We start from the raw sequence: 144,179 nt of genomic DNA on the forward strand, positions 1-144,179 counted from the left end.
ATAAATTTCACTAACAAATGGTCCCATACAAAAAATATACCATAATTTAAAGCTCAATAGTATTTGAAGGGAATGACATACAGTCACAAAACCAACTGTAAGGTGTTCGACTGGGTGTCAGCTATAAGGCACACCTTTTAGATTTTTGATTTTTAATAAAATAAATTATGAAATATGTGTAAACACAGTTCCCTATGTACAGTTTTCAAAAATTGCACTCAGTTACCAAAAATGTCAGTTTGTGTAGGTTTTTTGGTTCATGCATTGTAGGGTTAAATATAAAAAAAATCTAAAAGGTATGCGTTCTAGCTGACACCTACATGAATACTTTACATTTGGATTTGTGACTGTAAGCCATTCCCTTCAAATGCTAGTGAGCTTTAAATTATATTATATTTTGTGTACGAGCCCATTCAGTAATGAAATACATGGCAAATTTACATATGATTTAAAAGTTTACTGTATTAAATATCAAAAATCTAAAAGGTGTGCTTCATACCTGACACCTAGATGAACACTTTACAGTTGGTTTTGTAACTGTAAGTCATTCCTTCAAATGCTATTGAAGTTAGAACCATGTATACCAATGTCGTATGTACCTTTAGAGATGGTCCCTTAATTTCCGCACATCTGCAAATATTGAATGTCCAACGTCAAGCCAACATTATGCCAGTGACGTACTGTGACTGTTTTGTTTGTTTCCATCAGATGTAGCTAAAAGAGCTGTGAATAAATGGGATAACGGATATCTTAAGGTAACTAGATAACATGTTTTCTTATTGAAACAATAAGTGAATAGCTATTGAATTACAGTACATAATTCAATAAGGTTTTGAGACTGGAAGAGCTGATTGTTAAATACATCACCAAGCATGGCTCACAGGGAGTGTATGACAGTATAGAGAATGCTGCTGATAAACCGTATGAACGGGCTATCTCCCGGGTTGAAAATTATATAAAAATGCCTAGAAATAATAAAGGAAAAGTTGCAAATGCGCTTCAAGCAGTTTTTGCCTTGTATAAAGTAACAAAGCGAAGCCTAGATGAACTGGAGGCTGAAAATTCGTGGCTTCATAATAGACTCAGTGATGGGGTAATTTCTACAAAATTGTACCAGGCTAGTGAAATGATCTGGAAAGAGGAAAAGATCAGAATGCAGAATGAGGTCGCACAACTTAAAACTAACAGTAGCATGCTTAGATCATTCGTTGAAGCACTGTCTCATGAGTTGGATAAAGCACAGGCTGCTTGTCAGTTTATGATAAACAATAGTACAGTTGAGAAAAACACCAGTGGGAGATCTGTGGGTGCCATGCTTTGTAACCGAGGTTCAGGTGAGGGTTGGGCGAAAAATTCTCAATCATTTAGCAGTAGTCAACACTCTGACTGTACAGTTAGATTTCCCATTGCACCAGTCCACGCCACAATTACCATACATAATAATGAAGAAGGGGAGGGGCCATTGACTTCTACTATGGTCAGAGGATTTCATCCAAATTAACTAGAAGCTGTGATTAAGAAAATTTGACCCCACCAAATCCATAAGATTTTTTGAAAAACTTGGAGCAATATTCAGACATGTACAAGTTTACATATGGTGATGCATGCGTGGTGCTAACTATGTGTCTTCCAAATACTCTGTCCAAAGCCTTAAATGAAAACGTGAAGGTCAGAACTGCACATAAAGGAAAGGAAACAGGAATTGCTTGAAGTTTTAGGAATGATGTCAGTTGATTGGGATAAAATAGCTGAGATGACCATGAGGAAAGGGGGGCACCCAGTGGAATTTTCAGAACGGTTATTGGAGGTGTTTAAAACTTTCCGTGGCAATCCTGACATTACTCGGGATGATGTCGGCTTCAAATCTGCCCTACTCACCCGTTCTGCTGTGGCAATGCATGTGACGCATTTCTCTGAGTATAATGACATTATTGGCAAAATGACACAGTTTTCCATCAGTTATGCTAATTCAATAAAATCTCATCTTGTGTCAGCAATAGGTGCTAAACAGCCCTACCTGAATGGAGGCCGCAAGGTTTCCTGGATAAATTAGGGCCATGCTACTGTAGCGTAAACAATAGCAAAAAGAAGGTAGCAGAAAAGATGGGGAGAGAAGATGAAATAAAGGGAACCATGCCACCGTGCAAGAATCTACGGGAGCCTGAACCACCACCCCCGGTACTCTCCAAAAGCCAAGCCCAGGGCACGCCCGCCAGTAGCTGGAATATACATGCTGCAGGCACCAGAGGATGAAGAATGGATACCTACTGAGACAGAAATCAAAGGACAGTTCAGGGGCTTCCGCAGGCCTGTGGAGGAATGGCAGGAGGATATAGATGAGGAAGAAGAAGGCCCACAGGGGAACAAGAGAACCTGATTAGGGTGCCTGGTGTGGGCAGCAGACAGGAAAACGCCCGCATGCGGGAATACTGGGAGAGATATCCAAATTATCAATATACAAGCACTCCAGTGGTAAGAAAAAAAGACAAAGAATGTGCAGGAGACCAGAGACACCCAAAGGAGCCCCACAGACTCAAGACTGAAGGGAAAGGCGCAAGGAGGTGAGCATGACCTCATCGAGTGGAACGAAGCAAGTGAAGAAAGAAATGGAGCAGGACAGGGTTCCTGCAACAAGAAAGAACACCACACAACAACGCATAGAGAAATGGAGGACGAGCGTGAATCAAGGAAGGGCCAGGGACAAGTAGTCCACCTGGAAGGGGAGGTAATGATTACCCCCTGCCCATTTGCAAATGGAGAATAACTGAAAGAAAAAGTACTTCAGTTAGAGAATCGGGTGGTGGATAAGGAGGAAGAAATGAGAAGGCTGGGGGAACTCACAACCAAAACCTGGGAAGCAGCAGAGAACATACGACCAGTAAACGTCATGCAGCAGGAAAGGATGGTAAAGCTACAGGACATGGAGGAGGTACTAGACCGTACAACAGCAGAACAATTAAAGACAATGAAACACACTACCAAAGTCCTGGAAAAAGTGCAAGCCCTGAACCAGCCGCCAAGGGCAAAAGAAAAGAGAGACAAGGAGAACAAGTTCAGACATGGACCTGATCGAGGGAGGAGAAGGAAGCGAGGACGAAGAGGGGGCAAAGGGGGGAGGGGGCAAAGGGGGGAGGGATAGGTGAACAAAACACCAGAATGACAATACGAGACAGAGGGCAGTTACACCCCCCAACCAAGTATCAGCATCATCAGGAAGGGAGCAAAAAGGAAAATTGGAAGACCGCACAATGCCCCTTGATAGTGAAGGGAAAAGACCTACAGTATGCACCCTGGAGTTTTCTGGACTTAACTGGTCTTATTCAATGGCTACCCAGCCTGTGTGATGGGGGAAAGAAATGGATCGCCCAGTTCAAAGAAAAGATGGCAGGCCAACACCTTGCCATTGGAGACATAAAGGCCATACTCTGCCATAGGGTGGGTAAAGGTCGAGCGGAAGAGATCATGAATATAGCAAGTCTCAAAGGGATGATGAAAGACCCCATGAATGATCCCGTCACATTTGGGTTGTACTGACAAGAGATATTGGATGTGGTGAGAGAAATGTATCCCACAAAGATGGATCCGGGGAAACTGGAAATTATCAAACTAAAAGATGATGAAAACATAACCAAGTTTGTGCAAGATTTTCAAGATAAATGGAGAGATGAAACAGGTGGAAAATGGGATGAATTGGCAGCAAGCATGTGTCTGTTCAGAATGTTGCTAAGGAAGGCCCTCCCAGAGGAGGTGCAAAAGAGACTGGAAGAGGTGGTAGGTATGAGCTCCATGGAATGGAACCCTTTTATGGCATACATAACCCTCCACATGGAACAATACAGAAAACAGAAAAAGGAAGCTAAGGACGCTACAGAGGCATTAATGACACAACGATACAAGGCAGAGATGGGAGAGATAGTTAGGACCAAACAAGAAGAAAGAGAAAAAAGAAAAGTGAATGTCAAACAAACTGCCTTGATGGTAGCTTCACAGCCAGCCGCCCCCCGATGCAACCACAAGCTGCCCAAATCCAGCTGCAAGTTCCAGTTTCACAGGTCCCAGTAATGATGCAACCAGCTCCAGCCGACTATATGTACAACACCAGACCCCAATATGGGGCCAGGGGAAAAGGATATAGTCAAGGAGGGTTCCCTCAAAGACGAAACTTAACAGCCGAAGGATGTTGGGGATGTGGAGAAATTTCCCGTTATGTGGCAAGGCAAAAGTGGGGAGACTGAGTGGACAGAGCAGAAAGAAGAGGCCAAATACTAGGGCCAAGGGCCCCAAACCCAATGCAGGGAAACCAAGGGCTGGACCAACTGTGGCAGCCCCCAGTACGCCCCGGAGGCCCTATGTATGGCCCATATGGAGGGCCAAACCCCAATCAAAGTTGAGGAGGCCTAGAGAAGCCCGGGGGGGAGATGATGCAGTACGTCACCACACTGCACCCAGAACAAGAACCTACAGTCACAGTGACAATCGGGCATCTTTTAGATTTTTTATATTTAATAAAATAAATGATGAAATCATATGATCGACACTGGAGCCACGTATTCAAGAATTGGAAAAGAAGGCTCACAGCTCCCCCTCATCCGTATGGCAATTCAAACCATGGGCTTCTCAGGAAAAACACAGATCATACGATTCACTGAGCCTGAGGAACTTACACTAGATGGCGTAACTATACAAGCCCCATTGTTGTACTCACCCAAAACATCGGTCAACTTGTTAGGATGGGATCCCCTGTGCAAACTAGGGGCCCAAATACAGTGTGAGGCAACAGGATTGTGGGTAACATTCCCCAAACCCATAGCAACGCACTACCTTCTCCTGCATGAACCCAAGGCCAAGCCCTCTGCCAAAGACATATTATATTAGTTGGAACTGTTGCACCTGAACAAGTCAAAACTATGGGAAAAGTATATGGAAGGGAGACCCTGGCTCGAGTACATGCGTCCTGACTGCCGGGAAAGATTCTCTGCATTGCACTATGAAATATGACAAAGGGGCAGAATACCAAGAATTTGCTCAGATGTGGGAGGAAATGGAACAAGGACAAGTAGTAGACATCAAGACAGTGGACATAGTGAGCGACCCGCAAGGTACAGCCGCCATGATAAAGCTTCCAAACAGGATGATGAACTGGTACCAGATGGAGGACGCAGCTCCCCATGTCACTCTCATGGTCGCAGAAAAATTTGAATCAAAAGACTTAGGACCAATGGTAAGACAGGCAAGGGAGATTAGGGAATGGATGGACAGTACATACGCATTTCTGTGGTAGCTGTTGACCCCACTGTTGCGACAAATGTCAGTATATATTCAGAATTAGGGCACAGGGGACACCAGATGGCAGTGGTGGAGATAGAAGGGGAACAGAAAGAAGAAGAGTTTTTAAAGACAGTACCTGAAAGGTTGTGGACAAAGCACCTGATGGACGAAGGGATGGTTAAATCAGCAGGCTTAGCAAAGATAAAGGTCAAAGAAAATATAAGATAGCCATGTCAAAAACAGTATTCAGTAGCTTTGGATAAAAGCGTCTGCTAAATGAATAAATGTATCCTTTAGTCGCACAAGCTAGGGAGGGTACAAGACCTACAATACGTGGCTGATAGAGGCCGGAGTACTAATCTCCACCAGGAGCCAGTGCAACACATCCATTTTCCCTGTAAAGAAACCAGAGTCAGATAAATGGAGGCTGGTACATGATTTAAGTGCCGTAAACCAAGTTGCAATACCAGAAATACCTGTGGTACCTGATCCACACACCCTTCTGTCCAACATACCACAAGGGACTAAATGGTATACTGTGACAGAGTTATGCTCCGCCTTTTTTTAGCGTACCCCTCCATCCAGATTCTCAACACCTTTTTGCGTTTATTTATGAGTGACAACAATACACCTACACCTGGTTTCCACAGGGATATTGTGAGAGCCCGTCAATATTTAATCAGGTGCTAGCTCGTGATCTCACAGCCCTGGCCTGCCAGAGCACAGTGCTGCAATACGACAACGATCTTTTGGTCTGCAGCCCGTCCAAGGAACAATGCCAACAAGATTCACTAAAGATATTGACAATGCTCACTGAAAATGGGCATAAGATAAGCAAGGAAAAATTTAAATTCTGTAAACAAAAGGTGGAATATTTGGGCCGAGTACTAGATGGGGAAAGCCGCACTATCTCACCAAAACATTTGTAAGCTATAAGCAAAGCACCACAAACACAAACCATGTGACAGATGTTAGCTTTTTCAGGAATGGCAGTATTTAGCAGACTGTGGGTGTGAGTTCGCTCTAAGGGTCCAACCTTTAAGGGATATTATTAAGGCAGCCGATCAGTCACAGTCATATGCTCCCCTTGTCTGGACTTCTGAAGGACTAGCCACCTTTGCCAATATCAAAAGTGCACTAATGACTGCGCCCGCTTTAGCTAACCCAGATTACAGTAAGCCATTTCACCTATATGTCTCTGAGAAACGGGGATATGCATCAGCAGTTGTAACACAGCAACAGCATGGAATGGACAAGCAGGCGACAGCATATTATAGCACCACGTTTGTAGAAAAGGGAATGCCTCCCTGTTATCGATCTTTGGCAGCCACCGCATTTGCGTACCAGAAAGTGTCAATTACGATGGGACATCCCGTAACACTGTACACTACACATGCGTTATACGCCCTTTTGACAAGTCATATGTTTGTCATGACAAATTCTCATCAAACGGGGTATGACTATATTATCGGCACCAGAGTTAACCATTGAGCGCTGCACCACAGTCAATCTGGCAGATAAGATGGTAACTCCTTTGGACGGCACTCCCCATGAGTGCATGTCGGAATCAGAAAAATTTCTAAAAGCACGAGCTGATCCGGAGAATCAAACTCTAGCAGACGCCCAATACATGTTTTTTGTAGACGGGTCCTGCTTCCGTACTAATACAGGCAACAAAGCAGGATATTCAGTAATTGAAGCTAAAAGTAACCCGTTAAGGTGATGAGCGTTCCCCTCCCACAACCCTGTAATGCTCAGCTGGCCGAGATAAGGGTATTGACGGCAGCGTGTAAATTAGGAGCGGCAAAAATGCACTATCTATACGGATTCAGCATACGCTCATGGGGTCTGTCACATATTTGGGCCCATCTGGGCATAGAGAGGGTTTCAACACACTGATGGCTCAACCATAACACACGGGGCAGCTATTTTGGACTTACTACATGCGATGTCACTACCCACTAAGCTAGCCATAGTCAAATGTAAAGCGCACAAAACTGATGATTCTTTTGGTACTAGGGGTAACACGGTTGCTGACGAGGCAGCAAAGAAAGCTGCAGTAGGGCCCACTCAAATGATGGCCCTGATTAACCCGGGGGAAGTAGGTGAATGTCACCTCAAAGAAAGAAATTCACACCTGGTAGAGTTACAAAATACAGCAAGGGTGGCAGAGATATCTACATGGATAAAGCGCTGGACAATGAAGGAGAAAGGTACGGGGTTGTGGCATAGTGTCAAAGGGCTGTGTGTGGCCCCGGCGAGCTTTCTTCCAATGTTAATCAAAAACGCAAATGGTCTAGCCGATACCCACAGAGCTGAAGATATACGGAAAATTTGCAAGGATTGGTGGTCGCTGTATCTAGCCAGTGCAGTCGATCATGCCCTCAATAACTGTGAAATATGTATCAAAAATAATGTCAGGAAAAATTTCACTGCCCCTATCGGGCACATACCAGAACCGATGGGTCCCTTCCGGCATCTAATGATGGACTACGTGAATATGGGGGCCGAAAATAGGAAAGGGAGGAAAGGTACATTTTGGTAATAGAAGACCGGTTTAGTCGGTGGGTTGAGGCCACTGCTACAGAGATGGAGGATGCAGAGACAGCTGCCAAATTTCTCTATAGAGAGGTTATACCGAGGTTTGGCATCCCAGATTATTTAAGCTCGGACAATGTTGCCCACTTTGTGAATAAAACAATTGAGGCAGTTGCAATAGCCTTGTGTACGGACCATAGGTTGGGATGTGTGTATCACTCCCAGTCGCAAGGAATGGTAAAACTGGCAAACGGGGTACTAAAAAGCAAACTAGCAAAAATTTGGGAGAGTTATCGTTTAAATTGGGTACAGGCCCTGCCGTTAGCCCTGATGAAAATGCGGCCACAGATTAACCACATTACTCACTTAACCCCGCATGAGATGCTCACAGGCCACCCCATGCCAATGGCATTTACCCATGGTCCCTACAAAGGGCCATCCCTAGAACAATTAGAAGACGAAATGCAGGAATACATATGTGGTCTAACCCAGATACACAGAGAACTATATTCGCAGGTGTAGGAGGCAATCCACGGAGGAGAGGATGTGACTCCAGAAAGACTGGTGGAGCCAGGTGACAAAGTGTACATACGGTACGTGTCTTCAAAAGGAAAGGCGTCTTTGACCACAGGAGGGACGGTCCCTTTACAGTGGTTGCAGCTACCCCAAAGGCAGTAAAAGTCATGGGCAAAGACCATTGGTTTCACTTAAACCACTGTAGTTGAGGAGCAGGGAAAGGACCCCTGCTACGTCCAAGGGAGGAGGGGGAAGCCTCCATTTCCAGGCAGGGAGAGCAGCGGACCTCGCTGAAATCCACAAAAGTATGTTCCGACAATGAAAGTGAACCCAACGAGCAACTGAGCCCCGCACAAGGGACACGTGCCCAAACCAAGCGTAGGGCTGCCAAGCTGTCTCAAGAATAAATAACAAGTGACACTACACCAACCACACCGGCGTCCTCCCCCGAGCACGAACCTCCTGCGGCTCCTGACAGTGCACAGAGTGTGACAAATATCCCTGTGGATTCCCTTCTGAACAATGAAGAGACCTGCTCAAGAATAACCCAAGTTATACAAGGCATAGTGGGCCCAACCGAGACCCTTTTTCCGACCTTAGATTTAGACGTTCTGGTCACCTTAGATGATATACCCATAGTAAGTGACCAAACCCTGCAAAGCATGCCTTCAGGCTCACTCCACCCACTCTGGGCAGCTGTGGCTCAGGTGGTAGAGCGGGTTATCCACCAATCATAGGGTTGGCGGTTCGATTCCCAGCCCACGTGACTCCACATACCGAAGTATCCTTGGACAAGACACTGAACCCCAAGTTGCTCCTGATGGCAAGTCAACGCCTTGCATGGCAGCTCTGTTACCATTGGTGTGTGAGTGTGTGTGTGAACAGGTGAATGAGACCCACTGTAAAGTGCTTTGGATAAAAGTATAAGGGCAGACCATCACTCTGCCCAGTGAAACCCATGAGTCACCAGCCCCCACCCAATATGGAATCAGGCCATGGCAGGCCACTACTTAACAAACGCACGGTGTCAGATATGATGGTATCAACCACCTGGGTGGCCACCGGCTTTGCTTGTATAGTTGCACTAATTGTTGTCTTTTACGCTGCTACCTCCCCTGCAGTTGTGAACTCACACAATATGACAGCGCTCACGAATGTTAGTTCTGTGTCTGAGCCAGCCCTGCTACGCCTAAAGTTCCCTTGGCATGAGTCAGACATACTGTGTGGTCATGCGGCTGGTCACAGACATGGGCCCGGAAGAGGAAGCCCGTGGCAGGCAGATGACTCCCCATACGAAAAAATTACACTCTACCCACAACATTGGTGAAATTCCTCCCGCCACTTGATCCTGACACAGCGTGCAAATTTCATTTGTGCGTTGGCCCTTTGAAACAGGCTCACAATGAATCACTAATTCAGGGAAGTCCTCATCTGGCCACATATTTCATGAATCCTGATCATGCTGAAGTGCAAATTGGGCACATTAAAATCATAGGTGCTCCCAAAATGGCCTGGTGCTCCTACAATGACACGTTTAAAAGTATTTTCCCATGGTGCACCATTGGCGTCTCTCGCAGTGAACACACGGCCGCCATAGAGCACCCGGTTTGGCTGTCCTTTTTCCGCTCTAAAGCCACGTGCTCTAACCTACGCCAGGGTGGAGCCCTCACTTTATGCATCCCCTGGGGAACCTAGGTGAATGCCTCAATGAGCCCTACACTGAGGACTTTCCTACTGTTTGTCTGCTTGGGGCTATTTCAGTTGCCTTTGGGTTCTCCTGGATGCAGAATATCAGCTCTAACTTTGGGTTTCAGCTCGTTCAGACAGAGGGATCCAGGTTTCTGCCTGTACGCGGTGATCTGATGCTCCACTTTCCACTTCTGCTTGTGCTTGCACCATGGGACCTACCCCATGGGAAAGTTGACCACCCGCTGTAACGCTTCCCTACCCATAGACAGTTTGAGTATAACCATGCGTTCACCTTGTAACATAACTTCTGACTACTCGTGCATTAATGCCAGCATAGCTCTTATCTTCTTGCCCAACCTAGGAGAAGGGACTTTGCCTCTTGCTGACATTTTCTGGTACTGTGGGGGTGACCAGGTGAGGAAGACTCTCCTGCCAGAGTGGCAGGTGTGACACTGCCCTCTGGACCCAGTATATTCAGGATACGGGAACCATGAACTACTGAGACTGGGCCTCTGACATAGCCATTCACCTGGACTTTGGTGGGACTCCAGTAGGCGTCCCAGACTGCTTCAAAGCAATGGGCGCTTTGGGAAGTGGGATCGAATCTATCCTTTTTCCAAGTGTACAGATAAATCATAACACTGCATGGATCAACTATATATGGTACAACCAACAACGCTTTATCAATTACTCCATCGGGGCACTTGGCTTTATCCACGACCAGTTGCACGCAACATCTCTCATGGTGGCACAAAATCGGTTTGTTCTTGAGCAGATGCACACGCCAGAGGAGGGGGTGTGCACCATGATTGGCCCAGAATGCTGTGCTGCCATTCCCCTACACTCAGAAGCTCGCGGTGCCCTCACCCAGGTCTTAGATCGCCTAAAAGCCAGACAGGAGGAGCACATGCATAACATTGGATTTGCCCCACACCTTCCCTCCTGGCTCTCCTGGCTACTTTCTGGGGACTGGACCGCTACCCAGACCCATCTCGGAATAGCGCTTGTCAGCATCCTCTGCATCTTGGCCCTCATAATGTGCTGTGTTATTCCTTTGGGCAGATACTTCGCGCTTACTACTGTGGCCACTGTCTCCAAAGTTTCTGGCCAATATGTGATTATAGGGGGCTGTGAGGCATCACCGCCTCATAGGGGGGAGGTGATTGGCACTTGAATAAGCGAGGACGAAGTTATCGCACAACGAGCTATCACAGCACAACCGCAAAGAACCCGTAGGGCTCTGGAATACGAGCCGTTACTGCAAAGTGTACCGGAAGAAACAAGGTTTTGACCACAGACTGTACCGGGCCTCTGATTGGCGAATTAATATTAATTTAATATTTTTAAAGTCTGTTGAATGAATGTGTTGAATTAATTGTGTTGTTTCATAATCAGGATGAACAGTTAGGAGTAGAATTTTTTTGGAAAAATTCCAGGTAGAGAAAACACCATGAAAACTAACACTACAGTTGATCATGTAAGTTCGGTCTGCTAGAAGGCCTACGTATTGAAATACATTATCACGCAACTAAACTGTTATGCGCCTAATCAGTAGCTTATAGTGAAATTGAACTGTTAAGTCAGACCTGATTGATGAATGTTGCATTTTGTGCTCCGTGTTTTTTCTGTACATATGTGCCCAAAGGGGTGAAGAAGAGGTGATGAGCCATACCCTGAATGTAAGTGCTAACCTAACCTCTCCCCAAGGGTGGTCCTCTACGATACTGGGCCGAAGACAACCAGCACAAGGAAGACACTGCCATAACCACCGCTAAGGGACACTTTAAGCAGAGAAAGTGGACATTGATATGTGACAAATTGTTGTAATACATTTGAGGTGTGTTAATGTTGACAGGCAACCAGGTGTAGAAAAAGTTAAAAGGCACTGTCAAGCACAAAAGTGCTGGCAGGGTGGGAATTTTTCCTCAAAGCGTTTTTTTCGCCCAACCCTGGATGCTTAATGTGTGAATTTCTGAAAAGCAAGAAATAGCAATAATTGAAAGCCTTGAGTCCTGAAGAGTACAAGACGGAAGGTAGAGTAGCCTTGTCAAGAAAAATAGGGACAAAAGAGGTCAACTTTGAGCCACTAGGGCACACGTATAGACTCAATAATCAGTATCTAACCTCACTAAATTAGGAAGACTCAGTATTTAATCGTACGAGCAGTATTCAACCATAATCAGTATTTAACCACGTTAAAAAAATAAGAAATTTGAACCATACTAACCAGTGTAAATCATGAGCAAATACTTTTATGTAGCACCAGCCCAAAGAAGGAAAAATGGAGCATTGTGCCCCATACTTCAGTTACCCATCTACTTCGAAGCACTTAGGAGAATGGCTTTGAGTTCTCTCCCACCAGCCATCCAAGTCCTCCTTAAGAATCACCCCAACTATAGTATTATAGAAGTAGACATGGCTCAAGACCCAACAGTAGGAGATGAATATGGCCATAGGCAACATGGATATGCTGATGTCACAATTAGACAAATGGCCAGTGACGGAGTAAGTGTGCGTCAGAATAAGTTTATTCATAGGTACCTGATAAATTAGAGATTTGAGGCTTGGAAAGCCTCACGGGGGGACTCTTGGATAAAGTTTATGATAGGAATAAAACACAAGGGAAACAAGCATGGGCAAATATAAAGGTTTATTCTGAAAAGGCGTGACATAGGTTAAGAAACGGGGCTCGTGGGAGAATTGTCAGGGGAATATGAAAATAGAGGATACTGAGAGTGTGGTGGAGAGGCTGGAGAATACTCCGGGCTGCTGGGGGAATACAGCGTGGGACTGAGAGAATCGGAAGCAGGCCTAAAGTGAAGGTCAACCCGAGAAATAGCCATGTCTTCATCAGAAGGATTCCCAGATCCCAAAAAAAAAACGAGGGCGTCTCTGTTTGAGTAGCATCCACAAACCGTAGCAGGGTAACATAAAAGGGGGGAAACCAGAAACACCAGGTTCAGCAGCAAGGGCTTCAACTAACAGTGTCAGATCAGCTGAAAGGTGCGCTAGTTGATAGTGTGTGTTTAGGTCCAGGCCTGTGTCCTGGAAGGAAGGAGGGAGAAAGGGACGCTGCCCAGCTGAGAAAGTAAACAACAAAAAGAATAGGGTTACACTCTCCCACACATAGAGGAAGCCACTCTAAGTTAGGCATTACATGAAGTGCTACAACACACACGCACACACAGGATCCAATATAAGGAATAGAAAAATAAGTTACTAATACTTACTTACATACTAGACATATAATGATAAGAAGAAGACAATAGTGATGATTGCAGAAAACAAGTAAAATAAATACACTCACCCACTGTGAAAAGCAACGGGAGATTGAAGAAAAAGGTCAAGGTCCTCACCCGTTGAGGGCCAAAACGATAATGTCCTAGGGAGCTGATGAGGTTTTTAAAAAAGGGAAATTGAAAACAGCCGAACATAAGGGCATGGGAAAGGCCTGAAACATAAACATATTGGGCTTGGGAAAAGTCTGAAATGAACACATATTGGGCTTGAGAAAAATCTGAAACGTAACATATTGGGCTGGTAAAAAGCTTTAACTGTAAACATATTGGGAACAGAAGAAACCTAAAACTCATACATATTGGAAAAGGGCAAATTATGGGGCAGACACAAGTGATAGCAAACTGTATATAAAGGAAGCCTGGACTAAAAGGAATTCAGATCACTTCGGGACATCTCACTGTGTGGATCTCGTGTTGGTGAACAATAAAACTTGGACCCCTGCGTTTCTCACTTACGGTTCTTTGTGTATTTCTTCATCCACAAGCTGGTCTAGCTGATGTAAGTATTGACTTTAAAATTGGTAATATTTAACTTTTGGTAATTTTAGTGCAACAGATACACAGCTAATCGTACATGACAACATGTTACTGTACAGATGTGGTGACACTCCAGTGTGGGTTCCACCTATAAGATTGCAGTATGATATTTTGTATTATATCCACAATCAGGGGGGACAGTTAGGTGTAACAAAAGTGAAGGACAGGTGAGAAAACATGTTTAGATGTAGATAAGGATGTGAGCAAATGAGTGTATGTGTTTGTAATGTTTTACTGATTATTTTATTTATTGTTTGTGTTTTCAAGGTGTTGTGTGGGACAAAAGGGGGGCAATTCTTTCTGTTTTCATGTGTTTTTCAGTATCACCTAACCAAAGGAAATAAAGATGTGGTGATGATTATGATGGCGGCACTCCTGACAGCAGTAAAGATGCAAGAGTGCTAATCAACAACGTCCAATGGATCCTTCAAAACTACTGTTTGCATATGTATATTCCTCATTGTTTACCAGTGCATTATGTTATGCTGTACGTGTTCTTTATTAAGATGCTAAATTGCGGATCTTGATCACTTTAGGATGTTGTCTCTGGCTGTGAGGGTTCTTGGATGCCTCTCTTCCTAACCCAAGAAACATATTGTAGTACCAAATTATAAAAGAAACCCTACAATAAAGTTTTGCCTAACTGGAGGGATCAGTAACCAGTGTGCATGAGCTGATGACCCAATTACGGGTAAGATTCTCCAGTGGCCAGAGGAGGACAACCTAAGGCAGGGCTTCACAGCCACTGTGTGTAATCTGTATAAAGGGGGTGGATGTGATGCCTCTTTTGGGACAAGAGCATCAAAGGGGGGACTATAAGTAATCACAGACTGCCTCTCAACAGATTCCACCCCAAACTGTGTTAGGATAAGCTTGTGCCCCAAAAAGGCAGAATTATCAAAGGGACAATTTATCTCAGTATCAGCAATATGTGTATAATACCACTTAAAGTGACATTCACACAGTTATAGCATGGGAGCAGCAGTGGGACATCAATCATCCCTGAACAAAGGGCTACATGACCATAATTAGCATTCAGAAAGACATCTGCCTCGATAAACCCTATTACCTCAACATTTGGGGTCACACCTGCAACAACATCCGTACTGTGAGAATGGAAAGTGATTACATCAAATGCTATCCTTAATTTACATTTAGAATGAAACTTCATTTACCTTACATACAGAAAACCTGGTTTGAAACACACTATAAAATATCTGTGCTGATATTGTTCGGGGTTCACTTTGACTCAGACGAACCCAAAGTGCTTCATGTACTTTGTCACTGCCATGCTGGAATAAAGTTATTCTTCTTTGGGATCTTCGACATCCTCTTAATTTTTTCTTACAACACCAAGGTATTTGTAGATGTCAACCAGCTCAACATCCTGTCACATGATGTTTATTGGTCTAGTTGTGGTCCTCTTCCTCCTGTCCAAAGCCCATTCATAAAGTGTGAGAAAAGAAGTTTCTAGCATGCTGTTTTAACACATTAATCTGTTTCCTTATATTGGGTGTAAACAAATATTAACCACTAAAACATTTTTTATTGATGTTTTGCTCTATTTTGCAGTAAATAGTGTTTATAATAAGCTGAATGTGTGAGAGATTTGGTTCTTGGTCACTTGGTCATTGTTTCAGTGCATTAACCCACATTAAGCTTTTTGTGACATTAAACATTTTATATAATGATAGAGGAATACAAGGTCAGTATAGTACACAAAGTTTCCAGTGAAACAGAATGCTTTGGACAAAAGTCCTTCACCAGTTGTGCAAGCAGAGTGCTTTATATTATTAATTATTATAAATATGCTTTATTATTTTAGACTATACTGAAACCAGTGGATATTCAAAATGCTTCGTTTTTCTATTGCTCCATGGTCCCGTACGGTTGCTCACATGGCCACTGTATGCGCTTTCAGCAGTGGACAAGGGTCAGCATAGGCACTCTGACTGGTCTGTGGCTACACAGCCCCATACACAGCAAACGTGATGCACTGTGTGTTCTGACACCTTGCTATCATAGCCAGCATTAACTTTTTCAGCAATTTGTGCTTCAGTAGCTCTTCTGTGGGATTGAAACAGACAGGCCAGCCTTGGCTCCCCACAAGCATCAATGAGCCTTGAGCACCTATGACCCTGTTGCAGGTTCACCGGTTGTCCTTCGTTCCAACAAATCAACTTCAAGAACTGACTATTAACTTGCCTCCTAATATATCCCACCCCTTGACAGGTGCCATTGTATTCACTTCATCTGTCAGTGGTTGTAAAGTTATGGCTATATCAGTATATTCACTGGTGCTTGAAAGTTTGTGAACCCTTTAGAATTTTATATATTTCTGCATAAATATGACCTAAGAAATCATCAGATTTTCACAAAGCCCTAAAGGTAGATTAAGAGAACCCAATTAAACAAATAAGACAAAATATTATACTTTTATACATTATACTCATTTATTCATTGAGGAAATCTGTGAGTTGCAAAAGTATGTGAACCTTTGCATTCAGCATCTGCTGTGACCCCTTGTGCAGCAATAACTGCAGCTAAACATTTCCTATAATTGTTGATCAGTCCTGCACATCAGTTTGGAGGAATTTTAGTCCATTGCTCAGTACAGAACAGCTTCAGCTCTGGGATGTTGGTGGACTTCCTCACATGAACTGCTTGCTTCAGGTCCTTTCACAACATTTCATTTGGTTTAAGGTCAGGATTTTGACTTGGCCATTCCAAAACATTAACTTTATTATTCTTTAACCATTCTTTGGTAGAATGACTTCTGTGCTTAGGGTCATTGTGATGATGGCAAGCAAAACAGGCCCAAACCATGATACTACCACCACTATGTTTCACAGATGGGTTATGGTTTTTATGCTGGCATTTTATGCTTCAGTGTTTTCTTTTCTCCAAACATAACGCTTCTCATTTAAACCAAAAAGTTCTATTTTGGTCTCATCTGTCCACAAATCATTTTTTACAGTAGCCTTCTGCTTGTCCATGTGATCTTTAGTAAACTGCAGATGGGCAGCAATGTTCTTTTTGAGAGCAGTGGCTTTCTCCTTGTAACCCTGCCATGCACACCATTGATGTTCAGTGTTCTCCTGATGGTGGACTCTTGAACATGAACATTAGCCAATGTGAGAGTGGAATTTAGTTGTTTAGAAATGACCTTGAGTTCCTTTGTGACCTCACAGACTATTACACGTCATTCCACTCCTGGGAAGGGTGGTGTCACAGTCTCCCCTTTAGGCAGCGTGCTTGGAGAGCCGGAAGGTGCACTCGTGCACGAGCAAGGTGCGTGAGTGCTCAGTGAGCGCATGCTCTCCGTATGTTGACAACTGTGACATTGTTTACTGTGGACATGTGTGTTTGTTTGTTTCTGTTCTGTCTCCTCCCTGTTCTGTCATTGGTTGCCGTTCGAGGGTGTGTCTTCAGCGTTTTCCGCTGTCAGCACTTAGTGCTGATTAGGTTTGATATATATACCGTGCGCCTCCCAGTACATGGCGCGGAGTATTAGATATAGTTAACATAGTCAGATAGATTTAGTTAGTTTAACATTAGATTAGTTTACCTAGACCACGCTGGTGTTTTCCGCTCTCAGTTCATAGTCATAGTTCATGTTTCTTGTTTTGTGTTTTGACCCTCTTTTCTGTGACCGCGACTTCGATTCCTGCTTTGCCCAGTTTATGCCTGTTTGCCGATTGCCCGACCCACTGCCTGTTTTTGACTACGCATCTGTTTCATATTTTGGATTTGTCTGCCTGCCTCCTTTAATAAAAGCTCTTAACTGCAATTGCTTCCGTATCCGTCTCCCTTACGTCTCACGACGTGACAGGTGGACTATTCAATGGTCTTGAATTTCCTCTGTTTGTCCACAAGCTTGATTGGTGGAGTCCAAACTCTTTAGAGATGGTTCAATAACTTTTTCCAGCCTGATGACAATCAACAGCTCTTTTTCTAAGGTCCTCAGAAATCTCCTTTGCTTGTGCCATGATACATGTCTACAAACATGTGTTATGAAGGTCATACTTTGATAGATTCCTGTTCTTTAAATAAAACAGGGTGCTCACTCACACCTGATTGTCATCCCATTGATTGAAAACATCTGACCCTAATTTCACCTTCAGATTAAATGCTAATCCTAGAGGTTCACATACTTTTGCTGCTCAAATAAATGTAATATTGGATCATTTTCCTCAATAAATAATTGACCAAATATATTTTTGTCTCATTTATTTAATTGGGTTATCTTTGTCTACTCTTAGGACTAGTGTGAAAATTTGATAATGTTTTATGTCATATTTATGCAGATATATAGAAAATTCTAAAGGGTTCGCCAACTTTCAAGCACCACTGTAGATATAGATATATAGATAGCAGGTCACGGTGGCTTAGTGGCCAGCACATTTGCTTCACACCTCCGGGGTTGGGGGCTCGATTCCCGATTCCGCCTTGTGTGCACTGAGTTTGCATGTTCTCCACGTGCTTCAGGGGTTTACTCTGGGTACGTTTCCTCCCCCAGTCCAAACACGTGTTGTAGGCTGACTGGCGTTTCCAAATTGTTCGTAGTGTGTGAACGTGTGTGCATTTGTGTCCTGTGATGGGTTGGCACCAGGGTGTCCCTCACCTTGTGCCCCAAGTCCCCTGGGATAGGCTTCAGGTTTGCAACCCTGTGTAGGATAAGCAGTACAGAAAATTAATAGATGGATGGATGGAGATATATGCCCAAATGTTTCTGGAATTGTTTATAAACAAAACTTTTTTAAAAACCAGTGTTATAAAACTTACAGCAATTCTCCTTTAATTCCCTTCAAAGTACTCTCATTGTGATGCAATACACTTGTCCCAGCATTTCTCCCATTCCTGGAAATATTTCCTTAATCATCTTTTGTCATGTGTAGACCATCCTGGGGTTTTTTTCAGGATTTTTTCCACAGTGGCAAATTTTTTCCCCCTTCAGTCTTATTTTTAATTTCGGGAACAAAAAGAAGTCGCAAGGAGCGAGATTTGATGAATACAGTGCATGTGCAGCAATAACCACATTGTATCTGTTTAAAAACTTCTTGGTTGACAACTCAGTGTGTGCAGGTGCACTGTCACGGTGCAAGATCCAGTTCTGGGAGAACCACTTCTCTGGATTTTTTCCTGATGCTTTCCTGTAGATGCCCAAGTACTTCAACGTAAAATCATTTATGCCAGGGGTAGACTGGCAACAAAAGCAGCCCAGGAATTTGCTGTCAAGTGGCCCCAATTTGATACACCAAATTGAACTGACACAATATGTTTCTCAATCAACAAATCATTAATTTAAAAAAAAAAAAAGATGAATTTTTTTCTACAGGTTTTCCTCCCCATGTTTGTGTGTACAGAAAGCAAAAATGAATATATTAAAGTTAATGAATTAATGTAATGATCACCTGACACCTAATTTGACTTCACTGCAGCTAAGATAAACTATTGAATATTTGTATATAGGCTATGTAATGCCAGAGTTTTGAAAAAAAATACCAGCCATCACAAGACCGGCCCACCAGGAAAATTTCCGAAATTGCAATGGCCATCTCGCGCCTGATTTACGCCACATTTTATGTACGTGTGTGTGTTTTGTTTCTTCTTATATGTGCTTTTTCTGATCTAGCTAGCCAACAAGGTTGAGTAAAAGTTCATTTAAAAATTCCAAAACAACAGTATAACTCACATTGGATTTACATATCATATAATGTTATTGATTGGTTTATTTTAATCTATAGGATGAAGCAATACCAAGACTATCAAAACTAATTTTGCAACCCAGAATTTCAATAATTTTAAATGATATGCATATGAAGGGAGAAAGTGATCATAAGGAGTCAACTGGCAGACAATTCCATTATGGCACTATTTTAATGTCCTCCTGTGTGAGAAAACTGTAAGGAGATTGCTTCCAGTTAAAACAGTGTTTTGCGCAATTGTATTTTAGTGTAATTTTAATGGCCAGCAGTCCTGCTGTAAATGCTACAGATTATAAAAGGTACAGACGAAACCACAATGCCTGGTTCAGCAAGGTAATATCACAAACATACATACATCATACCATTATCACTCATTCTGACTGTATCAAACAGCATGTTTCATTACTTTGTTCACAAAAGAGAGAAGGAAAAGGACAAAACACCTCTCTAAAATGTGAGAGCTTCATTTTAACAAATATTGCATTCCCTATGGAGTATTACATTAAATATTCACATATATTCTTCTCCATTTGCAGCGATAAAAGTAGAGCAGGACACAATAGAGTATTGACAAGTGTCACTCAAGCTATATTGTTTACACAAAACATGCAATAAGAATTCTAAAATCTCACAGAACACAAGGACAAAAATGTATGAAGTAACAAATGGTTGTATTAAGTGATAATTGTATTAAGGATTGCCTTTTTGCAATATAATCAGCCATCATTATTAATGGAACCACAGGGCCCCTTATTTATCAAGTAATATTACTTTTGAGATACATATATATATACATACATACATACATACATACAAACATGAAATCCACATAGGTGAAATCCACATAGGCTCATTTACCAAAGTGCATTAACAGCATGCTTCTATCAGCAAAACAGAAGCATACAATGGTAGGTAAGGCTCCTGATCTCAGATATAATATCTAATCAGTCCAATACTCCAAATTGATCACATTGTGTTCACCAGCACAACAGCAGCAGTCTTTCCTCAGGTGTCTTTATAAAATCCACTCAGCTAACTTAAACAGGATTCCTGTGATAAAGAAAATTGGGGGAAAACAAAAAAAGATAAATAATTAATCTTTTGAACATTTTTCAATAAAAGATTTCCAGCATCCATGTTACTGTCAATGACTAGTAGCAGTAAAAAAAAAAAATATTATGGATGAGGAAACCACTTGCCTGAATAGTGAAACATCTTCATGATTACAAAATACTGTTCAACAAGTTTGCTAGCCTTGATTTAATACTAATAAATATGTTAAGTTACTTTTCTGGGCACCTTATGTTCTCCATGTACAGGTTCACTAAATGGTGGATCCTCAGTCTTCACTTCCTCAGCTGGTGCAGCACTTGCCATCTGCAGACTGCGTGTCACTGGGCCACCTACTCTTTCCCGCATTCTCTTTAAGAAACGCTTTTCTTTTTTAGGTTGTAGTTGTGGTTTTGTCTCAGCCTCATTTTTGAGAGCCATATTTTTCCCACCACATTGCATTTTTGCAACTGGCTGTGATGCAAGAGTCAGTGATGAGGTCAGAACTGAAGGTTGAGGCTTACTCTTTCTGCCTTTCTTGCTCTTGGGGTCTGAGAGGTCTTTGTTTGAGGCTGGTCTTTTGACATATATCTGAGGGTTCCCTGGTTTACCATTGCTACCTGATGTAACTTCACCTTCTAAAAACTCTGAGCTCCGGGTCCTTGTTTTCCCTAATGGCTTCACAGTCAGGCCCAAGTTACCTTTGATTTCAGAGTCTGTTGCTCGACTTCGGAGTTTCATGTTTTTATTCTGAGGCATTAGGGTTCCTTTCTTTTTTGTAGCAACTGGTTTCTGAGGACAACTGCATGCAACGTGCTTTGCAAGGCTGGCAGCATATGTAAATTCCCGACTGCAGTACGGACATGCTTGCACCTCTTGCTCTTCCTCCGGAATGGAGGCTTTCTTTACAGAAGTAGCAGCCTTGTTCTTCTGAGATATAGCCTTCTGGACAAGCTGGTTTTTCTTCTTATTCAGGGCAGACATCTTCATCTTGGTGGGTACCTCCTGGTTGAAGTTGAGCCTTTTGGGTTGGCCCATCCTACGTAAGGCATTCTGTCCCCCAATGGCTGGTGCTATAGGTGAGACAACACCATTCTGAGGCTGATTCACTATCTGCCTGAGAGGAATAGGGTTCTTTTTTGGTGTGTATCGTCTCTTATCGCTTGCACTAGCACAAGCCAAAATATGTTTGTGGAGCTCAGGCATGTTGTCAAAGCTATTGCCACATTTGGTACACCTGATTGCTGTGCTGAATGTCTGTGGTATATTGTGGGTGGTGAAGTTAGTTGCAGAGGCTACAGTGGCAGCAGGTGTTCGGTTGTGGTAGGGAAATGGGGGAGGCCTAAAGCTGGGGTAGTGTTGATTGATGCCAAGGCGTACATCTGGGCATTTGGGTTTTCCAGCTTCAGAGGCCATAATCTTTATTGTAGTGTACAGCTCTTCTGTGGGGTCCTCTTGTTCATCTCCATCACTCTCTTCTTTAACACTACTACAGTTCAATAATTCACATGAGTCCTGAGGGGCAACATCTACAGTTGTGTCAGGGATTGAATGTAAAGAATTTCTCTCCATATTCACCTGAGCAGGATCTGTGTAATTCTGAGCCCTGAGCTTGCCATTTTCGACCATGGTGTGAGCATGACTCTGACCAGGATGCAGGTCACTCTGGTGCTGCTGGAGGTTGCAGAGGAAAGCAAATTCTTTGGCACAGATTGTGCAACAGTAAATTCTCCCAACTCCATGGAGAGAGGAACGATGCTCCAAAAGAGCTGCAGCATTTTGAAATAACTGCACACAAAACTCACACTTAAAAGGCCATTCTAGAGCGTGATACATGATATGGTTGCCAAGTTGTTTAATAGAGTGAAACGGTTCCTTACAGACATTACATACAAAATTTTTTGTAAACATGTCCTGTTCTAAGGTGTCTGCTCCATCTGGTATATTTTTTGGTATTCTGGAAACTCCATCATCAGTGGTTGTGCTTTCAATTGTATCTTCATTCATATGCTTATCAGTAACTAGTGCATCATCAGCTAAAGGTTCTACATTAGAATTTGCCACTACATTGAGAGACGATGAAAGTGAGTCCAGATTTGGAGCTAAGTGCACAGGAAAGTAAGAGGATTGTAGATTTTGACACACACCAGTTGCAATATTGTGGTCTTGATGGGAAGGTCCATCAAAGGAAGTACACTCAATGGCTTTGGAGTCAATATTCTTTTTATGCAAAGAAATAACATTGTTTGCATTTTTTAGCAAATTTAAGTCAGGATCTGAGATTGAGCCCTTAAGTAGTGTTTCAGTTTTGGGACAGGGATCTGCATTACAATGACTTATTGTGTTCTCAGGACTTTGAGGCAGTGCATCAGTTGTAGGAGATAACTGCTTAGCAGTTTGGTTTAAGTCTTTATCATCATCCAGACTTTTCATATCAAGGCATGTTTCTTTTACATTAGGGAATCCTGACATTTCATCTACCATATGATAAACAGGTTTGGGAGACAGTTTGGGAAAAGCAGTATCTGAAAACTGAGAAAGAAGTGGAGGTGAAGGGACTGTAGGCAGAACTGGAGGTGGGGGTGTAGAGGATGCCTGGCTAGAGGATGATGGGGAAGAAGGGTTCATAGTCACAGGGGTCAGGGAGGGTGGAGAGACAGATTCACAAGGTGGGTGTTCTGAGTTTGAACACACACTGGATGGAGACACGCCTGTAGCGCTGCCTGAGGACAAGTGAGTGTCTGGGCTTCCAAGAAAAGGTGAGCCCTCCTCTCCAGCTGAGCTTAAGCCAGAGTATTCATTCATTAATACTTTCTCCAACATACTGGTATTGGGCTTCTTTCGTTTGACATGTGACTGTAACAATATGCTTGCTTTTGTTTTGTGGTCAGGCACGCTCTTATGGTGGATGCTTAAATCCAGCACAGACTCACTAGGTCCTTTGCTTATGCTGCTAACTAGTTTACCAACAGTACCAGAAAGGTCGAGAGGCTGCTGATTGCAAGAACTACCTCCGCTTACCAAGACTGGCCAGTCCTTTTCAGACGGACTCATGCAGTCCCTCTGCTCTTTGCTGGATACACTCCAGGAATAGCTTGTGCAATGGCTTTCAACCTTTGGCACCATAAGGGCAAAGGAATCGCCTGTTTCAATGATTGAGCTATCCATGATTGCTGATGAGCTGTTCTGTACATGTGTAGGAGGAGAAGCAGTCCTTCTTTTAAATCTTCCTTGAGCAGCAGGCAAAGAGGATACGGAAAGTGGAGTAGTCAATTTATGGCTATCTGTAATTAAAGCAAGGGTCGGTTTCTGACTGTCCTGGGTCTGCAGAAGCTGTTTTAATTTGGGAGAAAGATAAATTGTTTTCTCTTTCTGAATGGCCAATGTCTCTGTGGGCTGTGGGAAGATGTTACCTCCCAAAGAAGGTGACTGTGAGGAAGTAGAAGATGAAGATGCAGTAGATGACATGGTATCAGGTTCTGTTTTCACAATGGGAAGGAGTGGTGGTGTAGAAGTTCTTCTTTTAGGAACAGACTGATCAATAACCGAAAGCTCTTTTACATGGCAAGGCTGTGTTTCAAGTTGGAGAGCTTGACTTATTTGAGTAGGATTCAAGATGACTGCATCAAGACCAAATAATGCTGAACTACTTGAATCAACCTCTATGACTTCACAGCTGCTGACTGTGCTTGTAGATAGGATCTTCCCATCAATGTAAAGGCTGAGATTCTCTGAGATGTTTTTGGAAACATCAACCATACTGTCCTCTCGCTCTCCCTCATCATCTGTGTCTACACTAGGCACATAGATTAGTGGAGGGCTATTATGTGGAGATGCCTCCTGGAGTATTGAGCTCTGACCATGTTGTAGCTGCTGGGATGGAATATCCTGTAGGAGTATTCCTTTCCTCCGGACTCCTTTTGGCATGAGATGACGTTCATGAATTCTCCGCTGATGCCTGCGCATGTTGGTGTGGGTGCCAAAAGCCTTGTTGCAATATTTACAAGGGTGCAGTTCTTTTGATTCCCCGTTCTCTTCTAAAACAAGAGACTGGTCTGGCTCAACTCCAGCATCTTTAGTTGAAGCATCTGAGCTTAGGTGAGGTGGACTGTTTTGAGAACTAATAATGGTGGGGCTTGGAAATGTCACACTACCAGAAATAGAAGAGTCTTTACACCCAGAAGGATTGAGGAGAAATGCTGTTCCTGCAAGAGACCCAGGTCTTTTCAGGCTTTTATTCCCATTTTCATGCCGTCTTTCATGCCGGCGCTTGCCTACCTGAGAACCAAAAGACTTGCCACAGTATCTGCATTTAAAGGTGAGGGTCTGGTGGTTTCTGATAGTGTGAGTGTTAATGTGATGCTCCAGGCTGTATTTGGTGGAGAACTGACATTCACAGTACTGACAATGGTAGTTGCCACCTCGCGCATCATCCTCAATGTCAGGATCCCCCTCTGCATCCAGCTTTGGAGATACTAAAGATGACACAGATGCTACTTCATGCAATGGACTCTCAGAACTCTCCTTGATAGGGTGGCCAAAACATGATTTTGGGTCAGGCTGTTCACTCCTATTTCCTGACTGTGACTCAGCAGAATACCCAAGGCTCCCAAGTGGCTGCAGTTCTCCTTGATCTGACTTCTCACTCTCCTCCTGCTCCAACACTGCCGTATGAACAGGAGACAGAGAAATGTCCCTGGTCTCTGTGGGGGATATACGTGAAGCTACAGTCTCCTGAGCTGGATCTGAAGACACAGAGGGTCTCTCTTCCTCTGTATTTATTCCTGACAAAAGTAATTACAGGCAGCATTTTAGCAAGCAACCTTTGTAATCACTGACTAATGTGCCTAAAACTTTTGATATGCCATTTCCACTTAGACTTATAAACAAATATTAAATATATAATCTTTGTTAAATGCAGTTACAGAAAGAGTGAACTATTTACTCAATTTAGGCAAAAAATAACCAACCTTTATCTGAATCACGCATCTCTGTGAATATAGGTCTTCTTGTGCTCAATGGCTGATGCAAAGATAATCTTCCCAAACCAGCCTGTCTGGCTTTTTCCAATAGCTTTGTTCTTGCTGTAGAGAGAAAAGCACTGAATCGTTCAATAAACAACAATTTTCAAAACAAAAACTACACTGAAGCCAGCTAAACATTCATATTGTAGATGACAGGGATCAGATGAATATGGTCATTATTTAGATTATTATTCCAAAATGTGCTGAACTATGATGTGCATCTTCTGATTTTCATGAAAAAATCTCCATCTCAGCGTATACTATGCAACAACAAGTAGCAGCAACAAAAACCTGTAAGGCCACATAAAAGCACTGTAAGAAAAGGTCCACACCGCTTTCAAAAATACCGGTCATAAAACAGCTTTAGGACAACAGTGGTGTCACAATGAGAAGGTCATCAAGCAGCATCCTATTCAAAGCCTGATCCACACAGACGTAATCAACATGGTCATCTTAAATATCTAAACTCTAATATTTCTGTGCTGCCAATGTATTCTCTAAGGATAATGCTCCAATGTTTTGACAATATTTTTAGGAAGGTTTTTGGAACTCAGGAGCAAATTTATTTTGGTCCATTGCACCATTGTGTTCATGAGGGTTCTTACCTCTTCCTCATGTTTATTAAAAATAAATAAATAAAAATTAAAAAACCAAAAAGACTCCTAAAGAGCAATTTAAAAAAAAGGGTGCATGAAAGGGAACACATGAAATGTAAGCTATAATTAAAAAATAAAGTAATGTCTAACGACAACCAATTTACCACCACAGTATCTTGGGTTTTAGATAAAATAAATTTCTGAAAGCCTACTAATGCAGTCTTTAATACTACTTAAAGAAGACTTGTATGAAGAAAGTAACATGAAACAATAATTATAGCATGCTGTCAGGACTGAGCTAAAATTAAATCCCAAAATAAAACAAAGCAGCATTTACTCATCTTTCGACACATCATCCTCAAAATGTGTGAAACTATCATTCAGATAATTTTTTAAAAAGCCTGCTTTTCCCTCTCCATTCATGGGCCTAACAGCATTTTCCTCCACCTCATATTTACAGGGTGGTCCAAATACCCTAATCTAGTCTTCTACATGTTACAGAACACCACCATTGTTCTGGTAAATAGGCCGGTAAATGCAGCACCAAGACTTCTAAAGAGCAATTTAAAAAATATATACATATATAAAATATATGAAAGTATAGTATATTAAATATAGATACATGTAACATTATAATGTGTATATATATATAAAAAATATATGAAAGTATCAGATCATAATATAATAGCATTTCACACGTTTTTCTTTTCTTCTTTCTTTTCGGCCACGGGAGAGAAATTTGCTTGTATGTATGGCTCAATCAGATCTTTTAAAGTAAACCGCATGCAATATTAAACAAATCTTTAATTGTAGTTAGATATATCCATTAATGTTTCAGCATTAGATTCCATACTCCAGTGTGTCCTGTACATGCACAGGTAGGTTCAGAATGTTACTGTATCCTAGCTTGTTTCAGGAGTTTGACGCCTAGCCAACTTTTTGAAACTTAAGTAAATATAACTCTGTTTATATAATTTGTTATCACGATCGTTTTTATTTGTTTTCCGAGACATCCTTCTGAATGCGACCTGTTGCCTAAAAGGTGATTCGTGACTATGTAGCTCCCGAAGTTAGTTAGCGTAGTTACTACAAAACCAGCGAATGTGGTAATAATCCTACACGACGAAGAAAAGAAGGTAAGGTCGTTTTTTTTGTTGTTGTTTTTTTTTCTTTCGATCAGTTATCGCGACATGTGCGGTTATAGCACATAAGAGCAATCTCATGAGTTTTGCGTGATCATTTCGCTAACACATCTTATTAACAGCTGAAGGAAGGTCACTCGGTGCTCTACAAGTACAAATCGGAGCCCTTATTTAACAAAGCTGGCGAGGTAACTTAAACTAGCCACCCTACCGGCCCGAGACAGATTAGATCCCTAGCCATATGTAGTTATTAAGATATACCTGAAATATACTTATTGTTTATTGATGTTAGTAATCTCTCTCGGTGAAGATCATAGGATGCACCCATACGATTAGCTCAGCAATGCTATCGAGTTAGCTGACGTTTGCGACTTCTCAGTTCGCACTTGACAAAATACAAAGTTTGGGTGTTTGTCCCGGATTCTCCTTCAGCTGTTTGCAGTAATCAAGAGTGCAGTATTGATTATAGCGCGGGAATAGATATATTTTACCTCGCTTTGCTCTTGGTGAATTTTTCTTGTGAAAGTTGTGGCTCCTTTTCTTCCTCTTATGCAGCTGCTATCTCTGGGTTGTCTTCTCCATTGTACCACACAAGCAGTTCTTCGTCCTGCGCGATTGGCTTCAGGGAGCAACGTCATGGACAACAACCAATGACAGGATAGCTTGTTAGTTAGTACAGTGGAATACCACACGGGCCTTGACGCACTGTCAAGCGACTAGTTTAAGAGCTTATCTTTAGCTGCGAAATGAAAGAGCAATAATTTTGTTTTTCCCCCTCTCGTGATATTTCTTACATTTATAGGTATACCCAACATCTGTGTCAATAACCCATATTTGCAAATAATGTAATAAGAAAAATACTTCGTATTAATTACTGCATTATAAGGCAAGCTGATTAAAAGTTTATTTATTACACGTTGTAATAAATAGCTCTGTTGATTTCCAGAGGAAACAGATTCTGCTCTTCAGATGAGCATGCCCAGTTCACATATTGCATCCAGTTTCCTTTCATCGGGTCTGTGGCATCCATACCTAAATATACCTAAAGGAGAAACAAAATCATCATTGTTGTTGTTGTCGTCGTCGTCATCATCAGTAACTGCTTTCTAATGTTTAGGTTAGCCATGGCTCTAGAGCCTATCTCAAGAACATTAGGCACAGGAAAGGAAAATTCACCCCAGATGGAATGCCAGTCTACTGCAAGGCACCATGGACACACACATTTACACACTCATTCTCACCTATGGGCTATTTAGCATAGCCAATCCACCTAGCTGCATACTTTTGGTCTGTGGGAGGAAACCAGAGAACCAAGAGGAAACCTACATGAACACAGGGAACCTGTGAGCTGATAACACTACCCACTGCACTACCTTGCTGACCAGTGAACAAAATGTCTTACTTATTAGATAGTGAATAGTACCAAGTACAACATGAATTAATTCAATAACATGGAGTAATTTTAAAGAAAATGTTCAACCTAATCTGTGTCCCTCCCTGAGCTGTTTACTCAAAACTCACTCACATTTATCACCATGCTCATTGTCACAGTGTACATTCCACCCAGCACTAACGCAAGGGAAGTGCTAAGCGAACTCTACGGGCTATCGGTGATCTACAGACAGTGCACCACACCAGATTTTTCATTGTCGCCAGAGTTTTTAACCACATGAAGCTGAAATCGGTGCTGCCGAATTCTACCAGCATGTTGATTTCGCAACCCCTCCCCCCCTTGGCTACACAGACCACATCTCTGTTATGCTAATCTCAGCGTACAGACTACTTCTGAAACATGCCAAACCGATTCTGAAACAGGTGAGAACTTGATCCGAGGGAGTGTTGTATATAAAATATACATGAAATAAACACGAGGGAGACCTAGTATGAGTAATATGTAATCTTATTGAGAATTCACTGGGTTGGTGGACTGTATGAACAGATGTTCACCTAAGACACACACACACACACACACACACACACACACACACACACACACACACAGAGGCCTGGTGTGTATGCAGAAAACAGAAATTAATCTGTTTCATATTCTGTTTCATATTCTGTTTCATGAAAAACTCTTATAGTGTAATGTACATGCAAGCACTACAAACAAAAAAAGAAATGTAGAACAAACATAAAATTTACTCATAATGTTGAGATGGTGTGTTTGAAAGTGTCCGTTCTCTACGAAAATCCAGTCACAGTGACACAGACAAGGTCAGGTTATTGTTAAAGAGTGAAACAAAAAATATATTTTGGAGCCAAGCTGCACCTGAAAGATAAGGGTTAACATACGTTATGGTGTTCTGGGACAGCTAACTCTAAACATATGGGTGTCTGGGTCATCCTGACCCTAAGAAAACCGTATAAATAGAAGAGCTTCAGCTCTGGTTTTTAAGATCGCATTTTGGGACGTCTCAAACTGTGGGGATCTCGTGTGGCGAAACAGAACGAATAAACCTGGACCCTTGCTTCTTCTCACTCACGGCTGGTGTCTTATTTTTCTTGCTCCAATTGAATATGTGAGTATCTGTTTCTATGTTAAGTGTCTTCAGGTAATAGGCAAAATTTGAGCCAGCAGGAGCCATCTCTGCACTTCAGGACCGTTTGTAGCACACAGACTGGAATATGTTCAGAGAGGCTGCAACATAACACAACACCACAGACTTGGAGGAATACACAGCATCAGAGACTCGCTACATCAGCAAGTGTATAGATGATGTAACCTCCTCCACAACAAACGCAAAACATAAACCGTGGATGACTGCAAAAGTGTGCTCGCTGCTGAAAACACAAGACACTACCTTCAGGTCTGAAGACAAGGCAGCCCAGCACTGCAAGGGTCAATCTGTCCCGGGCAACTACACAGAAACAATCCACAGTCACTTCATAAACACCAAGGACACATGGCACATGTGGCAAGGCATTCAGGCCATCACAGACTACAAAGCTACACCACCTGTGATCAATTTCTATGCACGGTTCGAAGCATAGAGCTACATGCCAGCATGGAAGACCACCCCAACTCCCACTGACCAAGTACTTTGTCTGTCTGCAGTAAATGTCAGGAAAACTCTGTCCACAGTTAAGCTAGGGAAAGCTGCAGGTCCTGACAACATACCTGGATGGGTGCTCAGGGAATGTGCTGATCAGCTTGCAGATGTCCTCGCAGACATCTTCAACATTTCCTTGTGCCAAGCAGTCATCCCTGTGTGCATCCTCAGCAGCAGAATGTAACTTCCAATTGATGAGAACTCCAAACAGAAGTAGGGCATCAGGATGGATCAGGTAGATCTGGAGAGCAGAAGAGGTTAGGATCAGTGGTATCTTAGGAGTATCATATGTAGCTTGACAGAAAGAGAGCAGGAGAGAGAGAGAAATAAATTATTAGATATGCTTATTGCCCTCTAATGGTTAAGGACAATGTACTTTGCGTGAGTGCAAGCAGGGACTCTGGCAAGACTAGCTATGACAACATAACTAAAAGGGAGAGCCAGAAGGGAAGAAAGACATGAAAGCACCCTGGGACATAAGGCGGTCAGCTAGTCGACCATCAACAAACCTGGGTAAATGCATGAAAGTGGGGGGTGACAGCATCCCAACATCCCAGTTCACCACAACACTCTATGCCTGTGAGCCCTCTAGATCTACTCCTTTACCTAAGAAAAAAACTATTCACAAAAAGCTTGATTAAACAAATATGTTTTCAGCCTGGATGTAAACACTGAGACTGTGTCTGAGTCCCGAACACTAATTGGAAGGGTGTTCCATAACTGTGGGGCTTTATAAGAGAAAGCTCTTCTCCCTGCTGTAGCCTTCACTATTCGAGGTACTAACAAATAGCCTGCACCTTTTGATCCAAGTAGGCATGGTGGATCATAAAAGACCAAAGTTCGCTCAGGTACTGTGGGGCGAGACTATTCAGTGCTTTATGGGTCAATAGTAGTATTTTATAATCAATGCAAAATTTTACTGAAAGCCAATTCAGTGTGGATAAGATCGGGGTGATGTGGTCTTACCTTCTGGTTCTAGTAAGGACTCTTGCTGCTGCATTCTGGACTAACTGGAGCTTGTCTATGCTCCTACTGGAACATCCAGACAGTAAGGCAGTACAATAATCCAACCTAGAGGTGACGAAAGCATGAACTAATATTTCTGCATCATGTAGTGACATTATATTTCTTATCTTAGCAATATTTTTGAGGTGAAAGAAGACTATCCTAGTAATATCATCTACATGAGCGTCAAATCAAAGACTGGAGTCAATAATCACACCAAGGTCTTTTACAGTGAACATGTTGAAACAGAAACTCCATCCAGAGGTACTATCAGAAAGCTTACTTATAGCTGCATGTAGTCCTAGTACAAGTACTTCTGTCTTATTAGAATTAAGTAAAAGGACATTAATAATCATCCAATGTCTAATGTCCTTTTAACATTCCTCAACTTTATTAAGCTAGTGTCTGGCATCTGGCTTTGCTGAGACATACAACTGTGTATCATCAGCATAACAGTGAAAGCTAATTCCATGTTTAGGAATAATTTGACCCAGAGGTAGCATATATAAAGAAAATACAGTGGGCCTAAAACAGAACCTTGCGGAACACCAATACTTTACCTCAGTATGCATAGAGAAGTCTCCAGTTACATCTACGAACTGATAGTGATCAGACAAATAAGACCTGAGCCAGGAGAGGGCTGTTCCCTTAATGCCAACAACATTTTCTAGTCTATCAAGGAGAATAGTATGATTAATTGTATCAAAAGCTGCACTAATGTCAAGCAACACAAGCAACAAGACACAACCTTCATCAGAGGCCAGTAGTAAGTCATTTACCACTTTAATCAGCACTGTCTCTGTGCTATGATGAGGCCTAAATCTTGACTGGTACATTTCATGAATGTTATTCCTATGTCGGTAGGAGCATTGCTGCTGTGTACAACGTTTTCTAAGATCTTGGAGATAAAGGGGAGTTTGATATTGGCCTATAGCTGGACAACTGACAGGGGTCGAGGTCAAGTTTTTTAATCAGGGGTTTGATAACTGCTAGTTTAAATGATTTAGGTACATCGCCAGTGCTAAGGGACGAATTTGTTATTTTTAGAAGAGGGTTGATAATTTCTGGAATAATCTGTTTAAAGAAACATGTAGGTAAGGGATCTAGTATACAAGTTGATGATTTTGATGAAGAAATTAATTGCATTAGTTCGGTCTCTCTAAGGGGAGTAAAACATTCTAATTGTTGATCTGATATTTCTATATTATTATCTACAGGATTAGTTATAAAACTGTCTGGTTTTAAATTAATAGTCTGAATTTTTTGTCTAATATTTAAAATTTTGCCAATAAAAAAAATTAATGAAATCATTGCTGGTATATAATGATTGTGTGCAAGTTTCTGTGGTGATTATAATCCTAGTTAATTTTGCTACAGTATTGAATAAGAATCTAGGATTATTTTTGTTATCTTCAATTACAGTGGAGAGAGAGACTGATCTAGCAGCACTAAGAGATTTTCTGTAGTTCAGGAAGCTCTCCTTCCATGCTGAAATACTACCAATTTGGTTTGACGCCATTTACATTCTAATTGTCGAGTGGTCTGTTTTAAGGTGCATGTGTGATCATTATACCAGGGTGCTAGCTTTTTTTCTCTAATTATTCTTTTGTAAGTGGAGCTACCTTATTTAGTGTGTAGCAGAACGTTGACTGTAAGCATTCAGTCGCCTGATCAAGTTCTTTGGGTTCAGAAGGTGATCCAATCATAGTTGATATCTCTGGGAGGTTATTGATAAAACTCTGTGCAGTAGCTGACGTGAATGTACGTTTGATGTGGTAGCGTGGCAAGGTGCATATATTATGATCAATACGCAATTTAAACGAGATGAGATAATGATCTGAGATAGCTTCAGACTGCGGAATTGTGATTATATTTTCTATATTTATTCCGTATGTTAGTATCAGGTCAAGAGTGTGACCACCACTATGAGTGGGTCCTATTAAATTCTGATTGACCCCTACTGAATCTTGAACAGACACAACTGCTGTTCTCAGAGGGTCTTCTGGGTTATCAAAATGAATATTAAAGTCGCCAACAATTAATGAGAAACAATCTAACAGTCTAGAGAAACAATCAGGTTTGAGTAAATTCAGTAAATTGCTGTAAATTCAGCAAGGAATTCAGAATATGGCCCTGGGGGTCTGTAAATAATAATTAGTGGAATTGATTCGGTTGACTTATTTTTTGTGGCTACATATGTTATACTAGTATGAAGAACTTCAAAGGAGTTGAATTCATGACTAGCTTTTTGTATGATACCTAGATTATCATTATAAATGTGTGCGACACCTCCTCTGTCAGTTGCTGATGTATATAACTGTATCCGGGAGGACTGGCTTCATTAATGCTGTGTAGGGTAAGTGTACCCATTAAGCCCACCAAAATCTGAGTTTAGGTGTTTTCTCATAAATATTGAAATGGTTTATAAGAAAAATCATTTGTTAAAATGCAAGATTTATCTCTCGTTTGAAAACGTATTAATTAGTTGATGTACATTTTAGAATATAAAATTAAGATATTTTATTATTAAAGTCAGAAGTCTGGCATGGGCTTAATTGGTACTTTGGCACCATTTAAGCCTGTGTATGTTCCAAAGAAGCCCACTTCATGATTGATTCACAAAATATAAAAATGTATTGATTTTATAGAAGTAAAACATCAATATATTTATTCAGTTACAGGGAATTATTTTTAAAATTCCTTTTACTAATGTTTGCTAGTGCTCATCACCTGTACCAATAACATTCAACATGAAAAACATACAGTATGCAAAGAAGAACACTTCATGAACAAAGAATGCAACCATTTGCAATAATTATTGTTTTGTTATTGCGCTGATTTAACTGATTTAAGTTTCTGTTTGTTGAGGTTCTCTACTTCATTGTGGTTTGTCAGGTAAAAAGGGCCAGCACCCTACAGGTTTGCCCTGCAAAGGATAGACCTGTGCTCTACATCTTCAATCTTCTCCTGTAAAGGGAGATGGTAAGTGTTGTTTGAGCCTCTGTCAAGGAACTTCATGACATATGACATCTCTCCATTTAGTGGGGAGGATTCATATTCTCGCTGAAAACAAATTATACACATTAGCAGACATCTATTATATAATGGTGCTACACAGTGTGTAATTAGTAGGCCTATCCAAATATATTTGTAAATTAAGGTAGTAAGTAAGGTAAGGTAAAAGGTTAGTAAGGTAAAAGCACACAAAGAACTGTTATCATTAAACATTTTCACTCAGAAAATTTATCAAAGTTTGTAATTAGAGGGATTCCTCATTGAAACACATAAGGTGGGCTTAAATGGTTCCACAGTGAGTAATGGTGAAAAAAAGACAATGTTTTCCGTTAAAAATGTAACATATGTTACATAGACATGCATGGAGCTTAAATATATTGTGAAGTGAGCATGATAGTAATTTTCATTCTGCCCACATTAAGAAATTTTAATTTTTTTTCATTCAAACTTAACTTGTGTTGGCTATAGTTTGCATGCGTTTTGTGGCGGTGTTCCATTTAAGCCCATCTTTAAAAAAAAAAGAAAAAAAAAAGGTTAATTTATGAAAATAATCTGCTCTACTGTTTGTAGTTCACATGCTGGGCGCATGGTGGATTAGTGGTTAGCACGTTCGCCTCATACCTCCAGGGTTGGGGGTTTGATTCCCACTCTGTGTGTGTGGAGTTTGCATGTTCTCGTGGGGGTTTCTTCTGGGTTCTCCAGTTTCCTCCCCCAGTCCAAAGACATACATGGTAGGCTCATTGGCATGTCCAAATTGTCAGTAGTGTATGAATGGGTGTGTGAGTGTGTATGTGATTGTGCCCTGCGATGGATTGGCACCATCCATCGGCACCATCCTCGGGCACAAGGCGGGGTGTACCCCATTTGTGCCCGATGCTCCCTGGGATAGGGTCCAGGTTTCCCTGTGACCCTGAAAAGGATAAAGCGGTATAGAGGATGGATGGAGGAGTTCACATGTTTATTCTTTTGCAGTCTGTCTTTCAGTTAGGCTAATGGTTTGACCTTGAGATTAGCTTTGTGCGCAAGCTAATAAAACTAATCTTTCCAATTAAAGGAAAATTATATAAAATGATTAAGTACCATTTGTTCATACACAAAAAACAATATATTTATCTCTTATTTGACATTTTGGTAAAGTATTTACTAAAGAAATGGCTGAAAATTGCAGAAATGTGTTAATTTCTGAAGGGTCCAGAAACACCAAAGTTTTTGGGTGTCTTTGTGTGAGGTCCCCTGAGACAGCATGCACATGTGTGGGGCTAACTCAACATTGCCAAATGTGATTGGTATGCAATAAAAAAAAATGTCAGGGAAGTAACAAATCACTATATTGGTTAAAATAATGATCAGTATAAAATATGATTTTCTCTGTTTTTAATTTGACTTCAAAGTGGAAAGTGGCCTTAAAGGGTACATGGGTTTAATGGGTACACTTACCCTACTCATTCAATCATTATTTCTGTTAAACAGATTATATTAAACTCCTGATCAGTAATGGTTTCATTAACAATAAGTGCTTTAGATGTAAGACATCTAATATTTATCAGTACTAGCTTCAGGTCAAAGGTGCTGACTGTGCATTCAGTATGATCAAATTTTATGTTAATTAAGTTACTAAAACAAACTTTCTGAAATTTTTTTTACATTAAATTTTTTTTACATTAAATTTTTTTTATATTAATTTTTTTTTACATTTTTGTTTAGCGCAGGGAACAGACACAGTCTCGATACTGTGGAACATAGGTTGGTTTAGCCTGCTTGTCTGCTCCCTGGCCTTGGCTCTGGATTGTCACTGATTAACTAGGCTGAGCCTATGAGACTGTGTGCTATGTTGCAAGAAATGAGAGCAGCACCTTCCCGAGTGGGATAGATACCATCCCACCCTAACAGGCCAGCCTTGTCCTCAAAACTGCTCCAATTATATATAAAGCCTACAATGATTTTGGAGCACCACCTGGACATCCAGCAGTTCAGCGACCATAACCTGCTGTAAGCTACATCACCACGCCACATTGGGATGGGACCAGAGCATACTACTGCATTGGTCATCGCATTCGCTAATTTACACACCTCTACAATGTTACACTTAGTAACATCTGACTGATGAAGGCGTATATCATTAGCTCCTACATGAATAACTATCTTTGAAAACCTGTGCTTGCCTTAGATCCTAAGATTACCTGCTATGTCCGGTGCCCTGGCTCCTGGTATACACCTAACTAAAGTTGCTGGAGCCCCTAAAGGCCTAGCTAATTTCACCTGCTTTAAGATAGAGTCTCCTATAACCAGAGCTCTTTGGAGTTCTCTGAGGAGATGATGTTTTAGGTCATATTTATGCAGATATATAGAAAATTCTAAAGGGTTCACAAACTTTCAAGCACCACTGTATAACATGGCACCTTTGGTGGTGTACCACCCAATTTTTAGGTGAGCATAGGAACAGATAGTCTTAAAGTAAATGAAAGTAAATAACACTTTATATTTGGTTGCATATCCATTGCTTGCAATAACTGCATCAAGCCAGTGAGCCACTGACGTCACCAAACTGTTACATTTTTCTTTTGTGTTGCTTTACCAGGCTTGTACTACAGTTTCTTTCAGTTGTTGTTTGTTTGGGGAGGTTTCCCATTTTCATTCTTTATTCAACCAGGTTTAAAGAATTAGTCTCCTCTTCAGGAGGTGAAATGTATGCGCAACTGGGTGATCTGGGTGGTCTGGTGATTGACTTGGTCAGTCTAAAACCAGCCACTGTTCCCCCTGATAAAGTCCTTTGTTGTGTTGGCAGTGTGTTTGGGATCATTGTCTTGCTGCATGATCAAGTTCCTCCCAATTAGATTAGATACATTTCTCTTTAAATTTGGCAGACAGATTGTTTCTTTACACTTCTGAATTCATTCTGCTGCTACAATCATGAGTTAAATCATCAATAAAGATTAGTGTGCCTGGTCCAGAAGCAGCCATGCAAGCCTGAGTCATGACACTACCTCCACCATTATTGATTGATAAGCTTCTATGTTTTGGATAATGAGCAGATCCATTCTTTCACTACACTTTGGCCTTTCCATCACTTTGGTAGAGGTTAATCTTGGTTCCACAACTTTTGTGGCTCATCTTTGTATTTCTTTGCGAATTCCAATCCGGCTTTCCGATTCTTACTGCTGATGAGTGGTTTGCATCTTGTGGTATGACATCTATATTTCTGTACTTAAGGTCTTTTTTGAATGGTGGATTGTGATACCTTCACCCTGCCCTGTAGAGATTGTTGGTGATGTCACTGACTGTTGTTTTGAGGTTTTTCTTCACAGTTCTCACAATGTTTGTCATCAACTGCTGTTGTTTCCTTGGCCAACCTGTTCCTCTGGAACTGTTGGCTGGTTGTTAGTACATCAGTGTTTTCTTTCTTTTTCAGGACATTCCAAATTGTTGTTTTGACTATGTCCAATGCTTGTGCAATGGCTCTGATAGATTTTTGCTCTTTTCTCAGCTTCAACATGTCTTGGTTTTCTCCGATAGACAGCTCTCTGGTCTTCATGTTAGTTTATCATTTTTAACAACAAATGCAGTCTTCACAGGTGAAACCCAGGGGCCAAACCAAGAATAGTCATTCACAGCTATTAACTCTTTAAACTCGATGGACGCACCCTGCGTCCAAATCACATGACGTAATTCCGCATTAACTCCTTAAAGACAGAAAGATAGAAACAGACAGAAAACTATGTGAAAGTACAGAAGACAAGCTTTCTTATGATACCTTATGATATGAAAAGTAAGCAGGGATATTTTGTTTATAATATTATACAAAATTATTTACTTCTTGTAAACTCTTTACTGTAAGAATTAGCAATGCATGAAAGCATAACGTCTGCAAGTTTTGACATGAAAATGGAAAGCAGAAAAAAGAAAAAAAAATATTTGGAAAAAATAGTGTTGATTTACCACCTTGCCTTCCAGCAGGAGGTTTTTATCTACTCAGGAAGTTTTAGCTGCCTTTTTTGTAAACAAGGATGATGGAAACACTTGATTTTTGATGAAAACAATCTGATTTGAGGAGCGCGTTAGCAGATGAAGAAAATCATCCTAAAGGTGGAGTCGAGTTACTGATATTTACCCTTGGTAAATATGAGCAAAGAAGACTGTGAAAAATTATCTTTATTGTTTAACCTTTTGATCTTTTGTTAAAAAAATTCACAAAAATACTCTGCTCTCATGGATATTAAACAATTACAAACATAATGCAGGTTTATCTAAAAAAAATCTTTGCTAAATATAGGTGTGCAAGAATTATTGGAGCATGTTCGCCTCACACCTCCAGAGTTGGGGGTTCGATTCCCACCGTGGCCCTGTGTGTGTGTGTGGAGTTTGCATGTTCTCCCTGTGCTGCGGGGGTTTCCTCCGGGTACTCTGGTTTCCTCCCCCAGTCCAAAGACATGCATGGTAGGCTGATTGGCATGTCCAAAGTGTCCGTAGTGTATGAATGGGTGTGTGAGTGTGTATGTGAGTGTGCCCTGTGATGGATTGGCACCCTGTCCAGGGTGTAACCCGCCTTGTGCCCGATGTTCCCTGGGATAGGCTCCAGGTTTCCCCGTGACCCTGAAAAGGATTAAGCGGTATAGAAGATGGATGGATGAATGGATGGAAGAATTATTGGCACCCTTTTAGTCAATACTTTTTGCTACATCCCTTTGCCAAGATAACAGCTCTGAGTCTTCTATAATGCCTGATGAGGTTGGAGAATACATGGCAAAGGATTTGAGGTGGACTATTTTCTTCAGTTCTATGGGTTTCAAGTCAGGGGACTGGGATGACCATGGCGCCACCTTGATTTTGTGGTCAATAAACCATTTTTGTGTTGATTTTGATAGTGGAGGACACTATACATACATATATATAAATAAATATTTTTATATGTATAAAAAATACATATATAAATACCTCGCACAATTATATTGACAGATCCAGTAATTTTGAAGAGCAATTACTTTAAAATTCTACAGTAAAATCAATTGATCTTTTCTGTGATTATAGAGTATGTCCTTATGAACTGATCTAAGCCAGTTTGATTGTCTACCAATTTGAAATGTCCATTTTATAATGGATTAAAAAGTGCCTCCTGGTTCAAACATATTGGCAGATCCAATGATTTTAAATTGCAATTACTTGACAATTCTACAGTAAAATTAATTGTTCTTTATTGTAAGCATATAGTAGATCCCTGTGAACTGATTTCAGAGGGTTTGATGATGTAACAATTTTAAATGTCTATTTTATAATGGATTAAAAAGTCCCTCCTGGCACAATTATATTGACAGATCCAGTGAATTTGAAAAGCAATTACTTTAAAATTCTACAGTAAAGTCAACTGATCTTTATTGTGACAATAGGGTAGGTCCCTATGAACTGATCTAAGTCAGTTTGATTGTCTACCAATTTGAAGCATTTATTTTATAGTGGATTAAAAAGTGCCTCCTGGCACAATTCTATTGACAGGTTCATTTCGAATTGAGGTGGCTACGGTATGCGAAAACACAGGAGGCATGGCCACTTTTTTCACAAAATAAGATATCTTCACCAAATTTGGCATGCTTATGTTTGAGGACAATCTATGGTCGCCCAGAAAAGTTGGCGCAGTTTTGCCAAAAAATCTTGAAATTGGCTGTAACTATGGAACCGTTCATCCGATTGACTTCAAAATATGCATACAGTGTCTTTGTCTCAGTTGCCATCACTGTCTATGAGCACATTGACATATGTTGAAAAACATGGCGGCCATCAGCCAATCAAATTTCAGTAGTTAGACAAGGTTACGAGTGGCTGATCAGAACGAAACTTGGTGGACCTATTTGACTCTTGGTCTAAGAGGTTAGTGCAACGTTTTAAAGAAATCGGCCACTAGGTGGCGCTATCATGTTTTTGTCAGTGTTAACGGTTGTGTATAATGCAGTGTTTTGAACAAACATAACTAATATATACCAAATGATAGGCCTTCTCATTTTAAACATATTTGCCTCAAGAACCATTAGTGTCTGTCAAACCATTCAGTAAATATTTCAGGTAATGTTAAAAACCTACTTTTGGGAACTAGTCATAGGTTTTTTTACTCAAGTGAAATAAAACTATTGCAGGACAATACTTTGGATGTGTTAGATCAACAGTTATCCAAATAACTATTAAATAACAATAGTTTACCCTCATAAGGGCACATAAAAAGGTTTGAAGTGGGCATGGCCACTTTTACTTAAATGGCTATAACGCTTGAACAGAATGAGAAACTTGGTAAACTAATGTAGGGTCTCAGTCTGAGGGCACTTGTCAAAAATGGACAAGTTTACCCACTTTGTGACCTTATAATAGTAAAAAAAAAATTAAAATGGCTGTGTAAATGATTGAATATCATTCAATGTTTCAGATATACATGTCACAATCTCCCCTTTAGTCAGAGCTGCAGCCTGCAGTGCGCTTGGAGTGCAGGAGGGCGCGAGCATACACGAGCCAGGTGCGCGAGTGCTCAGTGAGTGCATGCTCTTCAAATGTTGACAACTGTGACATTAGCTGCGTTTACATGGACAACAATAATCCACTCTTAATCCAACTAAGACCATACTCTAATTAAGAAACTACCATGTAAACAGCAATTTTTACTTACCTTAATGTAATTAAGGTCATAATCGAAGTAAGCAATAATCTAATTAAGACAGGTGGAGTACTCCTATTTTAGTCGCATTATGGACGTGTAGTAGTGACATGTAAACACCTTAATCACATTATGAGCGTTGTGTGAGAGTTTTCACCGCATTTTGCGACAGGACACGATCACACACGGCAGTTTTACGTTTTACGGCGAACAAGAGAGTTCGGCTGTGTCCCAAATCGCATACTTTCCTACTATAGGCCTGTAGTGGGGAAAAATACATGTATCTCGGCTACTATATAGACGGAAACTACGCGAATTTGGACACACCCACCGCTTCAAGCAGTTGTCTATTAGCACGTATAGCATGACAAATAATTAACTGCACTTAAAGCGTTCGTAAAAAAAAATAAATAAAAACACCCAAAACTGTGTACTTTACCATAACGAAGACGAACTGTATGTTGATACGTAATGACACGGGCTGTTAATCTAATTATGTTCTAAAACATGTAAAACGGGAACATGACAGGAGTATTCTAAAAGTGACTCATGTAAACACCTTAATCACATTATTATCTTACTCAGATTAAGTAAGATAATAGTGCGTTTGTTTTGTTTCTGTTGTGTCTCCTCCCCGTTTTGTCACTGGTTGTTCGAGGGTGTGTCTAAATTGTTTCCAGCTGTCAGCACTTAACGCTGATTATGTTTGTGATAAATACCTCTCGCTTCCCTGTACACCTCGCGGAGTATTATAGTTAAATAGTAGTTAGTTAATGTTACGTACCTCGATAGATTTACTTAGTTTAACGTTAGATTAGTTCACGTGACCACGCTGTGTTTTCTGCTTACAGTTCCCAGTCATAGGTTCAGGTTTCTTGTTTTATGTTTTGACCCCGTTTTCTGTGACCGCGACTTCGATTCCTGCCTAGCCCTGTATATGCCTGTTTGCCGATCGCCCAACCCACTGCCTGTTTTTGGCTACACATCTGTTTCACGTTTTGGATTTGTCTGCCTGCCTCCTGTAATTAATGACTTTACCTGCACCTGCTTCCATATTCAACTTCATTACGTCTCGGGATGTGACAATACTCATATTCTTTATATCATCCATTAGATCTTATTCTGAACAACTTTGCCTCTAGGATCACTGCTGTCAAATTGTTCATTAAATATTTGAGATTATTTCAGAAATCTAATTTTTGCTCAACTGTAATAATTCACTTGTACTTAAGTGGCTATAATTCTTGAACAGAATGAGATATTTTCACCAAACTTGGGATACTTATGTATGGGTTTAATCTGAGGACAATTCTAAAAAAAAAAAAAAAAAATACTGATTGTGACCAGTTAGTGGCACTACAACAGAACAAAATATGAAATTGGGAGTAAATGTGGAACCATTGGTCCAATAGATTTAAAAAATTAATCTTGCAAGAATTGTCCTTGTCCAAGGTCCAATCAGCATATACGAATGTTCAGCAGCTATTAAACAAGCTTAGTGAAGGCCGATATTTCTTAAAATTAGCTTGGTTTTTCTTTGATTTAGGTGCTTATAGGAATATTAAGTAATATCTTTTAACATCTTTAAGGGACCTAAGCGGCTTGAACCCCGATAATTGTTGCTTGTAGCTATTATTATTATTATCATTATTATTAGGGCCCGAGCACTGTTGGATCTGTTCCTTTCATCATTATTAGGGCCCAAGCACTGATGGTGTGAGGCCCTATTGGATCTGCTCCATTTCTTCTTCTTCTACTTCTTCTTCTTCTTCTCCCAAATGAATCGCATTTTTGAGGGACTGATACCTGAAAATTCTGAAACTTTGCACATGCGTCAGAAGTGGTGAAAATTTACATGTTATAGAGGTTCCAGAATTGAGTGTGACAAAACTGCTCGATAGAGACACCTACAAAATTTCAATGATGTGCGCCTCGCGTTATGTTACACCTACATGTACGAAATTCAGTACATATGTGGAACATGCCAATTCGTACAAAAAAGTCTTTTGTACCAATGCCCTAAACTCAACAGGAAGTCAGCCATTTTGATTTATCTCTTGAATTTTTGTTCAGATTTTGCTATTTCCAGGCCTCGTACTTTAACAAACTCCTCCTAGAGATTTCATCGGATCGACATCATATTTGGTGACATCATCCAGAGCCCTTCAGAGAAAGAGAGTTGCACCAGTGGAAGTTCAAAACGCTTGATCATCACATGACTTAGATAGTTCCAGGAAGCTATTTGCAGGCAATTTGAATCCATAGAATTATAGAGACAGAACTGCTATTATTCGTAACTAGTCAATAAATACATTGATTTAAAATATTTATATAACACACCAACATGCATATGTAGTATGTATATATAGTTACATCAATGTTGTTTTTAAAAGTAATAAAATCCACTAATATTTGAGTATCAGTGTGGTCAATTAGCATTACTTGCCTTGTTAACATACCATGGTTGAAGAACATGTTGCTGTTGTTTTTAATTAATAATTTTTTAAAAAAATTATTTTTATGTTCTTAAACTTGTAAGTTCGTCAAGGGCAATCACTAAAGTCATCTTTATGACTTTCAGATAGGACAAGAGACAGGATCAGTGATTGTCAACTCTGCACAATGGGTTAATGGACTAGCAGCAGGATGATGATAAGTGTGTTGTGTTAGAAAATCCATTGCAAATAAGTGAAATGTAAAATATAATTAAGTGAAATTAAATTAATCGTAATGTTTACAATTCTTATGCAGCCCTGCACTTAAATATACATTAATAAATAATATATTCAACTTAAAACACATGTAAATGGTCAAATGGTCTGCACTTATATAGCACTTTTATCCAAGGCGCTTTACACTGTGTCTCATTCACCCATTCACACACACACTCACACACCAATGGTAGCAGAGCTACCTTGCCATCGGGAGCAACTTGGGGTTCAGTGTCTTGCCCAAGGACACTTCGGTATGTGGAGTCATGTGAGCCGGGAATCAAACCACCAACCCTACGATTAGTGGACAACCCGTTCTACCACCTTAGCCACAGCCACCCGTGTTCACACATGTTCATACACAATCATATATATTCATGGATTTTGACTTTTGCAATGCAGTTATTTACAGCAATGGATTTATAAATACATTTCCAATAAACTGCAAAGCATGTCAAGCTTTGTCTGCACTTTCCTGCATGTTGTCCTAGTGTAGTGTCCACTATGGTATGCTGTGCTGCATGGAGATGCTAAAATCGGTCAGAGAAAGGAGTATGAAATGATGGTGTCCCCACTGACACAGAGAGGAGGAAAAATGGTTTAGCTCAAATCAGCAGAATTTGATCTAAATATTAAAACTGCAAGCAGCGATGAATGGGCCCTCACACCCAGGAGCACACTGGGGCTGCTCTGCCAGGGGAACGCTATTCCATTTTTTTTTAGCACTTGTATGTTGGTAGGAGTGTATCACGATGTAAATTTCCTGTTGGCAGTACGTGGCACTATGACTGTAACTGAATATTGGCATGTGTATATCTTCAGGCCTGGATTCATATAAAACGTGAAGTTTGGTGCAGATTGAACATTGTATGTCTGAGTTAGTGTAAAACATGCCAGTCCATGTTGGCAGCAGGTGTCGTTATGATTATAACTGAATATTGGCATGTAGGTAGCCTCAGGACAGGTTTTGTACAAAATATTTGAAGTTTGGTGCAGATTGAACATTGTATGTTTGAGTTATAACAACTTCCTGTCTTGTTGCATTAATATTGTACTTTAGCACTTAGCTATGTGTTGCTAGAATGTTGTAACATGTTTCTAGCATGTTGCTAGCATATTTACCACTTGCTAGGAGTGTTATATTGTTAGGAGTGCATCACAATGTAAAACATTACACTTCCTGTTGCCAGTAAGTGGCACTATGACTACAAGTGATTATTGGCATGTAGATGTCTTCAGGCCGGGACTTTTATCAAACATGTGAAGTTTGGAGCAGATTGGACATTGTATGCTTGAGTTATAAAAACATCCTGTTTAATAGCAGTAATAGCACGCTTTAGCACTTAGCTAAGTGTTGCTAGCATGTTCTAACATATTTCTAGCATGTTGCTAGCATGTTTAGAATTTGCTGGCATATTTTTATATGATGCTAGGAATACATTAGTGTTTAATATGTCACTTCCTGTTGCCAGCAGGTGGCGGTATAATGATGAATGAATATTGGTATGTAGATGTCTTCAGGGCAGGATTCGTATCAAATATGTGAAGTTTGGTGAAGATTGAACATAATGTCTGAGTTAGTGTAAAACATGCCAGTTCATGTTGGCAGCAGGTGGCGTTATGACTATAATTGAATATTGGCATGTATGTAGCCTCAGGCCAGATTTTGTACAAAACATGTCACGTTAGGTGCAGATTGAACATAGTGTCTGACTTAGTGTAAATCATGTCACTTCCTGTTGGCAGTAGGTGGCGCTTTGACTATAACTGAACATTGGCTAGTAGATGTCTTCAGGCCAGGACTTTTATCAAACATGTGAAGTTTGGAGCAGATTGGATATTCTATGTTTGAGTTATAACAACTTCCTTTTTCACGGCGAAACATCGAAATTTGTGAGACCGCCACGCCCACGTCGTGCAGCGAAATCTCAAAACCTTCGCAGTTTAGCATCGTCAATGCCTTTAGATGAGACTGACCAAATATGATGCCAATCTGCTGAAATCTCTAGGAGGAGTTCGTTAAAATACGAGGTCTGGAAATGGAAAAAAAAAATGGAGCACAAATTTAAGAGAAAAATAAAAATGGCTGACTGAGTTTAGGGCATGGGTTCAAGAGAGGTTTTTGTACGTATTGGCATCTTACACATGTTTACCAAATTTCGTACATGTAGGTGAAATGTAGCGTGAGGCGCACATCAGTAAACTTTTGTAGGTGGCGCTATCGAGCCATTTTGCCACACCTAAGTTAAATGACCATATAAATGTATAATTTTGCCATACTTTAATAAGTGTGCCAAATATTCTGAGTTTTTGAGCATTCCAAAGGTGTCAAATGTGCATTTAAAATGTAGGGGGCGCTATGGAGCCGATGAGGCACAACTATGATAAAATGCAGCATCCCATCAATTAATGTCGTAAGATAAATGCATATGTAAAGTTCCATGGATTTTTAACCATCTGAAGTCTCTCAAAACACCGTGGGAACCTTTGAAAATCCAACATTTTATCCAACATGGCCGACTTCCTGTTGGGCGGAGTCAGATACAACCATGTGAACTTTGTCACACTTGATGAGAGCAATGACTATGGTAAATCTCGTGCACATCGGAGCAACTTCATCCCGACCATTGCCTGCATTCAGGGGCGCTATGGAACTCCTCGACCATGCCCATGCCCATGCCCTACATAAATATTAAATTTTTACCGGTTCTGATGGGTCTGCCAAGTTTCATGAGTTTTCGTGTATGTGTAGGCCCTTAAAATCACACGAATGCATGAAAAAAATAAAATATAAAAATAATTAAAGCTGCAAGCAGTGATGAAAGGGCCCTCGCACCCGGGTGCACGTTGGGGCTACCCTGCCAGGGGAATGCCATTTCAATTTTTTTAGCACTTTTTAGCACTTACATGTTGTTTGGAGTGTATCACGATGTCAAATGTATCATTTTCTCTTGCCAGAAGGTGGCGCTATGACTATTACTGAATCTTGGCATGTAGATGTCTTCCAGTCAGGACCTTTATCAAACAAGTGAAGTTTCAGCAGATTGGACATTCTGTGTTTGAGTTATAACAACTTCCTTTTTCGTGGCAAAACATCAACATTTGTGAGAGCGCCACTGCACACCATAGAGTGAAACCTCAAAAGCTTCGCAATTTAGCATCGGCAATGCCTTTAGATGAGACTGACCAAATATGATGTTGATCTGATGAAAGCTGTAGGAGGAGTACGTTAAAGTACGAGGCCTGGAAATGGCAAAAAATTGAGCAAAAATTTCAGAAAAAATCAAAATGGCTGACTTCCTGTTGATTTTAGCATATGGATTCAAGAGACCTTTTCGTACGTATTGGCATCTTACACAGGTTTACCAAATTTCATACATGTAGGTGAAATGTAGCGCTTTGTCACACTTGATGAGAGCAATGACTATGGTAAATCTCGTGCACATCGGAGCAACTTCATCCTGACCATTGCTTACATTCAGGGGCACTATGGAGCCCCTCGACCACGCCCATGCCCATGCCCTACGGAACTATTAAATTTTCACCGGTTCTGACGCATTTGCCAAGTTTTGTGATTTTTCGGGTAAGTTTAGGCCCTTAAAATCACACAAATGCATGAAAATAATAATAATAATAATAATAATAATAATAATTAAAGCTGCAAGCAGCAATGAAAGGGCCCTCGCACTGGGATGCACGTTGGGTCTGCTCTGCCAGGGGCATTCCGTTACTTTTTTAAGCAATTTTTCGCATTTCTTATTAGGAGTGTATCATGATGTAAAACATGTAATTTCCTGTTGCCAGCAGGTGGCGCTATGACTATAACTGAATATTGGCATGTAGATGTCTTCAGGCCAGAATTAGTATAAAACTTACATGTTGTTAGATATTCAGTCATTTACACACCATTTATAAAGCTATTTTCAAGTTTTCTTTTACTATTATAGTGCCATCAAGTGGCCAAACTACTCCATTTTTGACAAGTGCGCTCAGATTGAGATCCTACATAAGTTTACCAAGGTTGTTGAAAATTTCTCATTCCGTCCAAGAGTTATAACCTTTTGTTATGCTCTTGCGAGGGTAAATCAAAAGTTCAACTTTTTTTGATAACTCTTGATCTAACACATCCAAAGTATTGTCCTGCAATAGTTTTATTTCACTTGTCCAAAAGAACCTATGAATAGTTCGCAAAATTAGGTTTTTAAAATTATCTGACATACACCAATGGTTCTTAGGGAAAAATGTTTAGAATGAGAAGGCCTATCATTTGATATATATTAGTTATGTTTGTTCAAAACACTGCATTATACACAACCATTAACAACAACAAAAATCATGATCGCGCCAACTAGTGGCCGATTTCTTTAAAACTTTGCATAAATCTCTTAGACCAAAAATCAAATAGGCCCACCAAGTTTCGTTCCGATCAGCCATTGGTAACCTTATCTAGTAGCTACTGAAATTTGATTGGCCAATGGCGGCCATGTTTTCCAACATATGTTAATGTGCCCATAGACACTAATGGCAACTGAGACAAAGACACTGTATGCATATTTTGAAGTCAATCAGATCAATGGTTCCATAGTTGCAGACAATTTAAAGTTTTTTTCTGTGTTATAGTGCCACCATGTGGCAAAACTGCACCAACTTTTCTGGGCGACCAAAAATTGTCCTCAAACATAAGCATGCCAAATTTGGTGAAGATATCTTATTTCCTTCAAGAGTTAGCCATTCACGTAAAAGTGGCCACTACTACTTCCTGTGTTTTTGCATACCTACCTCAAGTTGAAAGGTAAAAAAAATTTGTACTAACTTTTGATCATGAGACTCCATAGATTCCTTTGTCACAGATTTGGTCCTGATCGGACAAAAACCTAAGACTAGTTTGCAAAAATAGGTTTTACAAAAAAATCGAAGATGGCGGAAATTTTTTACCAAAAATGAAATGAAATGAAATCAGAAATGAAATCAGAAATATAGGTTTTGTTTGTCTGGTCCCAAGGATTCCATAGACATAATACAGTCCGTGACAAATGGTTCAAAAGTTATGGCCATTTTTTAAAACATGCTCAACATAGCGCCACCATCTGGGTGATTGGACCAAAACGTGATGACGCTGTAGTACTCTGGGGTACTACCTTCCCTCAAAGTTTCAGCTCTCTAGGCCTTACGGTTTGGTCTGCTCGATCATTTTTAGGGCAGAATAATGTTGTTGTTTTTTTAAATAATAATAATAAAAATCCTTACAATTACAGTAGGGTTTCAGCCCTTCGGGCTTGAACCCCTAATTCTAAAAATAAAAAATTATTACAATTACAATATGGTTTCAGCCCTTCGGGCTTGAACCCCTAAAAATCCATACAATTACAATAGGGTTTCAGCTCTTTGGGCTTGAACCCCTAATAAAAATCTTTACAATTACAATAGGGTTTCAGCATTTCAGGCTTGAACCCCTAATAAAAATCCTTACAATTACATTAGGGTTTCAGCTTTTCGGGCTTGAACCCCTAATAAAATCTTTACAATTACAATAGGGTTTCAGCATTTCGGGCTTGAACCCCTAACATCAAAAAGGTCTCTTTCTCTATTCTCAAATGCTAACAGTTTTATGAGGGCTCGTTCCGGGACATCGATTCACTTGTCCTAACACAAAGCTTCAGATATAATGTTAGGTAAAGCTTGTAAATTAAGTAAATTGTTCATTTCACTGTTTATAAAAAAGTTTCATTACTCAATTATTGGAATGATATTGAAGTGTTTTGGTTGGTTGTCATTACAAAAATAAATGTACTAATATTTAAAATCTAATATTTTGTGTCAGGAGTATCTTGTTCAGCCTGTATAGGGATATGTCTCATATCGTGGCTTTAATGCATCTGCTTAGTAAGGACCTATTTTTTCATTCCAGTGTAAGGTTTTATCTAAGTTTGTTCCTTGGGGGCGTGTAATTTGGATTTCTTCTTTATGTTACAAACAAAAATTAAATGAAAACCAAAGATATTTTCTCACGATATGCATTTTATCTCACACCGTCCATGTTTGCCCGACCAAAACACACACCACGTGTATTGATCTCAGCACCACCGAACCCGTTCTCATGAACTTCCGTGGAGGCAGCATTATTTTCAAGTTACACAAAAATGTCACTTCCGCTAAATCGGTTCGCCATCTTGAACAGGCTTGGCTAGTGTATGAAATGGTCTAGACGGTTAAAAAAATAAATAAATAAATAAAATAAAAACTGTTCGGTCTGCTATTTATTTTGATAGTATTGTTTATTTTTATTTTTTTTTTTACCTTTTAAACCCTAGTTGATGATAAACTTAGCAGAAGAAATCAATGGGCTTCGGAAGACAACCGCAAATTTAACTGATTATGGAAACCTATGGATCATCCCCCAAGATAAAGTTGAAAAGATCCCCCGGCACCAAAGCCGAAACGATGGACAATTGCAGCATTTGTTTGTTTTTTCTCTAATCGCCTGGATTAATTCGTTCTGGAGCAAACGAAAAGTTAAAAGCAACAGTGGTTAAAAAAAAAAAGAAAAAAAAGGTAACTTGTCTTGATATTAGCTTGCTAACTACCTAACAAATGAGCACCAATACAGTGTACAGCGAGCTGGCTAAACTTGCCGCAACGTTTGTCATTTGTTAGCTTGCTAATAACCTAAATAACGTTTAAATTGTTAATTCGATGGCAATCTTCTCGAAAGATGGCACGTTGTAAATAATCTGGTAATCCGTAATATTTTTGTTAGCCAGCTGATCCAAGGCCCACTACGGAATAACTGGCGGTTATTGTCTAACATTAGCTATTTGGCGACAGGAATGTATTAGCTATATTGTTTCTAGTAGCTACTCTGTTATTCTCTGTATCCGATAAATGACTTTAATCTTACCAGTTATACTAGTTAGTGTAAAGAGCGGTACTATTACAGGTTTTAATTACGTTTTGAACTAGTGGCAGTATATGACTTTTATGTTATTCAGCCAGCGTATGTTGGTTGTTCTTGAATTCTGTCTTGAGTAGCTAAAGCTGTTATCTGTGCCTCTTCTTTGCTATAGGAGAAATGTTTCAGCTTCCGGTAAACAACCTTACACGACTGAGAAAAGCTAGGAAAAGGGTCAAGAGGCTGTTAAGTGATATTGGCTTGGACTACTGCAAGGAACATATAGAGGTTAGTAAATAATAACAATAAGGTTTCATGCAGTCTAGATTGAAACTCTCTGCTGAACACGAAATAAAATTAATACCCAAGACCTATCCTAAAATATTTACACTACAGAATCCCAGCAGTTTGTTTTTTCTTTTACCATCATTCATGAATAAGATCACATGATACTTAAACTCCTTCATCCTTTTGAGGAGGTAGAACACGGTATTGGTAACTTTACACAGACTGGAAAGCGTTCCTAGAATCTGACCTCCTAAATCCTCACAGCTCCAGTATAGGACATTGTAACTTTGCTCTTACTTGAAAGTCCGTGTTGTGCAAGATCCTTGTTTATTTATACACTTATTTATAATTTGTTCATTAAATCTTCAGCATCTAATTTTTGAAATGTGGCCAAATTAAATAAGCAATAAATTGCTGAATTGTGTTGTTGGGAGGATGCAAAGAGATGGGTTTTTAAACTGCCTATGTAGAAGTATAGGCTGCTATCATTTATGCCAGTATATCATGCCATTATCTTCTGGCAACTATGCTGTCAGAGTTTTACTATATTTTAAGGGCTTATGTACTAAGAGTGTGGCATGCCCTATTGCATCTGTTATGAATACAAATACCTTTCTAATCAGTGTGCCAGTAAAATGAGATTCAGTGTGCAGTTCCCCATTAAGCTACATTATATGGCCAAAAGTATGTGGATACCTGACCATCATATACATACAGTTTTAGATTTTCCAAAACTGTTGTTGCGTACAATTGTCTAGAATGTTTTTGTATGCTGTTGCATTAAGATCTATGGGAATATGCAGGTTGGAACACACCAGTAAATTGTGCTTGTGTTTTGGTTTTTTTTGGATATGTTGTGGTATATAACTGAAGAGCAATGTTTTAAATCTAGGTGTTGTATGAGGAAACCATTTTTGTTTACTGTCACATGATGTTCTGCAACCTTGTTAAGTAATCAAGTTAACGTTAAGTATATGTCATGCCTTTATTTATGGAGAAAAAAAAAAAAAGGAACGTCAGATAAGTGCACTGATGAACTGGAATGCTAACTGACATCAGAGTCTTCACTGAGTAATGCTCTTATAAACGGGCACAAATCCCAATAGCCACATTACAAGATGTTGTGGCAAGCCTTCCCAGAAGACTGGATGCTGTTATAGCAGCAAAGGGGGGAACAAGTCTATATTAATGCCCATGGTTTTGGAATGGGATGTTCAAGGACAGATTGGGGTGCGATGCTCAGGTGTCCACAAACCTTTAGCCATATAATACATGTACATACAATAAATAAAAAATATATACCTAGAAACATATAAATGTGCTGGACACAAGTAACGGTAATAATAATTAGAGATGCACCGATACTAAATTTCTCAAATTTATTATTGGAGCGTCTCTAATTATTATTATTATTATTATTATTATTATTATTATTATTATTATTACTGTTACTTGTGTACAGCACATTTATACGTTTCTAGGTATTTATTTAAAATTTTATTTTATTGTTATTCAGAGTGATATCGGCCGATACGATAGTTTGGTGATTCTGCCTTTTATGCCTTCTTTTAAATTAATAATAATTAATTCCAAAATTCTGAAGGAAATGCAAATAAAAACTTTATCTCCATTTCCACAAGTTGTTTGACAGTAACTGGTCTCATAAACAGAAAACACATTACTCAAATTAACACCAACACATGAACTAAATTCTGAAGATTAAAGTAAGATTATTAACTTATTGAATGTTATTAATTCATATTAACATTGACTGAATTCTAAAAACCTCCTGTTAGTCTCACATTCACTCACCACAAACAAAAACATTTCTACTTCATGACTGCACATCAAACTGGTCATATATAATATCAACTTTTTTTTGATAATATTAACCCATATTAACTTTAACTGGATATGAAACATACTACTCTACAAATATATTTTTCTGTGCTGTGTGTGTGTATATATATATATATATATATATATATATATATATATATATATATATATAATGTATGTGTATATATATGTGTATATGTATATGTACACACACACCTTTTTTTTTGTCAACTCATCTTCATTTAAAACTTTAAACCGTCTACTGGCAAAAAAAAAAATTATTGACTCTACCCCAAAACTCCTGCTTCAGTGCTGCCCACTACCGGTGTCAAAGCACTTATTCGTTAACATGCACGCCAAAAAAATATATGTACTGCTTCTGCTCTGCTGCAGCATGCGGTGTAAAATTGTAGCAGTGCAGAGCTTACAAACTGTAGTTTTGTCGTCATTGTCAACCAATTCAAAGTAATTCCACACAAGAGACATCATCTTTACAAACAGCACAAATTCGATGTGTTTTCCCGCTCTCTTTTGATTGCCAGGATATTATCGGCCCTGATCATCGGATGTTTTTAAACTATAGGTCGATGGCCTTTAATAATAATAATGCCAATAACCGGAATTGGCCAATACATCGGTGCTTCTCAATAATAATAATATATTAATAATAATAATAAATTAACAATTAAAGCCCTAGTTTCTTTGTTGTGGAAGATGCTGCACTCTTAAAACAAAACACATTGTGTTATTTTTAACACACTTTTGTGTCTAGTTAAGGACAATATAATTTGTGTTGCTTTTAACACAGTGTGTTAATACATTTAACACATGCTATGTGTTAGTACATTTCCTCACAAAGATATGTTAAAAAATAACACAGCCAAATTTGTTTGTGTGCTAAAATACTCACAAAATACCCAAGCAATTGCATGAAATTCAGGTGACATTTATTAAAATCATTTAAACATTTGACAGATGTAAGACTTCGAGTTAATACGTCTTCTTACAAGTCTCTCAGCCATCTTGGAAGACTAGTCCCATTTCCCTTCCATTTGAAAAGCTGTTAAAGAACAGAAGGAGTGTTGGTTCGTTATTAACTACAAAATATGAACAAATGCCTGTGGACCTCAACTGAGAAATTGCGTTACAGAATCACAAATTGTGTAATTTTGGAAATGTGGCCTCCACTTCCAATGAACAAAATGGTGCTGTAGCCTCACCAGGAAGATCTAGCTAACCTGTGAATATTTATTTTCCTGCCTTTAGCACCTCACTGCCAATTTTTTTGCACAACCTAATTAAGTCAACCAACATTAGAGATAGTGGAAAGTAGGGATGTCACAAGAACCGATACTTCGGTACCAAGTCGGTACCAACATTCTTAAAACGTGAAGGTACTTGTTTTTCTGCAGTAGCGTTCGTACCGTTTGTAAAGGTACCGGGGTTGTGATTCTTCCGGACCTGATGGGGGCAGCAAATACGCGCAAGTGTTTTAGTCGGTCCACAAGTGGTGAAGAAGAAGAAGAGGAACGCCTACAAGCACACAGGATAAACTACAGAAGTTTAGCTTAGCTTAACAAGTTTAGCTCCGCCCGACTCATTGAGAGGAAAGCTAGTATCATTTTCCGGTGTGCAACCAATGCTATCGTTCATTTCAAACAAAGCGAGGAAACAACTGGAATTTGGCGAAGCACCTGAAAGACGGTCCTATATTATGTTTGTTTGAGGCAGTTGCATTGTTGCCGTGAAACCAGCTAACGTTATGCTCCATGTAATGTTTGCGATAGCCAGTTATTTGTTAACGACGCTAACGCTTTGTGATGTTATAAACTACCTCCTAATGGACCACCATGCATCGCCATTCAGCCCGTGTCCTGTCAGCTAAATGTAGCTACTGTCACTAATAATTATTCACATGTTCATGATTTTAATAAATCTTTTTGGCCTGCCACCATATCAGTGAATTTAAACTAATGCTTGCATTCAGAGTATAAGGTGTGTGTGTGTGTGTGTGTGTGTGTGTGTGTGTGTGTGTGTGTGTGTGTGTGCGCGTTTAGGAGTGCACCTCCGTAGACGCAATGATTACCTTTACATGGACAGCAGTAATCTAATTATTGACCTTACTCTGATTAAGATAATAATGTGATTAAGGTATTAAGTCGCTTTTAGAGTACTCTTTTAATGTACCCGTTTTACATGTTTTAGAACATAATTAGATTAACAGCCCGCATCATTACGTCACCGCGCCACGCCGTCCCTCTAGAATTTCACGTATCAACATATAGTTCGTCTTCGTTTACCGTATAAAAACCGTATACAGTTTTGGGTGTTTTTATTTATTATTTTTTTTACGAATGCTTTAAGTGCAGTTAATTATTTGTCATGCTATACGCGCTAATAGACAACTGTTTGAAGCCGTGGGCTGCGTCCTAAACCGCGTACTTACCTACTATATAGTAGCCGAGATACATGTATTTTTCCCCACTACAGGCCTATAGTAGGCAAGTATGCGGTTTGGGACATAGCCGTGCTCTCTTGTTCGCCGTAAAACTGCCGTGTGTGATCGTGTCCTGTCGCACAATGCGGTGAAAACTCTCACACGACGTTCATAATGTGATTAAGGTGTTTACATGTCTGTAATACACGTCCATAATGTGACTAAAACAGGAATACTCCACCTGTCTTAATTCGATTAGAGCTTAATTCGTGTATGACCTTAATTAGATTAAGGTAAGTAAAAATTGCTGTTTACATGGTAGTTTCTTAATCAAAGTATGGTCTTAATCAGGTTAAGAGTGGATTATTGTTGTCCATGTAAACACAGCTATTGTCAGACAGTGTTTAATAACTAAAATACCCTACCCCCTCTCTCCCTCTCTCTCCGAACTGGTATCGACTTTGGTATCGAGTATCGTGTACTTTTGGTGGTATCGGTACCGACTACTAGATTTTTGGTATCATGACATCCCTAGTGGAAAGTAGAGCTGCAACAACTAATCAGTAAAATCGATAAATTGATTATGCACATTTTTGTCAACAAATCTCAATATTGATTAGTTGGTTTAAAGTCCGTCCTCCGATCCTCTGCTGCGGATCAAATCAAGCGCTTCCTACACTTACAGCCAATCACCATAGAGCGGCACAGCGATGAAATCTTTTTGTAATGCCAAACCCGGAAATGGTGTTAGCGTTTTAGCCCTCGAACTGCCAGTTTTGCTTCGTGTTCCAGCGCTTTGTACGAGGAGAAATCATGACACTAGCACAATGCTAAATTGTACTACAGAGGTTGTCAGGGACATTAAACATCATCACGCCGAACAGGAAAGAACTTTGCAGATAAACTCAGGGCTCTACAGTGCGACCATTTCACTCGTGTTTGTGACTGAAAAATGTTTAATAAATATTTATTCGCACCGGTGCGAGTGACCTGTTCGGAGTTGTATAATACAGTCGGAATAAAAACTACGGGAAGTCCAAAATGCATCTACACAGTGCAACAGTTACTTTCACACTGCTTTTCATCTCCTCAGTCAACCGAACAAGTGTGGAAATTCTGCAGAGAAGCCATTATGATGAAAAGAGTAATACTGAACATCTGCTTCAACTTCCCGATCTCACAAACCACCATCTTTTATTGATCACGCAAAATGACCTGAACCTGCGACTGTGACCTGCTCTTGTAGACACAGCGGCATCGGGCAGAGTAAATTAATAATGATGTTAACGCTGCAAGGTGGGTTTAAATTCAAACTTCTTTATTAAATAATTCCTCACCAATCATAATCAAGAGTAGCAACTGTTCAGTCTGCAAACATACAGTACACTGCTGCTCTCCTTCTACACCAACTCACAGTGCATTTACTTCATTTAAACTCAGGGTTGCCAGAGATCACTAGAAAAGTCAACTCCAGTTTCCGTGTTTTGATTTAATCCCCCAAAACCAGAATATAATCAGCAAACATGGCAACACTGTACTGGGGGAACAGATCTAAAAGGAACAACTGATAAACAAAAATAAATCTATTAAAATGTAAAGACAGAAAATGTGCTTAGTTATAAAGAAATCATTTAATATGAAAATAGATGTTATAATAACTTCATAAAATATACATAAAATGAGAAATGAAATAATGTTTAATATGGGTTGCATTTAATATCAATTTGACATTAAGCTTAGTTCGCTATTTCCATAGAAAGATATTAGCCTTTTTGCTAATATGGATCATTTTTGTGTTAGTCTACTTTTAATTAGGACTCTTTATTGTTGAAGATATTTAAAAAGAAATATTTTATGCTGTTTATTTATCAATTAGCCAACAGTATTTCTTATTGCTATTATTTTAACTCAATTAAAGGTGACCATGAGCGGAGAGCTTACATTTAACTGTTAAAGTTTAAACAAAAAAAGATTGGTATCTGGATCGGTATCGGCTGTAAAACTTCTGATCAGTGCATCCCTAATGAACACAATTAAACTAAAGCGCTTTGCATCTGACAGGTAAATGAACTCACCCAATCACATCCTGTATGAGATTATTCAGATATATACACAATATAAACAGAGCGGTTCGAGAACTGACTCCAGCCCAGAACCATGACAGTGGAAAATGTCTAATAGTGTAGCTTTAAATACATTAAAGAGGAGCAGACTCCAAACACTGAACATTAATGTTTATTGTATTTGTTTACAAGGTGGAACAGGTTAACTGTTGTTTTTTTGCATACAGTCTGTAAAATTAACTGAAAATACTGCATTTAGTTTATCAGAAGGTAAATTAATGTGTCATGGCTCACACTATGTTCCTAAAGTCTGTCATAATTGACAAGCTCAAGTTCTCTCTTGCCTACTTGTGTGTTATATTGTGGCACATTAATGTGCCTTAAAAAAAAACCTAAACTTCAACAGTGCTCCAAAATTTTTGACTGTGCTCCTAAAAGAAATTGTTACCGTAGAGCCCTGAAACTGGTTCTCACAATTCCCCCCAAAAAACGTGGATGAAGATTCATCCACAGAGTAAATCCGTATTCTGGAAAATGTTTTAAATAAAGTTCGGAGTTTGTCTGTTTATTTCTGGCGACTGGCCTGCCACCATATCAGTGAATTTAAAGTAATGCTTGCATTCAGAGTATAAGGTGTGTGTGTGTGTGTGTGTGTTTAGGAGTGCACCTCCACTCATTGTCAGACAGTGTTTGATAACTAAACTCATCCAGTCCGAGATGTCAGACAGGCAAGCAGAGATTTGTGTAGAGACTGATGGATCATCAGGTTGGAAGGACAAATAGAGCTGGGTGTCATCAGCATAGCAATGATATGAGAAGCCATGAGACTCAATCACCTGCCCCAGAGATGTAGTGTAGATAGAAAAGAGCAGTGGACCCAGAACATGCTTATACTTCCGATTAATTAAAAAAAAAAAAAAAAGCTAGTGTTCTATTTGAGATGATATTACCTTTCTAAAATTCATGCACTAGACAGTAGAGTGTAAGTGTACAGTACTTCATTTGGGACACAACTTTAGTATTTATTCTCTGAAGCGTGTTTTTGGAACAGAAGTAACTTAGTGAGTAAACGCGCCACGTGCAGACCGACTAATCGATAATGAGATTCGTTGACAACGTTTTTCATAATCGATTATTATCGATTAGTTGTTGTAGCTCTACTCCACGTCTTAATTCGATTTGTGTTTACTTTGTGTATGACTTTAGTCAGATTAAGGTAATCAGTAATCGCTGTTTACATGGTAGTTTTTTAATCAGAGTATTGTTTTAATCAGGATATCGGATTATTGTTGTCCATGTAAATGTACTGCATGGCAGCTCAAGTAAGAGTAGCAGAAAGCATTAGGTGCAGTGAAAGGGAGATTTTATTATTAATATCGGGCTGTAGTTTAATTGCCAGTGCTTTTTTGTGCATCCATGAAAATGAATGCATAAACATTTATATCAGACCTGCAAACTCACGAGAAGTGAAAAAGGTGATATGTTTACAAATTAAATCCCTGTAGGGGGATTCTCCTCCAGAAGAAATTTTTTGTGACTTTAACATGTAAACGAAGCATTCTGGTGCACTCTGACAAGAAAATAAAGGAAAAAGACAACATTTGTTTAAAGTAAGAAACAACAACAAAAAAAACCCCAAAACACGCATTTATTGACACCACTTCATTTTAACTTTTTAGCATACCAGCCACTTTTTGCTGGTCAAAAAGTTTTTCTTCATTCTTTTGGCCTGCACAAGTCTTTTAAGTGCCTGTTTTTGCTGCTTAGCAATGTGCCTCTTTCTTGCAACATTTTTTTCCTCTTTGGCTTCAAGCCTTTTCTCTGCAGCACTTGTAGATGGCTGGCAGTCAAACTCCATCCTCCTCTCTCGGACACTCAGCAACTTCTTTTGTCTCTGGTCCTTGTCTCTTGTTCCTGCCGAATTGATGTACAGCCTTCTGTCTATTGCCCCGACACACTTGACTTACTTACTAACCGACAAAGTAACTTGATTTGGCATGTTAACGTTACTGTAGCAACTACTTACCTAAGGTTAAGTTAATCAGGAAACTTACCTCAGAATTGTTGTAATACCGCAAAAAGTTTCAATGGAAAAGAAGATTATGCCGTTATCTTGATTCTGATTAGCCAAAAGACTCGAGGTGTCGCACCAAAAATGTTTTATTGGGAAAAAGATAGCGACAGCTCGAGAGAGATCTGTGGTCTTATTCCAGTGTAGGCATGGGCCGGTATGAGATTTTGACAGTATGATAACTTTAAGCAAAAAAATCACGATTTCACGGTATCCCAGTATTGTGATTATAGCTCTAAAATGTGTTGTTTTTAAATGTCTGGGTAAAAAACTACTTTGTTCCCCTTGAACACCATATATTTTTATTTTTAAGCAACACATATAGAATATTTGGAACTGTAGTAAACATGTATGGCAGTTTAAAAAATGATAAAACATCAAATAATGATATAAAATCGATTATTGTTGTTTCAGTGTCGATGCACATATACGCACATATTGTGTGTGTGTGTGTGTTCCGTTACCCACTGACTGTCTGCACCTGTTAACCTGTATTAAAGGGTCATGAAACCTCCCTCTTTCAGCTCAAGTCTACCTCTCAAGGTTTTTGAATAATGCAGCTTAAATGGGCGTGGATGGCTGTGCGAAGAAGGGAGTGGGCGTGGCAGGGAAAGGCAGGAGAGGAAGAGGGGGGTGAGCTTTCAGAACACTCACAATAAAGATTGATAGTGACAAACAGTCCTCCTGAATCCCCAGGGCTAAATGGAGACACAATAGATAGCAGTGTAGGTCCTCTGCCCTATCTGTTTTAACCATGAGCCCCTGGCGTGACTATAGAGGAAAACATCAAATAAAACCGGAGGAAGTGCAGATGGGAGAAGTGTCGGAATGGTAGCTAATAGGCTCGAGCTTTTCATGAATAAAAGGGGGAATGTGCTTCCCTTAAACGTGGACTCTCTTATAGTTTTGCATGTGATGGCCTGCGGAGCTTTAAGCGGGTTAATTAGCTCAAAAGCTCAAAGTCTGTTATGGTTAAAAATAAGACACACACCTCATTTGAAGGGATAGAAAAGTCCTCGGGACTGAGTACCGGATCATTGTGTTGAGGCAAACTGCTTTCATGAGCAAGTCTGAAGTTCACCTTTCTCCAAATCTCATAGCTCTCCTGAGAAAACGCACTCGAACTCTTACACCACTGAAACAAACACCTGCGACCCATTTGAACGCCTCTCATCTACTACATCTGTAGGAAAGCACCATGTGCTGTCATGAATAATTAAGAGACAGCATTTCTCATAGGATAAGAACACGCAGGCTCATGAATAATTATAAGACACCGACACGTCATCGAAGTACTATAGTACATTGCCACATCACCGCCTGTGACGTGTGACAGGACGAGATTTTAAACCAGGAAGTTGAAAATAGCCGAAAAAGCTCAAAATTAACCAGTTTTCTCCTACAATTAAAATTAACAGATGCTAAGATTGTCTTTTATGATGTGCGATACAAACACCTCTGTTAAAATCTCAGAAAATGTAGTTTAGTGTTTCATGACGCCTTAACATTCGCCGAATACTTGAAGAAACATGGTCCTAACCGATCCTCATAACAGCTGTAATGCTACGTTAACTTTCAAAAAGGCTATAGGAATGTCTAATATTATCACGAACTGTATGCTAAAGTAATGTTATCAACTCAGGTGAACGTCTAGGTTAGAATCATTCAGTCCTACTGTGATTGGTGACTGCATCCAGCAAGCTAACCTTAACTCGGAGCATCAGATAAGATCCAGACCCAGAGAATTATAGAATATCCTCAGTCCATATTTCAGAGCCAACATAAATTAGGGATGTCACGAGAACCGATACTTCGGTATCAAGTCGGTACCAACATTCTTAAAACGTGACGGTACTTGTTTTTCTGCATTAGCATTGGTACAGTTGGTAATGGAGGTACCGGGATTGCAATTCTTCCAGAACTGAAGGGGGCAGCAAATATGCATAAGTGTTTGTCGGTCCACAAGTGGTAAAGAAGAAGAAGAATGCACACAGGGAAAAACTACAGAAATGGCGACAAGTTTAGTTCTGCCCCGACTCGTTCAGAGGAAAGATGATATGGAATATGGAAATACTTTGCATTCGAGGCGGGTGACAACAAACATACAATTGATGCTGTGAAGCCGGTGTGTAACCGATGCTATCGTTCATTTCAAACAAAGCGAGGAAACGCCTGGAATTTGGCGAAGCACCTGAAACACAGGCCCTGTATTATGTTTGTTTGAGTCAGCTGCATTGTAGCTGTGAAACCAGCTAACGTTATGCTCCATGTAATGTTAGCGATAGCCAGTTATTTGTTAACGATGCTAACGCATTGCAATGTTATAAACTACCTCCTAATTGACCACCATGCATCACCATTCAGCCCGTGTCCTGTCAGCTAAATGTAGCCTAATGTCACTAATAATTATTCAAATGTTCATGCTTTTAATAAGTCTTTTTATCCTGCCACCATATCAGTGAATTTAAACTAATGCTTGCATTCAGAGTATAAGGTGTGTGTGTGCGTGCGTGCACCTTAACACTTATTAGTCATTGTCAAACAGTGTTTGATAACTAAAATCTCTCTCTCTTTCTTTTTGCCGGTATCAGCCAGAGGATGATGTCCTCCAGGAGAGTTTTTAATTTTATTTTTAATTTTTTTTTCTTTTTTTTTAAAACCGCACCGTGGTATCGACTTTGATATTGAGTATTGTGTACTTTTGGTGGTATCGGTACCGACTACTAGATTTTCGGTATCAATGCAGCCCTATTCAGTAACAAAGGGAATTCTTGTTGCACTCATATATTTAACAAAGATAATTTTTGGTTGGATAAACCTGTTATGTTTGCAGTTGTTTATCGATAAGAGTAGAGTATTTTTGTGAATTTCTTTTAGCAAAAGATCGAAAGGTTAAACAATGACAATTCTTTACAGCCTTCTTTTCTTATATTTACCAAGGGTGCCAATAGTAGTGGAGGGATATGTATGTGTGTGTGTGTGTGTGTGCGTGTGTGCGTGTGTGCGTGTGTGTATATATATATATATATATATGTATATATATATGTGTATATATATATATATAAATGTGTATATATATATATATATATATATATATATATATATATATATATATATATAAAATACACATACACATACACACACACACACAGTGGGGGAAATAAGGAAATTTTTATTTTAAAAGTATTGGACTATATTTTTTTCAGTTAATATATTTATAATAAGGCTATTCACATGAAATTTTCACCAGACATCAGTATTAACTCAAGAAATCTAAAGAAGTCCATAAATAAAGTTATTATCGTACCTGCCATTACGAGATGCCTTAGGCAAATCAAGTCAAATATATTTTTAAAGCACATATAAAGTCAACAGCAGTTGATCCGAAGTGCTGTACAAAACATTAAAATTCATCACATTATTTAACATTACAACACAAAGATAAAAATAAGTTTTAAGAGAAGATTTAAAAATAGCTTAAGATGGAGTGGACCACACATGAAAAGGGAGACTTTTCCAAAGTTTGGGACCAACCACAGAAAAGGCTTGATCACCCTTTGTCTTAGTATGACAATGGGTGACAGATAAAATAAGTTGATTACATGATCTCCATGCTTTATTCCGCTGATGCCGGTCCCAAGCCCGGGTGAAAAAGGAGGAGGGTTGGGCATCAGGCTAGCATCCTGATCCCGAAAAATGTATCTTGCTACGGACACAACAAGCAAAAATCAGCGGTCTAAACAATACCGGCGCGATGACCCTGTTTCTCCCTTGATGACGGTGCTGGAGCAAAGCCGAAAGGTCGTCCAGCGCCCGATGCAAAACGGGATACTCGACGCCAATACGATCACACGAATTGGAACCTGGAACGTGCGAACGTTGTACCAGTGTGGGAGACTGGAGCAGCTTCTGCACGAATTCGACAATTACCGGCTTGACATTCTTGGTGTCAGCGAAATGAGGTGGACGGGTAATGGAAAAATGACAAGCGACGGGAAGATCGTCCTGTATTCGGGAGCCAAAGAACATCATGTGCACGGCGTCGGGATGGTCCTGAGTAAAACCGCGGCACAGGCACTCGTTGGATGGAAACCGATCAGTGATCGCATCCTTACCGCCCGATTTCAGTCTCGCCATGCTAAAATTACTGTTATTCAAGTCTACGCACCGACAAATGAGGCAGATGATGAAGAGAAGGACGCCTTCTACGACCAGCTGCAAGACACAATCGCGGTTGTCCCCAACCATGACATAAAGATCCTCCTTGGCGACATGAATGCGCAACTCCGCAGCGACCATCAGGGCTGGGAAAACGTGATCGGACCTCATGGATCGGCAGCAGTAACGAATGAAAATGGAGAGCGTCTCCTATCCCTATGCAATCTTAACAACCTTTGCATCGGGAATACATATTTCATTCACAAATGGATTCACAAAAAGATGTGGCGGTCACCAGATGGGGCCACTCACAATGAAATCGACTATGTATGCATCCATCAACGGTGGCGCTCGGCTTTACGTGACGTACGGGTTTTTCGCGGCGCCGACGTCGGATCTGATCACCACTTGCTTGTGACCTCAATCCGACTAAAATTGAAAAGAGTGGCCGGACACAACACCGTTCGGTCATTTGCCTCCGAGAAATTGAAAGACCGCGTGAACGCCGAGCACTTCCACATTGAACTCGCTAACCGATTCCAGATTCTTGACAACTCGGCCAGCATCGAAGAACAATGGGCACAGATCAAGGATGCTGCCATCGAGACGGCAGAGAGAACGATTGGTCGACGGCGTGGAACGCACCGAGAACGGTGGATTCAGGACCGGACATGGTCGTTGCTCGATTGAAAGACGGGTCAAGAAACGTCAGCGCGATCAAGCAAAGACCGAAGAGGAGCGAAATGAAGCATCGCAGGCGTACCGAGAACTCGACCGCAGGGTCAAGAGGAGTTGCCGAGCAGACAAGAAGGACTGGCTGGACCGGAAGGGCACTGAAGCACAAGTGGCTGCGGACCAGGGTGACAGCAGGACTCTGTTTCATGTGGTTAGAGACCTCACTCGGGCCCGAAGCGGTTCCACTGAACCGATAAGGGATACAACCGGCAAGATGCTAGTTAGCAAAGAAGAGCAGGACGCGCGTTGGGTGGAACATTTCAAAAACACCCTAAACCAGCCGGCTCCCGTAGCCACGCACGACTTTACAGTCTTTCCTCCTCCCTATGAGCTGGAAGTGGACATGAGCGACATCATGGATGCTGAGGTCGCTGCAGCGATTCGTCATCTGAAAAACAACAAAGCACCTGGTCTTGACCAAATCTCGGCAGAAATGCTGAAAGCGGGTGGTGATGAAGTTGTACGGGTGCTCACTACGCTGCTCAATGACTGCTGGCACATGGAACGTGTCCCAAATGACTGGAGACAGGGTGTCATCGTCAAATTACCTAAGAAAGGTAATCTCGCAGACTGTAACAATTGGAGAGGCATCACCCTTCTGTCTGTCCCAGGCAAGGTTTTTTGTCTCGTCCTCTTTAAACGGATACTGCGAGCAGTCGATCAGGCTCTACGGGACGAACAGGCCGGGTTTAGAAGCGGTCGGTCGTGCACTGAACAAATCTTTGCTCTTCGAAACATCATTGAACAAAGCTCCGAATATCAGAAACTGCTCTTGGTCAACTTTATAGACTTTAACAAGGCGTTTGACAGTGTCCAACCGAAATCTCTTTGGAACATCGCACAGCTATATGGCATTCCACAGCGGTTTATCGCCATTTTCCAGAACTTATATCAGTATTCTAGCTGTTGCATCCGGACGGACACAGGTCATACTGCCTTTTTCACCATCAAGACCGGAGTTAGACAGGGCTGCATTCTTTCACCATTCTTTTTCCTCATGATGATGGACTTCGTCATGCGACGAGCACTAACACAGCCAGCGTCTGGAATTCCGTGGACAGGCCAGGGACGCCTGACCGACCTGGAATTCGCCGACGATATTGTGCTATTGGTGCAGAATGGGAAAGTTTTACAGGAGATGACCACTAGCCTGGAGCACGAAGCAGCCAAAGTTGGGTTACGGATCAGCACTGACAAGACCAACGTCATGGCGGTCGGCCGGATGACGCCGGTGCGGATCACGGTGAGCAATCAGCTGATCGAAGAAGTCAAACAGTTTACCTACCTTGGCAGCATTGTGGCTGCGGATAGTGGGACTAACGCGGATGTCAATCGCAGAATCGGCAGAGCATTTGCAGTCTTCCAACAGCTACAGCCGATTTGGGCTAGGCGAACTATCCATACCAACAACAAACTTCGCCTGTTTAATAGCATCATCATCCCAACCGCCATCTATGCATCTGAAACTTGGACGAGCTCGAGGGCAGTCATCCACAAGCTGAATGTGTTTCAGCAACGATGCCTGAGAAGAATACTCAGTGTATCATACCGTGATCGTATTTCAAATGAAGAAATTCTAAGAAGAACAAACTCCCGCAGCCTGGCAGAAATGGTCGTAGAGCGAAGAATGCGCTTTGCAGGACACATTCTACGGATGTCTGACCACCGCCACGCAAAGATTGCGCTGCGCTGGACGCCGCCACGGGGGAAGAGAAAAGTAGGGCGGCCGCATAATACATGGCGACGAACATTCATGGAAGATCTACGAACGCTCGACGTCAAGTGGGAAGATGTGGAAATCGACGCTGCCGACCGAGCCCGCTGGCGAATGCTTGTTGCCCGATGCACCCCGCTGCGCGGACGGAACTAACTACTAACTACATGCTTTAGTAGGAGAGTAAAGGTGAAGAAGGTCAATGATGTACTGTGGAGCAGAAGTCGAAAGAACTTCTTATACATAAATTATTACATTTCTAAACTTGATTGGAAGCCAGTGAAGAAATGGCAGAATAGGGGAAATATGATCCCTCTTTTGGGTCCCTGTTAAAATCTAGCTACTGCGTTTTGCACAAGCTGCAGACAGGATAAGGAGGATTGAGGAAGGCCAACATGCAAAGAATGACAGTAGTCCAACCGTGATGTAACAAGAGCATGAATCACAGTTTCTAAATCTTTTCTAGAGAGAAACTGTTTTAACTTTGCAATAGATCTTAGATGAAAGAAGCTTCCCTTAACAACAGCACTGATTTGTTTATCAAAGTGTAAGTTTGAGTCAAAAATAACTAAAAAATAACAAGATTTTTGACAGAGAGAGGACCTAACTGGGCCTCAAGAGCAGAAGAAACATACGTTTACATGGACAACAATAATCCAATATTAATCCGATTAAGACAATACTCTGATTAAGAAACTAGCATGTAAACAGCGATTATTGATTACCTTAATCTGATTGAAGTCATACTCGAAGTAAACACAAATCGAATTAAAACATGTGGAGTATTCCTTTTTTAATCGCATTATCGACGTGCATTACAGACATGTAAACAACTTAATCACATTATTAACGTTATGTGGTAGTTTTCACGGCATTTTGCAACAGGACACGTACACACACAGCAGTGCTCAACTGTTTTACGGCAAACAAGAGAGCACAGCCGCGTCCCAAACCGCATACTTATCTACTATATAGTAGGAAGTGAAATACATGTATTCCATTCAATTCAGTTAAATTTTATTTGGATAGGGCTTTTTACAATGGACATTGTCTCAAAGCAGCTTTACATAAACATATAAACACAGGATACAGATTTTAAATGTGCAAATTTATACCAATTGAGCAAGTCGGTGGCAACAGTGGCAAGGAGAAACTCCCTAAGATGTTAAGGGGAAGAAACCTTGAGAGGAACCAGACTCAGAAGGGAACCCGTCCTCATCTGGGTAACAACAGATAGTGTAAAAGTAAAGGAAAGTTCATTATGGATTTATATGCAGTCTGTTTGGCCTTAGAAGCAACCGTAGTCCCAGCTATGTGGAATTGGAGTAGATGAGAGCTCCAATCAGAGGTAGGGCATCGGAACGGATCAGGCAGGTCCACAGAGCAGAAAGGATCAGGATCTCTAGTATCTCCATAAAATCGTGTGTGGCTTGACAGAAGGAGAGAAGAGATTGTTAGGACTGTGCTTAGCGTAACAGAAAGTCTAGTCAGTGTAGGCTTGAGTAAAAAAATAAGTTTTAAGCCTAGACTTAAACTCTGAGACTGTGTCTGAGTCCCGAACACTAATTGGGAGGCTGTTCTATAACTGTGGGGCTTTGTAAGTGAAAGCTCTTCAGTATTCGAGGTACCGTCAAGTAGCCTGCACCTTTTGATCTAAGTAGGCGTGGCGGATCATAGAAAACCAAAAGGTCTGCCGACGCCTTTCTTCCAACTCCATCTGCAATCTGAAGCGTTCTCGCTCTAGTTCAACCTCTCTGCGGTGTTGTTCCTCCTCTTCCGAGGAGGCAAAGAGCTCAAAGTAATACCTTTGTTGGTCAGTCATGCTATTTAGCATAGATGTCACCTCGGCGATGATGCTGGAATGTCGGGTTGGTCATTTTTCAACTGTTCAGCACGTGTACGTTTTGGAGTGTTTGCTGTGATCGTGTGATCAACATGAATGCTGTTGCTTTCACTCGCACTACTGTTTTCAGTAACACTGATGCATCACTCCAATTCTGAAAGGAAATTCTGAAATAAAGAAAAAATAAGCATAAATCACACCATTTGCTAAACCTGATCAACCTCAATTGATACTGTAATCTTCATGTCTGCTGTACATCTTTTGTAGCTCAGAAAAGAATAACAGTAACACTTTACAATAAGGTTCTATTAATTACCATTGATTATTATTTTAGGTATCATGAATTAACAGCATCTGTCCGTCCCTCCCTCCCTCCCTCGTTGGTTCATATTACAAACTAACGTTACCATATAAATAGAATGGGTTTGTAAATGTTGACATTAACCAAGATTATATGTTTCCAAAATTATCTATATTAGTAGTTCATGTTAATGAGTGTGGCAAACTAATGTTAATAAATGCAACCATTGGGAATAATTCTATGAATAATGATTCGTCAATACTAAATACCATAGTGTTGATATAAGCCTTTAGGTAGGGATGCAAAATGATACCCTTATGTTCCTCTTCTTTTTGCATGTCCACTCTTCCACCTTCAACAACATATGTCGCACAATCGCTTCCACCCAAAATTTTATCCAAGTCTTCGTAGAAAGGACAGGAATCCTAATTTTCAGCGGATTCTCCACTTCCATTCATTTTGTCACGGGTACTCATGTATTTAACTACTGTCGTAGTTTTTTTACTTTTACATTGTAGCACTGTTCTGTTATAGCCTCTTTCCTTAATTTTTTGAGCAAAGAAACAGGTTTATGTTCTTATGTGTTGAGGATGGTTGGCGTTTAATGCAATCCTCTTTCTAAATTTCAAGAAGTGCACAGCTCTCCTCCTGAGACCACACAACCCCAATCCAGTTTGGGTGAGTCTGTGCACATGATAGCCTCAGATTCTTCGGGCCTTCTTCTGTTGTAGCTCATTCACCTGAAGGTGTGATGTGAATTCTGAGATGCTTTTCTGCTCACCACAGTTGTAAAGTGTGATTATTTGAGTTACTATAAACTTCCTGTCAATTCTGACCAGCCTGGTCATTCTACTCTGATCTCTCTCATCAACAAAATGTTTCAACCTGCAGACCCTCCACTCTCAGGATGTGGTCCCCCCGTACCATTTTGTGTAAACTCTAGAGGCTGTAACTTGTGTGTGAAAATCCCAGGATATCATCAGTTTTTGAAATAATCCAGCCCATCTGGCACCAACAATCATGCCAAAGTTAGACACAGAAATCATATTTTTCCCCCAGTCTGATGTTGGATGTGAACATATTAACTGAAGCTCTTGACCTCTATCTGCATGATTGTATGCATTGTACTGCTGCCACATGATTGACTGATTGGATAACCGCATACATGAGTAGGTGTACAGGTGTTCCGATTAAAGTGGATGGTGGGTGTATGCGAGTCAAAACAAATTCCTGTTCTTTCCTTGTTTAATGGTCATTTCTTGCTTTTAGCCCTGTGAGCCTTTCCTTTTTAATGGAGTCACTGTGAAGTATATGCACTTGTAGGTGACAGGCATTCATGAACATTTTAATATGTTTCCAAAACTTTGCTAAATGAGGAGGAAATTTTTAGTTTGGTTTGGCTGACGCAAACATTCAACACAACTTTACTAACAGATTGATAAATGAGGCCTTTTGTACAAATCACATTGTTTCCTTTTCATTTTTATTTCACGATTGACATATTACAAAACTGTTTTTCTCTGGAAAAGCTAGAAATATTTTTTTATAAATACAAAAATTATTTTCAAAAGAACCAAAACATTCCAATGTATATTGTGCATAAAACCAAATCTTTCACTGAAATTAATGGAAGTAAATAAACAAATAAATAAATAAAATAAGGAAATGAACACAGATTGCCCTTTAGCATTCAAACATCTTGTGTTTATTACATATTAAAGCTTAATAAAGCTTAAATATAATGTTGAAAGAATTTGAATCAGTTGGAATCAGAATTGGCTAATGTACAATTGTGCCCAAAAGTTTACATACCCTTTGCAGAATCTGCTAAATCTTGAAACTGTTAACAAAATTAGACGGATCATAAAAACCCCCATGTTGTTTTTTTTTTTATTTAGTCCTGTCCTGAATAAGCTATTTCACATAACATATGTTTACATATTGTCCACAAGACAAGATAATGGCTGAATTTATAAAAACAATTACCCCGTTCAAAAGTTTACATACCCTTGATTCATACTGTGTGTCGTTACCTGGATGATAAATGACTGTTTTATTTTGTGATGGTTGTTCGAGTCCCCTGTTTGTGCTGAGCAGTTAAACTGCCTGCTGTTCTTTTAATCATCCAGTTCAAAAGTTCACATCCACCTGGCTCTTAATGTATCATGTTACCTTCTTGAGCATCAGTGAATGTTTGCAACTTATGTAATAGTCGTGTACGAGTCCCTCAGTCGTCCTCTGTGTGAAAAGATGGATCTCAACATCATATAGCCGCTGTTGGAAAGGGCTCAAATATACAGAATATGCTGGAAAAGTAAAGAATGTGCAGGACCTGGAGGATTTTTCTGAAGAACAGTGGGCAGTTTAACTGCTCAGGACAAACAAGAGACTCATGAACAACTATCACAAAACATAAAAACAGTTGTGGATCATCAGGTCCACATGTGAGAATCAAGAATGTGTGAATGGGGTAATTTTTATAAATTCAGCTATTATCTTGTGGACTATATGTAAACATCTGTTATCTGAAATAGTATATTCAGGACTGGACTAAATAAAAAACGTGATTTTTATGATCCCTCTTATTTTGTTAAAAGTATTAAGATTTTGCATATTCTGCAAGGGGTATGTAAACTTTCGACCGCAACTGTTTACCAATGAGCTACAAATTAAAAGTAATACAGCCGGTCTTTTTAAGTATGCAGATGACATGGTCCTTGTGTAACTTCATTCAAAGAGTCAATTACTGAGTGAACAAACATACTTAAAAAACATGATGGTCCTTGAAGATTGGTGTAAATTGAGTGTTTTGCAAATCAACATAAGGACAAAACAAGAGTTGATTTTAATGTTAAAATCTTGTGAATACCATGTGTATTGGTTGCGTTTCAGTGAGAATGTAGACAATATTTTTAGATCAGCAACTCAAAGGTTGTTCTTATGCAGAAGTTGAAGTATTACAATGTTAGTCAATCAGTTTTGGAAATGGTATATAAAAGCCATGTTGAGAGTATTTCAGTATTTAAAATTACAGCCTGGTATGGAAATCTGCGAGTGAGGAATAAGAACAAGTTGCACTGGATACTGAGAATGGCAGGAAAAATAACAGGAGGCCAGCAAACATAGCTTGATAAACTGTATTAGCTGGCAGTACATTGAAGAGCAACAAGGGTTATATTGGATTCCACACACCCACTTTATTCCGGATTTGTAATTCTTCTGGAATAAGGTATGAGGTTCCCAAAATTCTTTAAAATGTTTACAAACACAAAAAAGTAAGGGTACACATCTTTTGTGAGAATGATTACTTTTATTTGGTGGTTGTTTTTTAATTTGTTGTATGATTGTGTCTTAATTGTGGATGTGTATAACTTTTGTGTTTTATGGGAAGCCAAAGAAAAATTTCCACATTGGTGCATAATTAATTTCAATCAATCAATTGCATTGTTTCAGTTAGCTAGCACTAGCTAGCTAAACTAGGGGTGTTTGAAAGGGGTGTTTATAGTGTTTTGATATTTTCACTGTATGATAATCTAAAAATGTCACTGTTCATCACAGCACCACAGAATTAATTTTTTTTTTTTTTTTAATTATAAAAAACAGGATTGTGGTGAAAATGAAAGGCCATGTTTATTATTAAATCTTTGTGCAAAGGTCTCTTTGCAAATCACTGTATGTATAACTGAAGCAAAAGAATTTAACTGCCTTAATTGTTTTTTTTTTCTGCAGGGATATGATTTCTGGACATGTCTGTTAAGTAATGTTGCTGGAAGGTGTTTGGTAATTCTGTTGGTTTAGTATGGGATAAGCCATCTTTGTATAAATCACAGATATGGGTGTCAGTTTAATACAGTATTTAACCTTTAAGTGCTTGCTCTAGGGTGAATGGTTGCACATGTTTTGCTAAACCATGGATATTGGTCTTTGTTTTCAATTTGACTGTTTGAAATTTAACAAATCAGGGCTTGAAATGCTCTAGAAATGAGTCAGTACAAACCCCTGACCTTTGTCATTGCATGATAGATTTACTAATAGAGGTCAGTAATATTCTATTGTATTTAGTGACTTTTTAATTAATAAAGCTTATTTACAAGTTCTATGGTAGTATTAGTTGATTAATGTGCTGAAAATAGATCTTTTTAAAATAAATATTTTTTGGTATTTAGTATATATGAAATAATCAAATCAATAGATTATATGATTATAAAAATAATCATTAACAACAACCCTACAATGTACATACCACACGCGCTGTTCATGACTTGTGCAACAGTGCTGCAGAGGTCAGTTATACCTGCTTTTCAAATACTAACATTGTTCATGTGTTGCAGGGAGATGACTATGTGAATATGAATATGTGATCTGTCACACACTCACAGTTCCCTTCAGGCAGAAGGTTATAAATAAATTCTAGTTAGAGATAAATGTGTTTCAAATGTGAGATCTTTAATATAACAAACAGGTTTTACATTTGTATTGTTTTCTTTTTGTTGTTGTTTTTTGGAAACCATATTGTGTGGGGCTTTAAAATGTACCTCCAAAACTAGGGATGTCCCATTCAAGTTTTTTTTTACTCCTGATCTAATTTAATATTTCATATCTGCTAATACAGAGTCATGATCCAATACTTGAATTTTCCTATTTCTAGGTGCACACTTCAAATACATTAAAGCTATTAAAATCAATCCAATGTATATGCTTGACAACTAAATAGCTCAGCAATGCATTATTTTAAAAAAATAAATAAATAAATAAATAATTTTAAAACAGCCTGAATTCAAGCTGTTCCTTAGATTTTTTTTTTTTATGTAATTTAATTTTTTTTTTTTTACCAAATTAATCAAAACGAATAAAATATATTTATATGGCTGTTATCAATTAATCAGCACCTCTTTTTAAGTATATCTTCTGTGTGTTTCTTGGTCAAGCTTTTGTTGTTATCGTTGTCAAGCGTGTGGGTAGTTGTGTGTGCCACAGCCTTGCCAGTAGTCTGCATGTTTTGCATTATATCTCATGTTTATGGTTCTGGATTTCACAATTATGGTGGTTTGTTTTGCACTTTACACAAATATCTGCACTTGCATCAGTCTTTGCCTCCATTACCTGACAGTGCTGCTTCTGTGTAGACTCTGCCTGAATTACCTGAATGAGCTCACTGTATTTCGTTGAGTGTTTAGTTCCCCTTATAAATTCAACTGATGTAAAACTCAAAAGTGTCATTGATAAAATATGGATGCATAATTTGGGACCATAGGATTATTATAAACATTGCTTCTGGAGTGTTCTGACAATTTAATTTTGTTTTTAATTCTTCTCCTCTTTAGGATTACAAAGAGTTTGGTCCTGATGAGTTCTATATGAAACATGTTTACCTTGATGTATGTGTGTGGGATCCATCCTGGACGAAGTCACAGGTAAGACAATTTAACTTTTCATTAATTTTCATTAATTTAGTAGGTTTCGTCCAGAAGGTTTAATTGCATTGCTCAGTAGCTTTGAACCCTTTTACTGTAAAAAAAAATATATATATATATATATATATATATATATATATATATATATATTTATATCTCTCTATTTATGTGTTATAGGACTACAGAACGAAGCAATTTTGCTGCTCAGATTGTCCCTTTGCTTCCAAATACTTCTCAGCCTACAAGAATCACTTTCGCAATGTTCACAGAGATGACTTTGAGAACCGCATCCTGCTCAACTGCTCCTATTGCATGTACAGTGGAAACAAACGAACTCTGGAGACTCATGTTAGGCTCTTCCACATGCCTTATAACATTGTCCGACAGGGCATTGCCAATCCACTTGGAGCCATGGTGGGTGGTAAGCATAGTATACAGATGGAAAAGCATATGCTGACTGACAGAAAAGAGCTGGCAGTTTACTACTGCAAGAAATGCAACTATCGGGACAGATTATACAATGTAGTGCGCAGGCACATTTATAGGGAACACTTCCAGCATGTGACTACACCTTATGTAGTCAAAAACTCAGAGAAGCAAGAAAACGGTGATGAAGCCATAATCAGTAGTCATGGGATTCAGTGTAAGAGCTGCCTCTTTGTCCCTCGTTCCTATGAGGCACTGGTTCAACATGTTATTGAGTTCCATGAACGTATTGGCTATCAAGTAACTGCCCTGATTGGCCACACCAATGTTATAGTGGCTCGTTCTCAGGCCAGCATTATTCAGTTGGGTGCTCCAGTCATACCTGGAATACCGCCACATATGGTGCAGCCAGTTAATTGCTTTAACATGCCCAAAGTAATGAGGGTGCCTGTTGGCAACCATTTCAAGCAGGGTGTCACAGGAAGCCCTGGCCACCCACTGTGCATTACACTGCCTGACAAAGCTCTGTTGTCCAGCACAGCTTCACAGTCATATATAGGAAAACCCCTTTCATCAGTGCATGCTGCTACTGCCACTTTGACCTCATTAGAGGCCAAGAAAGGTTCAGTTAATGCACCAAACACCTCACAAACACAGAAGTGGAAGATTTGCACAATATGCAATGAACTCTTCCCTGAGAGTGCATATGCCATTCACATTGAAAAGGAACATCAGGCCGAAAGGGTGCAGGCTATGGCTAAGTATATTCTGAAGATCCACAATTTCACAAGCAAGTGTCTGTATTGTAACCGTTACCTGCCAAGTGACACTCTGCTAAACCACATGCTAATACATGGACTGACATGCCCACAGTGCCAGGCCACATTTTATGAGGTTGAGAAGATGGTAGTGCACAAGAGGCAGATGCATCCAAATGAACCAGGGGACCTTCCTATTGATTCTCCATTGACATTTGATCTGACGCTTCAACAAGGCAGTCCAAAGAATGTGCAGCTTATAGTGACCACCCATAACATGAAGAAAGTACCCAAGTCATCATCCACAACTGTGCAACCACTAAACAGTGTTGGATCCAGGTCTACAATAATTGTAGCAAAGGGGACAAAAAGATCCAGTGAATCACTAATGATGAACACATCCAAAAATGTAGTAACCCAGAACACAGAAATGGGCAAGACCTTGTGTCCACTCTGCTTCACCATTATAAAGGGTCCCATTTCTTACGCGCTCACACAGCATCTACAAGACCGGCACCAGGTGCTTCAGACTCTCCATCCAGTTGAGAAAAAGCTCACCTACAAGTGTATCCATTGCTTGGGTGTGTACACAAATAACATGACGGCTTCCACAATCACGCTTCATCTTGTACACTGCCGAGGGGTTGGACAAGCTCCGGATGTTCACACCAAGAAGTGCATTTCAGCTCTTAAGCGAGAACTGGTCGCCTCAGATACATTGGACCCTAAGAAGAAAAAATTGGTCACTCAAAGCAGGTACCATCACACAATATTTGTGGACAAGCCTGCAGAGCCTGTTCTCATCTTGGACCCCAGAGGTCATGCAAATGAGTCTTATGATGCACGTAAGGATTTCCTGACCACCTATTTCAACCAGCAGCCGTATCCATCCCAACGAGAGGTTGAAAAACTCGCTGCAAACCTGTGGCTGTGGAAGTCTGATGTCTTAAGTCACTTTGCCAACCAAAGGCAGTCATGTGAATGGGACTTTGTGACTCGTAAACCAATAGTTTTACTAGGCTTTAACATGCAAGCAGTGAACCAACTCAAACATGAAATGAACTTTGACAGTGAGTGGTTGTTCACAGTTAGTGATGAGAAGAAAAGTGGAATTTCAAGAACTACAAAAAAGAGACTGAGGGCTTTTGATTTCTCTACTGACAAGAACACCAGCACACATGTGGAAGAGGCTTTAAACCCTGGACAATGCATTCAAAGCAACTGTGCCTTCAAGACAAGCCCTGGGCATTCAGAACCCCTTGCTATTGACTTTCATAGAGAATCAGAGCAAAAGGAAGTGTCATTTCCTTCAGTGGTTCAAACTTGGACGAAAGAGACAGTGCTGCAGGAAAGGTTCCTGTATAAGAGAGGTGGGAGGGTGTCAAGTACAGATTTTACCAAGGGAGGATCAAAGAGTCTAGATGGATGTGTGTCTGGTTCCAGAACTGAAGATGCAACATGGTCAGGAGGCATGTCCCCAAATGAGAGCCATTATAGACCAGCTGGATGCTTTGAAGAGAAAGGGAAAGAAATGGGTTTGCTGGGCAGATGATCCGAGTTTTGGTCCAAGTCTCCCAACTCCTAAGGCAAACTTCCTTCGGTCTTGTATTATCCCCTGAACCTTAAATTGTGACTAACAAAACTGAAATGATTTTTTAAAACAATGGTACAAGCTTACTGAAAGAACACATTTTACTTTCAACATTCCTGTTGTGTACAAACAGGAAAAAAAATTATCATATTTCTTCATCCATATGTCCTCTTATGATTTTTACTGCCTTGTGTACTTACTCACCTAGTTGATTTAATTGTTGCAAAGTGTAGAAAGTCTGTTTCTCTCTGTTTAAAAATAAAATTAACATTGCAATTTACTATTTAGTGCTTGGAGATGATATTTTTATTGTCCTAAACAAAGGTCAGTGGATTTCATTTGAATATTTATGAACATTTCCATTGACCAAATTCATGACATTTCAGTAGATCCTGTAGCTTTAATGATTTCTTGCATCATGCCATATATTTAACATTTTTGATAATGTTGTAAACAAGGGTTATTTTCAGTTCAGTGTGAAAATGTTTTTTATAATGCCAGAATATTCATTTGATAAGCAGAGCCAGTGTGTGTGTTTTTTTTTCTGGATTAGAATAAAGGAAACTTGGTTTCATGAGTGTTAATTTAATTATATTTTCAATGTGCTCTTAAACAAATACTCTTTTAAGTATTAGTCATGTATAATGCCAACATTCTTGAACTTTTCCTTGAACTTTGTAGCGTTATTACCGGGAGTTGATATGGACTTAATTGTGACACACAGGTAAATTAAACAAGCAGCTGGTTGCATAGGCAACCCTCCTTGATAGAACCACCTTTGGCTGCAATTACAGCTGCAGGTCTTCCTGGAAATGTTGCATCAGCTTCTCACATCTGAATCATAATATTTTTCTCCATTGTTTTTGGATAAAATGCTCATTATGTCAGATTGGATGGAGAAAGTTTGTGACCAGTCTTGCCACAGAATCTCAGTCATATTGAGATCTGGGCTTTGGGCCATTTTAACACATTCAGGTTCTTGCTTTTAAACCATTTATGTGTAGCTTTGCTAGTAAGCGGCGGGTAATTGTTCTGTTGGAAGGTGAACCTCTGCCCCGGTTTTTTAGGATAGCCCTGTATTTCTCCATCTGGGGATTAATAAAGTATTATCTTATCTTATTTGGCTCCATCCATCCTGCATTCTTCCATATGTGAATCTCTCCAGCTCCTTCAGAGTTACCATTGATCTCTTAGTTGCTCTTCTGATAAATAACCAGACACCTTAACTAGTAACTGATATTTAGTGGATGGCCTCTTCCGTGCCAAATTCTTTAAATTTTTTAATAGAGGATTTATGCTGCATGGGATGTTCTAAGTTTGGGATACATTTTATGACCCTGACTGAAACTTTCCCAGAATTTTGTCCTGGACTTGTTTTGATAGTAAGATTTCTCTCTAACAGCCAATGGGGCCATTCAGAAACAGGTGAATTTTATTATGATCATGTCCAAGTGGCATGGAATTAAACACCTAGTTCATCTAATCACCATAAAATATGAAATCTAGCAAGTAAAGAATTTGCTGATGAAACAATTATGATGGGCCAAACATTTAGCCAGTACAGGTGAATTAAATTTTAGGCCACTGTATGTACTAAAATAATTATATTTTCTAAATGCCAAGTCCAATTTCTACAAACTTTACAATACATAGTAAGTAGGACACTGGTCACCCCTCAAAATTTATAAACATTTGGCCCATAAAGGGTGGTATAACTAAAAGATGCATATATCTCCTGAACCATTTGATATAGGAAGGTGAATTTGGTTAAAAAAAAATTATATAATTATTACAAGTTATTTTCAAAATTAAAAAAAAAAACCTAGCAAAAACTACATACTCAAAAAAATGTAAACCTGTGTTTGTGGTTGTGCACATGTGTGCTTGTGTGTGTGTGTGCATACATTACAAAAAGCAAGAAATTGAAGTGTATTGAAAAGTTTGTTCTCAGCAAAGATAATTGTGTGTTAGAGGCTGTGGTCCCTTTAAATGGGTTTCACTAGATTGACCGATTCAAAGCACTGAACTCTGCAGAGCCAAACATTCAAGAACTACTGAGTGCTACGTTTATTTAGTTCATTAAGTTTAATTGGTGGTTCATTAATTTACTTAACTTCAGTAAGGTGTATTTTCCATGGTTACATTAAGTAAGTACAACTGTGCTATTTTCACTGATGTTTGGCTTATATTAAGCCGGATACATAATTTGGTAATGATTTATGCAGTTATGCTTTTGGTGTTAGTATGGTTGTTACGGTGAATTCTGCCACTATTTTTGATTTAAATTTTAGTGCTGACTTAAAGAATATAAATGGGTCTGGTGTGATTTTTATGGCTTGCAATTTTATAGTTTATATTTAATTAACATGGGGCTGTGCTGTTATTCATAACTGGTGCATGCACACACGGTCAATCACACAGTCAGCATGTGAAGACCTCATGTCTGAGAACAGCCTTTATCTGCCCTCTAGGGATGCAGTGCTTATTATAGAGAAAATAAATAAGTTAATTCAGTTTATTATTTCATCTGTGGCTGAAATTTAGGCATGAGGATGCTCTGTTTGAAGAAAATATGAAAAAATGCACACGTTATCCATTACTAAATCAAAAATATGAGGCCTTTACTCATCGTATGTTACCAATATGAAAAGCTATGGTTTGGAAATAACTGTCTACAAAATAAAATCATTATGAAAAGTTTCCACATTTTAGCTTTGTATTTTGAAGCTTTTCTGCATGTCTGATGAAAATGTTGATCTTTACTGAGGTCAATCCACGTCTTATATCTGACTCAAAATGTCAGTTTGACACCCATCGCGTTACCAGTCCAATCTCACAGTGTGGTGGCGTCGTTGAGCTGCACTTTATAGATGGAGGGTGGAGTCAGGAGAGTGATCGCGTCTCAGTCTTTTGGCTAAGATCAAGTGTAGTAAGGATGAGCAGAGGTGAACCTAGGTTATGTGGGGGCCCGTCTGACAGATTTATGTTATGTCATGTTATCCAGAGATATTGTTGTGACCCTTTACTTCCATGGAAGAATCAGATGTGTGTTTTGAAGATTTAATTTCTTTATTGAAAACAATCATAACAATTTAGAAAAATGAATAAAGAAAGGGGCTACGGTCCATGTACTGACGTGGTATCAGCGCGAGTTACCTAACGGTCCGTCTGGCAATTCCACCCACTGGAGTTAAAATATCAATTTTGTCCATGTATTAATTAAAATTACATGTTTTAACATAATCATTTAAAAACACATTTTTACATTCCAAAGGCTGTAGCAAGCTCACAATGATTTTCACTTCACGTAAATGTTTGAGATATAATTCACCTAAATGGGTTTTTTTTTTTCCACATTCCAAAAGTTGTAGTAAGGTCCTAGTGGCCAAACTGATGTACTACAGGTGAGATTTTCCCAATACCTCCTCTTTTTTTTGTATTTTATACAATACAGTACTCAATTATTTTAATAGGTCAGTCATCTCATTGTGAGCCTGCTACAGCCTTTAGAATGTAAATTGTGTGTTTTTAAATGACTTCTGTATGTTAATTGTTACATCATTTTAGTTAATGCGTGGACAATGTCGACGTTCAATGGCCAGATCTAGGCACAGGCAGGTGTGGTCTGAGCCCACCCAAAGTCTGTCATGCCCACTCAATCAGAACTTAGGCAAAGACATCATTAATCTTTTAATTTTTTACGATTTGTGTATTGGTTAAAAGCACTCTGAGGCATGCTGTGTATTGAGAAGTTTGAGGAAGGACTGTAGACTGCCCCAATCAGTCACAAAATAACGGCAGAAAATGTTTTTATTGGCTGAAAGCAATGGCGCGTTCTACACTCAGGCAGCTTCAGTCTGCCCACCTTCATTAGCTGGCAGGACCGGGCCTGTCAACGTTTTTTAACTCAGTGGGTGAAATTGCCAGATGGTCCCTTAGGCAACTTGCACTCTCTAATGCACATTGGATTTGTAAGTAAATATTTTATGTCCATAGATAGTAATTGAATATTATTAAAACTAATGGTGGTATTGATCTCAGTGTAAGACTGTCACCTCTATAGAATAAGGGCAGAGGAAAGTGAATATCCAGCGAATGTCGAACCTAAAACTAACTATTGCTGTGAAAAATATGGCTAATTTTCCCGGTGGACATGCTCCTTCATCCTCCCTTACTGTAACCTTCTTGCTGCCTTTGAAAAGCACGTAATGAACTTCTCGGAGCAAAGCCAGCATGTCTGATGAAGCCACTATGCACGTTTTTCAGTTAGTTAAATTACACTCAGGTTATGCGAGCATGCCACAAAACAAAATACTCCAGAAATAAGATAGCAAGAAAGTATAAATGAGGCATATTTGAAATATTTTGCATTTCTGAGCAAAAATAGGTTTTAAACATAGTTAAATAGTAATTTAATTTTCAATATTAAAGCTAAGAATTAATGAAAGCATTGTCATTTGTATTTTGTTTTTCAATGTTGACACCAAAAATGAATGAACGCAATGTACATGGACTGGCTACCATGACTACAATTGCTGAACACCTACCTGTAACAGCTCATACGAATAGAAACATTTTAACAAAATATTTCATAGGCTCCTAAGATATAATTATGCAATTTACAGTTAAAAGCAGTCAAAACACATCTAACAAAACATGGAGTTTAGTTTTTGTACAGTTTCATGGTTTATTTTACAAATAGGAATAAAATAGAAACAAAATATCCATCTTCAACTAATGTTAACTAATATTAACGTGTTAACTAACACGCAGGACCAAAAGACATTTCTGATGCTTGCCAATAGGTGCCACCGGTGTTGTGTGCATCACTCACGGTACCAATTACATTTCAGCCCACATTAAGAACTGGTAATACTGGTTACTATAAATGTAACCCAGATGTCATGTAAATCCTTGAGCTATCTGAGCATGCTGTGGCAGCATGGGGCTGTCCAGAAGCCCAGTGGGTGGTCTGTCTGCTACCCCTACTGTCAGGAGAAGCCCAGCTTGCTGCTCAACAACTTCTGGTCGCAAACCTTCTGAAGTACCCAGACCCAGATGAGAGCAATCTTGCAACGGGTCAACTGAACAACACTGTCAATGCTTCTACTCACTGACCTTCCATGAGCTCAGCTGCCATTTGTATTCGCCCAACAGCTCTGGGACACCGGTTGAAGGTGGTTGGTGAGGGCATGGTGTGGTGCCAAAGAGGTGGTGGAACTCATGGTACTGGAGCAGCTCATTGGCAGACTGCCGACGTGAACAGTAGAATGGGTCTGGTGCCACTGGCTGGTGTTACTGGAGAAGGCAGTACAACTTTCTGAGGACCATTTGATGGCATATCTAGGGACAGGCAGCCCCCTCCTCTTTCTGTTTGTCTTCTTGCTACAGATTCAGACTGTAATCAAACCTCAATCCACCAAGACCTGATTGAAGGTGTGACATTGGATAAAGCACAAAGGGGGAAAGTGAGGTGTGTGCACAGGCACATTCATACATATCTGCTGATACCATCACTATTTATTTCCAGGGTCAAAAGCATAGCATGGAGGCAACAGTTAGTCCTTGCCTCACCCATCCAATGATTCTGGGAAAAAATTAGCCAGGTTTTTGGGGGTTCATAAATGAGATGTTTGGGGTTATGTGCAATGCTGGCTGGGGAGGCTGTGCCATGTCCACTGATATAAGTGTAGACATGGAGGGTGGGAAGGGCTCTGCCCTTCCACCCATCGTGGGAATTTCACTCTGGGCTTTCCCCTTGTTGCAGTCACAAGATGACACCCTGAGATACGCCCTTGACCAATTGAAGGTAATTGATGGTCATTCCGTCGAACCAAACATTGCACTGTCCTACCTGTATTTTTGTTTTTAAGGATGGGTAATATCGAGTGATGCAGGATGCTCAAACAAAGGAAGAGACAACCCAACTGCTGGTCCCAAGGAGCCACATGGAAATGCTTTTCCATAACCCTGTGGATTGGCATAGTGGCTTGGTGACGTTTATTGCGCCATTGCACCCCCTTCCATTAAGTGAGGTCTTTGAAGTAATTGGTATGGATCTCGTCAGGCAATTAGAACGGAGTGCACAAAGACATCACTTTGTGTTAGTTCTAGTGGATTACACAATATGAAGCCATGCCTCTCAACATCTCAGTACGCAATGTTGCAAGGTACTCTTCAAAATAATGTCCTGATCAATTACAGCATCTCTCATCTCAAGTCATTATACTTTACTTTTATTATGTGTTTCTACTTGCATATCTGTCATGTTTTGTTTCTTCAGCTCTTCTTTGTCTTACTTTGTAAGTTTCAATCTGTTTAGTTTTTATTTATTTATTTATTTATTTATTATGCTCTCTACATTCCAAATGGAGAACCACGGAGAAAGAGCAGGGTGCTTCATGTACACACGCAGTCAGCTGCTGATACTCCAAAGATCTGTGCTGCTCTCTGGAATGTACTTCAATATTCCTGAAAAACTGCTGAGACTGTACAGAGGATGCACAGCTGAGTCCAAAAAGGAGGCAAAGAGGAGATGCCAAAAGCCCTTCATTTCCTCCATCAGCATGAGAAACATTAGGTCTCTTGGCAACTGATAGGGGCTAAGAGGGAGTATCTGGAGTGCAGTGTGCTTTGTTTCATTGAGACATGGGTGCACAAGGATATTCCGGACTCAAACATTTCGATCTCCGGCTTTCAGACAGTGAGGCCCGACAGAGACGCTGGACTGAATGGTAAGAAGAAAGGTGGAGGGGTCACACTGTCTGTAAACAACAGATGGTGCAATCTGGGACACATTACTTTAAAGGAGTGTCACTGTTGCCCAAATGTTGATCTGTTGGCTATTGGTTTATGTCCAAATTATCTGATTTTACTGACACCCACATACCGGCTTGTTGTCCTAAAGCAGTCTGTGACAAAGAAGACTATAAGGAGATGGTCACAAGAGGCAGAAGAGGCTCTGCAGATCTGCTTTGAGACCACAGACTGGGAAGTGTTATGTGAACCAGCTGGGGAAGACATTAACAACATAACAGACTACATCAATGTCTGCATGGACACTATAGTCTTCCAGTCAGGAGGGTGCAATGTTTTCCTAATCACATACTCTGGATCATCAAGAACCTGAAGGAAACTCTGAACAAAAAAGGTTTTCAGGCAGAAGGACACTGAACAGATGAGAAGCATGCAAAAGTAGTTGAAGATGAGACTGAGGGAGAACAAAGAAGCTACAGAATGAAGCTGGAAGGCAAACTTCAGCAGAACAATGCAAAGGCGGTTTGGGTTTGCATGAAGCTGATCACCTGGGGGGTGGGGGTGGCAGTCTAGAAAAAGCTAACAAGCTGAATTTGTTCATCAATGGGTTTAGCAGGATGCCCTCCCCCACACCTCCTCCATTCCATCACTCTTCCCTAACTCCCCCCTAGATTAAACATTTTTTCCCATCCTGTCATTTACACCGATTCAGGGATGGACAAGAAGAGGAGTACAGGGACCTGGTCAACAACTTCTTGGAGTGGGGTGGGAAAAACCATCTACTCCATCAAGAGAAGGTTGTGGTCTACAGGAGGAAGAGGACCATAACCAGCCCCATAACCATCATGGGTCAGAACGCTGAGCTGGTTGACTCCTTCAGATACCTTAGTATCTATTTCAGCAGCAAACTGGACTGGAAAATCAACTGAAAGGATGTGTACAGGAAAGGGATGATCAGACTCTACTTTCTGAGGAAGTGCATGTGCTTTAATGTTTGCAGCGAGATGTTAGATATCTTCTACCAGTCTGTGGTAACCAGTGCAGTCTTCTTTGCAGCAGTATGCTGAGGAGGTGGTATCAGATGCATGCAAAAAAAAAACTTCAAAATGATCAAGAATGCTGGGTCAGTCTTGGGCTGATCTCTGGACAGTTTTGAGGTGGTGGTGGAAAAGAGGACGCGCAATAAATTCACAACCAGTCAAGTCAAGTGGGTTTTAATTGTCATTCCTCTATATAGCTTGTATACATTGGAAGAAAATGTTTCTTCAGGACCATGGTGCAACATGGAACAGTATACAAGACTACATAAAGTGCAAATACACCAGACAAGTGCAAAACAATAAATACACAGGACAGTAAATACACAAAACAATAGATACACTGAACATGGACTGTAACTGTAAGCTATTGTGTAATGTAGCAGCAAAAGCATAGCATCAATGCTGGCAGAAAAAAGGAGTTCCATAATATAAAGTGACTGATGCAACTATGTAAAGTGCAATGTGTAGTAGTACCAAGTCTTACTGGGTTGGTTCATATGTAGTAGTACCAAGTCTTACTGGGTTAGGTGTTTGGCAAGCCCAGGTGAGCATTGGGAGGTAGCAGGGTTGCTCAACATTAATCTGATTGCCTCAGGGAAGAAACTGTTGCAGAGTCTGCTGGTGGTGGCACGGATGCTCCTGTACCTTCTGCCAGATGGCAGGAGGGTGAATAGTTCATGAAAAGGGTGAGAGGGTCATCCGTAATACTGATGGCTTTATGTATGCAGCGGTTGTTGAAGGAGGTGTCAATGGTGGGTAGGGAGACCCCGATTTCAGCTGTCCTCACAGTTGTGCAGTTCCCATACCACACAGTGAGACAGCTGATCAGGATGCTCTCTATTGTACCTCTGTAGAAGGAGGTGAGAATTGGAGGGGGAAGTTTGGCTCTCTTCAGCCTCCACAGGAAGTTTATGTGCTGCTGGACCTTCTTGACTAGGCAGGTGGTAGTGTGAGTCCAGGAGAGGTCCTCAGTCATGTTCACACCAAGAAACGTGGAGCTTTTGACTCTCTCCACAGTTGTTCCATTGATGTGCAGTGGTGAGTGGGCCACTTGGGTTCTTCAGAAGTTGACAATCATCTCTTCAGTCTTATCGAAATTAAGAGAGGGATTGTTGTCTCCACACAATTCTGTGAGCTGGTTCACCTCCTCCCTGTATGCTGACTCATCATTGTTACTGATGAGGCCCACAACTGTAATGTCATCAGCAAACTTGATGATGTGATTAGAACTGAACTTAGCAGCACAGTCATGAATCAGAAGGCTAAACAGCAGTGGACTGAGCACACAGCCCTGGGGGGTCCCGGTTTTCAGTGTGGTGGTGCTGGAGGTGGAGTTTCCAATCCTGATTGACTGGGGTCTCCTGGTCAGAAAGTCCAGGATCCAGTTGCAGAGGGAGGTGTTTAAACCCAGCAGGCTCAGCTTTGTTGTCAGTTGTTGTGGGATGATTGTATTGAATGCTGAAGTCTATGAACAGCATCCTTACCTAATTGTCCTTTTTATCTAGATGGGTCAGAGACAGATGGATGGTAGCAGGTGTGGTGTCCTCTGTTGAGCGGTTGGGATGGTATGCATACTGAAATGGGTCCAGTGTGGTAGGGAAGACTGCTCTTTGTGTTTCATGACTAGCCGCTCAAAGCACTTCATGATGATAGGTGTGAGTGCAACGGGCCAGTAGTCATTCAGCAATACACAGATGATTTCTTCGGCACAGGGATGATGGTGGTCATCTTGAAGCACACAGGGACAACTGCTTGGCTCAGGGAAATGTTGAAGATGTCTGTGAGGACATCTGCAAGCTGATCAGCACATTCCCTGAGCACCTGGCCAGGTATGTTGTCAGGACCTGCAGCTTTTCATGGGTTGACTCGGGACAGAGTTTTCCTGACATCTACTGCAGACAGAGGAAGTACTTGGTCAGTGGGAGTTGGGGTGGTCTTCCTCGCTGGCAAGTTTTTCTGTTTCAAATCGTGCATAGAAATCATTCAGAGCATCTGGGAGCAAGGCATCATCATCACAGACAGGTGGTGTAGCTTTGTAGTCGGGGTGGCCTGAATGCCTTGCTATATAGACCTTGTGTCCTTGGTGTTTGTGAAGTGACTGGATTCTTTCTGCGTAGTTGCTCTTTGCCTCACTGATAGCCCGAGACAGATTGGCAGTGTGGTGTGCAGTGTGGAGGGCTGCCTTGTTAACAGACCTGAAGGTTTTCAACAGTGAGCACATTTCAGCAGTCATCCATGGTTTCTGGTTTGCACGTGTGGTGATGGTCTTGAAGGATGTTACATCATCTATGCACTTCCTGATGTAGCCAATTACTGATGCTGTGTATTCCTCCAAGTCTGTGTTGTTGTGGTATGTAGCAGCCTCTCTGAACATATTTCAGTCTATGTGCTCAAAACAGTCCTGAAGTGCTGAGATGGCACTTGACATGCACTTGAAATTCCAATGTGCTGGTGGAATTTTGGCAGCAGTGATTTCAGATTTGTGTGGTTAAAATCTCAGACGACAATGATAAATCCGTCAGGGTGCACTGTCTGTAAGTTACTGATAGTCCCGTAGGGTTCACTTAGTGCTTCCTTAGGGTTAGCACCAGGTGGCATGTGCACCGCAGCAATAATAAACTCCACCAGCAAGGAACATTAGCTTGAAACCACAATGGCATTCCTGCACCATTCATTGTTTATGTAAACACACAGACCACTGGACAGTGCTGCTAACAGCGTGATGTGCGGTTAGCCCAGCTAGCTGACTGGCTGCTTCCAGAATGCTGTCATTGAGCCATGTTTCCGTAAAAATGAAAACACAGCAGTCCCTGATTTCATACCTGTAGTTTGAGTAGGTCCAGTTTACTGTCAAGAGAGTGAATATTGGATAGGAGAATGGATGGTAGAGCTGGACGGCTTGGGCTAGCATTTAGCCTAGCATAGATGCCGGCTCACTTTCCACACTTCCACTGCCTCGCACATCATTTCCTGCACCCTCTCTTCCAGCCAGCATCATCAGGCAATACCGCAGTCCCCGGGGCCTGGTTCACGTAGTAGCCCGAGGTTGTGTAGCCCATCTCATAATCTGTCATTTGCTTCTGAGCTTTGTTCTCTAATGTTCAGCAGATTTTGACGATGGTAGACATGTACACCAGTGCTTCCGATGTACATCTTTTTAAAGCCTTTTCAAATTGGTGCAGGCTACATGTAACATGCACCATATTAGTGGACCCGAAGTGGCCACTGCGTGCTATTGCGGTGCCATCTTGGGATCCCATTCTGGACAATTAACAGCATCCCCTTCATGATCTACTGGTTAAACATCAGAGCTCCTTCAGTAGAAGACTAATTCATCTCCGCCATAAAAAAGGCGGTCATTTTTACCAACAGCAATCACACTGTACTGAGCTGTAGGTATCAATGTGCTGAGACCCAATGTTGCACTACGCCAGTCTTAAGATTAAGGAATTTTACCTCTATTTATATCCATAAGCACTGCCACTTTACTTCTTTTCATTTTCCTCTTTCTTTTCTTTTCTCATATTCACTCTATACATCCCTATTCATTTTATCACTGTTTACAATGTTGACACTGACAGTGTTAGTACTACACTGCCACTTTAGTTCTACTCAAGACTGCTGCTTATATCTACAATGTTTACACCCCACAATATCCGCTTTCTTACACTGTTAATTTTTATATCTTTATTCTTATTTTGTTCCATTTCTAATGGTAAATTACTTTTAGTGTACTTGTAACTCTCTGTGCTTTTGTAATAGGTGAATTTCCCTCTGGAATAAATAGATACTATCGATCTATGTATTGAGCTCTCTGTCTGCCTGTCTGCCTGCCTGCCCCGTTTTCACGGGGAGATAAAGTGCTGGTATTATTATCCACATTGAGCCATAAATTACTCACAAACGAGCAAGGGCCCTTTGCCGTGTAGAGAGGGGGTCTTCCTGGAACCCAGCAAGGTCTTCTGCTATTGTAGCCCATCCATCTCAAGGTTTGATGTTTTGTGCATGCTAAGATGCATTTCTGCTCACTGTGGTTGTAAAGAGTCAGTCCCTCCAGGATTTCGCGATGTTGCAATTGCAGAAGTCAACGCAAAATCAAGCAAACTTTTCCGTATTCTGAGGAGCTTGCAATTTTTCAGTATGTCCGTGGATTTTCTGCAGATTTGTGCCAAGATGCGTAATGTGATGTCATCACAATGCGCATTCAGCCCTCTTCAATTCATGTGCATCAAACAGAAGTACAGCTAAAAGGTCGCATTCTTTGTCGATTTCTTTGTACTACATAAAGCCTTACTAAAGCTTGAGAGTGCTGTTGCCTCTAATTAGCACTCAAATGTTTGATATGCTTCATATTTAGTATGTAAAAACCTTGAGTTAGAAATGTAATGATAAGTTCTGTTAAAATAACAATAGAATTGGCTGAAGTTGAAAAAGGAACAAATGTTAGTAAAGCAAGAAGTCACAAGAGCTTGTGCATTACATTTATTTTGCAATGGGTAAGGAGCATTCTTGGGCATGGCACAAGGTTCTTAAAACATTATTAGTTTTATAAATTTAAACTCACAATTGCTGAACAATTTCCCTGCTCTGCTTGGTGTAAACAGGGGTCTTTCAACAAGACCTGAAGAAAAAAAGCACTCGGCAATTACACACACTTACATCTAGCAATCATATAACTGGTTTCATTGTATTTTTACCTTTTGTCTTGATGTGTGCAGGTGGGGCTTTTGGTGCAGGTGGAATAATTATTGTTAATAATTAATAACTATTAATAATTTTCTTCTTTTTGTGGGAGATATCATGAGGCTGATGGATTATATATATTGGAGTATATTTTCTTTCTAAGAGCAAAATCAGGGTATTGGATTATTTTCTTTCTAAGAGCAAAATCAGGGTATTGGATTATTTTACAAAGCAGGATTAGATAAGTAATAACACTGCCCTGTTTGTCAACTGAAAGAAAAAATTTACCCGACAAAAAATAATTACAATGGAATTTCCTCCCCCTAACGTTGCTCCAAACCATTATGTTTTGCAACCGTGGCAGTCAAGCGCTACGTTTCACGTACATGTACGAAATTCTGTAAACATGTGTAACATGCCAATACATACAGAAAAGTCTCTTGAACCCATGCTCTAAACTCAAGAGGAAGTCAGGCTTTTTGATGTTTCTCTTAAATTTTTGCTCCGTTTTTTTTTTTTTTTTTTTTTGCCATTTCCAGGCCTCATACTTTAACGAACCCCTCCTGATTTAATTGGATCAACATCATATTTGGTCAGTCTCATTTAAAGGCCTTGATGATGCTAAAGTGTGAAGCTTTTGAGTTTTCGCTGCACAGCGTGGGTGAAGCGGTCTCACAAATTTTGATGTTTCGCCATGAAACAGGAAGTTGTTATAACTCAAACATACAATGTCCATTCTGCTCCAAACTTCACAAGTTTGATAAAAGTCCTGGCCTGCAGACAGCTACATGCCAATGTTCAGTTATAGTCATAGCGCCACCTACTGGCAACAACCATTCCCAGGCCACGTATTTTAACAAACTCCTCCTAGAGATTTCATGCAATCAGTATCATATTCGGTCAGTGTAATCTAAACGCGTTGCTGATGCTAAATTGCAGAGTTTTTGAGTTTTTGTTGAAGGGCGTGTCCGTGGCAGCCTGACAAATTTCTATGTGAAACGAATCACGTTTTTGAGGTCTAAACATGCTCAAAAACTCATGCAACTTTGGACACACCTCAAATGTGCCAAACATTTCCATCTGATACAGAGTTTAGAATTGACTGTGGCAAATTGACTCGATAGCGCCACCTACAAAATTTCCATGATGTGTGCCTCGCACTACGTTTCACCTACATGTACGAAATTCGGTACACATGTAATTTGCCAATACGTACAGAAAAGTCTCTTGAAACCATGCCCTAAACTCAACAGGAAGACAGCCATTTTAATTTATCTCTTTAATTTTTGCTCAAATTTTGCCATTTCCATGCCTCGTACTTTAACAAACTCCTTCTAGAAATTTAATTGGATCGACATCCTATTAGGTCAATCTCATCTAAAGTCCTTGCCGATGATAAGTTGCACAGCTTTTGAGTTTTTGTTGCACAGCATGGGAGTGGCAATCTCACAAATTTCTATGTTTCGCCATGAAACAGGAAGTTGTTATGAGTCAAACATGACAATGTCATATCTGCTCCAAACATCAAATATTTGATCGAATCCTGACCTGAAGACAGGAAGTGACATTTTTACACTGTGATGCCCTCCCTCCAACATATTGAAATATGCCAGCAAGTGGTAAATATGCTATTAACATACTAGAAACATGTTACAACATGGTAGCAACACTTAGCTAAGTGCTAAAGCACGCAATTAATGCCTCGATACAGGCATTGTTAGTTGTTATAATGCAAACATACATGTTCAATCTGTACAAAATTTCACAAATTTGATACGAATATGGGCCTGAGCCTATCTACATGCCAGTGTTCAGTTATAGTCATACTGCCACCTGCTGGCAGCATGAACTGACATGTTTTACACTAACTCAGACATACAACGTTCAATCGGCACCAAGCTTGACGTTTCATATGAATCCTGCCTTGAAGACATCTACATGCCAATATTGTAGTCAGAGCACCACCTGCTTCCAACAGGAAGCGACATGTTTTACACTGATGTATGCCAACCAACATATAAAAATATGCCAGCAAATTCTAAACATGCTAGCAGCATCCTAGACATCTTAAAACATGCTAGCAACACTTAGCTAAGTGCTAAAGCATGCTATTAGTTCCACAAAACAGGAAGGTGTTCTAACTCTCACATTCAATGTTCAATCTGTACCAAACTTCACATATTAGACATAAATCCTGGCCTGATGACATCTACATGCCAATATGCAGTTATACTCATAGCGCCAACTGCTGTCAACAGTAAATGGCACATTTTATATCTTGATACACTCCTGACAATATACAGTGCTAAAAAACATTTAATGGCATTCCCCTGGCAGAGTAGCCCCAATGTGTATCCGGGTGCGAGGGCCCGTTAATCGCTGTTTGCAGCTCTAATTTGTTTTGTTTTTTAGCTGCAACAACCTAGAGCCCCATAATGTTTAAAGGCACTATTAAATTTCAGTTGTTCATATGCATGATTTAAATACACAGAATATATGTAACAAAACAAAAAGCACATTCATTTGTTAAAAAAAAAAAAAAAAGGAAAAAGAATAATTATTTTGTGTGTTAAAGCTGAACTGAAACAAAATAACGGTCATAAGGAACTAAGAAAGCTTTCCCCTCAGTGTTCTCAGATTTGCACAAATTGGTTGTTCTTAAGCGGTCATCAACTAGATGAATACCAAGTGCTGAGGACAGAAGGGGATAGTCAAAAAAAAGTTCATGATTGTTGAAGGTACTGTAGGCTACATAAATTTCATCCTTCATTGAAAATATATTTTGCAGCTTTGCAACTTTAACACCAATGTAAACAAAACTGTTAGCTTGGTCCGGTTTTAGAGTGTAAGAGCATGTTTTTATTTCTTTGTACTGTGAAGCTCCATGAAAAGATTCAGATAGAGGGCCAGCTGTATGTAGTTTTCTGAGCAATTATGGGTTCTTTTTCTCTGCTGCAGCTTTGCATTTTGGAGAACCTTCTTACAATTTGACTTGGCGGACATGTAGGTTTCCACAGGAGTCTCTTCAGCTTCTTCAGGTAATCCTTGTACTTGAAAGCACTGAAGTTGTTGAGGATGCCGTGGTGTTTTGCATCTTCTGCAAGGTGTACAAGAGAATGGATGCTGTAGGACAGGAATTTGGGGCCATATAGCTGTCAAAAGTGTGTGACAAAAAGTTGCAGAATATCACTGGCATAGTCAGTGTGATCTCCAATTAGGCTGTTATTGCTCAAGATGAAAATTCCCACAAAAAAAGAGCAGGAAGTTTTTGTACACCTCTGTGCTGAATAGATCTTTTAGCATAACAGTGCCTGTGTACAATAAAAACTGTCTAAACTTGGTCACCTTCCATCTATCTATTTCCCTTAGTGCCCTTGGTTTGCATGCAAATTCCATGGGAACATTTTTCTGGGCACCAACCAACCTATCTGTCAGCACAGTGACTTGGAATCATGACAGCCTGCAAGTGAGAGGACCCAGCCGAAGCCACAAGTGGAGAAGCCACCTCATGCTGCCAAGGTACACAAGGTGCATGTAATCAAGGGGGAATCCAGAGACCATTTCCAGGGAGGTTTCTTCCAGAGGTGAGGTGCCATGGTGTTGATCCGAATCAGTTTTATTTAGGAAACTCTCAATATTTCTAAAATCATGTCTTCTAGGAAAGGTCATTCTGTTTTCCAGGTACAAGCTGTCCTGAATGCACTTTTCGCATCCATGGTAGCCTGTGTGTCCTTTCACCTTTTTTTAAGAAGTTCACGTGCAGGTGCTTCACAAACCATTGAGGTAAGCTGTAGGGTTAACTTGACTCCCTCAAATTCAAAACCATTACCTAATTCTTTTATTTCACAGATGAAGTATTTGAGATACTCATCCAGTGAGATAGGTTTACCAGCATAGCAGCATTACCAGCAAAGGGACAGACCATCAATGTTCACCTGGAACTCAAATTGCTTGTGTTCCTAAAAATGTCCATGTTCTTATAGAGTACCCCTGAAATGGATTGCAGTAGGCCAAAATGATAGTACTGGCCACAATCCTTGTTCTGTTTTTCAGTTCTGTTGGAACGTACTGTTCCTAATAGTGTCCTGGCATCTTTTGGCAGATTCAAATCATGCTCAAGAAGGATATTGAGTAATGAATTTAGTGCCACATGTGTTATTTTATGTTCTGTTGCCCAGGTTTCCAAGTCATCATCCAGGGAACTTGGATGCAGTTCAGACTCTGTGTCTGAGTCTGTGTCTGATTCACTGCTATATAAAGCACTTGCCATAGTGACGCATTCAGGCTCATCAATATGGGACAGACAACCCATAAATTCATCATGGTCATCATCAACAGTGCTGCTTGTGTCACTGTGCATGCTACCATACTCCTCCCTGCATGATGGTGATGATACTGCTTGCATTGACTGTAGTTGTTTGTCCACCTTAGCTATGGCTTTTCTTTGCAAAGTCCAGTACGATTGTTTTTTGCAAGCCATGGTGCTGAGACATTAACACAAAAGAGTGCATTGCACTAACCTGCCTAAGCCAAATGCAGTGATTCTCAATTCCACTCTTGGAAGACCCTTGCATTGCACATTTTGGATGTCTCCGTTAGTACATATGATTCAACTCCTCATGTAATAGAAGCTCCTTGAACTGAACAGCACATGTTAGACGAGAGAGACATCCAGAATGTGTAGTTTTGTAGGTCCCCAAGATCGGAATTCAGAACCACTGGCTTAATGCATTAAAGTCAGTGAGTGCACATACTTTGTTTTTGACAGTGTTAACTGTGGCTACTGTCGTTGAGTGAGTGCGGTTGACTGTAGAGAACGTTCTGTAGTTGGGGAAAAAATATAACATTAACTGTCAGTTTTGTTATTTTATGTATTAAGTATTGAACCTAAATGTCTGCTTTTATTCATTTACTAGTAATGGCTCATGTAAATCATGGCCACGGGGCATTTATTGACCAGTGGGTAAAAAACATAAGTTTGAATTGAGTGCCATTAAAAATGGCAGGTGTTTGTGTTGCATGAATGTTAAATTAAAATTAAATGAAACAAAGTAAAATAACATTTTATATATATATATATATATATATATATATATATATATATATATATATATATATATATATATATATATATAATTTTTTTTTTCTCAGAGTTGCCTAAAAATGTTATTTTAAAAGTCATGGAGCTAATATAGCTGTAAATATGTCATGGAGTGGGGGTGTGGTTTAATTTCTGCAAAGCTTCCCCTTCACTTCTTGATTAGAAACGAGGTGATACCGCCATGGTTATTTCCAGTGCCTATAGTAGACCTTCAAATTTTGGAACAAATTAATAACAAGGGATATGTTCCTAAGAATGAGACTGTACAAATAGATTACTTGTACTTATAGATTAAGTATATCATTCCTATGGGTACATGCTGGGATAGAAGGAAATAAGGAAGCTGATCAAATGGCTAAGAAGGCACTAAAATACACCAACACCAATATAAACATATCAGTAAGTAAAGCAGAAATTAAAGTAATAATTAGAAGGGCTATGATTAAGAAATGGCAAGAGATGTGGGATGAGGAGGTAAAAGTTCGTCATCTATACAACATTCAAAAACAAGTTGGAAATGGAAGGAAAAACTTTGGAAGTAGGAAGGACACAGTATTATTCAGTATTGGTCCCACAGCTCTTAATCAGTCACTATTTATTATTGGCGAACATAAGTCAGGTAATTGCAATAAATGTGGACTGTGGAACATATACTATTAAATTGTGTAGCATATGAAAGAGAACGAGTTCGACTAACAGAAAAATTAAGTTTGTTGAATATCGAAAATGGAACTCTTAAGACAATACTAAAGAATGCATGGTTTCTGTTGTCCGATCACGGATTGTACCCCGTTTTCACGTGTATTTTCACCGATCACATGTGATTCACCAACTCATCTTAATACCAGGCGGAAACGGGGCCAACACTTCCGCTGATGCCGGAGTTTCATCAGCACGAAGGTAAGCATTTTAACATGACCTGTTTAACTATGCATGGCAAGAACTAGTGAAGGGGTGTCCAATCCTGCTTCTGGAGGGCCATTGTCCTGTACAGTTTAGCTCCTAAATCTGAAACGGCTAAAAAAGAAACTTCCAAGCAGGTGTGGAGACAAGTTGAAACTAAATTCTGTAGGACAGTGGCCCTCCAGGACTGAGTTTGGACACCCCTGAACTAGTGGCTCTACATAATGATTATTGCATGTTACTATTGCTTGATTCATTAGTTTAGTGCTTATTAAACTTAATCAGTGCACGCCTATGTCTTCCAGGCTGCTGCCACAGGCACCGGACCGAAGGTAAGATGCTCCTTTTCTCAGCTCTGGTGGGCTAAACAAATCACAGTTCTCCAAGTAGAGCAACGCTTCAAATGTTCCCACCCTGACCTGTGGTTGGACCATGTCGGCTAAATGGCGCTTATGTAAATAGGATGCTGTCAGTCACAGCTGTTTTCTCAGAGAGATTCAGAACCATTATTCAGTGAGGTGGTTAGATTATTGTAGTTGTAATTATAGTATTTAGTTGTATCTATTATGATTCTTATTTTCAACATAAAATGTTATGTCAAACGGCATATATATATATATATGGCGCACGGTGGCTTAGTGGTTAGCACGTTCGCCTCACACCACCGGGGTTCGATTCCCGCCGGGGCCATGTGTGCGCGGAGTTTGCATGTTCTCCCCGTGCTGCAGGGGTTTCCTCCCCCAGTCCAAAGACATGCATGGTAGGCTGATTGGCGTGTCTAAAGCGTCCGTAGTGTATGAATGGGTGTGTGAGTGTGTATGTGATTGTGCCCTGCAATGGACTGGCACCCTGTCCAGGGTGTACCCCGCCTTGTGCCCCATGCTCCCTGGGATAGGCTCCAGGTTCCCCCGCGACCCTGAAGAAGGAGTAAGCGGTAGAAGATGGATGGATGGAGATATATATATATATATATATATATATATATATATATATATATATATATATATATATATATATATATATATATATGTGTATATATATATATATATATATGTATATATATATATATATGTATGTATATATATATATATATATATATATGTGTGTGTGTGTGTGTGTGTGTGTATGCATGTACAAATGTTAGTATTTACAGATTACTGAGGTAATTGCAAAAGAAATGTTGAGGGGATACTAGGTCGAGTCTACTCTAGTAAATCACAACAATCATCTGATCTGAATAGCCGTTGGTCATGTGACTTAAGAATGGCCTCGCTACGTGTCACTCCGACTTACTGACTCTGAGCTGGATGCAATCACCCCAATTGCACATAATGAGCGTTTATTAACATTACTATATTTATAATGTTAAATGGATGCTTCTTCTCCACATATCCACTGGAAAACGATACTTATATGCTTTTTGTATTTATCTGTAATTTAGTAATTTTTCATGAGATTTTCATATTTAATGACTGGCTTAAAGTAGATTCTTTGATTAAAGATTATTTTTATTTCTGACATCAGGCAGAATATTATCTTCTTCTTCTTCTTCTTATTATTATTATTATTATTATTATTTGTCCTCCAGGCATTTCTGATTGTAAGTTTGTCATAAATCTATCATGATTAAAAATAATAATAATAATAATAAATGTACTAGTGACTTTACCATCTGTTTTAATAATGTTTATTTACAGAGTAATTTATTCTGCTTATCTGACTCATGCAGAATTTTGGCCTGAAGTTTGGCTGTGGTGCCGCCATCATCCTAACACTCTTCATCAACCGGTCTTTGTGTGGAGGGCACCATGACTGGCCATTTGAATACCATCATTTTGCTACAGGTCCAGTTGTCTCTTCTCCCACAAACTCTATTTTCAGGTACATTTTTATTGTTTGTTTGTTTTTTGTTTTTGTTTTTAGCTGCAACAATAGTGACTGTATTTTATCCACAGATTTTCACCATACAAGAGTAAATGGGTCGGTCCACCTCAAGTGGTCCAAAAATTGTAAAGTTGGTTGCTTGGCTGTTTTTACATTTTTTTTATTTTCTAGGTTTTTTTTTTGGTTATTTTATTTGGTTAAACCACGGTGGCCATCCTTGTCCCATGGCTCACAACAAATTGTGGTTATACACATTACACCCCTTGTGCATATACAAATATATAAATATTTTGCATATTCTTTTTCCTTAAACCATGTCTACTGCACACAAACAGCACTTCAAGTGTGTAAGACAGTAAAAGTACTGTTACGCTTATTACATTCTACTCAATATTTTTTTATGTAATTTTTTATTTGAATTTTCTAACATCAGGCATGTCCTGCACTTTCTCATTCATGCATGTTTTTATCGCTCCGACATGTCAATAACTTTAAGCAGTCCTGCGTGGCCTGGATATATTTATATACCACTATAAACGATATAGCAAAATCTTCATTGGTGGAGACTTTATATTGTCACCACGGCATATATTGTCATACTGCCCAACCCTAAAATTGCTTATGTGTGTCAATCTCAATCAGGGGCCGGTGACCACTAGGGGGTCTCTGCAAACTTCAAATAGGGGCCATTGGACCGCTTGAGATGGATTAACTCAAATATGACCAAGCTTTAATGTTGTAAAGCAGATTTTGAGCTGATCTTCATTCTTCTGCAAGCTCACCACAATCCCTGCGTGCACCAGCTGTGGAAAGTGCAGGCCAAATCTGGGGGTGAGGACCTCTCCTCCTCCTTCCACCACCAAACCCCACATGTAGTGAATTGTAGGTAATGAATTGTTTAGCAGACTGTTATATATGAATGGTTTATTTTATTAGGGCTGCAACCAGGGATTATTTAATTAAACAAATTATTTCTCAGACTAATTGGATGAACAGCCACATTTCATTTTCTGTATATATTGGAAAAGCAAATTATTCCACATCATTCCCAGTGTTCAAATTGAAGGCTTTGAGATCAGATTGTTTGAAATGTAGAATGTGCATTACACCATGAAAAAAGAGGTTTTAAATAAATTCTAAATTATAAAATATTAAACAACTGTTTGTCCAGAGTTGTAAAGCAGAAGCCAGTTTAACCCAATTAATTATGAAAGTAAAACAAAAACACAAACTGTGTTTGACTCATAGGCAGGCTATGTTCACACTGTCAGTGTTTGGGATTAACAACCACATTTACTTACAGGTGTGAAGTCTCGAAATGTCCTGTTCACACAACAGCTTACAATAGCTTTTTGAATGCTACCTGTATGAACAAGTAACCAAAGTCAAGCCTGTATTCTATTCGTGACTATTACCTGTAACCATAGCAACAGTGATGTAATATCAAAGATGGCGAAGTCCATAAAACTAAAAAAGTCTCATCACAATTGACACGACTTCATCTGTCAAATCTTGAACCAACAGCAGCTTTTATAACTTGAGTAGAGAGGGCACAGACCACAAAATTGACGGGAACAGAAAGAGTGCTTCAAACAGCCAAGCATATAGGTTATTTTGTAGTTTGACCTGTCAGATACTTTGACATATGTGTTTGATGGTTTTATAATTACTCACACCCTAAATGTTATCTTATATTAAAACATTCACATAAGCATGTGTGACGGTCTTGCCTGGGTGGGATGTTCCCTGTGTGTGGCTCGTAATGCCCCACAATGGAAACACAAAAAGAATAAGGAGATCGTAGCAGAGGGAATAAATGAATCCCAAAGCATTTCACATTAACTCTACTGTATTTATTTAAAACAGATCTCTTTCTTTTTAATCCTTACAAATTAATGAAATATTTCAGCTTTGTGATCGTATAGTGAGTAAAATTCTGCAGATTGACCATTCTAATAGACATTTCCTGTGACTTACAGAACAATTCAATTTCAATGCGAAGGAAAACATCCCCACCTAGTGGTGAATATGTACATTTCAATTCGAACAAATAATCCATTAAACACATGAAAACAACACATTTTACAACATATCTGCACAATGGAGACACAAAAAATGGAAATAAAAAGATTGCAGCAGAGGGAATAAATCACAAGATCACCCACAAAGAAATTATGATCAGGCCTTATAATACAAAGTCGAAATAATTCAACATGAAATAACACATTTGACACCAAACACGCATCAGAAGATTCATAACATGTTAATTTTAATGTACATTCACAATAAAGCAGTTATGTATGTGTTTTGAACTCTTTTTAACCAATAATTCCCAGACCACTCAGAACTTGCAACATCTGCTGTGGGCGGTCCCTATTCCACTCATTAAATGACATTACTCGCCGCATAGATGTCGCTGTCCCCATTTATGCAAGAATTTAACGTATATACACTCCGTTACAAGATTGTTTTGAATGCAAATACATTTCAGAGTCAGTAAAAAGGTCTCTTTAGTGTCCTAAGTTATTGTAACTGTGACCTTAATTGCCTACCGCCTGTAAACTGTTCATGTCTTAAGGACTGTTCCACAGGTTCATGTGCAATAATTGTTTATGGTTCACTGAACAAGCATAAAAATCATTGTTTAAACTCTTTCCAGTTAAGATCTGTTATAAATAAAAGCTTATTTGGATTTTACAAAACTATCTTTCAAATATTTAAAATACAGTCTCCTGAAAAAGGGATTTTTATTTTTTTTTTTGCTGAGTGTATATATACAGTGGAGGAAATAAGTATTGAATGCGTCAACATTTTTTTCAGTAAATATATTTCCAATGAGGTTATTCACATGAAATTTTCACCAGATATCAGTATTAAATCCACAAATATAATGAATTCACAACATTAAAGTCTATAAGTAAAGTTATATGTAATAAATGGGAATGACACAGCGGAAAAAAGCATTGAACACGCTAAGAAAAAGCAGTTCAGCAAGGTAAGGCAAGGAACCAGCTAAAATTCGTAAGCAGTTAGAAAGTAATTATACCTCTGTGCAAATGAATATCAGCTGGGTTAGTAAATTGATGGTCTATAAAAAGGCTTTTCGTTACCAAGGTGTCACACAAGAAACATCTCATGATGGATAACAGCAAAGAGCTCTCCCAAGACCTTCACAACCTTATTGTTGCAAAACATATTGATGGAATCGGATAGAGACGTATTTTAAAACTTCTGAATCTTCCAGTAAACACCATTGGGGCCGTTATTCACAAGTGGAAGCAACATCACTCCGTCATCAACCGGCCACGCACAGGAGCTTTTCGCAAGATTTCTGACCAGAGAGTCATAAGAATAGTCAGAAGAGTAGCCTAAGAGCCAAGGACCACTCAGAAAGAGCTCCAGAAACACTTGGAGGCAGCAGGTACCATCGTCACAGAGAAAACAATAGGCAATGTACTCCACCGCCATGGCATCTATGCATATTCACCCCGCAAGGCTCCATTAATAAGAAAAGGCTCGAAGCTCATTTACATTTATTCATTTCGTTTACAGTTTGCTACAACTAATTTGGACAAGTCCATGAAATACCAGGAGAGTGTAGTCTGGTCAGACGAGAGCAAAATGGAACTTTTTGGCTGTGATACTACACACCATGTTTGGAGAAGAAATGTCACTGCACATCACCCTAAAAACACTATACCAACAGTGAAGTTTGGAGGTGATGATGAAGCCGAGACGTGGGTGGAGCTTCCAGCAGGACAACAAACCAAAGCATACAGCAAAGAAAACTCTCAATTGGTTTCAGAGAAAAAAAATCAAGGTGTTAGAATGGCCGTCAATCACCTGACTCAAAACCAATTGAACAAGATTTAAAGACAATATGTTTAGAAGAATGGACCAAAATCACACCTGAATACTGCGGCTGATTAATTTCTTTAAAAAATTAAGTACTAAATAAATTTCGGTTAGCGTGTTCAATACTTTTTTCATGTGTCATTTCGCATTATTACACATAACTTCATTTATGGACTTTAATGTTTGAATTTCTTGAGTTAATACCAAAGTCTGGTGAAAAAATCATTGGGAATATATTTACTGAAAAAATGTTGACGCGTTCAATACTTATTTCCCCCTGTGTGTGTGTGTGTGTGTGTGTGTGTGTGTGTGTGTGTGTATATATATATATATATATATATATATATATATATATATATATATATATATATATATATATATATTAGTCAGTTTATTGGGTACAACGAGCTAAAACTAATATAGTCCAAAAGTCCTGCCTTCATGAAGGTCATAATGCATCCACATTTATGCTGCTGATCTTATCACCTGTCACTGATGCACAAGCAATGTGTGTAATGATTGCGTTAATCAAGGAACAACCTAGCCATTTTATCTAGTTGAGCTAGCTATCATGCAATGGAAATTAGGTGTACTAGTATGATATGATACTGTGCTGCTAACTAACAACAAATCTATTAATAAATGGCAAAAAGTGCAATTAATTTACGGAAAATGTTGGCCAACTGACATCTGGTTATGGTACCTAGTGAAATTGTTGCTCAAGCTGCAATTAGAATCTAACTAGCTATTATGTAACGATAAACATTAACTAAAGCTGGATACATAAAATACCACTAGTGACTAGATCCATGAAAGGTCAGCTAATGCGTTAAAATCTCAAATGCCGTCATTTCACCAACTTACCAGCGAGGGTGTTTGGGAAACACTGAAATGAATGGGAATCAGTGCTGGAACCACAGACATATAAACTGACTCCGCAATGGCCGCTGGATCGTATGTCAACGTTGCCACCATAATGGTCCGGGCAACAATAATAAGTCTCAGTCTAAGTCTCAGGTTAAACTATTGTTTATATTCTAAACTAAATGCCCATGATCGAGATTGTCATCTATATTTCCGAGTATTCTACAAACCGACTTTTATGACAAGCTCCTCATTCCAGCTGAGCAACTGGCATATTATGAATCTTAATGAAGTTAATTGGCTTTTCTCACACAGAAGGTTTCCCAAAGAGAGATAATTGAGGAGGAAGTGGGAAGTAACTGTAAGAATGAAAGGTGTTTCCACAAGTGAGTCCTGCAGTGAGCACTTCAAGCCAGAGGACTTTGACAGTACAGGTCAGACTGTCAGGATTAGAGATGGAGCTAAACTAACTATCTACAGTTTCCCCACTTCACTGAATGAATGAATATTCCAAACAGTAGAAGTATCGATAGCCTGTAATGATTTGGTAACTTGTCGTTTATTATTATTATTATTATTATCACAAATGTTTTACCGCTGTAAAAACTGTAAATGTCTTTCTGGATCCATAAATGATTATCTTATATTGTCAGTTTTGGAGTATATCTGTATCATTATCAAAAATATAGAAAGCAGACTGACTGCCAGTGTCTCATCATTTGAGCATTTGCTCAACAATGGTCAATTATTCATACTTAAAGAGGGACTATTTTGATGTATTACTTTATTTGTTTGTTTCAGTATTTCAAAGTGAACGAGCTGTGTTCTGACTTGGAGCACAAGAAAGGCTAAAATGATGGGGTTGAGGACAGGAAAAAAAAAGTCCTTTCCACAGTGGAAAAAAAAACTTTATGCACATTTCATGTATATTAAATTATATAACATTGGAGACGTCTGCATAATTATTAACCAAGAAAAATAAGCCAAATCTGTGCTTGACAAGCGTGAGTCTTCCAAAATCGAGACTCTAAGTAACTGTGGACAGAACTTTTTTGTACTCCACGTATTTCATAAACCATTTAAATCGGTTGAGAAACGTAAGCGTTGCTTTTGATACAGAAACCCGCAGCTTCCCTATGTACTTGTATTTGTTTGTAGGGCAGTCTTGCCCTGATCAATATTGATGGACGCGTTGACGCAAAGGGCCAAAGCTGCGTCTATATATATATATATATATATATATATATACGACTCGCTTAGCTTCCGCATTCTCCGATCCGATTTCCACAGGAGTCAGTGGGAGTGTCGCGAGTCTCTTTTCCATGGCGCTGGGTTGTCCTAACCGGGAAGTTAAAACCTGTTTACTTACAAATTCAAACTCATGGCCAATAAACGTCAAGCATACTACCTGACGGATATCCATTAGTCAACCAGTACCGTGTAGCCGCATGGGGATTCGTGAACTGCAGAAAACAGTTCAGGCTTGCTTACTTTACTAAGCAGACATTTTCTATGATCCAAGCATTAAACTTTCAAGCATGGCCATGTCGCAGTGTCTCGAGGATTCACCGAGCTGGAGAAGGTCAGAGGTACGACAGGATTCAAGCATTAAAGAATCATATAATGAACGGCACCGACTTGCCCTGGAAACGCTGGTTTCCGAAGGAATCGACTCCTTCACAGACTTTCTCAACAAGGAGAGAATACCGAATTTTCTATCCGATGACGAGATCCGACGGATCTCCCGTGCTGCTGTTGTACCGAGATGCGTGTCCTTCGTTGGGGAGGATTCACATTTAGACCAATCCAGCACCTTGGACTGTTCGTCTGTCACGTATTTCCCGGAGATTTCCGACCTGGAGCCCCCTGTTTTAGAAATCGGTTGGCCAGCTTTCACGACGGGGTCGTTCCGTGGCGTCACGCGCGCTGCAGCGTACTTCCAGCCCAGTTATGGAGAAAGCATCTACAGCTGTAAAGAAGCAGCAAGAAGGATGATCAAAAATGCCAAGGAGGTAATACATACACTCAAATTCTGTGGCCATATTTAACTACTTTTAATACACTTCTATAGCCATATTTCCTACTTTTTAATACACTTCTATTGCCATGTTTAACTACTTTTTAATACACTTCTATAGCCATATTTACCTACTTTTTAATACACTTCTATAGCCATATTTACCTACTTTTTAATACACTTCTATGGCCATATTTACCTACTTTTTAATACACTTCTATAGCCATATTTACCTACTTTTTAATACACTTCTATAGCCATATTTACCTACTTTTTAATACACTTCTATAGCCATGTTTACCTACTTTTTAATACACTTCTATAGCCATGTTTACCTACTTTTTAATACACTTCTATAGCCATATTTACCTACTTTTTAATACACTTCTATAGCCATATTTACCTACTTTTTAATACACTTCTATAGCCATGTTTACCTACTTTTTAATACACTTCTATAGCCATATTTAACTACTTTTTAATACACTTCTATAGCCATATTTAACAAGTGGTCCACGATTCCGCCAGATGGACATTGTTTATTGTATTTTCCAGCTCCAGAACTACAGGGGTATATTTGTTGCATAATTTACAAAAAATAACACGAGTTCAACAGAATAAAACAAAATCCACAAATAAACAGTAAGTGATACACAAATATAAAATGAGATCCACAATTCACAAAAATACTCTGCTCTCATGGATATCCAACAATTGCAAACAAAACACAGGGTTATCAAAAAATATATTTGTTAAATATAGGTGTGCAACAATTATTGGTGCCCTTTTAGTCAATACTTTGTGCTACCTCCCTTTGCCAAGATAACAGCTCTGAGTCTTCTCCTATAATGCCTGATGAGGTTGGAGAATACATGGCGAGGGATCTGAGAGCGTTCCTCCATACAGAATCTCTCCAGATCCTTCACATTTCGAGGTCCATGATGGTGGACTCTCCGCTTCAGTTCACCCCACAGGTTTTCTATTGGGTTCAGGTCAGGGGACTGGGATGGCCATGGCAGGAGCTTGATTTTGTGGTCAGTAAAACATTTTTGTGTTGATTTTGATGTATGTTTTGGATCATTGTCCTGCTGGAAGATCCAACCACGGCCCATTTTAAGCTCTCTGGCAGAGGCAGTCAGGTTTTCATTTAATATCTGTTTATATTTTTTGATAGTCCATGATGCCATGTCTAGGTCCTCTAGCAGGAAAACAGCCCCAAAACATTAAAGAGCCACCACCATATTTAACTGTGGGCATGAGGTACTTTTCCATATGGCTACCTCTCTGTGTGTGCCAAAACCACCTCTGAAGTAAACAAACTGAAGATGCTTGAGTTTGTATTTGGGTGAAAGTAGAGTAGAGCTGCAACTAACGATTATTTTGATAATCAATGAATCTGTCAATTATTTCTTTGATTAATTGATTAGTTGGATTAAAAGGCCAATTTTTATTTTCTGTATTTTAAAAAAAAATGTTATTTCACATTCTGCCCAATGTTGTCCTTCAAACACTGTGCAAATTGAAGGCTATGAAAAGGGTATTGAATGTATCTATGTGGGTTATGCTATACATTGTCCAAAGGACATTTAAAAATATTAACATTATATTTTGAAAAAAACAAAAAAAACAACTGATTTAAACAACACAAACTTTAAAGCAGAAGTTAAATGCTGAAAAAGAAAAAAGAAAACCACAAAATAAAAAACACTGCTCTTATAAAAAACACAATAACTTTTATTCATAAATATAGCTAAATATAGCATCAAACAACGTGATCAAAATTACTGTTTTAGTTATTGCGCTTCCTTTCTATCACACGCTGTTTGATTGACGCGCATGTGTGGATTCACGCTCATTCAGTGAAGTTTAATGGAGACTCACTAGCTGTCAGGTCTAGGGCTGTGACGGTGGCAGTTTTTTAAATGACCAAACCACTGCTGTGAGCGGTTGTTTGGGTAGGGGGTTGTGGGGAGGGCTTTATTTTAGCACTGCAGTCATTGAAACAACTCAATACAGCCTTGTTGTGTCATGTTCTTGCAATGAGAAACACCCTGAGGGCGCTGTGGGATACGGTATTGTGATTGCACGCAAGGGGAGAGGGAGAATTAGTGGATAATAAAGAGACGGAGTACACAGTTGCATGTTTCTCTGACGAATATTTTATTTCTTTTACAAGTGTAGTATATCACAAGGCTATAAAACTTTTAAAGAAATACCAGTAGGATTAAATAATATGTTAAAAATCTAAATATTAAATAAAATTTAAAAAACGCGGCTGGGTGACGTGCCTTTTTTTTCGCCATAAAGCCGACATATGGCTTCATCCAAATTTATTGGTTCACCTCTCTCGTTAGGCATGACATGTTCCCAGATCGCAGATGTAACATTTTCCCAAATGGAAAACCATCTGGTTTCTGTCAATATCATGTTCAATAATCGCAGTTTGGTATGCAAAATCAGCAAACAGATTAGGAAACTTGTGTATTAATGATTTAATGTCTTCCTGAAATGATTGAGGCAAACTTTCCAATTTCTCTGGCAACCGCTGTAAAGCTTCAGAATTGGCTTAGTGAAGGGAAGGTGTGCAGTTTCTTCCGAGATATAGATCATAAACCTCGGGAATATTCAGAAGGAGAAATTTGACCCTCTACAGGAAGAGTAAGCACTGGCATCACAGAGGGAACAGGTTTGGACTCAGATGGTGAAGGATGAGCATGATACTTTTTCAAGAGATTGATGTGATACACAGGTTTTATGACCAGGTGTACTGAGAATGTAGTTAGTAGGAACTTTGTTTCACATCATAACATCTGGCAAACAGGGTCTGGGAAAAGAAGAAATCTCAGCTGTCTCACCATCTCTCAGGGTACAAGGAAGACATGCATCAAGTCTCTTCACTGTTCTGGAACCTAGGGGGTGGAATGAACTTCCCCTAGCAGTCTGAAAAGCTGCCCCAGTGGCTCTCTTCAAACGATGACTAAACACCGACCAAAGACCTCTTCATGGCATACTTTAGCACTTCATATATATGCGTGCGTGTGTGTGTGTATATATGTATGTATGTATGTATGTATGTGTATATATATATATATATATATATATATATATATATATATATATATATATATATATATATATATATATATATATATTTTTTTTTTTTTTTCTTGTGTGTTTTCCGTACTATATTATCCTCCCCAACAGGGTTTTTTAGACTGTTAGTACTCTTAATCCCTAACCTAGTGAACCAGTATGAGCATGTGTTTATTGCTCTACACTTCAAGCACTTCTGTAAATCACTCCGGATAAGGGTAATGGTAAATCACTTCTGTAAATTCCTCCGGATTAATGCCAAATGCCATAAATGTTGTATCTGTCAAATTCTTCTGTCATTATGGTTATTGAATTTGCACTTTGAACCACAATTTCAACCCTATGTCTTTCCCATATATTTAAATTTCCTTTAGTAACTGTTCCTTTTGAAACAGTAAGTTGAGCAGTCTTTATAACTGAAGCTTCTGCCATCCATGCCCAAATAAAGAACCCTTTGTAATGTCACCTGATACATAATTGAACTGGGCATGCTCAGATGTTAATGAACTCTGTTTGGGTGAGATCAAAGGAGTTTGTGTGGTGTTCAGTGGTGTTTATGAGACTGTGATGGACATGTTAATGTCACATTAAATAAAAATGTAAAAATGCTAATTTTTTACAAGTTAAAGTTATACCCCCTGTTTTACTAATAGCATGCAGTGCATCCATCTGGAAGTATCGGCACTCACTGTTTCTCCATTAATTTATTTAGGTTTTTCCTTTAATTTGTACACCATCTGTACTTCTCACACTTTATTAGTTAAATATGTATAAGGAGAAAGTCTATACTTTCAAGTGAAAATGTTTAAAGTGCATTCTCTATAATTTTTATAATAATTTGTATGCTTTGAAATCTTTTAGGCATTCTAAAAATCTAAAGGCATTCCTTAAACAGCACATTTATATAAAATGCATAGGAAATATATTTTAAACATCTCCATAGAATAGGCATTGTCTTAATAGTAATAATAATATAATTAGTAATAATATTTTTCCAATTATACATGTCAACTGTGCCAGCCAGGGTTTAATATGGAATCGTCCTAATAGGTTATACTTTTGGAATGACAAAAATGTGAACAGGCTTCTTTCAAACTCACCTCCTACCTCCAGGAAAAAAAATGTGGAACTCCAGAGGTGTTACAACATGTCCTTACAAACATTAGTTTGAACTTTTTCAGTATTCTATTTTTGCAGTTATGCCTACAGACAGCTTTGTTAACCATTGGTTTTAAAGCCAAATACAGTATATCAGCTGTTTGTTGCAGTGCATATCCAGCGTAACACCAGGGGCAGTCATATGGCATGTTTGTCACAACTTGTATTCTATATTACTTATGATGTTTTAGGGTTGGGTTTTTTTTTTTTTTTTTGGAGAAACATGGCAAAAAAATACAGGACAGCATATTTTTTTCTTCTTTATTGAAGGTGATTGCCATAGTAACAGATTCGCTAACAGACTTGGACATTTTCCATGACCTGCTGGAGGCATGCACCCAAAGTCGTGTCCCTGTGTACATCCTACTAGAGCAGAAGTCTCTCCCAGCGTTCCTGCAGATGTGCAAAAACCTTAATGTGCGACTAGATGACCTCCAGGTATGTTTATTGGTATTTTTCCCCTGCTTCTCAGTTCCATACACAATGTTTATCCCAGCCTCCCAGGAGGTCCGAATATGGCTGTCTCTTGCCATATAATAGTTGTTATAATTCTTAATTTACTTAATACAGTAAAGTAAATTAAATGATTTTGCTACTGCTGCATTTGAACCTAAAATTCTTTGTTTTGAAGCATATGAGAGTGCGGACCCTAACAGGTTCAACTTACTACATGCGTTCTGGTGCTCGTATTACTGGGAAGGTTCATGAACGATTTATGTTGATTGATGGGAACAGGGTGGCCACAGGCTCATACAGGTAAGGCCTAAACTCTTCAGTTGTTCAGATTTTATTTAAAATTATGTTTAAAAAAATTTTATAAAAACATATTAGTCTCACGTCATGATATCAACATGAACCAGGAAACCTATACACATACTAATTCCCTTGGTTATCCATTGAAAGAGCCCTGTTTATTTTTGCCATGTTCTACTGTCAGTAACTCATAAAATATTAGCAAATATAGTTCTTATGTAATGCCTGCTTTCCTTTCTTAAGGCGCAATCTTTTTTATTACCAAACAAATAACTAATAACAACTCATACTGGTCCAGATAGGAACTCGCTTAGGGAAATGGCTTTAGATATGCAAACAGATTTACAGTAAAACCTAATCCCATTGTCTGTGTGCAATCACAATTCAATGTACTTGTGCACAAAAACCTGACCTCATGATTTATAAAAAATTTTTTTAGCCATTTATGTAATCAACCCCAAGCCTTATTTAAATGAATAGAAGCATTCAGATTTCTTTTTAAAGATCTAATTTAACTTAGTCCCCAATTTTGTGTTACTGACCAGTAATCAAGTTGTACTGAAAGTAAGGTGTAATGAAAGTTCATTAGCAAACAGACTGTCCTGTTAACTAATCAACAATTTCCAGCATTTAGCAGATGCCCTGACAGTGCTTTATAATCTCTGTCAAAAACATATCCTTAATGTTAGTTCACTAGGTCAGGGACCAAGAATACCATCAACCTAAAACCCTGTTGGGGTTTTAAAAAGAAAACACAAGTAGGTCCGTCACGATAACAAATTTTATTGGACGATATTTTGTCCCAGAAATAATTGCAATAACGATATAATTGTCATTTTAAGACCGATATAATGATAATATAATCGCATGGTTTTTGTCTTCTGATGAAAATATTCTTTAAATTTAGTCAATATTTCGGCATATTATATATATTAATTTTAGTCAATTTTTCGAATATTACTCAATGACATTTTAGTTGACAATAAAATGCAAAAATTAGACCAAATATTCACACGTTATATATTAACTTAAACTTGTATCAACAGAATCATGTGAAAACTGCCCTTGTTGTGAAAACCTGATGTGTTGAAATAATATTACAATGAGTACACTATTGTAATACGATATTGTGAATTCTTTATGCTGTAGTTATTGCCCGGATTTTATTGCGTTGTTATTTGTCGTGTAATTTTGCAATGCTATGGCCTTCCAGTGCCTAATTTTGCTATTGAGGAAAGTTTGAAATGTTGATTTATTTCTTCATCCTTAGATTCAACTGGACTGATGGTAAACTCAACAGTAGCAATCTCATTGAGCTATCTGGCCAAATCACTGAGAAGTTTGATGAAGAGTTCCGCATCCTCTATGCTCAGTCTCTCCCACTCAACACAAGAGTTGCCTCTAGTGTTCAAAACAGTAGCATCTATGACTATAGACTACACAAGCACCCAGGAACTTCTACTTCCATAGCAGCCAATGTTTGTAAACCAATGTGGCTGACCAGCACACCCAACAGAGCAAACACCAGACAATCTGGGAAAGAAAGGGAGATTGAGAGTATTCCAGTACCTGGCACCTTATCTCTTGAAGGGAAGCAGATGGAGAAAGATTTTGGACATAATCTGACTGCTGCTAAAGAGAATCCTCTGAATGCTGAAAACTTTGATATGTCTGCTAACACTGTAAACATGGGCACTAAGACACATCCAGCTGTTCTGTTCCACCACACCTCCACACAGACCAGCTGCCTGAATTTAGATGGCATAATGCAGATAAAACTAATTACCAATCCACAGGATTCTTGTGCCATAGCACTAAGCTGCAGTGATAAGACAAGCAACCCCAGCCATTCATCTGCCTCAACAACCACCACAGCCAATGGTTGTTCTACTCAAGTAGAGGTGCAACACTGCCCATACATCCACTGCAGTATTGTCCCTACAGGCAGTAACCTGAGGGATTGTGTCTGCAAATTGACCAAAGAACGCCATTACCATTTCTCCATCATTCGCTCCAAGCTGGACCACATGATGATGATGCTATCCCAAAGGAGGGAGCTGGTGGATCTTGCTGGTCAGCACAAGGGCTACAAAATTCTGCCTTCTGCTTGACAGCTCCATGGGGTGAAGGAAAGTGTGTTGGTCGGGACGTGGACAAGGTCAAGATGTCTGCAGTGAAAGGAGCATTCTTGATATTGGGAATGTTTGGCTCAGTGAACATGTTTTTTAAGCAGTCCATACAGGATTTCACAGAGGTTTTTTGTGATTGTTATGGCCAAAAATGCTTGACTGAAGAACACCAAAGAACCAAATAACACTGCGGCTTATTTTCAAAATTTGCTATGCAACTTGTGGAGTTTTTTGTGCTTTTTTTTTTTGTGGAAAACTACTTGAATTGGATGAAATTGTTTTGCAGTGATGTTTGTTGTTAAATGAGACCTTCTAGCTGTACTCATGTTTGACACACATGAATCAAAGAAGGCTTTGTCTGAATGTGCGTTGTGATGACGTCACATGAGGTGTCTTGGCCCAAATCTGAGAAAAATCTGCGGTAATTTAGAAAAATTGTAAGCTCCTCCACCTATTGCGGAGTTTACTTGATTTTGCGTTTATTTCTGCGATCATCTGTTTAAGTGTTTTAGTAAAGAAATATATTTTAATAACTTTATAGGGGGTTGGACAAGCCAAAGCACATTTTAAGACCATGAGTAAATATTTTATAGTGTGGTTACATGCTCTATATTTTGAGGTCGCGTTTCAATGTGGGAAGGTAATGTTTAAATATCCTAACACTACTACACCTTGTATTCAACCCCAATTCCAAAAAGTTGGGACGCTGTGTAAAATGTAAATAAAAACCAAATGCAATGATTTGCAAATCTCATAAACCCATGTGTTATTGAAAATAGAACATAGAAAACGTATCAAATGTTTAAACTGAGGAAATGTACAATTTTAAAGAAAAAATAAGGCAATTTTGACTTTGATGACTCTTTTTGGAATTGGGGTTGTAATTAAAGACTTTCTTCTTGATTAAAAAAATTGTTTAATATTAGATTTTGACACATGACACTTATTTACATGCTATTGATTTTGACAGTGGTATGAGAAAAGTCAATAATCAGCTTTTTTTCCTGCAGTTTTGTGTAAATGGGTAATGTGTGGAAATTGTAAAGGGTTAGTCATATTTTGTACATTTTCATTCTCTTTCACTGCAACATTACACACTTGGATAGTTGTTTTTTTGTAACCTAGTTTTTCTTGAAAACATTCTCTCCTTCTTTCTTTATACACCATTACATTCCAAGCGTTTGCCTAGTTTAGCAGAGCACTTCTGACATTTTGCCAACTTGTCTCATGGTTTATATTTAAATAGACAAACAAACTTTAAATGTGTACATACTGACCGGGCCAGACTTTGACAAAAAATTCAGGCCAGTAGTCTCACAAAAATATTTCCTCAATTTAAGAGGTGGTGTTGAGATTAAATGTTGACTGCTGTCTACAAGTTGTTAGAGTTTGTTCTCTTTTCCTTCTTAATAAAGATGCAAACAGACACAACCTTGGTATAGGGATGTTTTTGTTGAAGCTTTAGTCACACATTCAGCACAGGTGTTGTCTCGTCAAGGCTCAGTTCCTCATCTGCCCACCTACCGAGGAACCTTTTCTCAAAATATCTTCCTTAAAGGCAGGGTTCCTATGCAGTGTGGAAAAGTATGGAATTTGATTTTAGTAATTTCCAGGTCTGGATAAATATGGAAAAATGTGTTTCCAGGATATTGCCCCTATTCTGTTTTCTAAAATATAAAATTGAGAATTTCTAAAAATAAAAATATCATACAAGCAGAGTGTTTAACATGGCATTTGAAGCAGCCAACCAGTGTAGACAAAAGGTCAGTGCTAGACTGGATCGGCGCGGGGGGACGGTCTTCTGTGATTGGTTGTTACTTTTTAGGCAGCGGTTTTACCCCCCTCAAACCAAGAAGTATGGTGTGTGACTAAACACCTCGAACATCGTCCAACTTTCCACCTTGGAGTGTGGACTGAACGGCCATGATGGGAAAATACAAGTTTTCTGAGGGCTGGTATTTCAAATGGGAAAAGTAAATAGATGCAAACTTTGTGTAAAATCTTTTGACATCTCCCACATGGTGGAGGCAGTATTTGTAAGCCATATGCAAGGGCAAAAGCACCGTCATCTGGTCAAAGCAACCTCCGCGCCCAGTGTCATGACATTTATGACACAGGCCAACGTGAGACCATGACCGATCATAACAATACACCATCATAACTGAATGATGAATGGCGAGAATATAAGCTAGTCAGTCTAGCCTTCAAATGACTAGCTAACGTTAACTGGAAGTCTAGAAAGCTGATGAACTGAAGCTAACCACTGTAGTACTGCAGCTAGATAATGATTTGAATGCATGGGTCTGTTAGCTGCCTATATAGTGTCAGTGAGTAAGCTAACAGCCACTACTAATGGACTGACACTTTGTGTCAGAGGTGAATATATGCAGGTTCTAAAGTGTTTTATGTTTCTTCTCATCATGTAAGCGCATGTCAGTTCGAGATTACCAGTGCATGCGCTGAACAAGTGAGAGTGGATGAATGTTTATAGATGACTACTATATTAAACTACTGAATATAATGCTGTATGGGTGAATACTTGGAGGAATTGAATGGATTGATGATATCTCATAATAAATGATTTCATCAATAAATTTATAGTATAGCAAACATACTGTAGCATGTCCTACCGTTATTTTGAAAATATTTTCTAAATAAATATAATCAGTGACAATATTAGTTTAAAACTTATAATATGAATTTAAAAGTTTTCAAATGTATGCAGTCAGTGAAAGTGGGAAAGCATGCTTGGCAGATTTTTAGTCTCACACCATTCCTGCTGGATTGCACTTTACTAAAAAGTATTTTTATTTTTTTTAAATAATTGTCTTAAGCAAATAAAAACTGTTTCTAGTCCTGTTTTGAGCGCTCGGGAGAGTTGCCATAAGACAGACACACACACACACACACACACACACACACACACACACACACACACACACACACAGCAAAGTCTCTCAGTTTATTAAAAAAGACTAGAGTATCAGACAGTCATGTGCCTCAGCAACAGTGTGCTCATCGTTCAAGGTAAAATGGTGGGTCGTTGGTACATATCAACCAGGTACAAGGTAAGAGAAACTAGGAGAGAATGACACATTCCTGTGACATGGGTTGTCAAGGAGACAAGAAAAAGGTCACAGTGTTCTCAAGACACAGAGAACTCACATAAACTCATGTCCTAAAGTAGGAGCGCATGCCATATTAATGTTTATCAACAAAACTAAAGTTTGAATTAAAATAAACAAACAAATGGATGACATGTACTGAATAGTAAAAAACAGCCTACAGTTTTATATTTCTGCATAGTTTTTAAATTGACTGTCATTTGCAATGGTTCATGGGATTGTAGTTCATTCCCACATTGAGGGCACTCTTGTAGGCATAGCTACCCCCTGCTTTTCTGGTTGTTGAAAAAACGTCATAGCATTATGAGAATAAATTCATAATATTTTGAGAATAAAGTTGTAGCATTATTAGAATAAAGTATCATTTTGATTATAATATATATTTGTGATAGAAAAACGGAATGAATATCACAAATATTGAAAGCTGGGCCAGCAGCTTAATCAATGCAAGAAATGGATGACGAGGATTTAGTTAGCTAAATTAGACTTCAGGATTTGGTTCAGCAACAAATAAATTCTTTTGACAGAATTTGACAAAGGTGATTTACCACTATTATCACCTCTCAGAGACAAAGGACTCTCCACCCCACTCGCACCTGTGTGACATCAAAGTAAAGACAAATCACTCCTGGGAGCAAAGACCGGTGAACGTGGTGTGAATTTGAAGAAGTTTTGGGGTTTCTGGCAGTCTCAGACAGAATGGGAACATTACGGAAGAGTAATGGTGTGAATTGTTGGGCAAAGGCGAAACTGCTGATGTAGATCTTTGAACGTGTCGAATGACAAAATTTCGGCAAGTGAACCCATTAATCGCCCATTAAATTTGCATGTGAATCCAAAACTACACATATGCTATTCAAACTACAATAAGTCAGCATATGCATTTCACTCCCTGTATTGCCCAATGAAAAACTGCATTCCTTTCTTTTAAAAAATTACTTTCACTAACATTAAAAGAAAAAAAATTCTTGGTCACAGTTGTAACTGGTGGGACATTGAAAATAGGTCATGATTAATGCAGATTTATTTCTAGTTCCAATAAGTTAATTATTTTATTATTGTTGATAGTTGTGTTGTTTTGCCTAATAAATACTTATTGTGAGTTATAATACAATTAATAAGCCTTTAAAATTGTTTATTTTTAAATGTAACTACTGAACAATAATGGTTTTTAATAAAGTAATGAAAAAACAAAAATCATATTAATGCAAATAGTTGCAAAGTTGGTGTTGTTTTTTTTTTTAATGTTACATACCAGCAAAACATTGTAATACATATGGCTATAGTTACGCCTTGAGACCTATGGGGAGGTCTCAGCTTCGGAGCTCCTGCCCGAGGTCAACACGGCGACCTCGGAGCTGCAGCCCGAGATCAACTTGGCGACCTCGGAGCTCCAGTCAGAGACCTGCAGGGAGGTCTCTGAAACCCAGGAAGCTGCCCTGCTGTTCTGTACCGCCGAGGAAGCTGCCCTGCTGTCCTGTCCCGCCGAGAAAGCTGCCTCGCTGTCCTGTCCCGCCGAGAAAGCTGCCCCGCTGTCCTGTCCCTCCGAGCAAGCTGTCCCGCTGTCCTGTCCTGCCGAGGAAGCTGTCCCGCTGTCCTGTCCCGCCGAGGACACCGCTCAGCATTCCAGCCCCACAGAGGACGTCGCCCAGCGTTCCAGCCCCGCCGAGGACATCGCCCAGCGTTTCAGTCCCGCCGAGGACGTCACCCAGCGTTCCAGTCCCGCCGAGGACGTCGCCCCAAGCTCCAGCCCCGCGGTGGACGTCGCCCAATGCCCCAGCCCCGCTGGGGGCAGTGCTCCACCTGTCTGCTGCCTGGCGGAAGCCACCCTGTTTCCTGATACATTAAAGGACAGATTACACAGGGGCCCAAGTACCACCGTTGGAGGCGGGTGCTCTTTGACGCTCCGGGAGGAGCGCCTTTCGAGGGGGGTTCTGTCACAATCTTGCCGGCAGATGGCGCTGCGGCAACAATATGCACGAGCAGCTGGAGTGCACGTGCTTGAAGTGCGCATGGACGCTAAGACTGTGTTTACAATGGGTATGTGCACTTGTTTTGGTTCCTGTTCTGTCCCCGCCCGGTTCAGTTATTGGTGGAGGTGCGAGGGTGTGTTGTGAAGTGTTGCCAGCTGTCAGCAATTAAGGTGATTGTGACTGGTTATTTAAACTCCTTGCGTTTCTACACACGTCGGGCAGTATTAGCATAGAGTAAAGACGGACTGAAGGAAAGACGGAATGTATAATGGTGCCAGGCGATAATGTGTCCATGCTCTGTCTAGTTTCCTGTTCCTAGTTTCATGCACTAGTTAGAAGAGTGTTCAGGCCATAGTTAGAATAGTGTTCATGCCGTAGTTGAAAGAGTGTTCATGCCGTAGTTAAATGCTTGTTCATGCCATAGTTAAATGCTTGTTCATGCCATGGTTAAATGCGTGTTCATGCCAAAGTTGAACAAGTGTTTAGTCCTTAGTTAAACAAGTGTTTCCTGCCTTAGTTGAACGAGTGTTTCCTGCCTTAAGTGTAAATAGAGACTTACTTTTTGTTGAGTCCTGTTTCGTAACAGGAGGTATCATGAGGCTCGTCATCTGATGAGTATATTTTCTTTCTAAGAGCAAAATCAGGGTATTAGATTATTTTACAAAGCAGGATTAGATAGGTAATAACACTGCCCTGTTTGTCAACTGAAAGAAAAAATTTACCCAACAAAAAATAATTACAATGTTATTTCCTCCCCCTAACGTTGCTCCAAACCATTATGTTTTGCAACCGTGTCAGTCAAGCGCTACGTTTCACCTACATGTATGAAATTCGGTAAACATGTGTAACATGCCAATACGTACAGAAAAGTCTTTTGAATCTTTTGAATTTTTCGCTGCACAGTGTGGGTGTGGTGGTCTCACAAATTTCGATGTTTCACCATGAAAAAGGAAGTTGTTAAAAGTCAAACATACAATGTCCAATCTGCTCCAAACTTCAAATATTTGATACGAATCCTGACCTGAAGACAACTTAATGCCAATATTCAGTTATAGTCATAGTGCCACCTGCTGACAACAGGAAGTGACATGTTTTACACTGATGTATTCCTAGCAACATATAAAAATATGCCAGCAAATTCTAAACATCCTAGCAACATGGTAGAAACATGATGAAACATGCTAGCAATACTTAGCTAAGTGATAGTGTGCTATTAGTGCTATTAAACAGGAAGTTATCATAACTCAAACATACAATGTTCAACTGTACCAAACTTCACATGTTTATATGAATCCTTACCTGAAGTCATCCAAATGCCAATATTCAGTTATAGTCATAGCGCCACCTGCTGACAACAGGAAGTGACATGTTTTACACTGTGATGCCCTCCTTCCAACATATTAAAATATGCCAGCAAGTGGTAAATATGCTATTAACATACTGGAAACATGTTACAACATGCTAGCAACACTTAGCTAAGCGCTAAATCACACAATTAATGCCACAATACAGGCATTGTTAGTTGTTATAATGCAAGCATACAATGTTCAATCTGTACCAAATTTCACCAATTTGATACGAATCTGGGCCTGAGCCTATCTACATGCCAGTGTTCAGTTATAGTCATACTGCCACCTGCTGGCAGCATGAACTGACAAGTTTTACACTAACTCAGACATACAATGTTCAATCTGCACCAAACTTCACGTTTCGTACAAATCCTGCCCAAAACATATCTACATTCCAATATTCAGTTATAGTCAGAGCACCACCTGCTTCCAACAGGAAGCGACATGTTTTACACTGATGTATTCCAAGCAACATATAAAAAATATGCCAGCAAACTATTACAGGTGCTGACACCTATCTCATCAATATTCATTGTGTAAGCCACTGGCTTTGAAAAAGTCACTTCAAAGTTCTACAACTTTTTTAGTCAGACCACATGACATTTCAACATGATTTAATCACCTATGTGTAGCCAACACCTATGTTTACAAGGTTCAGAGCTCAAAGGTCTTTTAAAAAATATTTATAACGTGTTTATCACAGTATCCCCAACACCTCTGAAAATAGGTTTTTGAAAAGTGTCAATTTACAGTTGATTTAAACAAAATCTATATTCATGACATTCTTACTGCTCTCAAATTACTGTTGGTGAGTTTGTAGTAAATATAAGCATATGTAGCATTTTTTGGATTAATTTTTTTTTAGATAGGTGAAATATTCGAATGTAAAGGCATGTCAGACTACCTCAAAAGTGTCTGAAAGGCCTCAGACTCTAGAGTGTTAAAATCTATATCATGAATTTCTGTTAAGCTGCTTTGGGACAATGTCCATTGTTAAAACCGTTATACAAATAAAACTGAATTTAGTTGAAATTTAGAGCTGCACTAAATGGGTAAACCTAATGTGTCTTGGAGATAATGGGAAATTATGCAACTGGGATATGTGTGGAAAATTGTGATTGGATGTGCAAAAAGGGGAAATGTGTGTGATTGGTTAAAGTTAGATATTGTGCCATGCCTGACGTGTATATAAAGAACATTGTAACCAACTGAACCTCAGTGCAAGTTGTAACTTCATGTGGCATGCGTTACTGGTACCAGTGGTTTGTTTTGCTGTCTTGTTTGACTGCTAAATAAACCTACCTCATCTGAATCCAGTCTTAGTTTGGCTGTTTTACTTTTCTTAAGAACAAGTCAGATTAATTGTTTGTCAGTGTAATTGTTTGAATTATTAAATTGTGAATAAGATTTGTGTATTGACAAAACAGATACATAAAAGAACATTACTTTTTTTGTTTGTTTTTTAACAAGAAATGGTTTCACATAAAATTTCATGAGACACAACATTCTTTTGTTAACCTTCCAGGGAATCTGGGTGGCTTGAGTACATTTAGATGCAGAATGGTACTTGGGAGTCTGTGTACTTAGACACAATTTAAAACGTGTTTGAGTAAATACATCAGCTCTTTCCTTCTTCTTGGATGGCCAATTCGGGAGATGCCCAGAGTTGCTCTTGGAAGGTCCAGGATTTACAGTGTTTGACCTTACATCTAACTACACTAAAAACACATGAAACATAGAAAATCTGTTAAAGAACATGAGTCTGGCCCAGCAAACGACCCATGATAAATGGATATGGGTGGCTGTGGCTCAGGTGGTGGAGTTGGTTGTCCAATAATCATAGGGTTGGCTGTTCGATTCCCGGCCCACGTGACTCCACATGCCTTGGGCAAGACCCTGAACCCCAAGTTGCTCCCGATGGCAAGCTAGCGCTTTGCATGGCAGCTCTGCTACCATTGGTGTGTGAGAGTGTGTGAATGGGTGAATGAGAACCAGTGTAAAGCGCTTTTTAGAACCGCTAAGGTTAAAAAAGCACTATATACAGGGGCGGCTGTGGCACAGGTGGTAGAGCGGGTTGTCCACTAATCGTAGGGTTAGCGGTGCGATTCCCAGCCCACATGACTCCACATGCCGAAGTGTCCTTGGGCAAGACACTGAACCCCAAGTTGCTCCCGATGGCAAGTTAGCGCCTTGCATGGCAGCTCTGCTACCATTGGTGTGTGAGTGTGTGTGTGTGTGAATGGGTGAAAGAGACTCAGTGTAAAGCGCTTTGGATAAAAGCGCTATATAAGTGCACAATTTACCAATTTAATTTACCATATAAGTGCAGACCATTTACCATAAAACTTAGAATGTTTACTCACCCATGAGAGGAGATAAGTCTATTGCTCGTTCTTGGCAGAGATGGCTCCAAAGTAAATAAGGCTATTATCTAAATAATAAATAATAATTAAATAATAAATAATAAATTAATAAATAAGGCTATTATCAAAGGCAATAAGTCTATTGCTCGTTCTTGGCAGAGATGGCTCCAAAGTAAATAAGGAAGTAGAAAGCTAGGGAAACAATAAACCCTTCAGCAAATTATGATGTAAAAAGCAAACCACTGAAAATATCATGTGGAATTTAGAGCTGCACTAAACGGGTAAACCTAAGTTATTGGAGATAATGGGAAATTAAGCGAATGTGATAAATGTGGAGAATTGCGATTGGATGTGCAAAAAGAGGAAATGTGTGATTGGTTAAAGTTAGATATGGTACCATGCCTGAAGTGTATATAAAGAACACTGTAACCAACAGAACCTCAGTTATATCTTCATGTGGCGTGCATTCCTGGTACCAGTGGTTTGTTTTGCTGTCTTGCTTGACTGCTAAATAAACCTACCTCATCTGAATCCAGTCTTCGTGAGTTCAGCTGTTTTATTTTTCTTAAGAACAAGCCAGATAATGTAATTGATGTTAAAATTTGAATTTGTGAGCTAGCAGGGTCAATGTAGGTTGAAGGAGCAAAATATCTTGCAACACAACGGATGTTTTGTCCAAAAAGTATTTGAAATGTTCACTCCTTAGAACACATAACACAATTCCACTATGCTACTGTCCATCTCAGATGAGACCGAGCTCAGAGAAGTCGTGGCACTTCTGGACAGTGTTGATACATGGCTTCTGCTTTGCATAGTAAAGCCTTAACTTGCATCAGTGGATGCAACTGCTAATGGTGTTGACTGACAGGTTTACTAAAGTATTCCTGAGCCCATGTCAGGATATCCATTCCAGATGCAGGATATCTCTTACAGTTTTTAAGACAGTGACATCTGAAGGATCGGAGATCACGCACAGTCAGAAGTGGTTTTCGACCTTGCCCTTTATGCACCGAGGTTTGACTGGATTCCTTGAATCTTTTAATTATATTGTCGAACGTAGAAGGTGAAATGCTCCAAATCCTACCGATTTGTCTTTGGGGAATGTTGTTCTCAAAGTCTTGGATTATTTGCCGACGCATCTGTTGATTGGTGAGCCTCGACCCTTCCTTGCTCTTGAAAGACTAGGCCTTTTGTGGAGGCTCTTTATATACTATGATTAGTAGATTGCCTCACCTTTTTCACATCACCTTCTTATTTCAACTTGTCACATGGCTATTAAGGGCCTTTCACACTGAGTGTGATTATGCAACGTGAATATCCGACATGATTACGCTCTTGAATCGAAACAATAGATCCCGATAGAGCTATTCACATCGGGCGAGAACATTCGAGAAAAAAAATTTCAACCAGTATGTCAATTTTTCCTGTCACTCTGCCATGAAACGGGTCGTCCGGTTAGATTTGAGCTTTAGATCACGTGCCCTGAGCCGCTGCTGTTGCTCAAAAGGGTGAGATTGGTCGTGCTATAGCACAGAAAGCTGTTTTAAAAACTAGTGTAAACACTGAAGAAAAGTATACGGGAACAGAGAAGAGAATAGATGTTGAGTTCTTGTGAGGGGCGTTAGCTGAACTGTTAATCATCCGGGGCTGAACCCAGACTCTTCTCAAACAAAAAACTTTAAAATGGACTTTTCAGTAGACTGTTTGCATGCATGTTTTTCTTGCATGTGAGGGCTAATTGCTTTTTTTTAAAAAAAACTGAAAAAATGGACAAAAAGTTGGATTTATCATAAAACATGCCTCAGGTGTTATCACTATATATATATATATATATATATATATATATATATATATATATATATATAGATAGATAGATAGATAGATAGATAGATATATATATATATATATAAAATATTAAACTTTTTGGCCATCTAAAACAAGAATAAGCTAGTTTGGTGTCGCTAGCCAATGGGAGGCACAACTAAGCTATCACTGTATGTGGTTAGCTGCTACAGTGCCATGAAAAGTGTGTTATCTGTCCTTATGCTCTGCTCATATCATATTCACCTATTTTATGCATATTCACAAACTCAAATATTTACACAACTTGTTTTCTTACTCAGCATGAGATGTTAGTGTTTCGGTTTCAACCCATTTACTGGTTTAAAAAAAAAAACCAATAAATCAGCGTATATCCATTTTTCCGCATACTGATTGTGTGAGCTAGCGTTTGGCAGAAGTGAGACCCATCAGCCAATAAGACATGAGTATTTCCATGTATTTTCCTGTACTCGCTGTCTGATTGGTCTCGCCTCAAAATTACAGGCTGTCCTCTTTTACTGAGGTTTAGTTACATGGTGACAAACAGCTTCAAGTGGAGAATTATTTGGGGCTAAAGAAAAAATCTTGCTCAAATGCCCAGGCCAGATTATACCCCTAGATTTTGTCATCATTGGTATTTTATCAAAAAGTTCTCTGTTCTCAAAGTCACAGCAAAATCCATTTTCAATTCCATTTTCTTTATTTTTCTGTGCTTCTTAACAGTTTTTTTTGCCTTCTGTTGCTACGCCCCAACATTTAAGTGATTCTTCTTCTCAGTGGTCAAAGACAATAGGCTGATCAGGTGAATAGTGGGTTGGGCCACCTAGTCTGCAGGCGAAAAGTGCATTCTCAGTCAGCACCACCTATCGTGCAGGCGTGAATTTGCCGAAGTCGATCAATCATTTAGCATTCGGTGTGAAAGCACCATTCTTGTAGAGCATCGCTTCGCTTTATCGTCTCGCGCTCAGTGGGCCTTTAGTCCTAAATTGCCCCTGTCCCAACTTTTTTGGAACTTGTTGCATGCATCAATTTCAAAATAAACATTTATCTTCAAAAAACTCTGCAGTTGATTAGGTAAAACATCCAAGCAACTGCAAACATATAAACCTTGTCTTTATACTTTTTTTTTGTTTAAATACAAGTCAAAGAACATTTACAAATCACTCCTCTTTATTTTTATTAGCATTTTCCATACTGCCACAACCATCCTGGTTGGCCAAGTACTCAAAACCCTATATCGTTAGAGGTGATGAGTCTAAACTAAGCTAGAGCTGATATTGGAGAAGTAATAGGCCAGCAGTACTAGTGTAAAAATTTACCAGGTGCAGCTGACCACCTGACCAGACCAAATGTTGAGTTTAGGGCCAACACCTGCAGGGATAAGAAGGCAACAAATTATAACATCAATGTTTTTGAAAAATGGAATTATTCTACAGTGGTCCAGGACTTACTTTCAAGAAATACCTGTGTAAGCTTGCAGACTAAGAAATGACCTGATCAGTGGTGGCTTAGCGGTTAAGGCTCTGGTTTACTGATCGGAAGGCCCTTAACCCTCTCTGCTCCTGGGGTGCTGTATCATGGCTGACCCCAACTTCCTGGCATACTGAGTTATGCGGGGAAAAAAAAAGAATTTCACTGTGCTGTAATGTATACGTGACCAATAAAAGACTCACTATCTGTTGAAGTAAAAAGACAAGAATCTTCACCCTGCTTCTATACAGATGAAGACTACTGTGACAAGTTAAACAATGAGAATGCCAAACCAGGTCTCACCTGTGAAACGGCTGAGGAAGTCAAAGAAGCCAGACTCCATTGGGGCAATGTCATTGTGCAATCATGAACAAATAGGTGTGATATACGTACCTATGCTATGTTTTTTTTTCTGTGTTATTACACCCCACATAAAAATATATAGCATAGTCCACTTCACCACTTTATATATATATATATATATATATATATATATATATATATATATATATATATATATATATATATATATATATATATATATATATATATAAAATCTTTTTTCTCACTCTCTCCTTTTGCCGAGCCCCACACGAATTTATGGAGATACTAGAGAGCCAGATCCTTTGTGCTTTTGGATGGAGCTCAAATCTTCTCTAATTCCAGACTGCTGGGACTACGGCTGCTCCTAAGGCCATACAGACTTCATATAAATCCATAATGAACCTTTTCACACTATCTGTTGTTACCCAGATGAGGATGGGTTCCCTTCTGAGTCGGGTTCCTCTCAAGGTTTCTTCCTCTTAAAACATCTTAGGCAGTTTTTCCTTGCCACCGCCGCCACTCAGTGGCTTGCTCAGTTGGGATAAATTCACACCTTTAATATCTGTATACCGTGTTGATATTTCTGTAAAGCTGCTTTGAGACAATGTCTATTGTAAAAAGCGCTATACAAATAAAATTGAATTGAATTTTATATTATATATATATATATATATATATATATATATAAATATATATAAATAAAATACTACACACACACACAGAGCAAGACCTGTATATTTAGGACCAAAATAACTACAGTAAGGTCAGTGTGCATTACAATACACAAACAAGTTAGATTAGATGTTCTGGCACCTAGGTGGTCGAATGAACTTCCCCTAGATCTTCGAATAGCTGAGTCACTGGCGGTCACTCAAATGACCTCTAAAGACCTCTCTCTTCCTAAAGTACTTAAATGAGCACTTTCATTAAAATAATAAAAATAAATAAAAATTATAATTGTTGTGTTGTCTGCGTTTACCTTACTATATTACATCCCAATAGAGTTTTAAGACTGATGGTATTATTCTTACTCCGTGACCTAGTGAACCAGTATCAGGATGCATTTATTGATAGACTTCAAAGCACTTCAGTAAGTCGCTCTGGATAAGGGTGTCTGCCAAATGACATAAATGTAAAATGTAAGAAAATATAGTACCCTAAATAAACTGTGTTGTTTGCTTTATCATCAACATCACCACCACCAACAACCACCTTTGGTAAAGTAAACATGTCTTATGTACAGTAATATTTTATATTTTCTCCAGTCATCAACTATAGAGCACATTAAAAATGTAAGTAGGACAGTTCCAATTATTGAAAGAAAGATTTTTTTTAAAAAACCCAAAGAATAGGAAAACACCACATTTATTATTACATACAAGACCCAAAACATTGTGAAAATGTTTCTGAAATAAAGACGGTCACATAAGCCCCCCTACCAACACAGTGGCACATTAATAACACACATAATGGTCTGTTAATGTGTACCCATGCTGCCCCTTTTCCAGTTAATGAACAATTGTCCAAAATACTAATGCCACCAATTAGCATTACGTGAATGACACCATGCTAATAGCATTCATTGTTCAGCAAATTAACATATTTGTTCAAGCTCATTGTTCAAACAATGAATAATAATAATGACAGACAGGTAGACATCCATAATCTGAGTTTGAGTACAGATGAGATGAAGGAGCTCTTTTTGATAATATAATGACGATCACAAATCACTACAAAATCAGCAACACAATACCAAAGAACATTATATTTGAATCCAAATAAACCCATTTAGTTCCCTCTGAAACTGTTGGAAAAGAAAGGTCAATTCACATTTTTTGTTCTATACACAAATTATATTTGGGTTTGCAATCAAAAGATGAATATGAGAAGAGAGTTTAGAATTTCAGCATTTATTTAATGGTATATAGATATGTAGATGTGTTAAACGACATACAAAATGTGCTATGACTTATCAGACCACCCAATTTGTAAAAGCAAAAAAAAAAAAAAAAAAGCAAGCCATTTTGAAGCTGAGAAAAGAGGGAATATCAAATCAGACACATTGCACAAACATTGGGCATAGCCAATACAACAATTTTAAATGTTTGAAACCACTGGTGTACTGACCAAATGGGTCGGCCATGGAAAACAACAGGTGATGACAAACCGTGAGAGCTGTGATGAAAACCCCCAAAACAGTCAGTGACATCAACAACCACCACAGGGCAGGGGTAAAGGCATCACAAGCCACGGTTGGAAGAAGACTTTGAGAGCAAAAATATAGAGGCCATACCACAAGATGCAAACCACTCATCAGCAGTAGGAATCAGAAAAACAAAATGGAATTCACAAAGAAACAGAGATAAGCCACAAAAGTTCTGGAACCAAGATTATCCTCTACCAAAGTCAAGGAAAGGCCAAGGTGTGGAGAAATAAAGAATCTGCTCATGATCTAAAACATACAAGCTCATCTGTGAAACATTGTGGAGGTAGTGTCATGGGCTTGGGCATGCATGGCTGCTTCTGGAACAGGCTCACTAATATTTATGGATGATGAACTCATGATGGTAGCAGCAGAATGAATTCAGAAGTTTACAGGAACATTTTGTCTGCCAATTTACAGAGAAATGCATGCAAATTAATCGGGAGGAACTTTATAGATAATGATCCAAAGCGCACTGCCAACTGAACAAAGGACTTTGTCAGGGGGAAAAAGTGGAATGTTATAGACTCAGCAAGTCAATCACCAGACCTTAACCCAATCGAGCATGCACTTCACTTCCTGAAGAGCAGACCAAAAAGAGAAATGCCCAAAACAACTAAAAGAGGTGGCAGTTAAAGCCTGGAAAGCATCACAAAAGGAAAAACCAACAACTTGGTGATGTCAGTGAGTCACAGACTTGATTATTATTATTATTATTAGAAAGGGATATGCAACCAAAAATTAAGTGTTATTTACTTTAATTTATTTCAAGACTAATCTGTGGCTATACTTTTTCTCACCTAAAAATTGGGTGGTCTGGTGCAAAAGGTTTTATGTTTTATGTTGTTTAAACACCTTTAGACGTAAATACCAGGAAATAAAAAATGAATCCTCAACTCTCGTCTCATATCAATCTTTTGATCACAAACCAAAATGTCTTTGTGTAGCATAAACAAACGAATAGGCCTTGCCATTTCAGTAGTTTCAGAGGGGACTGTAGATAAAAACTCTAACATTTTGTCCTAGAAGAAGCACAGGGCTTGTGGATGATCACATTCAAAAGTAAAATTAAATTTCATACCATTTCACAACTACACCACTTCTTTACAGCAATTCTTTGAAGCAGACCTATACCACCCTATTCTAGACTTAAGCACAGCCAAGTGCAATAACAGCACAGGTGAAGAAAGATATACACCAGGACAGTATTCATACACAGCTCAATCAATCACACTGGTTCTGTGGGGAACTCAGGCACTTTGTCCACGTACTGTGGTGGAGGTGTCAGGGGCTCAATGGTCACTCGTCCTCCCTGTGGTGGGCTCTGGATGTTCATCCGGATATCTTTGACATGGAGCTTCTCTGATTTAATCCTGCGCACACGGAGGGGTCTGAAGATGTAGCTAGCTCGGCTGCTGCTGCGAGCCGGCTTCGCACTGGTTTCATCTGCTGGGGCACCAACACGAGGAACAGGAGAAGAAGCATTTTGACCGCTCGCAGAACCTGGTCCTTCTCCTTCATTCTCCACTGCAGCAACGAGGTCATCATAAGAAGGTAGCTGTGAGGTACTGTGTTGCAGGTTGCTCTGGCGGATAGGATAACGCCCACTAGTCACAGCTTCATCATAGCTAGGCACATCATAGTTTGGGGTAGAAGCCAATCTGCAGCAAACACACAGAAGAAGCAGGTCAATCAAACAACTTTATACAAAAATACAGTTCCACTAGTGGTCTGTGTTTAGAATATGACCTAAAACGCTACATAATATTAATAAACATAATTATCAAATATAGTTGCAAGCAGCAATTAAGGGGTGAAACACTAAGAAGGCTCCTAGAGCTAAACAAACATGGCAGGAAGGATCAACTGTAAAATAAAGCAACTTTAGAAATGTGTATGATTTTAGGCAAAATGGTTGAACATTCATAAATACATTCAATTGTTCTATGATTTGATTGTTTATCATTTTTGACCAATAGGTGGCGCTATGACCAAATTGATGTGATGTGGTCAGTGTGGGTTCCCAATGACACACAAAATTTGGTGCCAATATGCCAAAGCCTTGCAGAGATTCAGCCTCTGAATAGTCTTGGCATTATGCCATCAAAATTGATGATGCGTTAAGCAATAACAGTTTAGTATATGAACAAAATCCATACATTTTTGCTGGCATGGTCTGAAGATGATCTGAATCAAATTTGGTGAAAATCAGGCCAATGCTCTAGAAGCGTTAGAGTTCGAAAAAAAAGTTTTCAACGAAATTCAAAACGGTGGACAGCAAGTTTGATTGACCATGGCATAACTGGTATCATTGTTCTCAGCATGACTCAAGGAATCCATCAAGACCAGTCATTACAATAGCCAAAAGTAATCAAACGTTACTAGCATTTTTTTAATTGCATTATAGTTTTTGACCGTTTTAAAAAACACTAGAGGTACAGGTACCAAGTTTGGTCTAAATACACAAATGCACAATGGAAATTTGGCCTCATGTCCATTTTGGCATGCTCAATGTCTTATTTGTTTCCACGTTGTTTGAGAACGGTTTGGTCTATCAAAAAGCTTGTGATAAATTTTTGCCAGAATCGTGTGAAGATGTCTTTGAATTTCGTGAAAATCAGACAAATGTGACTGAAGTGCCTAAATGAGGAGCTAATCAGGCATGATAGGAAGCATCAAGACCAAATGTAAAAAAGAGCAATTTAGACATTTGTATATGATATAGGCAAAATGGTTGAACATTCATAAATAGAATTAATTATTATATGATTTAACTGATTATCATATTTGATCAATATTGATGTTATGTGTTCAGTGTGCGGTTTCAATGACACAAAGATTGGTGTCAATATGCCAACGTAGAGATACGTAGAGATTCTCTATCAATGTGCCACATTTCACAACTTTTTTCCATACGGTTCTATGGGCTGCCATAGACTTTCAGAGCGGAATAATAACAATAATAATAAGAAGAGGAAGAAGAGGAAGAAGACCACTAATGATTACAAGAGGTGCCTACGCACCTTCTGTGCTAAATATAGCTGCAAACAGCAATACTTGGGTCAAGCCAATTATAGGCACCATGAGCAGCAAAAGAAGCTTGGTGACTTTTTTTGGTTAGAGTCCAATAAACAATGTATGAGGAGTTAGAAAAAGTAAACTTTAATCATAAAAAAACATTTATTTAAAAAAATAACTAAAAATAGCTACTTACTTAGAAATTTTGTCCAGTATGTGGTACTGTTTTGAAACTGCTCAGATAGCATCTGGGCATAACAGTATCATGCATAGCAGTCAAGTATTACAAGCCAAAAAAGCCATTTTTGCTATCTCCTGACCAATAGGGGGCAGTGTGCCAAAACTCTGCAGTTAACCTTGGGGCCTAAGGGTGATGAAACATGCCAAGTTTTGTCACAATCCCTTTTTGCAAGTTCTTCGTCAAATTCGTTGAAGTGATTCAACGATTTTTTTCATGAGTGCCTCGAGATGATGCACACCAATTTTTATGCGAATCAGACAAACGGTCTAGGAGGAGTTCGAAAAAGTAGGTTTTCAAAACACTTAAAAATGGCGGTCAGGAAGTTTGGTCAATTATGACATAATTGGTATCTTTGTTCTCTGCCTGACCCATGGAATCTATCAAAACCAGTCTCATGAAAGAAGGCAAATGGAATCAATAGCTATTAGCATTTTTAAAAAATAGAATTATAATTTTGAGTCTTTGAGTCTCTTCAGAGTATGGTGCCAAAGACACTTACTGAGGTTCATGGCGATACCCCAAGTTGTTCGTAAAATACAGCATTTTATGTCTAAATTCAAAATGGCCGACAACCAAAAAGGTTGACTTTGTCATATTCTTGGATTTGGTATGCCCCACGGAATCTATTGAGACCAATATGATGTTTTTATAACAAACGGTTCTGAAGTTCTAAGCAAAAACGTGCTTTTATAAAAATGGCAGAAAAATTTTCATGAAAGAAAATCACATCAATCAAATCGAATGACTGCATAGAGGGCAACGTCTTTAGCCAAGGAATCAGAGAAAAAAAGAATTTTGTTTCTAGGACGCATGATTAAAAAGTTAACAAATGTGAGTGCAACTTTGGACAATAGGGTTCAAGCCCCGAAGGGCAAATAATAAGAAAACTAACGATTACAATAGGTGCCTACACACCTTCAGTGCTTGGCCCCTAATAATAATAATAAATAAATAATAATAATAAAAAAAAAAAATAAAAAAAATAAAAAAAAAAATAATAATAATAATAATAATAATAATAATAATAATAATAACACTACTAACAATTACAAGAGGTGCCTACACACCTTCGGTGCTTGGCCCCTAATAAAGCTTCATCATTGGTAATCCCTATAATAATCCTGCAATCCTTCTCTACCTAATGCATGAACTATAGGATCTATGAACATTTGTGGCTATAGCCAACACATTAACTACCCATTATGTCTACCATTTTCATCCTCATACTCTATGTAGAATATATACATTTTGTTGTAACTCACTGAACACACAATATACAGTAGGTGCATACTTAAGTTATACAATTACTGATCCTGCACCTGCACTGAGGACCACCACTGAGCATTTTTTTTTGATCTTATATATAATTTGCATTGTTTCTGCTGTAGTAATTTGTGATTAATTTGATTAATGTTATGTATTCTATTTTGTTTGTAATGATCAATTTGCTCAGTAACCAACTGAAAATGTAGCAAAGGACTCACGTCTCTCCTGCTTCTTCAGGCACACGGTCTGTGTACTGAGTACCAGTGGCTGTTGTCACACTGCTCCTTCTGTGCTTGTTTCTCACTCCCAGGCACACAGCCAATAGCAGCAAGGCCAGTCCAGCCCCAACCAGCACAAAAGCCACAGCTGAGGTCTTCTGCTTGCTATCATTGGGAACAGCATCATGTTGCACACCTGTGTTATTCCAACGCACCTCCAGTGGCACCATGCTCCACAGAATCATGACAACTCCAAGCGCCACCAGGCCCACACCCAGGGCACAGAATGCATACTGAGAGCTTGAGCTGCTGCCCTCACCAGAGGAGGAGTTAGGTCGCACATGGCCCCTGCCTGAGCACAGAGGCTGCCCACTTAAACACATGGCACCACACCACACCCTGCACACCGCAGTCTCAGAGAAGAATGTTTCAGAAACAGTCCAAACCTGGGGAATCAGACAAGTAAATTAGTTCACAGACAAAAAGCAAAGCAAAGCTTGCAAACAGCTTAATGAAAAAGAATGACCGTTTGTGGATAGAAACAATTATTAAGAAGATTTTTTATAATGATTGTATGATGAAGATATGATAAAATGGGATGGCTTATAAATATGCTTGTAGAAAATCAAGTACTAATATAAAAATACACCATTTCTGTACTGGATGTGTGAATACCACAAGTTCATATGGTACTGATGAAGCAGCATATGTAAGAGGTAACTTATTTATCCACTCTGCAGAAACACAGACAGTTTTTTGTTCATTACATTCAAGAAGGCTAAATTTTTTGCTAAATTTTTTTACAACTCCACAGATTTTATATTACCATTCATTTAATTGGTTAAGTCAATTAATGAGTTAAGTCTTTATTTCCATAAGAGGTCATTGCAAAAGTAATAGCCAAGAGACAGATTTATTTCAGCTTTTATTTACCATATCAGATTTTCATGGGGGTCAAATGTTTACATACAGTTCATCAGTATTTGTTGGCATTGCCTTTTATTCATTTATTTATTTTTACTTTTGTGGTAGCCCACAAAACACTTAGGAGTAACCTTCCTCAAGATTCTCACAGTACATTACCACAATTTTGTCAGACGTTTGTCCTGACAGAACTGGTGTACCTCAGTCAGGTTTGTAAGCCTCGTGGGTCACACATGCATTTTTCAGTTCAGTCCACAAATTTTCTCTGGGATTCCACTTTATACCAGAATATTCTTGAGACAAATGTGAGGCCATCTATCCAGCAGCTTAAGCAGGGCTGAAAGTGGATGCAATGGTACAATGATCCCAAAGAAACCAGCCAAGTTACATCTGAATGTCAATCAAGGTGTTGGAAAAATCAAGGTGTTGGAATGGCCAATTCAAAGTCCAGACCTCAAGCCTATTGAGACGCTGTGGAGGGTTCTTAAGAGTTGTGCATAAATGAATGCGCCTCAATCAACAAAGAACTTAAGCAATGTTGTAAAGAAGAGTGGGCCAATTTCTCCAAAACGATGTGAGACTGAAACTCTTACAGAAGACATTTACTTCAAGTTATTGTTGCTAAAGATGGTTCTAAATGTTACTGTATTATAGGTTGTACTCCCCCCTCCCCCCGGTTTCTGAATTTTGGTTTACATATTGATATCTGTTGGGTTTTTTGTTGTCACCTGAGACTATTCGTTTGTTTATAGAAGTTGGTGAGGACCACACAATTGTTATTTAGGCCCTAATAAATAAAAAACATTAGTACACCCTCCTTCAATTCTTTCTTTTTCCCCCCATGAGTATAGTTCATGTGATGCCATGACCAAAGGCATTCTATAAGGAACAAGTTATAATCTATTATTATAATCTATTCTTTTCTATTACTCTATTCTACCTTCAGAAAATTGTCCTTTATATACAGCAACATATTCTGATATGCAAACTACCATGATGATTCAGTGAACAAGCAAATTATTGTATGACTTAGTCAATCATCTGTTAAGTTCTAGCATGCATTAGTTACTTTCCCCTAAGAAGATTCGGCCACCAGAAGCAAACGCACATCCTGCTTTCTTTCCCTTTCCTTTTATTCAAGTTTGGCATGACTGCTGTTTTGGCAGAAAAAGCCAACTACAAGGTATGACATGATGCACTAGACACAATACAAGACATAACCTGATACAGGATTCATGAGACAATATTGACAAGACAATACTGAAACAAGTACAATATGACACTTAAAAAAAAAATATCTTGTAACGAAAACTAAATAAACCACTGCAATATCAATACATTGTATTTTTAGAAAAGCAGACTGATTTAAGAAGGGGCTAATTTTCTGGAGACAACCATGGCTTTGCACTTGCTTGGTTCAAATATTACCTTCCATTTGTCAGCCCAGTCCTTGATCCTCATTAAGTAGGCATTCAGACTTGTCTGTACCTGCTGTAGGTCTTTAGCAGATGTGATCCGTGCAAACAGGGTAGACTCGTCAGCATATATGAATAGCTGGTTTTTGCACACCTTTAACAAGTCATTGATGAAAACTGAGAATAGCAGAGGGTGTAGGATAGAGCATTCCCATGTTGTCCAGGATCAAATAATCCATCTTACTTTTGTGTCAGTTTTTCGACGCAACACTGGATTGGATCATCATGATCCACACCTTTCAAGATTACCAAAACCGGATTACCAGTGCTCTAAATCAAACTACATATCACAATGTAGGCTATTAGTTACGTAAAGAACAACAGGTAGATTAGGCAACATGTGGTCACTAAGTGTTTTTATTTGAAGATACAAAAAACAGCACAATAAGCAATGCAAACATCCCCTTCCCACAAACAAATATACATTATTCACAAATACATTGTGAATATTTTGAACATGTTTTAAATCATAAAATGTCTAAATGTCCAATAGTTCACAAAATAAGAACGTTCAGATTTCTTCATGTGTGGAGAGCAATAAGGGATGCAATTGTTAGAAACTACTTTTGACTGGTTGATCTCTGATGATTGTGTCATTGTACTTAATATACAGTGACAAATGACAGTTAAAATTAAAATATATTATTTTTCTTTGATTTTGACAACTGTTTGGGGGATTATTTATGGGGACAAAATCTTTTTTCTTTACTGTCCTGAAAGGCATAATTGGTAACCTAATGTATACTTTATCTACTTTACCACTGTAACAGTTAAACAAATCAAGTGTATAAATAAACGTATATACTACATGATACAAACATTGTATTATTTGACCAGTTTTAAAGTTTTATTACATTTTCTTGCTGAAATCCTCCCTGAATCCACCCTACTGCTAGGATCAGGACAATCCTGATTTTTTTGGATCCCAATCCTATTAAAACGTTTGGAACACAAACTGGAGTTTTGATCCAGATCAAAACCAAGATTGGATTACATGATCTAATCTGATTTGAGAATCCTTTTTTTCTTTTGAACAACGCATTTTCATGATTAGATACAATCCGATAGTCAAAATCCGATCAGATTACTTCTGAACAACTAGGCCAAGCAGAGGGCATTCATCAAAGGTTTCTCAGAAGACTTCTGATTTGACCTTAGCAGTGATGAACACACTATTGTTTTCCTCGATTACAGGGATGTCATTTTGGCTGGACCACCCACTTAGGCTGTTTACAATCTGCCACCACTTTCTGCTGGTAATGTTGCTGTCTTTCTGTTTTCTATTGTAGTTGATTCTATCAAGCTTTTCAGCAATGATGTAGTTGCACCTTGCTTGTTGAAACATTTCTTTGGTTGAATAGTTAATCATCCTCTTCTGGCAGCCTGGTTGCAATCATCACCAATCCAGGCTTTGTCACTAGGCTTCTTGGCGATTGCTTTGCTTGGAATGAAGAGGTCCATAACCTCCAGGAATGTAAGTGTGACATCACTGCAAACCTTCTCTTATTTGGACAGTGACACAATTTTCAGAATTGTGCCTCTGTATACCACCACAATGGATTTGAAATTAAGCAATCAAGATGTGACTGAAGTATAGACTTTCAGCTTTAATGCAATAGATTTCATTAACTGTTTAGGAATTATTTGAGTCTTTTTTTTTCTTTTTTTTTCTTTTTTTACAGAGTCAAAAGTGCAGGCCCATTTTCACAGGCTCAAAAGTAACTGGACAGCTGACTGATACAGCAAATAGTTTCATGGCCAGGTGAGGCCCGTTTCCTTGTTATTTCATGACAAATTAAGGAAATAAAAGGTCTGGAGTTGATTACAAGTGTTGATTTGGTAGCTGATTTGGTCGCTGTTCATGGGAACGCTCAATATTCTGTCCAAAGAGGTGCTTATGCATGTGAAGCAATCATTAGGCTGGAAAAAAAACACAATAGACCCATCAGAGGGATAGAGAAACTTCAGGACTGGCCAAATCAACAATTTGGTACATTCTTGAAAAATAATATATTATAATAATAATAATAATAATAATAATAATAATAATAATAATAATATTATATACACACATATTCTATATATATATATATATATATATATATATATATATATATATATATATATATATATATATATATATATATATATATATATATATATATATACATATATACACACACACACACACACACACACACACTTATATATATATATATATATATATATATATATATAAATAAGAGAGAGAGAGAGAGAGAGAGAGAGAGAGAGAATACATTGGGGAGCTCAGCAACACCAAAAGGCCTGGAACGCTATGAAAGACAAGTAAAGTAAATGAATGCAGAATTCTTTCCTTGAATTTTGAAGAAAAACACCATCACAACATCTAACCAAGTCAGGAACACTCTGGAGGAGGTAGGCATATCATTGTCAAAGTCTACAATCAACTGGCACCTTCATGATTATAAATACAGATGGTTTACCTCAAGATGCAAACCACTGGTAACACTGATGAACAGAAAGGCCAGATTAGACTTGGCTGAAAAACTTCTATTAAATAAATAAATAAATAAAAATCTTGGCCAGTTCTGATGCAAGATTAACTTGTACTTAAAATGATGGGAAGAGAAGAGAATGGAGAAGGAAAGAAAGGGCTTGTGATCCAAAGCATACCACATCATCCACAACATGTGGAGGAGGTGTTATGGCAAGGGCGTTGTGAGGGAAATTATTCATTTTTACTTTGTAATAGTTTTGTTCTTGTTCTGTTTCATTCTCATCAGAGGATAATGCCTAAGAAGGCCATGTCATGTCACTGGGTCACTAGTGTTTATTCATGATTTAGAAGTAGCAGGATGAATTCTATAGCATAGAATAGAGATATACTTCCTGCTCAGATTCAGTAAAATGCTGCAAAACTAATAGGACGATGCGTCTCAGTACAGATAATGAGTTTTTAATTATCACATACATATGCACAGTGAAATTATTTTCTTCGCATACCCCAACATGTTAGGAAGCTGGGGTCAGAGCTCAGGGTCAGCCATGACATTTTCAGCCTGAAGCAGAAAGGGCTAAGGGCCTTGCTCAAGGGCCCAAGAGTGGCAGCTGGGCAGTGCTGGGGTTTGAACCCCCGGCCTTCCTATCAGTAACCCAGAGCCTTAACCACCAAGCCACCACACGCCCCTAGATAGATAGATAATGACCCAAAACATACTGCGAAGGCAACCCAAGGGCTTCGTAAGGCAAATATTGCCTTAAATTGTCTTAAAAAGATTGTTCTTAAATGTCCAATGACCTCAACCAAGTTGATCATGCTTTCCACTTAAAGACAAAACTGAAGGCAGAAAGACTCACAAACAAGCAGCAACTGAAGGCAGCTGTACTAAAGACCTGTTAAAGCATCTCAAAGAAGGAAACTCAGCATTTGGTGATGTACATGGGTTCCAGATTTCTGGTAGTTATTGACTGCAAAGGATTTGCATCCAAGTATTAAAAAATAATCCTAATATTTATGATTGTTAGTTTGTCCAATTACTTTTGAACCTGTGAAAATGGAGGGACTCTGCAAAAAGATTCCAAACAATTGAGCTATAATTCCTAAACAGTTAATGCAATATTTTTGTTAATCTCCTCAAATTAAAGTTGAAAGTCTACACTTCAATCACATCTTAACTGCTTTATTTCAAATCCATTGTGGTGTTGTACAAGAGGCATAATTACGAAAATTGTCACTTTCCAAATACTTATGGACCCATCTGTACAAATGTGAACAGCTGAGTGAGGAAAGATGAACTTTCCTGTGGTATTTTATTTCATAATGAACTGGAATGTCTAGGGTTATCATCACTGTAATGTGATCACATGTACCCAGGCTTGCAGAGACTATAACCTTTGCAGAAAGATCTGCAAGAGCTCAATCAAATATCTGGTCTCTAGTATCTAGTTGGCACTGTGATTTCCTGTTAAAGGCCAATACAGCTGGACACCTGCAGGACCAATTGTCTAGCTGCGTCAGTGTTGTGACTTCCAAGCCACTCTTCGTGGTGGACATTAAAGTCACAGATAAGCAGGATGGAGTTGGCCCCATACTCTCTCAATCTGAAGTGGGTCTATGAGTCAAGGTAACATCTTATGATAGAGTTGCAATTTGGTCAATAAACAGCATCAGTCAGAAGTTGCGATTTTCAAAAGTGCATGATTTTAGGGCAATGGTGAACCACATCAGTTCAAAATCTCGGTCCCTCCTTGGGTCATGGTGAATCCCCATGAACTCCATCCAAAGCAGTAAACAGCAATACCTCCACCAGGTTTATCCTCACGGTCTCGTTGACGGCAGAGGTTGTAGCCAGGCATTATGATGCAGTCAGCTAGATCTGGAATGCTAGCATCCTGGAAGGTTCACAGTTGGTTTCTCTACTTGACAAAAGTTGCTGAGTTCGCCAATGTTTTATTGCAGGCCACAGATGTTCACCTCTAATATACACAGATCCTTTACTCGTTGTCTATTTTCATGCATTGGCTGATTTATAACAATTCAACCGAGCCTTCTTTTTTTTTTTTTTTTTTTTTTTTTAGATTTTTCAGCTTTTTGGAAGGGGAACAAAGGGTTACTAGCCCACAGGCCTCTTGCACACCTGATTTGAAACACCAGTTGACTCATAATAGATCTGGCTCTTTGAGCAAATAGTAAAAGTAAAAACAAAACAAAACAAAACAAAAAAAATACAATAAAAAAAAACAAAAAACACACCAACTTGCCAAGAAGAGGATGATCAGCACACTTGCACCCTGATGATCAGGACTTCTAATACAAAATGTAATTTTCCCCAATTATTAACATGTTAAGACAGCAGTACTTACACTAGGACCACATGCAGCCAAAAGTAAGCTTTCTGATTACAGAGAAACTCTGGGTGGCTTTTCTGCAGCAGTAAAAGACATTGTTGTGATTATTGACTCCAGTCTTTCATTTGAAGCTCATGTAGATAATATTACTAGGTTAGCCTTCTTCATCTCAAAAATATTGCATAAATAAGAAATGTCACTATTCAATGCACAAAAACTAGTTCATACTACTGTAATACAGTAAGGCATTACAATAATCCAACTAACAATCCTCTTTGGTTTGGATTATTGTAATGCCTTACTATCTGGATCTTCCAGTAGGTGCATAAAACAAGCTCCAGTTTGTCCAAAATGCAGCAGCAAGTGTCCTTACTAGAACCAAAAGATATGACCACATGACCCCTATCTTATCCACACTGCATTGGCTCCCAATCAAATTTCGCATTGATTATAAAATACTACTATTGACCTATGAAACACTGAATAGTCTTGCACCACACTACCCAAGTTAACTTTTATTATCCGCTATGCCTACTTTGATAAAAAGGCTATTTGTTGGTACCTCGAACAGTGAAGGCTACAGCAGGGGGCAGAGCATTCTCTTACAAAGTCCAACAGTTATGGAACAGCCTTCCAATTAGTGTTCAGGATTTAGACACAGTCTCAGTGTGTAGGTCTAGGCTGAAAACTATTTGTTTAGTCAACCCTTTTGCGAACAACTATTTAATTGTGTAAAGGACTCACAAGCCTAGAATGATGTGGTAGACTGAGTGTGACTTACATCAAGATGAGCACACAGGAGTTGATTTTGATCCCCACTTCAGACCACGGTCAAGGCTGTAGAAACCAGAGTGCACATATTTAGAATTCCTCCATCAGGAGGAAACCTATTGTTATTGTTAGTATTCTTATTATTATTATTATTATTTTCCTCATCTCACTCAAGTGCCCAATAACCCCAGATCTGAATGGTAAAAATTTTTTGCACATTGAAAGTACAGGCCATGAGAAACTGCCACACCACAAATGGCTCACATGAGCACTACAGGCCACACACAAAATCTATGAAAATCTCCCGCCACCCCATAAGTCCAAAACGTATGAAAATCGGTACACATGGCTTATTTCTCATGGGGAACAAAAAAGCCTTTGGGACCCAGCAGCGATTGATTTTAGCCTACATTGAAAATTTGCCCAAATCTACAAAAATCTTCTCCTCATGAACCATAGGTCTGATTGACTTGAACTGTGGTACATATGTGTGGGATACATGTCTTTCTATAGAGTGATAAGTAATAAGGAATCAAATAAAAATTGGCTCAATTAATTACATACTGGTGAATTGACAACTGTTGCATGTCTTTCTCGTGTCCATAAATCACTGGAACATTCGCCTATGGACTTAATCTGTGCCACACAAAGAGAACACTGCAGTATGTTAACATGTGCGATGGCAACAATGATTTTAAAAGGAATATTATCTTTGATAATATCCGTTATATTATGTTTAACAATATATTTATCATCCACTAGATGGCGATTTTTGTCTTAGATTTAGATAGCAACACAGTAAATCAAATGAATGCTATAGCAGCCGGAATAAATTTAAAATAATGTTAAAGTAGGGTTGTATCAGCCCAAAGTAATTCTCCAAAATTCTTATTGACTCCTGATTTTTCTCTACAATGATCATTTGTGGAAAACTACAAAAATGAACTTAAAATATGCCGTTGACCCAAACACGTTGAAATGTTGCATCAGTGGGATACAATTCTGTACCATGTCAATTTTGAAATGGTCCGCAACATTGAGGAGGAATCCGCCATTGCTGCTTACAGCTCTATTATATGGTGTTTTTATGGTAAATACTTTTGGATGGTAATGTTAAGAATATGCTGTTGATTCTGGAAAATGTTGAAAATGAAGTGCATTACAGGCCATTTCAGTATTATTTTTTCCAAGTTCAACATTTGTATTTGACATATGGCATAACGCTTCCTTCTCATTAGCTTCAGAAACATAAACATTAACCATTTTAAGCATTTACTATGCAAACATTTTTTTAAACACTTTAAAAACCATAAATAAAATCAACTACAGGCCTATCAATGCAATAAACAAGCAAGAACAAGAAAATTTTCCACTAATGAAAAATATTACTTTATAACACAGCTGCTAATAACATTTATGTTTCAACTAGATTGCACCTGAATGTTACCTTGCAACACATTGAATTGTTTTGGCCGAATGTGCGTTGTGATGATGTCACATGGTGCGTCTTGGTCCAAATCTATGAAAAATCTGTGGTAATTTTGAAAAATTGTAAGCACCTCTGAATAGTGAGCTTGATTTTATGTTACTTCTGCAATAGCAGAACCAATAGCACACACACAACCATAATCAGTCATAACATTAAAACCACTGAATATTAAGCAGCAAGTGAGCAGTCAGTTCTTGAAGTTGATGTGTTGAAAGCAGGAAAAATGGGCAAGTTTATGGATCTGAGTGACTTTAACAAGGGCCAAATTGTGATGGATAGATGACCATGTCAAAGCATCTCCAAAATGACAGGTCGTGTGTTCCCAGAATGCAATGGTTAGTACCTACCAAAAGTGGTCCAAGGAAGGACATCAGGTGAACCAGTGCCAGCGTCATTGGTACCCAAGGCTCACTGATGAGCATGGGGAGCGAAAGCTAGTCATTGTGTTCTGATCCCACAGAAGAGCTACTGTAGCACAAATTGCTGAAAAGGTTAATGCTGGCTATGATAGAAAGGGATCAGAACACACAGTGCATCACAGCTTACTCTGCGTGGGGCCATATAGTCACAGAACAGTCAGTGTGCCCATGCTGATACCTGTCCATCGCTGAAAGCACCTACAATGGGCACTTGAGCATCAGAACTGGACCATGGAGCAATGGAAGAAGATGGCCTGGTCTAATGGATCACATTTTCTTTTATATCAAGTGTACGGCCGGTTGGATGTGCGTCACTTACCTGGGGAAGTTATGGCACCAGGATGCACTATGGGAAGAAGGCAAGCCGATGGAGGGAGTATGATGCTCTGGGCAAATATTCTGCTGGTCCTTTGGTCCTGGCATTCATGTGTTACTTTGACACGTTAGCCTTTGACAGATTGTGTACAAATCGGAGGAAAAATCAAGACATTATTACCCTCCCCAGGATTGGCCAACCAAAGATCACTCCAAGAGCAAAACGTAATAGTCCACGAGGTCACAAAGGAACCCAGGGTAACTTCTAAGCAACTAAAGGCCTCTCTCACATTGAGTAATGTTAATGTTCATGAGTCACTGAACAATAATGGTGTGCATGGCAGGGTTGCAAGGAGAAAGTCACTGCTCTCCAAAAAGTACAATGCTGCCCACCAGCCATTTGCTAAAGCTCACCTAAACAACCAAGAAGGCTGTTGGAAAAATGTTTTGTGGATGGATGAGAAGCATTATGTTTGGAAAAAGGAAAACACCGCATTCCAGCATAAGAACCTTATCCCACCTGTGAAACATGGTGGTATCATCACGGTTTTGGCCCGTTTTGCTGCACCTGGGCCAGGACGACTTGCCATCACTGATGGAACAATAAATTCTGAATTATACCAGCGAATTCTAAAGGAATATATCAGGAAATTTATTCATGAACTGAATCTCAAGAGAAAAGTTGGTCATGCAGCAAGACAGTGACCCTAAGCACACAAGAGTACCCTCCTACCTCAATTCTCTCTGAAGGCTTATGTTCCCTCATGTAATCTGCGATCAATCAACGACCGACGCTTAGTAGTACCTACTCAGCGTGGCTCAAGGTCCCTTTCAAAAACCTTCAAACTAACTGTTCCTCAGTGGTGGAATGAACTTCCAACCTCAATCTGGACTGCAGAATCTGTCACCATCTTCAAGAAACAGCTAAAGACCCACCTCTTCCGTGAACACCTAACCAACCCATAAAAAAATATATACATATAAAAAATAAAATTAAAAATTAAAAACCCTTACTCTCAATTAACAGATCTTGTATGGTAGCACTACTTGTATTGTTCTCTGCTTAATATCGCATTGCTTGTATTTCCTCATTTGTAAGTCGCTTTGGATAAAAGCGTCTGCTAAATGAATAAATGTAAATGTAAGTTGTTCTAGCAAAGAATGATTTAAGAAGAATACATTTAATGTTTTGGAATGGCCAAGTCAAAGTCTTGACCTTAAATCCAATACATATGCTGTGGAAGGACCTGAAGCAAGCAGTTCATGCGAGTTGAAGCTGTTATGCTCTGAGGAATGGGCTAAAACTCCTCCAGGCCGATGTGCAGAACTGAAACGGGTACCGGAAATGTTTAGTTGCAGTTATTGCTGCACAAGAGGGTCACACCAGATACCGAAAGCAAAGGTTCACATACTTTTGCCACTCACAGGTATGTAATATTGGATCATTTTCTCAATAAATAAATGACCAAGCATAATATTTTTGCATCATTTGTTTAATTGGGTTCTCTATCTACTTTTAGGACTTGTGTGAAAATCTGATGTTTTGGTTTATATTTATGCAGAAATATAGAAAATTCACAAACTTTCAAGCACCACTGTATATCTCCCCTCCAAAACTATTGGAACAGCAAGGCCAATTCATTTGGGTTTGAAATAAAAAGATGGATATGAGAAGAGTTGTTCCAAGATGGCGCTGGTGAGGTTGGCTGCCATCACAACTGCTCCAATCATACTTTGTTTTTGTTTATTTTTTGCAATTTTCCTTAATTTAACCTCTTTTTCTCCTCACCATGGCTACTATCAGTTGCAAAAGAAATACTCTTATTTCTATTGGTTTAAAATCCACTCACCTATCAATGTTTTTCTTCACACTGTATCAATGCTGGCCAAGCAAGCCGGCATCACGAACAGGCTGAAGGCTTGTGCACACCATGCTCCCCTGCCTAGTATCCTTTTAGCCAATGTCCAGATTCTGGAGAACAAGCTCAATGACCTCAGAGCCATAGTTAATTTCCAGAGGGACATTCAAGACTGTGATGCCCTCTGCTTCACAGAGTCATGGCTGAATCCAGCGGTACCAGACCATGCCATCAAGCCAGCTGAGTTCTTCTTGGTTTACCCCATGGACAGAACAATGGAGTTGGGAAGTCAAGGGGCAGTGGAGTTTGTCTGATTGTGAACAGCAGCTGGTGTAACAGTGCAAGCATTGTTCCCCTCACACACTTCTGCACACCCAACCTGGCACTTCTATCCATCAAATGTCATCCTTTCTACCTTCCTCCGGAATTGACCTCAGCCATAGTGCTGTTTATATTCCACCTCAGTCACAGACACAGACACATTTATGTGAACTGCATGAGGCTCTCACTCATCACCAGGATGATGTGCTCATTGTAGCAAAGGACTTCACCAACCTCAAACACACAGTGCCAAACTTCCACCAACACGTCACCTGTCTCACCAGGGGAGAAAGGATCCATCTGCTATGCGCTGAGATCTCACATCGCTGCCTATAAAGCAGGGCTTGCCAACAGGAACATGGACGAGTACAAGGCTACATCCTACGATGTGGGCAGAGTGGTAAAGGAGGCGCTACAAGGGAAAACTATAGTCACAGTTCCAAGAGAGTGGCTCTAGGAGCCTGTGGCAGGGACTGAGAATGATAATGGACTACAAAACCACCATCCTCCAGAATGGTGAATGCGGATGCTTCTCTGGCAGATGAGCCAAACACTCTTCCTTATTCTGGCTAAAATGCCCACTCAGACATGACACGCATGTCTGACAGATAGTAAAATGACCAGTCATCATTCGCTTTTAACGTGACATTACATAATATTATACAATACCACTTTGAATAAGACTTTCCTGCATGCCAAACATTACCCAGGACACTTCTCGTAAAGAGTAGGGATATAACCCCGATGTCCTGGCGAAATTCCCACACTGGCCCTTATCTATCCCTGAATCTATCCCAGAATATTTTGTGTGACATAAAGCAATTTTAAATCCATGTGCACCGTATTTAATTGTACATGATTAATGTAATACATGTACCTGTTCATGTGTGCCGGTCAGAAACTTCATCTCTTCATTACCTGACATCTTGGACCTATTACAGGTCATATACCGTCCAAATCACGCTACCGACGACACCATCATATACCTCCTACACACAACCCTGAGCCATCTGGACACCAGGAAGGGAAATTATGTTAAAATGCTGTTTGGCAGACATGTCTCACCCTCCCTCATCCTCAGCACTGGTGCCCCCAAGGTTGTGTCCTGAGCCCCCTGCTGTACTCAATGTAAACTTGTGACTGTGTGGCCACTTTCAACACTACCACCATTGTCAAGTTTGCTAATGACACTATATTGGTGGGCCTGATCTCTGATAATAATGAGAAGGCCTACTGTGAGGGGATTAAAATCCAGGAGAACTGGTGCCATGACAACAACCTCCCCCTGAACATCAGTAAGACAAATGAGTTGATAGTGACGTCAACATGAATCAAGTACTAAGATCTGTCTTACGATCAGTGGGACCCCAGTGGAGAGAGTGGACAGTTTTTAGTACCTTGGTGTTCAAATCACACAGGACCCGTCACATCAACACCATGGTGAAGAAAGCCCGGCAGCATCTTTGCCACCTTAGACACATGAAAGACTTAAAACTGCCCTCTAAGGTTCTAAGGAATGGTCTGCACTTATATAGCGCTTTTATCCAAAGCGCTTTACACTGTCTCCTATTCACCCATTCACACACACACTCATACACCAATGGTAGCAGAGCTGACATGCAAGGCGCCAACTTCCCATCGGGAGCAACTTGGGGTTCAGTGTCTTGCCCAGGGACACTTCAGCATGTGGAGTCATGTGGGCCAGGAATCGAACCACCAACCCTATGATTAGTGGACAACCCACTCTACCACCTGAGCCATAGCCGCCCCAAGGAACTTTTACACCTGCGCAATCAAGAGAATCCTGACAGAAAGCATCACATCCTGGTTCGGGAACAG

At 39.4% G+C, this 144,179-nt stretch overlaps 4 protein-coding genes across 9 annotated transcripts in view; 2 read left to right on the forward strand and 2 right to left on the reverse strand.

Moving 5' to 3' along the window:
- Positions 1-19,559: 19,559 nt before the first annotated feature.
- Positions 19,560-28,002, reverse strand: prdm2b (PR domain containing 2, with ZNF domain b). The gene is made up of 4 exons (XM_053653302.1): positions 27,859-28,002; positions 25,576-25,689; positions 20,855-25,389; positions 19,560-20,605 (listed from the first exon to the last, which is right to left on the reverse strand). Exons 2-4 carry the CDS (start codon positions 25,592-25,594, stop codon positions 20,588-20,590), a joined length of 4,572 nt encoding a protein of 1,523 aa, XP_053509277.1. The 5' UTR covers positions 25,595-25,689; positions 27,859-28,002; the 3' UTR covers positions 19,560-20,587.
- A 21,921-nt stretch (positions 28,003-49,923) lies between these two features.
- On the forward strand, positions 49,924-76,881 carry adnpa (activity-dependent neuroprotector homeobox a). 2 transcript variants are annotated; one of them, XM_053652806.1, is made up of 5 exons: positions 49,924-50,334; positions 50,847-50,959; positions 56,329-56,531; positions 73,445-73,534; positions 73,712-76,881. In XM_053652806.1, exons 4-5 carry the CDS (start codon positions 73,478-73,480, stop codon positions 76,268-76,270), a joined length of 2,616 nt encoding a protein of 871 aa, XP_053508781.1. In that variant the 5' UTR covers positions 49,924-50,334; positions 50,847-50,959; positions 56,329-56,531; positions 73,445-73,477; the 3' UTR covers positions 76,271-76,881. The 2 variants fall into 2 exon arrangements, with proteins under 2 accessions (XP_053508781.1, XP_053508780.1); XM_053652805.1 differs by lacking the exon at positions 56,329-56,531.
- Positions 76,882-102,631: 25,750 nt separating this feature from the next.
- fam83d (family with sequence similarity 83 member D) lies at positions 102,632-113,181 on the forward strand. The gene is made up of 4 exons (XM_053653308.1): positions 102,632-103,407; positions 107,934-108,101; positions 108,295-108,419; positions 109,687-113,181. Exons 1-4 carry the CDS (start codon positions 102,934-102,936, stop codon positions 110,525-110,527), a joined length of 1,608 nt encoding a protein of 535 aa, XP_053509283.1. The 5' UTR covers positions 102,632-102,933; the 3' UTR covers positions 110,528-113,181.
- A 10,514-nt stretch (positions 113,182-123,695) lies between these two features.
- tmem51b (transmembrane protein 51b) overlaps positions 123,696-144,179 on the reverse strand; it is a 30,142-nt gene continuing 9,658 nt past the window's right edge. For 2 of the 5 annotated variants that reach the window (XM_053653256.1, XM_053653254.1), the window contains exons 2-4: positions 137,948-138,003; positions 129,917-130,362; positions 123,696-126,834 (exon numbers count right to left, since the gene is read on the reverse strand). In XM_053653256.1, the coding sequence (XP_053509231.1) occupies positions 126,402-126,834; positions 129,917-130,299 (816 nt within the window). In that variant the 5' untranslated portion in view covers positions 130,300-130,362; positions 137,948-138,003 and the 3' untranslated portion in view covers positions 123,696-126,401. Of the gene's footprint in view, positions 126,835-129,916; positions 130,363-137,947; positions 138,004-138,501; positions 138,538-144,179 lie in introns of those variants that run through there. The other 3 variants (XM_053653258.1, XM_053653255.1, XM_053653257.1) reach the window with 2 other exon arrangements.

Source organism: Ictalurus furcatus, chromosome 21, assembly GCF_023375685.1.
Source record: "Ictalurus furcatus strain D&B chromosome 21, Billie_1.0, whole genome shotgun sequence".
NCBI lineage: Eukaryota > Metazoa > Chordata > Actinopteri > Siluriformes > Ictaluridae > Ictalurus > Ictalurus furcatus.

Excerpts from the sequence above, each read along its gene's own strand:
- adnpa (XM_053652805.1), top strand. The coding sequence starts at position 50,852 with ATGTTTCAGCTTCCGGTAAACAACCTTACACGACTGAGAAAAGCTAGG. Across the intron at positions 50,960-73,444 it reads ACTGCAAGGAACATATAGAG|GATTACAAAGAGTTTGGTCC; the intron begins GTTAGTAAATAA and ends TCTCCTCTTTAG. Across the intron at positions 73,535-73,711 it reads CATCCTGGACGAAGTCACAG|GACTACAGAACGAAGCAATT; the intron begins GTAAGACAATTT and ends TATGTGTTATAG.
- fam83d (XM_053653308.1), top strand. The coding sequence starts at position 102,934 with ATGGCCATGTCGCAGTGTCTCGAGGATTCACCGAGCTGGAGAAGGTCA. Across the intron at positions 103,408-107,933 it reads TGATCAAAAATGCCAAGGAG|GTGATTGCCATAGTAACAGA; the intron begins GTAATACATACA and ends TCTTTATTGAAG. Across the intron at positions 108,102-108,294 it reads TGCGACTAGATGACCTCCAG|CATATGAGAGTGCGGACCCT; the intron begins GTATGTTTATTG and ends TTTGTTTTGAAG.